Source organism: Pelodiscus sinensis, chromosome 18 (genome assembly GCF_049634645.1).
Source record: "Pelodiscus sinensis isolate JC-2024 chromosome 18, ASM4963464v1, whole genome shotgun sequence".
Taxonomy (NCBI): Eukaryota; Metazoa; Chordata; order Testudines; family Trionychidae; genus Pelodiscus; species Pelodiscus sinensis.
The window spans coordinates 27156965-27300548 of NC_134728.1; the positions used below are offsets into that span (position 1 = coordinate 27156965).

A 143584-nucleotide genomic window follows, 5' to 3' on the forward strand; every position below is an offset into this window, starting at 1 on the left:
GTGCTCCGAGAGGGGGGGACGAGTGGGCAGCAGCCAATGGAAACTGGCCACCTGCATGTGGGCAACGGTAAACAAAGCCACAACCCCTTGAGAAACCACAAATAGTCTAGTAGCAGAAATCCCATTAAAGTCTGTGGCTGCGTCTAGACTGGCCAGTTTTTCCGGAAAATCAGCCGCTTTTCGGGAAAAACTTGCCAGCTGTCTACACTGGCCACTTGAATTTCCGCAAAAGCACTGACTTCCTACGGCAAGAAATCAGTGCTTCTTGCGGAAATACTATGCTGCTCCCATTCGGGCAAAAGTCTTTTTGGCGCAAAAGGGCCAGTGTAGACAGCTCAGATTTGTTTGGCGCAAAAAAGCCCCGATCCCGAAAATGGCAATTGGGGCTTTTTTGCGCAAAAGCGCATCTAGATTGGCCACGGACACTTTTCTGCAAAAAGTGCTTTTGCGGAAAAGCGTCTGTGCCAATCTAGACGATCTTTTCCGAAAATGCTTTTAACAGAAAACTTTTCCGTTAAAAGCATTTCCAGAAAATCATGCCAGTCTAGACATAGCCTGTGAGTACAGTGTTTCATGTATGCTATTAGTAACCATGTCAATTATCAATACAATTAAGTTGTATATTTTCAGTCATGCACATGGACATTCTTATATGGTGTTCTTATATGAACATAGATAAGAAGGCCATACTGGGTCAGACCAAAGGTCCATCTAGCCCAGTATCCTGTCTGCCAACAGTGGCTAATACCAGATGCCCCAGTGAACACAACAGCTACGTCTAGACTGGCATGATTTTCTGCAAATGCTTTTAACCGAAAAGTTTTCCGTTAAAAGCATTTGCGGAAAAGAGCGTCTAGATTGGCACAGATGCTTTTCCACAAAAGCACTTTTTGCGGAAAAGTGTCCGTGCCAATCTAGACGCGCTTTTCCACAAAAAAAAGCCCCGATCGCCATTTTCGCGATCGGGGCTTTTTTTGCGCAAAACAAATCTGAGCTGTCTACACTGGCCCTTTTGCGCAAAAGGACTTTTACCCGAACGGGAGCAGCATAGTATTTCCGCAAGAAGCACTGATTTCAGACAGTAGGAAGTCAGTGTTCTTATGGAAATTCAAGCGGCCACTGTAGACAGCTGGCAAGTTTTTCCGCAAAAGCACCTGCTTTTGCGGAAAAACTTGCCAGTCTAGAGACAGCCTGGTCTTTACTATCTTGAGCATTTGAATATCCTTTGCAAATTTTGCCACCTTACTGTTTACCCCTCTCTCCAGATCATTTATAAATAGGTTGAATGGGATTGATCCCAGGTGTTGCCTGGGCATAATACAAAATGGAGTCTGAGGGGTTCTTTTTCCCTCAGAGCAGTTTTCCCGCCAAAACAGGTAAAGGAAGGCTGTGCACCCAGCACTAAACCTGTGCACTCAGCACCAAGGCTGTGCACACCGCCCAATTGCCTGCGTGCACATCCATTCTTTGCACACGGCACCCAAGTCTTATGCACCCAGCTCTAGTTCTCTGCACCCCGCTCTCTTAATGGTTTTCCTGCCATGAGGTGTTTATATACCCTTGTCAAGGAGCATTCGTGTTCTTTGGCCCCCTTCATGTCCTGTGTGTGTGTCTGTAATCATCATTGCCCTGTGTCATTGTCTACCCGGAGGAGGCCAAGGTTCCAGCCTACAGTCTGACAAGACTACCCACTGCTAGTGACTTTAACTGGAATAAGGGAAGCCTTTTCCGCTCCCACTAAGACTTTGGGACTTATAACACTGTCTCGCTTACGGATACTCGGACAGGATCCAGTGCCCACCAAGCATCAGCTCGTAGGAGGCGAGAAGCATCCATCGAGGGATCGCTCGGTTTGTTCTCCCTTAAAGCTTTTCACTAGCCGCGAGGTTGAAGGTCACAGACATCGAACATCAATCGCCGCTTTGAATGTAATGTATACCCTTGTGTGTGTGGGACTCTTCTATCTTCTTCTTTTCCAGGGTTACGGTGGGACTGTTGCTGAGTTGTATGCTGTTTGCTAATGTTTGGTCTTACATTTAAAATACATGGTTTGGCCCTAACTTCTTGTTGTTTGGTGATTTCTAAGCTGTTTCCCTGGTCATTAGATACAGGATACCAGGCCGAATCTAGCTTCTGTGGGAGGGCACCTTAGGCTTTAAGTAAATTGCATAGCCCATAGCACAGCAATTGTTTACCTCAGCTCTCCAGGTAACACAGGACAGACCCTTGGGGGTCACCACTGGTTACCTCTCTCCAGTCTGAAAACTGACCATTTATTCCTGACTATTTGTTTCCTGTCTTTTGACCACGTGTTTTGAATTTTGATGTAGTTTGGCTCTTTGGTTTGAGAAGATTGCAGGCCCCTGATTTGAAAGATGGGTACTTTTGAAGAAAGAGTTTAGTGAGATTCAATGGGAGCTCCTACAAGAAACAACAATTCCGTATTGTGAAGGGCATACCTAGTAAAACTGGCTTACAAGCCAAACTTTGCCACCTTTCTCATTTTCAAAAGATGCTAGGATCAGAGAGGAGTTTTTTTCTAGCTATGTTTTCCCTTAAACCCTTACATCTAAAATTATGGAAGTCAAAACTCTCAAAGTCTTCAGTTTTACAGTTTTTCAATAGAAATATTTATCTAAATGTTTAGTATGCCTGTGATTAAGAAATGACTTTAGTTAGAACAAAAGATCTGTGTCTAAAGGCTTTGATTTTGTTCTTTCTCTACCACTGACTGACTGTCTAGCCTTAGGCAATTCACCAACAGCCTGATTATCAAAAATGCTAAGTTCCTACAATTCTCATGAACGTCAATGGGAGCTGCTGCTTGCTACTCAGCATCTTAAAAACTCAGGTCACTGATTTCTTTATTTACCCAGTACACAAAGTAGCAATAATAAGACTTCCCATGCTCACAGGAGTGCTGTCAGGTTTAATTAATGAGAATTTACAAAACACTTGGAGAACCCATGATAAAAATTTCAAAAAGTTGTGAATACTATAGAAAACAAACATATAAACAAGAAAATTAAAAGCATGCAAACCATAGTAATGGACACTTATATACCCCTTTCATCAGACATTTTCCCAAGTGCTATACAAACAATTAATTAAGCAAAACAACCCTCCTGTGAGATGTATGATTACTAATGGTTTTATCTGACTGATGGAGAAACATACTGAGAAGTTGAGTGATTTTTCCACAGTTGCACCATAGGACTTGTTTCCTAGCATTCCTGCTTTAATCATTACCAAACTTCCTTGTGATTAGAAATAAGCTAAAAACCATGATTCCCATACAAAGGAATATTTTACCTTTCTTAAGAGGAAACAATGAAGTAAAGAAGTGAGGTCACTATTCTTAACAGTTAATATACTTGTTAAGGAAAGAAAGAATCACAGAGGGATTCAAAAAGACTGCGAGAGTTATTCTATCTAATCTATCTATCATTTCTCTGAAAGTTGTTCATTGTTCATCTCAGTTGAGGGATCCTGACATAAGAACTTTCCAGTAAATATAAATACTCCTCTTTAGCCATCTCTGTAGGTTTGATTCTGATTGCAGTGATTTATTTCCTTGGAAGGTGTGCTAATCATCTTGTTTTTGACAAATACTAAAGTAACTTGTCATCTCTTTTTACAGTAGCCATGGATGTACTGTTTATTATATTTGTATAGGCTTTGAAGTTCTCCTAATGTATGGTTTCTCTTCTAATTGCCAATATAAGGAGGGGCACTTAAACCAGATTCTTTCCAGTTTATTTTTCTCATCCTTTTTGTTTCCTTCTTCAGTGGGCTAGGGGATTGTCCCTCATATTAACTAAGCTGAGAATGACATCATAGTTGCCTTGTGACACACTGTGATGCTACCTAAAGGTAGCGGCTGAAGCAGAGTAAACAGCCAGTGTAGGCTTATCTTGACCTGAAACTATGAAGTATCCTCTGGTTCCTTTGGTGAATGATTTGACCTTTCCTCTTCTCTTTTTTTGGTTTTGTTTGCCATTTGGGTTGTTGTTGATCCTACTAATTATCTGGCTTCATATTTTACTCAGTGAAGGTAAGTTTTACTATCAGATCCTTTTGTATAAAGGGTTTAAGTATTAGCTTTCTTTTTAGAGCACTCTGCTAGCTATTTTTAGGCTAATGCAGCTTGTCTCTTAAAGAAACTAAAGGAGTCCTTCTCTGTGTAGCAGATTATATATGGAAAATCAAGCTCAGCATAAGATAGTTTGAGTTAACCATGTCTAGCTAAAAGGACTTGTTATTTCTGATAGGTTCTCTTTGTTAAATCATTTTTTTCAAAGAAAGATTAACTTAAAATTGTGGAGGAGTGTTTTAGGACTTAAATGCTCCCCCACTATTTTTTGGATGAAACCTCAAATATTATGGAGTTATCTCCTAACTATTGGGTATTTATTATTTTCCTCCTGAGTCACTTGTGATATTGTTTAGAAGTACCAGCGACTGGTGCCTTGTCAAATAGTACAGAAAGTGAAATTTTGCAAGGAAGAAGTGTTTTTCTATTTATTGATGTATTTTCCTTTTCTTCATGACACCCTCCCTCTTCCCCTACACTTCTCTACTTGTCATGTGTCCGCAGCTAATAACAGGCTTGTTGATGTCCCAGAAGGGATAAAGCATTGTTTGTTCTAACCTTGGAGTGTAATTGACTGGATTAAAGTGCAGGAATCAATTCTAGGCTCAGACACAGTGCTTCTTTGCAAGGCACCACCTTCAATGAGAATAAACATGTTCAGCTCAAATTAACGCAAATTGCTTTTCTTTCAGGTGTTTAGGGCCCAGTCCTGCAATGGGTTCTTTGGGAGTAGTGTGAGCAGACCATAGCTGCCGAAACTAGGGGTGCAGGAAGATACTTCTGCAGTGCTTGGCTTGAAGTAGTTTCCATTATACACCAGAAATACAGTTTGATTCAATAGCTGTCAGCACCAGTGATCCCTCTAATCTTTTCCATCCATGTGCAGAATAATTTTTATGTGCACCAAGGTATGTGCAAATGTGCACCACCAGTAGAAACAAAAAATGTACCTGTACGTGCTCTGCTAACCAGCTGGGTGGCATCCGAATCTCGCCTGAGTGGCCTCAAAAGTGTATCACTTAGGTAACACTGGTCAACACAACGGATATAAAATCCTGGTCAATCAGTTAACTGGTTAAACGTTAGGTTGGCTTAACATTTAACTGGTTAACCAACTAAGAGGAATCTGGGCTTAGCCTGGCTGGAGCAGTCCCCATTCCACAGGGCTCCTACTCCTACCCCCATGCTGGAGCTGGCTGCCAGCTCCCTGTTCCACACTGGGGATAGGATTCCTGCTGGCTTCCAGCTTTCCCTGAAGTAGCCTCTGCTTATGGAGCGCTCCGGCTTCCTGCAGACAGAGGCAGCTCTGGACGTGGGAGCAGTCCCTGCCTGTGGGGCGCTTGGGTTCTCTGCAGACAGAGGCTGCTCCAGACAAGAGCAGCTCTCCTCTACAGCAGATCCCCTGTGGGGCTGGAACAGCCCTCTGCCTATGGCAGGCAGGGAACTACTTCAGCCCCCACCAGTTACTGATTAACCAGAGCTGGTACTCATTACCCATTTTGGTAACTGGTTAACTGGGTAACCTTTATACCCTCACTCTAAAAATTGTTCCAGGACCCCTGGAATGGACTTTACTGGACTGCTGGCAGCAGCAGAATGAAACATACTAGGAGCATGATTGTCCCTAACTATCCTTTATTCCCTTGTGTTTGTACGGACATCCAGATTTACATTCTGACTTGGGAATCCCCCTTCCCAGATTTAACAGTTCATTGTCCTGTAGATACAGATTTGCTGAGGGCAAAACCTGGGCATTTTTGGATCTCATGGCTAGATTGCTCTGGGACAAAGACTACAAAACTGTTGTTGTCTTGGTCAAACCAGAGCAAGTGATGATCCATATTTCAGTGGTCACTGATTACCATGTAAGGACCTGCTATGTTTGTCCTGGATCTTAAGGTTATGGACAATATAACTGAACAGTGGGGGGTGATTCAAAGGTTCAAGTCTTAGGAGTGATGATATCACAAAGTTACCTGGGTGGAATGGAAAAGCGGCTGAAAAAACGGCCTACCTGTTCCTACCCATGAAGAGTAGAACAAGGCCCCAAACTCTCCATTTTATATATAGCATAATTCTGTTGCAGTCTGGGTATTAAATACCTTTGTGTGTTAGCCTTTTAATAGAAAAAATAATTGTAAGATATAGCATATTGGTGATTGGAGTCAATTATTTTCCAGGATCATGGTACCTATCTATCTTAAGTACTTATATGGCTCCCATCATCATAGTATCTGAGTGCCTTACTATTTTTAATGTGTTTAGCCTCTCAATACTATTTTGAGGCAGTGAAGTGCTATAATCCCCATTTTACAGGTAGGGAGCCAAGGCACGGAGAAACAAAGAGACTTGCCCAAAGTCACAAGGGACTAAGGGAGTCTGTGGCAGAGCAGGGAATTGAACCTGGCTTTCCTAACTTCTGATCACTGTACCATCCTTCCTTTCTACCTTAACAGTGTTTTCTTTCAAAATGTCTGGTACTGGAAGAACCATTATTAGCTCCAATGTGAAAGCACTTAAGCACATGCTGTAAACACAACTCTGTTGAAGTTAGTGGGACTAATCTATGTGCTAAATTGAAGCACATGATTCAGGATACATCTACATTATAACGTGCTATAAATAAGTATTATAATATAGATGCTGTGCTGCTCTAATGCTCATAGTGGAGATGAACTAACCTGATAGAAGAGAGCTCTCTTCAGCTCACTAACTCCCAGCTCTGCAAGAGGTGGTAGCTGCACCGGTACAAGTTATGAACATAAGAATGGCCATACTGGGTCAGACCAAAGGTCCATCCAGCCCAGTATCCTGTCTGCTGACAGTGGCCAATGCCAGGTGTCCCAGAGGGAGTGAACTGAACAGGTAATGATCAAGCGATCTCTCTCCTGCCATCCGTCTCCACCCTCTGACAAACAGAGGCTGGGGACACCATTCCTTACCCATCCTGCCTAATAGCCATTAATGGACCTGACCTCCATGAATGTATCTAGCCCTTTTTCAAACCCTGTTATAGTCCTAGCCTTCACAACCTTCTCAGGCAAGGAGTGCCACAGGTTGACTGTGCGCTATGTGAAGAAGAACTTCCTTTTGTTTGTTTTAAACCTGCTGCCCATTCATTTCATTTGGTGGCCCCTAGTTCTTATTATGAGAACAAATAAATAACTTTTCCTTATTCACTTTCTCCACACCACTCATGATTATAAATACCTCTATCATATTCCCCTTAGTCTCCTCTTTTCTAAGCTGAGAAGTGCTAGTCTCTTTAATCTCTCTTCAATGACTGAAGATCAGGCTCTCCCAGCAACATAACACTGTCTACACCAGCACTTAGATCAGTATAAAATACATCACTTAGGGCTGTGGACTATTTGCACTCTTGAGTAATGTAAGAGTGATGAAATAACCTGTAGTGCAGACAAGGTCACAGGGTTTGCAAGAGTGAAGCCTTTAAGCTCCATCCTGAAAAGTGGCTATGTGAAATGACCCCTCTTTTTGGGCATTGCCTGGTCTATTCAATCACATCAACTTAAATAGCATGGGCTAGAATGTTTTGTATAATTTTACAGCAGTTACCGTTGAAGTCAACACAACTGTGGGAGATTCAGATGGATTCTATTCCCACTGCTACCTCAAGGGAATTGCTCACTAAGGCTATGTCTACACTGGCATGATTTTCCGGAAATGCTTTTAACGGAAAAGTTTTCCGTTAAGAGCATTTTCGGAAAAGCGCGTCTAGATTGGCAGGATGCTTTTCCGCAAAAGCACTTTTGCAGAAAAGCATCCGTGGCCAGTCTAGACGCGCTTTTCCACAAAAAAGCCCCGATCTCCATTTTCGCGATCGGGGCTTTTTTGCGGAAAACAGTACTGTGCTGTTTACACTGGCCCTCTTGCGCAAATGATTTGCACAAGAGGGCTTTTGCCCGAACAGGAGCAGCACAGTATTTCCACAAGAACACTGATGATCTTACATGAGATCGTCAGTGTTCTTGCGGAAATTCAAGTGGCCAGTGTAGACAGCTGGCAAGTTTTTCCGCAAAAGCAGATGATTTTGTGGAAAAACTTGCCAGTCTAGACACAGCCTAACTGTAGTGAAAGCGGCGAGGAGTCCTGTGGCACCTTATAGACTAACAGAAGCGTTGGAGCATAAGCTTTCGTGGGCAAAGACCCACTTCATCAAATGCATGTAGCCTTTGTCCACGAAAGCTTATGCTCCAACACTTCTGTTAGTCTATAAGGTGCCACAGGACTCCTTGCCGCTTTTGCAGATTTAGACTAACATGACTACCCCCTGATACTTAAATGTAGTGAGTTACTTAAAAAAACCCAGCACCTTAGATACTAAGGAAACATGAGCTTTCGTGGCACAACCCGCTTCTCCAAATGAATGGAGTGATTGAAGGTCCAGTTTCTAAATGAATGAGGACGGGGGTGAGGGGAGAAAAAAAGTGGGAAAGTGTTGTATATTGGTTTGTAGATATAGACCTTGTTCTTATGGTAACTGAGTAGGTCACTGGGGTCAGCCCAGCTAGTCTGGGCTTGTTCTGGTGAGTTCTGTGCTATGCAATAAAATGGGACACTTGCACCTACTCCAGCTCTCTGCCTTTCCACTGATTTCTTCCTATGCTCTGAAACTCCCCACGACATAACAAGTGGCAACAAGGATGGGATACCTGTGCTGCCTCCAGCAACAAAAGAAGTAGAAGTCAATGTAAGAAAACAAACTCTTTCTGGCTGTTCTGGAAGGTGGGGGTAAGAACTGACTGCTACCCTGTGCAAACTGAAACTAAGGAGCCCAGAGACTGGAAAAGAAAAAAAAAGGGGGGGGGGAGTGCAGCAGCCATGGCTACACTTACAGGGCCACTGGGACCTTTTGAGGAGACTGTAGAGCAATGGCACGTATATACTGAGCGTTTTGAACTTTTTGTTATTGCAAATGACATTAAAGAAGAGAAGAAGGTGCCAATATTTTTAAGTGTTGTAGGGGCTAAGACCTATTCTCTGCTGCGCAGTTTGCTGCTCCCTGTTAAGCCAGAGACCAAATCTTACAGTGACATTGTGGAAATCCTGGGGTCACATTATGCTCCAAAACCACTGGTAATTACAGAAAGGTACAGGTTCCATAGCAGAGACCAAAAAGAAAGTGAAACCATTGTACAATTTGTAGCCAATTTGAAAAAGCTTGCTGAACACTGTGAATTTAAGGAGATGTTAAATGATGCCATACGTGACAGGTTAGTGTGTGGCCTGCACAGTGAAGCTATACGGAGGCGTCTGTTAACAGAAGCTCAGCTCACCTTACAGAAGGCCATTGATATTGCTGTCTCCCTGGAACTGGCCACACAGGAGGCACAATACCTTAGTGCACCCCCTGGGGTGCATAAAATGTCCCAAGAACCTACTCACAAAACAGTGGGGAGCCAGGAATGTTACCGCTGTGGTAAGACAGGTCACCATGCCGCAGAATGCTGGTGTAAGAACCTAGTGTGTCGACAGTGTGGGAAAAAAAGGACACATTGAGCGTGCCTGTGAACAAAAGAAAAAGAGGCCTGTGGCCTGGCGGAACAAAAAGGAAAATCTGCATACCATCGAGCAGATGCCTGATGATCAAAGCGACATCTTGTCTGAAGAAGTGCCCTGCTATGTTTTGTCTTTGAAAGGGGGCTCCCATGAATACTGGGTAACCCCACTGTTGGATGGCAAACCGGTACGCATGGAAGTGGACACTGGTGCAGCAGTTTCATTGGTCTCAGACTCTGTGTATAAGGAAAAGTTGAAGCATCTTCCACTTAAGGCAACAAAGATCATTCTGAAGACATATACAGGAGAAGCAGTACCCCTATTGGGCACTACTGATGTTAAGGTGGAACTAAATGGACGGACTGCAGAATTACCACTGTTTGTGGTGAAAGGCCATTACCCAGCCTTAATGGGGAGATCATGGCTTAGGAAGATCCCACTGGACTGGGCAGAAGTGCACCGGATGACTAAAGAAGAAACAGGTCTGACTGATATATTAAAGAGACATGCTGCTGTTTTTGGAGAGGATCTGGGAAGTATGAGGGGAATTACCGTGAAACTGAACATTAAACCTTGTAGCCAACTAAAATATCTGAAGGCCAGAACTGTGCCATATGCTATCAGACCAAAAGTTGAAGCAGACCTGGAGTGCCTAGTCAAAAATGGAGTCCTAATACCAGTTACCCATAGTCCATGGGCAACTCCAATAGTTCCAATATTGAAGGAAGATGGTTCTATTTGGATTTGTGGGGATTTTAAGGTCACTGTTAACCCTGTTTTATGTGCAGAGCAATACCCCCTTCCTTGCATCGATGACATCTTTGCGGGCCTGGCTGGGGGACAAAGGTTCAGCAAGATTGATCTGAGTCAAGCATATTTACAGATGCAAGTTGAGGAGGAATCCCAAGAGCTGTTGACTAGTGTAACTCATAAAGGGCTTTATCGTTACTGTCGCTTACCCTTTGGAATAACTTCTGCTCCAGCCTTGTTCCAGAGAGCTATGGACCAGATCTTGTGTGGCTTGCCAGGAGTTCAGTGCTATCTTGATGACATCTGGGTCACGGGTGGGAATGAGGAGGATCACCTTAAGAACTTAGAGGCTACCCTACAAAGACTGGAAGAGTATGGCCTACGAGTCCGTAAAGATAAGTGTGCATTCTTTCAGCCCTCTGTTGAATATTTGGGACACATCATTGATGCTACTGGTCTTCATAAGTCCCCTTCAAAAGTTAAGGCTATTATGGAAGCTCCACCCCCTCAAAATGTTAGTCAACTTCGCTCATTTCTAGGACTATTGAACTATTATGGAAGGTTTATTTCACAGCTAGCCACACTATTAAAACCACTTCACGAGCTCCTTGGCCAGAACAAGGTCTGGAAGTGGACTGACACCTGTGATGTTGCATTTAACAAGGCTAAATGTGCATTGCTAAATGCAGAGGTCCTGACGCATTTTGATCCATCCTTACCTTTACAGTTGGCTTGTGATGCCTCCCCATATGGAGTGGGAGCGGTCTTGTCACATGTTATGCCCTCAGGAGAGGAGAAACCAATTGCTTTTGCTTCACGTACCTTAAGCACAGCTGAAACTAACTATGCACAAATTGAACGTGAAGCATTGGGAATCGTTTTTGGAATTCAGAAATTTCACCAGTACCTGTTTGGACGGAAGTTTACACTTCTCACTGACCATCGACCTCTGACGGCAATTTTTGGTCCACACTCAGGTATTCCACCAATGGCTGCTAGTCGTATGCAATGATGGGCATTGTGGCTTTCAGGACACACATATGAGATCAGATATCGGAAAACCACTCTACACGGCAATGCAGATGGTCCCTCTAGGCTGCCTTTGCCAGTCAAACATCAAGATAGTGGCCAGAAGGAAATCTTTTACTTTGAGCAGGTAGAGAACAGGCCCATCACTGCTGCACAAGTTAAGAGAGCAACTCGTGTTGACCCAGTACTCTCTCAAGTAATAGAACTAGTGATGCGTGGAACATCTCTACGGAACTCTCAGGTCTCATCTGACCTTGTCCCTTACATGTCCAGGAGAACGGAGTTATCAACCCATTCGGGGTGCTTGTTGTGGGGAATGCGTGTCATTATTCCAAAAATACTGAGACAACAGATGTTAGAGCAACTGCATTCAGGTCACTGTGGAATGGTGCGCATGAAAGAAATTGCACGAAGCTATTTTTGGTGGCCTGGTTTGGACAGTGACATTGAAAAGAAGGCAAGAGCTTGTATTTCTTGCCAGGGTGTGAGGAATGCACATCAGTTGGCACCTCTGCACCCATGGGACTGGCCTGAAACCATGGCAACGTATTCATGTTGATTTTGCTGGCCCATTTGAAGGTAACATGTTTTTGGTGATGGTAGATGCTCATTCCAAATGGCCAGAAGTCTGTATAATGCCTTCCACTACTGCTGAGAGTACTATCCAAAAATTACGGGGAATCTTCTGTCATTTGGGTATTCCTGAACAACTTGTGAGTGACAACGGTCCACAGTTTGTGTGTCAGGAGTTTGGAAATTTTATGAAAGCAAACGGGATCCATCACATCACTTCAGCACCGTATCACCCGGCCACAAATAGATTGGCTGAAAGGTTTGTCCAGACAATGAAACAAGCTTTGAAATCGGTTAGAGAACATTCACTCGTACAAAAGAGTCTGGACACCTTCTTACTATCCTACAGAAACACTCCTCACGCTACAACCAAAGTGTTCCCGGCTTTTCTAATGATGGGACGTCAGCTACGCACGTGCTTTGATTTGCTGAAACCTTCAGAACCATGACAAATTGTGCAACGTCAGCAGGAAGGTCAAGTCATCAGGTGTGCATCCAGAGCAAAAGACCAAACCTTTAGTCCTGGACAGACAGTTTTGGCTCGGAACTATGTTCCTGGAGCTAAATGGGTCCCTGCCATTATTATTGCTCAAATAGGACCTGTTTCCTATACTGTCTGGACTGCGAAAGATCTCATCTGGCAGCGGCATGTAGATCAGTTATTGACAGGTTATTCCTGCCCCCGAGGCACATCTCCAGTTGAGTTGCCTGTCCTTCCCACTGCTGGTGAGCTACCATGTCAAGAATCACCTGCTCCTGACTCTCCTCCTCCATCACCACCAGCGGCGAACAATAACCTCCTCCCTGAGCAGGCTGATCCAACAGCCTCACCTGTTCACACTTCAAGTTCCCAGCCCAGTGTCAGGCCTGCACCCATAACATCTTCGGGTGTGAGAACGCCGGATGTCCGCCGTAATCCACCTAGAGAAAGGAGGCCTCCTCAACGGCTGGACCTTTAGTTGAGATTAACTCACAGATGGGGCAAAATAATTCCCAGGGTTAGCTGGGAACTTGAAGCGTTCTACCCTCATTTCATAGTTCGTTTTTGTTTTTTTAAAGGGACGTTTTTATTAAGGGGGGAGGAATATGTTGTATATTGGGTTGTAGATATAGATCTTGTTGTTATGGTAACTGAGTAGGTCACTGGGGTCAGCCCAGCTAGTCTGGGCTTGTTCTGGTGAGTTCTGTGCTATGCAATAAAATGGACACTTGCACCTACTCCAGCTCTCTGCCTTTCCACTGATTTCTTCCTATGCTCTGAAACTCCCCACGACATAACAGAAAGAAATAGTCAATTAGAGTGTCCTGAAGCTGATAGAGAAGGTACAGATTGTTCTTAAGTACCCATTGTTTGGTACTAGTGAGTTACATTTGTTTAGTCTCATAGTAATGTACAAGTAAATGAGAGCCCAGTGTTGCTTCCAAAACCTCCACTATGGGTAGTGAGAGGTAAGGAACCCAACTTGACTCTCAAACCCCAAGCTGAACTAGCAGTTAGAGGAGGAAAACAAAACTCTAACTTGTAACCAGAACACATCTGAAATAGAAATCACTGTAACACAATGCAGGTGGAATCCTACAATATAACTCTTAGAGCCATTTTCACTGTAGAACCATACTTTAAAATGTCACTGCTGTATTCTAATAGCTCTCACTTCTGTTCTCCTTTTTCCCCACTCCAACTCCGTACAGTTACTTTAACTTAAAAAAATTGTTTTCAGCCCAGTTGCCGCATGCCAAAGAAATAAAGAAGCCATCTTCTGATCAGTCTGATGACAATGCAGAGCCTAAATCTGAGAATGAGTACCGAGGGGATAAAAGCCAGAGTGAGATGCCATCTACGGAGTTCCAAAAGGAGAAGTGGATGAAGGCCACTCTGAGGCCCAAGCCGGCTTATCTGAGTTCAAAACCAAGAGTCCAAAGGAAAGGCCTCTTGACTGCAATCTTGGAGATTCTGTCCTGGGCCCAGGGGACAAGGCCATATTGCTTTGAGAAGAATGCCCTGTATAATACTGTAACGGTGAGTGGAGCAACCATACCCGTTCTTTATGTGAGCACTATTTTTGTGTGTCGCTTACCTCTCTCTTCCTCCTCACCTTTCAACTGGACTCAGATCTTGATTGTTAATCAGCCAGGCAGAAAATAGAAATTTTTTTGCATTTGTCTCATACCAAACTCTTCTCCATTTGCAATGTCTTCTCTTCTATGTAGAATAGTGATAGAGATGCAGCCGTGTTAACCTTGTCTTTTGTTTCAGCTAGACCAGACTATCTGAGGAAGTGGGTCTGGCCCACGAAAGCTCATCACCTAATAAACCATCTTGTTAGTCTTTAAAGTGTTGCATAGCCCTGTCTTTTGTTTACTCTTCTATGTGGTAGTTAAAGGTGTTCTGTAAGGACACACAAGTGCCTTTATATATTTAAAAAGAACAAAACAAAAACAAACCCTGAGTATTACAGAGCTACTGCAGTTCAAAAGGCAGACAAGCACCTCGAGTAGTTTTCATTGTTTTTAGTTTCTTAATTACAGGCAGTCCCCGGGTTACATGGATCTGACTTACATCGGATCTCTACTTACAAATGGGGTGAGGCAACCCCACACTAGCTGCGCCCTCTCCCCCCCCCCCCAGCAGACTGCCGAGACGCGCCGCAGTCCTACCGCCCGCGTCCTCCGTGGCAAGAAAAGCCGCTCCGCGTCTCCCTGGTCTGCAGGACTGAGGGAAGTGAAGTGTGGGAGAATAAAACTGAGCTCTGGATAAATGTTTGGCCAGAGTTTCCCCTACAATATGTACCAGTTCCGACTTACATAAAAATTCAACTTAAGAACAAACCTACAGTCCCTATCTTGTACGTAACCCGGGGACTTCCTGTATCTGATTCACAAACTCCCTTTGATATAACACGTCAGCATGTAACTTTTTCATGTATTTATAATATAGTTTTAAAAAGCTGTTTCAGCCCCCAAATAATGGAATGAATACATGTAAGTCTAAAAATTATAAATACAGACTTTTCCTTCAAAAATTATTTTGCTCTCCTCACTTAATTGGCATGACCTGAATTCAGGATTCTCCAGTTTTCTTAAGAATGTTAGTCTCAAACACTTGCCTCACAACACAGAATGCAATGTTGCCTGTTCTCTTAAGTATTTATGACATCATCCACTCCTGAGAGACCTTGACTCTTGACATGTTAGTAAAGTAGCAAATATCTTTCAAATGTTCTCAAAACTGTTATAATGACTAGACTGAATATAAATACTCTGTTTATCTTGCCTCTTGTGCATTGGTCCTGCATGAATATCCCATGCCTTTAATGGGGTACTTCAGGGGTCTGTCCAAGCAGGGTATGTTGGAGACTAGGGATTTAGATCAGTGCCCTGTTATATGATTTAAAGCAGTTCTTTGCTATCCAGGTGGAACATGGAGGGTGGCGGGAGAACCAGATGCTCATTGTGCCCTTACACCTCGTATAGCCCATTGGAAATGCCATTGATGTAAAAAATGTCTGCACCAGGAAAAATCTCTTTCCCCTTTTTCCCCACTAGCTATTGTGCTCCCTGCTTCTTTCTCTCACCTGGAACTTTGTCTGCCAATTGCTTGAGATCTCTAACATCCTGACGATTCAACAACTACCATCATCTCTAGTTACCTACACAGCTCATCTTTTCACCCTGCTGAGAGAAAAGATTGTGAAAATCTTGGATTCCCTGAAATTAGAGATCGGAGGGCTGTCTGCTTCAGTCATTGGGAGGAGATATGAGAAAACTGAAGCAAAGTGAGACAGCAAAGTACATCGTGGATCCAAACTGGAGAACTACACTGGTGTGCAAATAAAACAGTGGGGGATGTTTCCCCCAGCTGTAACTTTTTCATTGTCTGAGAGCTGTTAGTGTGGAGCAGAGGCTTAGCAATTCTTTAATCTTGACTATGTGTTCCTTTGGGGGTTTTTTAATCAGGATTCTGGTGGATTAGCATCTATGTACACATCACAAGTGGCTTCCATGTGGGTAATATCAATATACCAAGTACTGTCAGTTGAAGTGACACCTCTTGCCAGCACCAGCCTCTCCTTTCAAACAATTAAGGCAATTAATATTCATTGATATTCAAGTACCATAATCCATTCAACCCATTGTTTATCTTGTTTCTGACTAATAAAATCCCAACTATTGGAGATTACGACATCTGGTTCTCCGCTCCCGAGGAAAAAAACAAACATACCTTAGATTACTAATGGCTTAATTGCTGCACAATATACTGACACATTGGGCACAAGATTTCTCCTTTCCTGTCCAATGTTCCTGGCACATCTATTTTAAGCACTTACCATCTCATGTGCTGCCCGGTTGGAAATGGAGACACTGGTTTGTGCTCTATGGGACTACTTGATAGTCACATTATGATCAGAAGGGTCACTGATGGTGCATGTTGTCTTCTCCTGAGACTTTCAAAAACCAGATACTGCATTTTCTGGGACTTCTCTGGTTGCTAGATTCTAAATAAAGTGGGCTGCAAATTGCACGAGAATGAATAAATGGTTTATTTAAAAAGAGGGCTAATTAAAATTGCCCTTGTATCCACACCTGGAAGGCGAATACAGGGCTGGGATAGTTCTCCTTTTAGAATGCTTCTAGGAGAGTAAGTAAAACATATTACCTCAAGTCTGACCATGCTAAATCAGCACAGTTGCAGTGGGACAAGTGACTGGAAGGTGGTGTGTTCTCTCTCCCTAGTTCACAATGGTGTGAATGTACTAGTCACTGGCTTGGCAGGTGTCTGACACCACACTTTCAGGAAGATGGGCCAGTTTAAATATTTAAGAGAGCTGCTGGTGGAGTGGAAACATAGCTAATGCTAGATACTATTTTTAATGTGAGCTGTAGCTTCTGGGTCCAATGGGGGTTGTCTGAGCTTTCCTGAACTTTCAATGCGGGCTGTGCCAACAAAACCTCATGATACCATCTACATGTTTTGTTAGTCTATAAAGTGCTATCAGACCATTTGTTGTTTTTTAAGTTTATCCTGTACAGACTAACGTGGCTACCCCCTGAAGCTTCTTTCAATGACGGTTATAGTTCCCCCTCCTGGAAGCAGTAAGTGAAACATACTAAACTGATTAGGAACTCGAATGTACCAGTATAGATTTGAGCTCTAACAGTTCTCAGAAGTCTAAAACATTTATGTCCTTTTCTTTGGAATTTCACCCTTCTGAAGAATTCACAACCAATAATTACTCTTCTGTCTGCTGCAGTGGGAACATGAAATAGTAAGAGGTAGAAAGAATGGAATGGTATACTCCCCTTGTTCCTTCATACATAAAATGTATGTATTCTTGCATTTCTTCTGTCTCTTACTGGTTCATGTTCCACTGAAGCAGTAGAAGATTAAGTACTGGTGGTACGCTCTTCCTTATTGCAAGAATATACCTGAATCCTGTATGCCCCTAGTTATTTGAACAATAGCTTTATCTGACCAAAGAGACAGGAATAGCAGGTAGAATCATTCCCTCTCACAGCTGGCTAGCTTTGAAATAATCAGATGAATAGGAGTACTTAAAATCATGGTATGATTTGCATTATTCCCTTGAATCTCTTTACATTGGTTTTGAATCTTATTGACAATACTTTCCCATCGCTGAAGAAACATAGAATTAGAGTAGTGGATATGCTTAGGTCTTTAACATAATGATGACCATACTGCACTCACTTTCATTTACTGCATTTTGCAAAATTAGTTTATGTACACACTGCTGCAACTTTCGAGTGAGCAGAGCCCCTTTAATCCAGTACTTCACCACCAGACATCTAACTTATTCCAAGAATTACTCCTCCCACAAAACAAAATTGCAACATCAGCCAACAACTGTAAAAAATGCACAAGATGCAGAGCACTTCTCGCATACATTAGTGATCTCTGCTCAGATTGGTGCAGAAATGAAGGATGGTTGGTAAATATGGTTTCTCCTTTTAAGTTCTCACCAACAGTGCGAGTGAAAGGAGAGAGCCAATGAAGTCTTTGCACGTGGAAGGCTTTCATGCTGCAAACACTGAAAGGGGCATAAGCGGCTGGAATATTTCTGCAGGAACAATCACATAGTCAAAGCCTGACGCTGGTTGCCCCGGGCCAGCCCCCATCAGTTACACCCCTTGGTGCCTCGAGAAGTTGGCAGTCGGCCCTCTGGCGTGTGTTAAGAAAACAGAGGGACTGGTCGCTGTGAGAGCTACTTCTGCAGTGAGGCCCGTTCTCCCCTGGGTTCATTGAACTGCTCTTTTTAACCCAAAGAGCGGCAACAGCGCCAGCTGGCCGCCCAGCCCGCCCCCTGCGCCAGCTTCTCCGCTGGCCTTGCTGAAGAAGCGTTTGCCCCAGTAACCAGGCGGGACTGGTGGGAGGAGAAAGGGGAGGCGCCGCGCTCCAAGCAGCTTGTCCCTGCTCAGGCTTTTCCTCCGCTCCGAGGCACAACTCGTCCCCGGGCTTGCCCGACCCACCTGACTCCACCCCCGGGCGGCTCCTTTCAAGCGCCTCCTCCCCTGCCCAGCGCCCGCAATTAGAAACCCGCTGAGAAGCCGGCCGGACCGGGGACTCTCGCGCTGCGGGGTTCGCTTTATCCGCGACAGGGCTGCGGGCCGGGCTTCGCGCGGAGGCAGAGCAGGTAGGAGGGCGGCGGCTGGAGGGGCGATGCCTTTGTGTTCCCGGTGGCGGGTCTCCAGGGGTCTGGCTGCTCCGTGCTTTGGACCGGGGAGGGCAGCTGCGGGTCCTTGGCGGCTCTGGGACCGGGGTTGCTCTTTGCCCGGGGACCTAGCGGGGAGGTGTTTGCTTTACCCCCGGGCCAAGGTGGGTGACGCCCCCAGGAATGATTGGGGGCGTCCTGGCTTTCCAACACCCGAAGCTCCCCAGCGTGAGCCCGGGCCGCCCGTGGTTCAGCTGGTTGTGTGCAAGGCGAGCGCAGGCTGGGGCCAGGGCCGTGGGGCGACTGTTTCGCACACGTGGGGCGGGAGGGAGTTGCCGAGCGGGGTGCACAGGCTCCCCCCGTTACAAGTCAGGCAAAAGCTGCGGGCCAGGGGACGCCTTCTGCCTCCCCCTCTTGTCTCCGCACCAGCCTCGCATAGCGATCGGCCGTGTCAGTGTGTGGGGGGCCGTGCGCCGCAGCTGGAGCGTTACGTTGTTTCGTTCCTTGGGGAGTCATTGTCCTGGTGGAGAGCGAGCGAGCTGTTGCTGTTCGCGCACTGAAGCCCCCTATCGGGATAAAATACAGGACTATGCAGCACGTTAAAGACTAACAAGATGGTTTATTAGATGATGAGCTTTCGTGGGCCAGACCCACTTATCTAATAAACCATCCCGTTAGTCTTTAAAGTGCTACATAGCCCTGTATTTTGTTTCAGCTACACCAGACTAACACGGCTACATTTCTATCCCTATCGGGATGTTCTCCTTCCTCAGCCCGCAGGAAGAGCCTAGCCTGGGTATACAGGGTAAGCCATGCACCCTCACATGTTAGTAAGGATCCTGCTGCTGGATTCTTGCCGCAAGCCCCTGGCACCCACGTGGAAATCTCTTGATTCGGGGCCAGTGGCATGGATCTAATTGTAGCAACTGAGCCGAAGTGAGTACGTCCTGATTTTGGCTTGTATGGTAAGACCCTAACTCCAGTAGTTGCTAAAGTGTCCCAGTCGTGTGTTTTCAATCATTTTGGCAAAACATTTGTATAATGATTGGATACGTTATTCCTGGCTTTAAGGGCACCTCATATTGTCCTTCATAGTGGATGTTAGTATCTGCTATATTACGTTGCTATCGTCTATTTTTATGGTTGGTTGGCAAATAAGTTTGTGTTTGTTTTTCTAATAACTGAATCAAAGATGTGAGGAAATACCTGAAGGTAATGCTCTGCTGCCACCTGGCTCTACTTGGAAGAAATGAGAGGATATTTAAACTGGTTTGGATTTGAAGTTTATTTTCATGATATTTTGTGCTGCATTCAAACCAGACTCTTCTGGCTTTGAGTTCAACCAAGAACCAAAACTGTTGATATGAAGATTCAAATCTGAACTCTCTTCCCAGTGAAATGTCAGGAGTTTTTATATTCTGGCTTTGGCCTTGCTGTAGTTCCTACTGGAAATTAAGTTTTATGACTCAATCTTATCAGTTTTTTTCTTCTCCCAAATATCATACATTCTCAGTTTTTCTGTTAATGCTAATAAGTCCAGTAACTACCCCTGCCACTTGACAAGCACTTAATCTCCATTGATGCAAGTCTCCTTATTCATTCACTGCTTCCAATAGTTACCTGAATAGTTGTGAATATGACCGGTCTTGTCTTAATTTCACTCTGCTGCTGTCTGTAGGAAGACTCCAGTACTGGTGCAGAGCCTCTTCTGATTTGGAAGATTATTTCTGCATTCACAAGGAAGAAACTTTTTTTTTAAAAAAAGCTGCAAACAATTTTTGTCAGCGCTATTACTCAACAGGACCTTCTGTTTACCTTTGGCAAGTGGATTGTTTTTCAAGCCCCTTTGTATTACTATATCTAGGAATGTTATCCAAATTGTCTGCCTTTTGGGATCAGTTTGGAGTAAAGTAAATGGGGGTGTAGTGTGGTGTACAAGATAAAGTGTGTTCTTGGGGCTCAAACACAGGCCTAGGAATTAGGACCTGGATTATCTGTGTGTGACCTTGAACAAAGTGACTTAAGCTCTCTATGCTTTGATTTTCTTATCTGGAAAACTGTCACTTCATAAGCATGTTACCAGACTTAGTTTGTGTTTGTAAAGTGTATTGGGAAGAATCCATCTTTAAAGGTGTCCTTGGAGCGCGGGTCAAACATGGAAAATGATCTCCTCGGTCTCTGTATTTCTATCAAGGAATACATTAAAATGGCTTAATATATAGTGCATGTGTAGGGAGGAGAAATGTAGATGGATCGTACAGGTAATTTCTGCTTGTTCTTATAAAAGCTCATGATATTTTGTGTGTGAATATTGTGATCTGAAAATGTTATTGACTTAAACACCAGATGCTTTTATATATACAATAGATCAGGGCTGCAGGCCAGGTTCCACACGGAGGCGGCGAGTGGGGAGGGGGCTGGAGGACTGATGCCTTTGTGTTCCCAGTGTCATTAATGCCTTTGTGTTCCCATTGAATTAAGACGATGGGGTCTGATTAATTATGATTTTAAAAAATGACATAATTTTTGGCAGTTTCACTTAGTAATTTAAGGGACTTCGCTCTTAGATTTATGAATATCTGCTTAGTGAAAACCAGGTGTCTAAGTCTGACACCCAAGTCACTGGTCAGTTTGAAAATCTTGGGCAGTGTCTTTCCGTAAGGTTTTTCAGCCTTCTCCATCAAGAGCATGAATTGTTTTCTCAAGCCACACACAAAAAACCTTCTCATACTCATGTATCTAATTGGCCTTTTAAGAGGCATAACTTGCTGTTAGATGCATATTCTGTTGCCAGTTGCATCTTCCATCATTTGTACAACTGGAGAACTTCATAATTTTGCTAACTGGCTTTTTCACATGCTATAGTTCTCAAGGACTCTGCAGGGTACTTGTAACTCATTTAAAAAAAAAAACATAAAACAACATAATTTCTGTTTGAATTGTGTGGTAATTGATAGTGTGCTAAATTGCACACTTTTGCCAATGCTTGTAACTTGCTTGTGTTACTCGTCATACTGTGCTTGTCTCTGTATACTACACATCTATGCCTATTATACAGAGAAACCCCAAACTTGGCATCTGTGGAAGGTTTGAATTTATTTAGGATTGGAATGAATTCTAAGTCTTTGCTGGCTGAGACTGCCAACTTGTTGAGGTGCTTACTGCCTTCAACTCAAACTGGAAGCGAGTGCATCATTGTAATCAAACATGCATAGTTTCCTGAGGATTTTTATGCCATCCAGAGTGAACACTATTGAAGAAAGGGGCTGCTCAGCATTTTACATGCTCAGATTCGAGCTTGCTTCATGTGATGTCTGTGATAGTTTTATCACTGAGTCCAGTAGAAATAATATGTTTCTTAGCTTAGCATTATTCTGAAATGGAAGGTGGGTTTTAATCTCATGTTCACAAGTTATTTTTCAGTTATACAAGACATTATGACAAGTGATGCAAGCAAGTTACAAATGTTGCTAAAAATGTGCAATTTAGAAAAAAATTGTCAACTTCTCAGTTATCTGGTATCGGTTAGAGGTGGGCATGGGATATGGCTACACACTGTGTGACTGAGGGTCTGTTGCCTGTGTTACTTGTCATTAGTATCTGTTCCTGGTCCTAGTGGCAGGGTGTGATGTAGTGCAGTTGTTTGCATCCTTATCCTGAAGCAATTGCGGAATAGCTCCAGATGCAAATGCTCATGGTAACATCTGTTTTTAATAAAAAGCAGCCATCATTCCTAAACTATTTGGACTAGCCCATTTTCAGATGCAAGTAGAATAATTACTCAAGACTTGGGAATTATTCACTTTGCCACCAGGAGGTGGCGGGACAGCAGCAGCAGTAGTTTACATTTGAGTCAAGAAGATGTTTGGCACAGTGATGCTTTGATAGCTTGCATGAGCTATCGGGAAAAAAAACTGTATCGGGATGAAACAGCAGCCACAGACTCCTGTGGGGATAGTCCTTATTTTGGCTAACCTTAAATTATAAATCATTGTTTGGGCTTGGTTAGATGTTTACTGTAAGGTGTACCGTGACTCTTCTGGAATGGGTGGATATAACTCAGAACAACAGAATGCAAACATACAAAAAACAGAGTTATTCAGATTTACACACCTTCCCCCCCCCCATTTTGAGGTCAGACAGGCCCAGAACATAATCATAAATTCAGTGTATTATGATTCCAAATGAAACTTTGTCTCTTGCTCAGCAAAGAACATATTTAATAGAGATGATATTTTATCCATGTGTTTATAGAAGTTCAAACATGTGCTTATGTCGTTTAAGTCCAAAAATGTTTTAGTAATGATATCCTGTTACCAAAACCACCATAATTGATCCTATGTGACATTTGCTTCTTAGCTGTCTTATGCCCTATATTTGGTTTTGTAAGTTACTTGAAGAATTTGCAGTTTTATCCCCCTAAACAGATATCTTTCAGAAAACAGCAGGGATATTTTAACTGGACTCTTCTTTAAAGTGACACCTGCCTAGGATATTTTTCCACATCATGCTATATAAAATATATCTTTTTTTTCCTTTACACTTTGATAATTTGGATATAAAATCCTTAACAACTGCTTGAATTGTTCTAATTTGTCAGGAAAATAAACATGGCTGTAATTACCTTTATGTCTGTTTAGTTCTCTCTTTGTACCACCAATATAGCTTACAAAAAATAAACTTTATGTACAGTTTTTTTTCTACTTAGCAGAAGCATTACAAAGCACAGCAAAACTGCTAGCTAATTAAATCTCAGCAATATGAAGTATGGAAATGATCAGTCACGATGATTAATCTGTATATCATCATAGACTTCCTTACTGTTCATAGATTATTTTAGGAATAATCTATGCCTTTGGCTTTTGGATTGAACTGTACGTGACTAGAGGCAGATCATTGGTACACACATGACAGAGGACAGCTGCAAACTCTTGCAGGGATCCCTTGGGGAAGAGCTGGTCCATAATAAGCACATGTTGCCTGGAATAGCATTAACATCTGAACCTGTAACCAGTTGGCAAATCTAATACTTCCTCATAGTTGTTTTTTGTATATACAATATTCTTTCTTTTCTTACACTGTGTTTGACTGGCTGGGTAGATGTCTGTGAAGACAAAACAATTTAGTATAGTTTAAAATAAAGTTCATTCCCCGGAGCAGACTGAATATGGAATGATTCAACTCCCCTCCCCTCCCCATCCCAGTGTTGGGTTCTTTTCCCTCCAAGGTAATTGTTTCCATCTGAATAGCATCACTATTTACTACCCAGCTCTGAAAGCTTAGGAATCAAGCAATGAGGCAGTTAAGCCTGGCTCTCCCTCATGCCAATGGAGAACACTGACACTAAAGTAATTTTGGAAGAGGTATGCATAGCCCATCTATGAAGTATGTTCTGCACCCCTCTTTGTGGCTGGCTCAGAGAAAAATAGCTGCCCTGCTGCTGCTAGTTAATGGATTTAGTATTTCCGCTCTAATTGGAAAGACTGATTTTGATATGGGCGGTTCATCATATGTGCATCAAAAATGTGCAACAAGATGATTGTCAGCCACAGTACTCAACAATCTCTACTTGCTCCCTCTTGACAATTCATGTCAAATATCCCTCCTCCTATACAGTAGGGGAATTTTTCATGCTTTGCCCTATGCTGTGCTGAAACAATTTTTGTAGCATGATGGGTTTTTTTTTTTGCTCAGAGATGGGAACATTCTTTATCTATGTGAACTCAGCACCGAGACAAAGAGGAAATAAAACTTGGGCTATTGGTTAACAAGATGGCAGTGGTTACTTTTTCTTCCCTTCTTGCTCTCATTTCCTCAGTTCAACCTGAGCTTTCTGTCCATGTATTTTGTATGGAAAAGTCCTACAGAAACGAATGACACAGTAATTTCTATAAAATGCTGGAATGTAATGGTGGTATTTTTTTTCTATATATGGGGGGGGATATCTAGAATTATACAGCAGTCAAGGGAAGGTTTTCTTATGGCTCAGCTAAAAGACAGGAAACAAAGTGTTGGAATAAACAGTTTTCACAATGGAGAGAGGTAAACAGCAGGGCATGCTGATGAGGACTTTGTCTTTGAATTTATTCATAAATGGTCTGGAAAAAGTGACCAATAAAGTGGCGAAGTTGCAGATGTTACAAAATCATTCAAAATAGCTATATTCTAACCCAATTGTGTAAAGTTACAAAGGGCTCTCACAAAACTGGGAGAACGGGCAATAAAATGGCAGCTGAAATTCAACATTGATAATAATCCCAAATATGCATATAAAATTCCACTGTACCACCTCATGGAAATTGTAGCTTTGGTGCCTCATCTTCCATTTCTCTTTAAGCTGGGTTCCCTGGTTGGACTACATCACCCAAGATGCACCTGTCCCTTCTTTGTGAGAGGAGGTGGTGCCTGACAGCTATTAGGTAACTATGATGCCTCATGGGAGGCGTAGCCCAATCAGGGTGCCATGCCTCTAGAGGAGAAAAGGAGCATGAGGCATTGAAACTACAACTCCCATGAGACACCGCAGTGGCATATCTGAACTGAAATACAATGTCCAAAAATTGACATTTCAAATATTGGACATTTGATTTTTGACCAAAAAAATGGAAATTTTCTCTGGAAAGCAGAAACCTTTCCTGAAGCACTTTGTTTAGCTGAAAATCATATTTGCTGACAGAACAATTTCAACCAGCTACATCTAGGGCGCTCAGGCTCAGAAGAACAACTGCCAGCAGATCTAAATCTGGAGTGGGGAACCTCTGGCTCATGGACTGGATCAGATCCCCTGCTTAATTTCATTTGGCCTGTGGTAAGTCTCCATGCTGTGGGCTGGGAGCCCTGAGCCTTGATTCAGTCTTCCTGAGTGGAGCTGTGACCACTGTCTCTGCATGCTGTCCTTGTCTGTGGGTGCCGCTCCCATTGGCCAGGAACCATGTCCAGTGGGAGGTGTGGGGGTGCTGTCTGCAGGCCAGGGCAGCACGCGGAGCTACCTGCCCTATACCAGGGGCCGGAGGGACATGCGGGCAACTTCCAGGAGCTGTGAGGGGCAGTGCAGGCAGGGAGCCTGCTGTAGCCCTGCTGTACCACTGACCAAGAGCTGCCTTGGGTAAATGATCTGTACCCCAACCCCTTTCCCCAGCCCTGAGCCGCCTCCTGCTCTCAAACTCCCTCTGAGCTCACCCCAGGTCGTAACCTCATCCTGCACCCCAACCACCTCCTTGAGCACTCTCCAAATGGCTAAGCTCCAGCCTGGAGCCGCCTCCTACATCCCAAACCCCTTATCTTGAATCCCACCCCAGAGCCTGCACCCCCTAACATACTTCAACCTGCTCCAGTCTGGACCCCCCCCCCCACCTGCATCCTGAACTCCTCCTCCATGACACCAAGCTGGTGCCTAAGGGAATCTCCGAGCCATGCCCTGTCGGGATTGCATATAGACCATGACTGATTTTTTTTTTTCCTGGCTGTCAGTAAGAAAAATGGTTCCCTTAGCTGCACTGTTTCAATGAGAGACTTGTATAGTTGTGAGACTTCTTAGTTGTCTAACTGCTGCTCTCTGCTGCATAGGTGATTGTCACTGGTGCTGAGTATACAGTCTGAGACATTCGCAGATGGAAGATGCAACATAACCATCCTCACTTGGATATTACGTTTTGTGATCTGAGACTGTCTGTGGGCATAAGCGATGCTGGGGGGAAACCAGCTTTTAAGCCGGCTTCCTCCAACGCTGGCTCCTGTGATCAGAGAGAGGCAGCAAGGGGAAGGGAGGGGACAGGGACTAGTCATGGAATAAGCATTTGCTTATCAGGTAGCTGATGAGTCGTTTACATCCCTACTACAGAGTCGATGCCTATCTCTGAGCTCACACAAGTGAATCCATATGAGACAGTCCTATTTGGTATGTAGTTCTCTGGGTGTGTCTGTGGTTTCCTTTGGCTGAAATAGCATTGCAAATACTAGTTCAACTTGGCCTGATAGTGAAATCAGAATATCCTGCTGAGAGGCCTCAGTATGGGGAACAAATTCTTTCTAATACAGAAAGCTTTTATTTTTGGCATGTCTGCTTCTTTATCGAGTAAATGTAAATCCTGTAAGAATGGGGATGTGAGCTTTTTAAAATAGCAGTGTTTGTTTCAGACATGGTAGTCACAACCTACCAAAACATCCTTCTCTTGTTGATAGTGATGTAAGCAACCAGTCCCCCCCCCCCCACTCCCCTTGCTGCCTCTGTCAGAGGCAAGGGGGGGGGTGAGAGCAGGAGGCGGTGCTGGGGGGAGCCAGTGGGGAGCAGGGAAGGCAGGGGTGTAGTGAGGACCAGGTGCGAGCTAGCAATCAGCTGATTCCTGGCTCATGCACAGTCCCAGATGCTGTGCCTCTGCTTTTTAAAAATGTATTAAGAGCCTGCTGACTTCCATGCCAGGCTCTTAATACATTTAAAAGGCATTGACTAGTCAATTAGTTGATTAAACTACATTTCAGATCTCTAGTTATTGACATGCTGTGGAATACGAGGCGCTTAGTTGGACATAATCTAGATCAGGATCCTTAATAGAGTCCAAGGCCAGAAGGGAGCACTGTGATCCTCTAGTCTGACCTCCTATATAATACAGGACGGAGAAGTCCCCAGTAGCCTTTTAGAAGAGAGTTCAATCTTGATTTTTTCAAATGGTCAGTCATGGAATTTTGTACATAGTTGCAGTGGTTAAATTGTGTGGGTGCTTAACATTTTTGCCTTATTTCCAGCCTGAATTGGTCTGTTTCTAGCCTTTGGAAAGTATTGTACCTTTCTGTGCTTGACTGAACGTCCAGTGTAAGTATTGGTTCCCCATTCTGGTATCCACTGATCAAATGGCTGTGGATCAGGCTGTTACTGGGTAAGGTAACCAGGAGGCTTTTTGTCTTTGCCTATGTCCTGGATACAGTCTCATCCTGTCCGTAGGATCCTTCCAGGCCCCCGCAGGCTTCGCTCTGTCATTTCCCAGCCAGGTCTCTCTGCTTCACTGCGGCAGTGGGAAGCGGAGCACCCAACCCACTCCACTCCTCTGAGCGACGCGGCTGGAAGCGGGGCTCAGGGAAGCCCTTGTGGGCTGGGGCTGAGTCGCTCTGCTCTTTACCGCCACTACTTCTGATGCTAGATATAAAATCTTGCATCCTTGTAGAGCTCTACACGTATTCAGTGTTGAGTCATCATCCTTGAGATTGTCTAGGGAGAAACCATCAAGACAACTTGAGGCAGAAGGATCGGGGGAAGGATGCCTTTCTCCTCTCCCGGAATCTTGTGGCCAGCACGTGAGTTTTCCTAGTCCAGACCCCTGGCGTTGCATGCTGATTCCAGTCAAGAGATTAGGGTGGATTGGGTAGACGGCTGTGTTGTTTGAGTAATACTGATATCTGTATTGAATTAATGAGAGTTGGCTACCAGAGAAGCCCTAGAAACAAACAAGCCTGTCATAAGTACATTGACACGTGGCTAGGAAAAGTAACGTTTTGATTTGTCAAAGGCTTTGAAGTCTCTGAGTTGGGAATGTGATTGTCGTTAGTCAGGCGCGGTTGTCCTGCTGAGTTCCTGACAGGTCCTCTACTCCGTCAGTGATGATGAACTTTTGGCTGCGTGTGCATGTGCTCCCCTGTCAACGCGTTAACCATGTGCAATTAGTTAACACAACAGACTCTGAAAGAGCCCCCAGAGACCACAAATCAGATAAGGATCAAAAGCATCTGAGTAGGTTTATTACCAAGGGAGGTACAACAGTAGTTGACAGTGAACAGACTGGCTGCTGCGCCCCTACACCTATGTATGCCGTGACAATGGACTAACCCCCAACTAAGCCCTCTGGATTCTAGCATCCCTCCACAGTCAGCCAACGATCACTGGGATGCACTTCTATACACAGGTATAAACATCACTCCTGACATATCAGGTTGCCGCCCTCTGATAGCTAGTTACCACCCTTAGTCACATAAGGGGGTGTTCAATTACTATCTGTCATTCTGTCAATTTAGACCTGATCCTGAACCTGGGTTGGTATGTATATTACTTGTGGGGTGTGTGTTGGTACTAAGATGTTTCTTAACAAGATGTTCTGTTACAACCTCTCTGGGATGTGCTTACAGCCTGTACCCAGTACCTCTTAGGTATGAGTGTTTCTGTAATAACAGCCCTGTTCTTGCCAATTTCTGTGAGCAGGGCCTGCCTCTTGCTCGCAGCTTTGCTTTGCTTTATAGTAGCCAAGTGTAGGCCATTGCTGTCTAGTCCTCAGACCTCGTATCCGGTCGGTGATGCATGGGCTTATGTTTCAGACCTTCATCTTACTACAGTGATCTTCCATCCATGTCTATGGGGTTGTAGTGTTGCATGCAATTGCAAACTAGCTTAATTTTATTAAACAGACCCATATCTTTAAAAAAAAAAAAGAAAAGGAAAAATACTAGGTTTCAGGTTTGCTTAGATGCTAATTTGCTGCATTGTAAAACTTGAAATACAGCTATGTGCTACTAGTACATGTTAATTTTTATGAGATGGGGAGTGTAGATCATTATACATAAAGCTGTGAAGAAACTGTCCACCCCTGTTAGTTATTCGGGATCTTGATTAGAATAGGAGAAGTTTTTGTAATGCTGTAGTGAATAGGGATCTAGTGCATACCAAGTGCTGCTTGCTTGGTAACAGGTGGCCAATGTATAATGGAATTGGAAGGATATCCTTTTGGGGCAACAGATAAACAAACACGCTGATGAAGTCTGTTTTTCTCTGCCAAGGTAAAGCTCAGACAATGTTAACATTTGAAAACAGCTAGCACAAGTGGAAGGAAATCCTCGCCTGCCTTGTGGCGGAAGGTAAGCATATGAGTGCTGTGTATACATCCCTGCAGCTGATCTGAAACACAGCTGCTTGGCCAAAGTTCCAGTTTGTGCATGTGAGTGTTACAAACAAGGAAGCAATGGTAACAGCTCTGTTTCCAAAGGCAACATTTCCTTTGACTAGCAGGAGAGGTAGTTGATTTTGGGGGGCAGTGGAGGAGATAGTTGGTGCCTTAAGTTCAAGAGTATCAGGGCTCAATTCCTTGGTGTCCTCAGCTCCTTTCTGCCAAAGTAAAGGAGATGGTGGTTGGCTGATTCTAGCACAGGGAAATACCACAGCATGTATGGAATTGGTGTAAGCCAGCAGTTCCCATCTGACTTCTGGCTGCTGGGCTGCAGCAGCTCTGGGGGCTGGAACTGGGATGCATGGACCAGCACCTGCCCTCCTGCTGCAGCGGTGGGGAGAGGGGTGTTTTGCCCTGCCTCTCAGCCAGCCGGTGCCAGGCAGGAGCAGGGTCTCCTCCCAGATGCGGAAGAGCACTTCACTGTGCGGCAAGAGGACCATGCAGAGTCCTGCATAGCAGCCTTAGAGCACCTGCGACCTGGGCAGCAGGGCTCAGCTGGTGGCTGGGAGGCAGCACAGGGCTAGGTGAAAGGGGCGGGGCAGGCACTTGAGGTTTGTGGGCAGGGCTAGTAGTGGGGGGCTGACTCTGGGGGACCCTGGGGCAGGGCTAGTAGTGGGGGGTTTTGGGGGCAGGGCTAATATTGGGGGCTGGTACTGGGGGGATTCTGGGGGAGGTTGGGGGCAGTAGGGTTCTAGAAACAGGAGGCTGGCACTGGGGGGTCTGGGCCGGGGGGACTGGCACTGGGAGGCTCTGAGGGTAGGAGGCTGGTACTGAGGGGGGATTGAGTGTAGAGGACTCTAGGGTTAGTGGCTGGTGCTGGGGGATAGTGGAGGGTTGGGGGGCTCTGAGAGCCAGGGTTTTTGGCGGGCCAGTAACATTTTAATTGCATAATGAATTTGCAAATAGAATGTTACTGGTCCATCTAAAGTGTGTGAATGGGTTTCCCGGCCCTCAGCAAAAAAAAGGTTGGGAACCGCTGGTGTAAGCAGTTCTTGGCCAGTCCAAGCTCGGAGTATATTGGGAGACTGTGTGGGGTGTCCAGGCTTCTGGCTTCTTGAAGACCCCCTAGTGTAGAGCCAGCTAGATCCCGGGAACCTAACCGATCCTCAACATGGAGGAAGCTCAAGAATGGTATTAAAACGTCTGCTGAGTGTGAGCCCCTCCATTTGATATAATGGAGTTCTCATGACTTAGTCCAACATATAGTCCAGCAGAACCAAAATCATTCTGAGCTGTTACAGTAACCAATACCTCTGATTTTTGGTTTAGCGTGTGACAACTCTGGATTTTGTTCTCTAACTCCAGTGAAAGCAGAAGGTCTGTGGTAGGGATCTTTGCTGTGGTCATTTCTGTTCCTTGCGAAACTACTTCTTGCAGAACTGTAAAACAAAGTTGGAGCCAAAGTCTGACTTGATGCTAGAGGGTGCTTTGCAGAATCTCCAGCAGCTTGGTTTGAGAGAGGTTTTTCACACCTCAAATGCGAGTCAAGTTCTAGCCTGAAAGCAGATGGAAGGCATGTTGCACTTGTATTTCACTCATTTTGGGTTTGTTTTCATAACCTTCTAGTCTAAGGCAGGTTGGGAGTCAGGAACAGGAGTGATAGTGTGTCTGAAAAAACTTAAACAACAAATAGTCTAGCAGCACCTTAAAGACTAACAAAACATGTAGATGTTCATGAGCTTTCGAAGGAATGGGTGGAATGGGGCGTGTGCTAAAACACACTTCCAATGACCCTTCGTCTTTAAACTCTTTGGTGGAATGTCCCTACATTGTGAATGCAGAGAGCTAGCACGGTGTGACTTGCAGATTTTGGAAGAATCAAGATCCAAGTGCAGAAACTATAGCTAGTTCTGCTCTGGCCAGTTTTCCCATCCAAACACCTGATGAAGCTTGTGAAGCATCCTTTATTACGTGTGAGCTCTTCAGAGCAGGGGCCAGCCACATCTCCAGTGTTTGTACAGCACTTTGTGCAATGAATGTGATTGGAGCCTTTGGACACTACCACAATGTAAATATGAAATAACAATGAAGAACCTGATTCTCTCTACTCTGGTGTAACTCTGACTTCATTTGTGCCTATTAAGGATGTAAAATCCTGGTTAGTCAGTTAACTGGTAAAACGTTAGGCTAACCTAACCAGTTAACCGACTAAGCGGGATCCGGGCTGGGGATTGCTCCAGCCCAGCTAGAGCAGCTTCCAGGCCTATGCTGGGACTGGCTGCCGGCTCCCAGCTCCACGTGTTTTTCAGCCATTACATGTTTACATGCAGAGTTAGAGGGAGGCAGCTCCACGGGAGCTTTTAAGCTGGCTCCCTAGTTACTCCAGCCTTCTCCCCTCTTTCCCCATGCTGTTGCCTCTCATATGGGGAGCTGCTCTGGCCCCGACTGGTTAACCTTTTACATCCCTAATGTCAATACAGGCAGTCCCCAGGTTACGTACAAGATAGGGACTGTAGGTTTGTTCTTAAGTTGAATCTGTATCTAAGTCGGAACTGGCGTCCAGATTCAGCCGCTGCTGAAACTGATCAGTTTCAACAGTGGCTGAATCTGGACGCCAGTTCTGACTTAGATACAGATTCAACTTAAGAACCCCAGGCATCCCCAAGTCAGCTGCTGCTGAAACTGATCAGCGGCTGATTCCAGGAAGCCCGGGGCAGGGGCTTCCTGTAGTCAGCCACTGGTCATTTTCAGCAGCTGCTGACTTGGGGATACCTGGGGCAGAGCAGCTGGGGTGCTGCTGGGTTGGTCCAGTGGCGCCCAGAGCGGCGCTATGGGACCAACCGGCAGCGCCCCAGCTGCTGTACCACAGGCGTCCGGAGCAAAGCCGCGGAGCACGGGGGCAGCGGGACAGCCCAGACGCGCCGTGGCTATCCTGCTGCTCTCAGGCTCCGTGGCTTTGCTCTGCTTTGCTCCCCGTCTCCCTGGTCTGCAGACCAGGGGGACGGGGAGCAAAGCGGCGGAACACGCGGGCAGCGGGACAGCCCAGACGCGCCGTGGCTATCCTGCTGCCCTCGGGCTCCGCGGCTTTGCTCTGCTCTGCTCCCCCTGGCCTGCAGACCAAGGGGAGGGGGAGTAGAGCAGAGCAAAGCGGCGGAACACGTGGCCAGCTGACAGCCCAGACGTGTCTGCAGACCGGGGGAGCAGAGCAGAGCAAAGCCGCTGAGCACGCGTCTGGGCTGTCAGCTGGCCGCGTGTTCCGCCGCTTTGCTCTGCTCTGCTCCCCGTCCCCCTGGTTTGCAGACCAGGGGGATGGAGAGCAGAGCAAAGCCGCGGAGCACGCGGCCAGCTGACAGCCCAGACGTGTCTGGGCTGTCCGCTGCCCACGTGTTCCGCCGCTTTGCTTCCTCTCCCTGGTCTGCTGGAGACCAGGGAGAGGAAGGGCCCTGTTCGTAACTGCGGATCCGACATAAGTCGGATCCGCGTAACTCGGGGACTGCCTGTATTAATGGACTCTGGCTTGAGTGTTAAGTGTGGCATACTGGATCCACCTTATGTCAGACTATTATAAAGATGTATATGCAATAGAGAAGTGCCAGGAGATTCATTACTAGACGATTTCTAAGGAGGGGGAGCAACAAACTCAACTTTTTGTTCCCTAAACTATTTTTACATTGCACCACATAAAAATCCCCAAGAAGTTTCTTACCTTCCGTTGTAAAAAGAAGTGGACTTGGATTAAAGCTATAAAATCCCCCAGCCCCTGAACAATCCAGCACTCCCCTACCATGTGTGTCTAGATGTTCTGTAACTTGGTATGGGTGTGTGTTGGATGGGCCACCATCTGTAAAATCACTGTAAGTGATTAGTTAATGGTTGGACAAAGGTTTGTTCATGGTTACATGCTATATTCTGATCATGGGATTACAGTTTTGAAAACACTTGACAAGGCAGTCGATTGGTCACAAGAAAGCATGATGTCCAAGAGATACCGTTCTATACAGTACAACTTTCCAAAACTACTGCCCAGGCTCAAATGCCCCGCAGTAGTTTTTGAGTCAACAAATGGCAGTCACCGGTATGGGCTCTTCCTAAGTAGGATTTATATTTAGTCGGGACAGATTGTCTGAGGGTGCCAAAATCCTACCAGCAACACTGGTGCTTTCCTGCTCTGTAATTGGGGTGGAGTGACAGGTGTGTACCTGGGGGTAAAAGTATCTTTGTGTATCCCATGGAGCCCTGTGAGTAGCACATGTTCTAAGGGGTCCAAAAGGATGAGCCTTTGGGGATTCTTTGTTACACAGATTCTTTGTTCCTTTCGCTGGTCCATTTTGGGATTGTTGGAGTACTCTGGGGTAGGTGTGTCAGCGCTTGAGGTGAGAATAGGTGTCCTGGGTAAGACCAAACATTCAGGGTACAATTAGGAAGGGTGGTGAAATGGTGTGGCCATAATGCTTGTGATTTTTCTGTCTAAACTGTGGAGAAGTGGTTGCAGAGCATGCTGTCCATCAATCCCGAGGCTAACTGCATTACCCTTGGTGTTACAAGCCACAATTTTAAGACTGCTGGGGCAAATTCTGTGTTTGGCTGTATGGCGCAGTGTGGCTACTGTAAGCTAAAAATGCTCCAGTCAGTGGCTGGCTGCACTGTCGTATTTTGTGAACAGCTTGTGAATAAGTTGGCCCCCAGAACGATCTGAATGGGTAAAGGAGTCTTGTATAGGCCTGGACAAAATACCCTTCGTGGGCTGGATCCGGCCTGCCAAACTTCTGGATCCAGCCCACAGGCCCAGCGGGGAGTCTCAGGTGGATTCCCTGCCTGCCCCTGCACACTGCTGAGAGTAGCTGCTGTGGGGCTGTTTGAATAGATGTGAGCCTTCACGAGCTGCTTCTGCCCCAGACGCTACCCCATTGGTCAATTTCTGACCAACGGGAGCTGCGTGTTGTCAACAAGCAGCTTGCGAAGCACCCTTCTCCTTCCCCTTTGGCTCCTAGCTGTTCAAAAACTACATGGTCCCTGCAGCCAGTGCGGGGGCAGGGCAGGCAGGAGAGTCTGCTTTAGAAGGCTGCTAGGAGTAAAGCAGGTAAGTCTCCTGGCCAGAGCATACCTTTCAGTGGCCCTAGAGGCCGCTAAACCCGTGTGGGGTGGGGGCTCCCCCGGCATAAGCCGATGGCAACCCACCCCAGCTTAGTTTAGCCTTGTCTTCAAGGGTCAGGCTGCCCGTATCCTGGGAATGAGGCTTAGTGCCGTTGCACCCAGCCTCCGTCCCAGACCCCACACCTCTGTCATTAATATGGAAAAGTGTGGCCCTTGACCACTTTCCAAATTCTTGGAGTGCGCCCGCCCCCCCCAACAATTATTGTCCACTTGTCGTCTTGTAGAAGCTATTCTGAAGCCCCATGAATTTCTAGGACTCAGTTTTTGGAAATCAGAGATGATTCCTGCAGCAACAGTTTCTGTTCAGCACTGTGTGTGGGAAGTTCCCACTGTCAACTAGAGACATCAACAAACCCGTATTTGTGTAAGCGTGTAAAAGTGTAACGGCTGGGTTTTTAGTGGTTACACGTTTGCATGCGGGGGGCAGGTGGGAGCTGATACTTGCAGCTTAAGCAGTGGGACAGGTGGGAACTGGTGCTTGTGGGGATCTGGATTTTAAGACCGCTTCCTGCCCCCCACCCCATTGCTGCCACTTTGGGAGACATTGGGGAAAGGTGGTGGACTGTGGGAACGGACATGCACAGAGAGCTGGCATAGAAGCTGGCTTCCCATGAACACCAGCTCGCACCTGATACAGAGGCAGCAAGGTGTGTGTGTTTGTAACCGTAAGGATCAGCTGATGAGCCCGGGCTTTTAGGTTATTTGTGTAAACGGCTACATGCTAGGATCCCTACTGCCAACGTAAGTATGGCTCCTAGCAGAATTCTGCTGGGGCTGCACTACTTGTCAACTAATCCAGAATCCCAGGGGCACTTTCATGCTGCCCCTTCCACACCCAGCTTGTGCTGCACTTCCAATAAGAGACCCCACAATCACACCTTAAGTGTCTTGAATTGTACCCTAGATCTGTTTAGAATTCATTTGAGTAAATACTTTATGCAACTACATCACTCGTCAGTGGTAAAATAAATACTTGCATTATTTAACGTCGTTCATGCAGAAGAACTTGAGGTTTTACTAAATTCCTATACAAGTACATACTTAAAAAAGGCTTTTAGCAGCTAAGAGAACTTTGCTGTTAGTAATACGTGATATGGTGTACTGCCAGAAGAGAAAACAACATTGATAAAGAGGGTCAAACGAAACAGTGGTAGCATTAAACATGACCAAAGAATTGCTTCTCCAAGGCTACTCTTTGTATACTTGGCATGTCAGTTCCCTGTAGCAGAAATTAGCCATCACGTTGCGGTCCGTACAAAGGATAAGGGAAGGGAAGACTTTGTGAGGACAAGGAAACACCACTTGGCTGCTGGATGAGACATCTGTGCACGTAGATAAAAAGATTTCTAACCCTTGAGCACAACACAAAGTTCACAATAACATTCAAACACAATAAAACATCCGAATCAAGTCACGCACATGTAGGGGGAAATGTCAGTTGTGAAGGACGTGCTTTGTTGCTGAGAACTGATGAATAATAACACTTTCTGGTGCTGAGCCTTTAAAATACAGAGCTGTAGCGCAGGTGGCTCCAGAGCCGGCAGGAGCCAGGACAACTCAGTCCCAGCTTGACTGGAGCTACCCCCGCTGTGGCTCTGCAGAGTGGCACATATCGACTAATCGTATAGTTGACCTAAATTGTTTTGACTCTACGATTAGCCAGATAATCACATTTCAATATCCTTAGTAATTATTACTAACGATGTTAAAAAGACGTAAGCCGATATCTTTTCATAGTGCTCTAGACTGGTAGCTAAATTGTGAAAACCAAAGCAACAGTAATTATGCCTTCAAGTACTAACATTGGCTAGTATTCTTGGAGGGGTTTGCCTGCAGCTTAGAAGCTTGCTGTGTGAGGACAACAGATGCAGCTTAGTATGGGAGTGGAGGTAAATAGATGTTGTCTTTTTTGGGGTGAGCATTGATATCTTGGTGAAAATAGTACTGTCCAGAGATGGAAGTTCACCCAGCTCCTCTGCATTGGATTAAAAACCCCTTCCTTGCTTTTTACAATTGCAAAACTATATATCCTTTTAAATAAACGCTCTCCTTCTGCATATAAGGTACATCTATACTACAGGCTTTTGTCGACACATATTGTTGACAAAGCTTCTGTTGACAGAGCATCTAGACTACATCCAGTTCTGTCTAGCAAGCCGCTTTGTCGACATGACAGTGTAGACACAAAGGACAGCGTAGATGCAATAACACCTTCTGTCGACAGAGTTCTGTCAACAAAAGGCGTTATTCCTCATAGAATGAGGTTTACAGCTGTCGACAAAACTGCTGAGTTCTGTCGACGTTATGTCAACAGAACTCAGCAGCAGTGTAGACGCAGGTACGGTTTTGTCAACAAAACCCTGTAGTCTAGACTCACCCATGGATATGAAAGGTTAAAAGGTTAACCCATTAAGGGTGATGTTTACTGGTTCTGGTTGACTGGTGGGTGCTGGAGCAGCTCTTCACACACTGTGGGCAGGGGGCTGCTCCAGCCCCGTGAGGCCTACCAAGGACAGGGACTGTTCCAGGCCCACAGCAGTGCAGGGGTCCCACTCAAGCCCACCTGTGCTGGAGCAAATGGTTAAACATTTAATCAGTTAACCAATTAAATAGGATTTTACATCTCTACTTCTGCAGTGGAGAATAGAGGAAGGGCTCTGAGGGCATCCTATGGGGGTCATAGCGGTGGTGGGAAAGAGGCAGTTAGTCTGGTACAAGCAGACAGCTGTATCTGCTTTTCAGTAGAGACAGGACCTGGTTGACAACATTAGCAGATGAGCGTATTTCTCTCTTGGTTGGCACTCCTGTCATACTTTGCACAGCAGAGAGAGGCTGGCTGGTGTCCAAAACCACAAACCAGTGCAGCAGCATTTGCTTCAAAAAACAAACGAGGGGAAAAATAAAACAGTCTGTGTCCAAAAGTACTGAGAACTGTGGGTAACCTTGGCCATGATAATGTGTGTGTGTGTGTGTGTGTGTGTGTGTGTGAAGTGTGTTTCTGTGGGTACTGAGAGAAACAGCAGTGTTCTGCAGAAGTGAATTCAATTGCTGTTGTGTCTGCATTATTTCAAAGCAGAATGCTGGCATTCTGGCATGGGGCCCACTCTACCTTCCAATCTAACCGCTCGTTTGGGACAAATAGACAAGCTATGAGCACTTTTGAATTCAAAATGGGATTTTGACTCCCAGATAAACTTGTCTTAAAAAATGCAAAGGTGGTAAGATAGAAGAAGGTGTAACACACTTGTAGGACGCAGTATTTCCTAAAACAAAACAGCAACAAAAACCAAAATACCAAACCCCCTGACTTCAAAGTTGATGCTAGTTCTTGTGTCTGAGCAGCGCTCACAGTGGGATGTCTCAGTAGTCTTGAGAGAATTTGCTCTCCTCCCTGTGTTTAGGTTCTTTGTGTCTCTCTATAATCCCTGCCTGAATACTATTCCAAATTAAAATACCATCAGTCATTGTTGCTTGACTAGCTCATTTTGGATAATACACAATCTTACTGACCCTAGAGTAACCGATCCCAAATTCACACAAAAAAGTGAAGCTACATGTGCAGCTGTGCTTCTTTAGAGTACACTTGGCTCGTACGGAATTTTAAACCTTGGGGGATGTTTGGAAAATGTATTTAACTGATAGTTAGCTGAGTTCCTGATCACTATTCAGATGGTGCTGAGAGTCTTGTAATTATGGGGCAGGGCAGGAAATAAATAAGAGATCTGCCTTAAATTTCTGTGGTTAAATCTGAGAAACAGGACAGCAGCAGAAGAAACAGCGGTTCTGTGTGTAATATTGTCCCTTCCTATAGCTACATGTGCGGCAAGTCCTATAGCAAGTGCCTACTTTAACTTCGTGGGGAGTGGGAAATGAAATTAGTGTTTGGAATGTGCTGAGCTGGAGTCTGAGCTCAGCAGGCTGTGGGAATGAATGTGATGCAAACAAAAGTAATGCAAGTGTAAGCCACACACTTAGGGTATGTCTACACTACAGAGTTCTTTTGGAAGAGTGGATGTTTTTCCGAACAAACTTCAATTACGTCCACACTGCAATTTCGAAAGGAAATCAAAAGGAGAGGGGTTTTTCGGACATTGGTAATCCTTATTCTATGGAGGAAGAAGCCTTTTTCCGAAAGAGCTCTTTCACAAAAAGGTTTGTGTGGATGGGGAAGAGGGAGCTCTTTTGAAAGAAGAGGAAAAAGCACAGGTGCCCTGGTGGTCAGTCTATCCATAGTAATCACAGCTTAAATGCAAGATAGCGTCCACACTGAATGGATGCTATCTTTCGAAAAAGCAGATGGCTTTTTTGAATGGCTTTGGCAGTGTGGACGCTCTCTTCTGGAAAACCTTTTTCCAGAAGATCTTTCAGAAAAAGCTTTTTCTGAAAGAAGTCTGCAGTCTAGACTAGTGATCCCATGGGGATCACTGTCCCACGTAGCGGCACTTAGACCACTTGCAGCTAGAGATAAGAACAAAGTTGCTCTACAGCCTAAGCTGAGAGCCAGCTGGCCTTATAGCTCAAGCTGTAGAGGCTCCTATATTAAGTGCCAGCTTCCTAGTTCAGATCTGCTTGGTGGTGGCTTGACAGCAAGTACCAAGCCTGATGTGGTGGGGGTGATCTCTAGAGAGAAAGGATAGCTCAGTCAGTTCTTGGCAGCTCTGCGGAGGTGATGCATTTAGTGATGCAGGCTCATGCCCTATGTGAACTGGACTAAGGCCACTTCATGCAATTTGGGTAGTCAGCCTCTGTTGTAAGGGGCTGACCATAGAACAGAATGTAGAGATGAAAGGTGCTCTGATCAATAGCCAACCCGAGCCATGTGTCTATACAAAATTTGTATCCACAAAAAAGCTGCAGATAGCTGCATCCATGTCCATGGATGCAGATATCCTCAAATTTGTAAAGTTCTAAATACAAAATTTGTATCTGTATCCACAGCCACAAAAATAAGTCCAGATATCTGCATCCACATCTACAGATGTGGATAATGGATATCCGTATCCACATCTATGGATGCGGATACCTGAGGATATAAAGAGGATATCTTTGGATTTGCAGGGCTCTGCCTATAGTCTATCTTCAGAAGTGACCGGTAGCATTTCATGTCATCTGGTGGTGTGTTCAAAGGGCTAGCATTGATTTTTACCACTATTCCTAAATCTACCTGAGTACTAAAAATGTGTTTTAATTTGTTAATTTGTCTCATTCCACTCGGCCATTGGGCTTATATCTCTGTTGAAGGTACAGGTTGCAAAGATTTAACCTGATACAAGGTATTGTATGCCATTAACTTCATTACAGTTGTCTATTTTTAGGGCTGAGTGGGGTGTGTGTTGAACAACTAAGTAAACCAAGTCACAACCAGAAATCTATTTAAGAGCTGCAGTTTTTTATGGACTTAGAAAAATGCCCCAGAGGCAGAAACTTATGCAACCGGATTAGTAAATAACTTTGTTCATCTGAGTAATAGTGGCTTTTGTGTATTAGAGCTTCCTTCTATTGTTACAGTTTTTCCTTGGGCAGTGGAAACGTTTTGGGCGGTTTAAATTTCTTTATTTACAGAAGAGGCTAGACATGCATTTATGTTTAGATAAACCTATTGTAGAGCTGTTACAACTGAATGGCGAACTTTGCTCCTAGTGTGAAATTATATCGTAATTGGGGCCCAAAGTATTGGTTACAGAAATGCATTCTCTTAGATGATTTATTAAAAATGCAAGAATGATAAAACTAGTGTTCTTTTGCAAGTCAAACGGCAGCGTCCTGGTTCCCAGATTGGATGGTTGAAACAGGACAGTAACTAACTTTGAGTGCAAACTACCAAGCAGATGTATATTCGTGCTCAAGTAGATCAATTTCTGGTTGTCTGGATTGTCATGTCCCCATTCAGATAGGACAGACTCAAGGTGTAAAATGTTTTAAAATAAATGTACAGAGTTGGGTCTGAACTACTCAAATTTGGAATTTTAAATAAGCTCTATTGACCCATCATCACATGATATGGGGCCGGGAAGGGTAGGATTCAGTGGATTTTTGGTGTGGTATGAGAACAGACTTTGGAGAAACATTCCCCCCCCCCCCCCCCACCATGACCTGATAGGGTTGCCAGGTGTCTGGTATTCACCCGGACAGTCTGGTATCTTCGCCTCCTGTCCGGTTAAAAAAAAAAAATTCAGAGAATACCGGACACCTGAGATGTGTGGTATTCTCTGAATTTTTCCCCCGGCCAGGAGGCGAAAATGCCAGGCACCTGGCAACCCTACAAACACTCAGCGCTTGGCCTTCCCCTTCCTCCCCCCAGAACCCTCTTAGTCCCCAACACCCCCAGCCGCCATGCTTACCTGGTTCCCCATGGCTGCCGGCCAAAAGACCTAGGGGAAGCAATGCTTTTTTTTGTTTGGTTTTTTTGTTTTGCTCAAGAACTTTGGTCTCCCCTCCTTTCCTTCCCTCCCCCCCCCCCCAAACAGAATTTTTTCCGTGTGCGCGCGCGCGTGTGTGTGTGTGTGTGTGGTTTTTTTTTTTTTTTTTTTTTTTGCGGGTGGGGGCGTGGTGTTCAGTATTTTTGTTTCAACCATCTGGCAACCCTAGGTCCTGATAATTACAACATTGCTGTTGTAATTATGCCCCACCGTAGCCTGTACCATACACATGTACTTTCTTTATACACAGCCTTGTCCTCTTTGGATGCCCCCACCCAAGCCCTGTTGTATTCGAAAAGTTGCCTCTGATTAAGAAAGAGAATTACAGGTTGCAATTCTACTTTGGGCAGGAACAATCATGGGAAGCTTTAACTTAAGAGTATTTGACTAAGGTCTGAGTAAGTCAACATGGGTGGGTTGTAAGGGAAAAAGTTTTTCAACTGTAACTGTAGTGCTCAGGCCTGGGGACTGCAATGTTAGGTCAAATGTTCTTTTATAGCTGAAATGTTGCTGATGTTATATGATCTGTATACATCGTTTGAAACTAGGATTTTTACAGATTTTTTTTTTTTGCATTTCATTTCCCTTGTCTTTACTTTCACCGCTGGTTAATAGTAACTTAAAATTTTGTACAGGTATTTTACAGTAGGGATATTTACATATTGACTAATCAAATAGTTGAAGAATTTTACATCTGTTAGTTGATAGGACGCCTCCCTAGGGCGGTTGCTACACTTCAAAGGTGAAAGCACCACCTGGAGCCTGGATCAGCTGGGGACTCCCCCACTGACCCCAGGCTCAGTGTGGAGCTGCCGCTTTGAAACACTGCCAGGCTCCCCGTATCAGACTCCCCATGGCATTTCAAAATGGTAATGCCGCATGGAGCCCAGGGTCAATGGGAGAGTCCCCAGCTGATCCCAGGCTCCACACGGTGCTGCCACTTCGAAATGCTGCAAGGAGTCTGACGCCGGATTGGTCCCAGGCTGCATGTGGCGTTTCAACGCTACCACTTGGAAGTCCTCCCTCCTCTTCCCTGCCTCTTTCTGATAGAGGCAGCAACGGGGGGGAAAGTGACTAGTCGACCAGCCTGTCGACTATCTGATAGGCGTTTGCTTATCTGATAGTTGACTAGTCGATTGGTCTTTCAGAACCCTACTTCAGAATCTTGGTTTTACATTTCCTCTGGAAAAACAGTAGTAGTAGTGAGATAATTGGCAATAATGCTGAGACCACTTGGCCAATAATGCTGAGCCTCCGTTGCAGTTTATCTCCATTTCCCCATTCTTAAAAAATGTCTTTTCCCACATTGCATGGTTTGCATTCTATTCCTGCGGTGTGCAGGCTGCCCACTGCTTCAGCTCTGCGCGCCACTGAACTGCCACTGATAGGCTCCACTGCTTGTCTTTAGCTTCCATTTTCCCCAGGTAATAGAGCAGGGGTGGGCAATAATTTTTGATGGTTGGAGGGAGGGGGCAGGGGGACACTCCAAGATTTTGGGAAGTGATTGAAGGCCGTGCTCTTCCATGATATTAATGGAGGAGGTGCAGGGTCTGCCTGGGGCTCCCCACTGTGTCCGTGGGCCGGATCTGGTGGCTTGGTGGGCCATATTTTGCCCAGGCCTGCTCTAGAGTGTTCCCTGACCACCATTCCTTTAAAAGGAAAAACATGATTACAAGTGTACATTTTATTTGCATGAAAACAGAATCTGCACTGCTTTCCTGAGTTCTCTGTGCCTGCTGCTTCTTTCCATTTGAGTTCTGGGCCTCTGTTTGTCGCATAACACGTAGGCGTTCTAAAGCAGATTATGAATCCACAAAGGCAGGGTTATGTCCTCTGATTTACAGTCTTAGGCTGGGATCAGAGTGGGTCTTACATTTACCGTAGAGCAGGCTCTCACCAGCTCAGTATTTGGATTGACTGCTCTGACAAAAAGCCAGGTAGCTGCAGGATGTAATGTTGGGGATTCCCTGGAAGTGGTACTTTCCCCTCTGAGCCAGCACCAAACTGATGCTCCCGCATTGTATGGGGCTGTATGAAGTACAGTTTTTCCAGAGGAAATGTAAAACCAAGATTCTGAATCTTGGAAGAGATATAGAACCACAAATTTGGGAGCTTCATGGGGTCCAACAATCTCTGTAGCTGCTTTACTCCTGCTGGTTGGCTAACATTTAAAAAAAAATCTCTGCTACTTTTGCCATCCTAAGCCCCACAACGGTGCCACTGTAGCCAGAGTCCTGCATATCTGTGGATATCCAAATTGACATGTTTGTAGATTGTGGATTGGATACAGATACATATTTTGTATCCACGCAGGGCTTTATCTGTAGCATCAGCCAGAGAACATGCAGAGACTCAGATAATCTTAGCCATTCATCATACAAGCTCATCTCATTAGGGACTACAGAACCTATAATTACTACTTAATCTTAATAAGGATGAGCATGTGGAGAGATTGTACAGCTTGAGGTTTACCCCTGATCTCTGATGAGGAGCTGGGGGAAGAGCTAAAATTACTTGGGTGAATTAGTTTTCTTACCTCCCTAGTGGTAATGGGCACTCTGTAAAATAGAAAGCAGAACCTAAGCTTGGAATTGCCGGGATTTCTACCCTTTGTGCTTTTTGAACAAAAAACCTCATTCTTACGGAACTTAAGCTGACATGATAGATTTCACTGTTCACTCCTGGTGAACACTGCCTTTCACTGGGGAGCACAGCTGAAGCCTGAATGGTTAAATGATGCTTTACAATATCTGTTTCTTCTGTTCCTTCCAAGGGTTTGTCTTCACTGCATAATTAACTTGAGTGATGCCCTTAACTTGACTCCCATGCCCCTTACACATACTCATAACTGAAATGGAGTGGTGATTTCTGACTCACGTTGGCTGGCCCGAGCAGTGGTATAGGCTACCACTTGAGTTAGCATAGCCCACCAGCTTCTAACATGACTAACCAGCAGTGTGGTTGCAGGCCAACACACTCACGTGTTGCTATTAGTTCTCCTGGCTTTCCCACAGACCCAGAAAGGTGTTGCCCCACCTGAAACTATTCTTGCAGAGTTCAGCCTGTAGGAGCAAAACTCCCATGGGAAAGTAGCTACCTAGATCTTGGGGGACTTCACATGAGCTCACCCAAAGGCTACAGCCTTGTGGGGCATGTGCAGTCTGCCTGGCTGCCCTCCTGGTTCCTTGAACCTTTTATTGTTCCCTTCATTTGCACCTCCACACTTCCCTCCCCCTTAGTGAAGTCAGGGTTTATTGGTGTTGGCCAAGTTGCCTGATAGCGTGTTGTGTGGCATTGGCAAGCCACTAAGAAGCAACTCATGTTTTGAAGCTGGACCAGAAGTCACCTATATTGTTCACAACAGAATCCCAGGGCTGGGCTGTACCAATGACTCATTTAGACATTCTCAGAATTCAGAACTAAATTCTTAGTTTTTTCTTTTAGCATAGTCTCTTCCCCCCCTCCCCCCCCCGTCTAGCTGGATGAGGGAGGATGCACACAAGGGACCTGGTTCTGAACCCACTCTGGCTTTATAACAGTGTAATCCCACTGGCTTGACTGGAGAGATCCCTGATTCTCAGTGGTGAGAAATCAGTCGCAACCATGGAGTTGCACCTACAGCATAAGCTCAGCAGGCAGTGGAACTTAGTGCATTTCGGAAGGAGTTTCACATGAATCATCCCTCTCAGACGCCAACAACTTAAATGCAGAAAGGAATGAATTTAAGACACACAAAGGAATGGTAGAAGGGCACTTTGACCCAGTTGGCCCCATACAAGATGTGGGGCAACGCTGAGGTGTAGACATACACCTGTTAAGAAACCCAGTTTTGAAATATTTGTTTACAAGCTGCTTTTTCTCCCAGTAATTAAGTTATATAAGCAAGAGTAAACATGGTCGTAGTTCAGTCCGTCCTATATTCCCTAAACTCTTCCATTTTGTAAGTTACTCGGTTGAGATGTCTTGCGTAGTCACCATTTGTTTAAAAACCCAGGACTGGGAAGCTAGCTTGTACTACTGGCTATCCTGCAGACAGCTTGTATTATTGGAAAACCTGTTGGGCAAAGGCAGGGCAGGTTGAGGCTCTCTGCAAGTGCTGGCAGGAGGAGTCTAAGGTGAGACATGCCAACTCTTTTTTTTTTTTTTTTTTTTTTCCCCCAGCAGTGGTAGTTATGTGCACTTGTTTCTCTCATGGGAATTTTAAGGGAAGCTGTGGAAGGATCACCCAACAGGCTGTGAATTTGACAGCCTTTTGCAGAGTACAGTGCACTCGGCATGAGACCTCTTGTGGAACAAATCCACAGCTGTTTCACTGGCTTCAATAGAGTTGACTTCGACTGGAGATCTGGCCTGTTGAATACAAACAATTCTCACTTTGTAGGACTGTAGGTTTTGTAGCATACAGTGAACCCTCGTTTATCGCGGTAGATAGGTTCCAAACCCGACCGCGATAGGTGAAAATCCGCGAAGTAGGGACATGTATATTTAACATGTATACAGCGAGCCCTCGCTACTTCGCGGTTCGACCATCGCGGATTCACGTATATACATAATGTAATGAAAAAAGTCCGCGAAGTCGTGAATCCGCGATGGTCGAACCGCGAAGTAGCGAGGGCTCACTGTAATCTCATGTACGTACCTGGGTGCAAGTGGAGAATTAAATTGCTTTCCCTGACTTTCGTGGGTTAGTCAGTCCTAAATTTTGGTTGTTGGCCTATTGGATTTAATTTTATAGTACTCTGTATGTAATTGATCTCTTACTGTTGTGAAAGCTATAGTTAAGATGGCATCTAGACTTTTAATAAACCCTTCCATTTTTACGTGCTCGGAGGCTTTTGAAAAATTTTCATCTTACGTGTTCTATGCTGCTCACAGTCCAGAGTTGACCTGAAATAAAATAAGTTTGAGGAAAATCCTTAAACTATAAAAGGGTGGTGGTGTGGAAGAAGAGAACCCTTTTAAAAGTAAACTTGGGGATGCCCTTTGTTCACAAATAACTCAAAAGTGGTTAAACTTGATCATTGGAAATGTTTCTGGAGGCTAGTCTCAAACGTGATTAAATAAACTAAATAGCAGCTGTGATACAAAACATCATGTGAAGGAGCACAGCCTTATTGCTTATCCTATAGGAAAGCAGATCACTCACGCTAACGAATAAAATGAGCAAAAATCACTTTTGTAAACAAATGTGCCCCCTTTGTGTGTTCACTCAGCTCTGAGCAAGATGTTACTGTGACAGGTTGGATCACAGAGACCCCTCTGACCCTGTCATCGGATGTGCTGATCATACCACTGAGCCTACTGACCTGCCCTGTCGGGTGCCCCATCACCTTGTACTGCTGTGCCAGATGCGCTGGTCTACCTTTGCAAGGGAACAGAGTTGAGGTAACAGCTCCCCCAGCAGAGTAACAGATGCTGGTAACAGCTCAGCTCTGGGAGGGCTCAGCTGCGGGGAAGTGTCAGAACAGCGTAAAATCCTCCTAAATCAGGGATGTAAAATTCCATTTAATCAGTTAACTCGTTAAACTGGATAACTGCTTAAATGAGGGCAGTGTTCCCCCACCCCGCAAGCCATAGCTGGGGGGGCTGTGCGCTACATTGGCCTGGCCAGGCCTGGCCTGCTGTGGGTGGAGGCTTCTCTGGCTAGGCTGGAGCGCCTCTGCCCATGGCGTGCTAGGCCGGACCCACCACTGACAGGGCTGCTCTGGCTGGGTTGGAGCACCCTGGGCTGGGCCTGCAAGTTAACTGTAATTGGTTAACCATTTACATCCCTGCCCCAAATATGAATAAAACTCCAGATAAATCCCTCTTGATCTGCATACCTTTTTAAACAAAGAAAGCCCATAAGTTTGCTGCTTTTATCCGTAAAGGAGAGAGAGGCACAGTTGTTGCACCACCTTCGTTCAGGTTACAATTATTTACACTGGGTTTGATGATAAACAAAAATGATTTTATTCAGTATGAAAAGGATGCAAGTGAAAACAGACAGATCAAAATAAATTACTAAGCAGAAATAAAACTCAACACGCCAGCTAAGCCCAACACACCCAGAAATAAATCCTATTTCTCATACTTAGTGACCACATTTCCATATGCTGAATACAGGGCACCTGGTAAAATTGATTGCCATTGAACTCGCTTAAATCTAAGCAATCAGAACTATGCGGTTCAGACGTTCACAATAATATTAAGTTCACTGAGTACCCATTAAAAAGAAATATCGTTATCGTAACATTAATAATAGGTAACAGATGAATCGTCCAATCTTACAGTTCAGTGGTTACGGGGCTGGAGTGAGTTCCCACTCCAGGGCCAGCCCTGGCTGTGCTGCCGGCTCAGCCAGGCAGACAGTTGCCTCTCAGCAGGGCCAGGGAGGGTGGCCAGGAAGCAGGCCATGGGAGAGTAAGTCTCTAAGGGGGCCTGGAGGGTGCTGGGCTGTGAGACGTCGGGAAAGCTGTGTGCCTTGGGGGACTAGGGAGTGGGAGTTCTGGGCAATTGTGGTGGGTCTGTGGGCATGGGTGGTGTTCAGGGTGTTGAGCTTCTGACATGCCGGGGTGGGGGGAAGAGGGGGCTCTGGCCTTAGAGTGTTGGGGGATGGGGAGGGGAGGGGAGGAGAACGCTGAGTCAGGGGGCTGTGCAGCAGGGGTTGACCCTGCAGGGAAGGAGGCTTGCTGGCAGGTCTAGACTGCCCACTGTGTGTTTGACAACTGCCAGTTTGTAAATGATGCCTTGCTCCATCGTCCCCCTGCAGGCACAAAAATGTTTGGCTCTGGGCCCAGGGAAGGTTAACCTGGCCCTGACTCAGCCCACAGGCTCTGGAGGCTTCCCCCCCACAGGGAGCACTGGGCAGGCAAGATGAAGCCCTACCACTCCCAGCTTGAGCTCTGCTACTCATGGCTTGTGAGGTGGGAGGGGGCATCGATCCGGGCTTCAGTGTGCGTGCACGCGCTGGGGATCAGGCGGTGTCTTGAATTGGAGCTTCACCCTGGGGGGAGGTGGCCTGTTGGCGATTGGGGCTTCAGCCCTGCGGCAAGAAATGGGATGGGCTCAGACTATAGCTCTTTGAGTGGTCTTCTCTAGTTCATGAAGACTCTCCCCTGTCTTGACCATTCATAATATGGAGTCACTGCAAAACTAAAATAGGTTATTGATTTAAAAAAAAAAAAAAGAATTATGAAACTAATCTGAGTGTAGGAGAGAAGTCCAGTGAAGAGCAATGTGTGTCTTGGTGTAAGAAGTTAAAAGAACTTTGCATTCTACACGTTGTGTTTATCATTCCCTTGGTGACTAGAAATTTCTGTGATAGACCAGCCAGGGAAGGTGGGGGTCTTCACTGAGTATTGGATAAGGCCCTAATTGAGCAAGAGAGTTGATGTCCCGCAACACACAATGTAAATATGAGAGAGCTCCAGGTTTGGGCTTGGTTACTCTATTTTTTTTTAAGCAAAAATTTTGTATGATAAACAATTTACATTCAAATTCTCTGTCAAGTTCCAAGAATATCAAAAGGACAAATTACTCAACATAACAGAAGTGAGGGTAATTTTTATGCTTCTGTGAAGATTGCAAATGTTACCCTCTTAGCTAGTATTAATGCCCAGGTGACAATTACTGAATTCTACAAATGGGCTGGGGTAAAATTCACCCCCATGTAGGGAATCTGCATGCAGGAACAAGTGAGGCATGGGGCTAAGTTTGCCATCCCTCTGCAGGACCACGTGGGTGAAGAGCCACATGTTGCTGCTGTGGGCCACTCTTGCCTGCACTGAATAAACTAGTGTTGTTGACTGGCCACTAGATCTACTCAATGCATATATGGGGTCTAGGAATCACCCATCTAGGGCAGAGGTGGACAATAATTTTGGATGGGGGCACCACTCAAAGTATTTGGAAAGCATCTGAGAGCCTCACTCTTCCATGATATTAATGGAGGAGATACGGGGTCTGGAATGGAGATTGGGTGCAGAAAGGAGCTTGGGGTAAGGGAGGGAGTTTGGGTGAAGGAGACAGTTGTGACTTGGGGTACTGGACTGGGGTGTAGGGGGTTGGATTGTGACCTAAGGCAGGGAATTGGGGTACAGGAGGGGATTGATGTGCAGGGGTTTGGGTTGTGAGCTAGGGCAGGAGGGGACTGTGATCTGGAGCAGGTGATCAGGGTGCCAGATCTGGGAGGGAATATGGGTGCAGAAGGGGGGGCAGGGTATGTGGAGTAGAGGTCAGGAGTGGCGGGCAGAGGTTTGTGGGAGGGAGGGTCTGGGGTGCCAGAGGCAGGCTCTGGACAGGAGACTTACCAGCCAGCACCCCAGCACTTTCCTGAAGCAGCCTCCTTTGCCTGCCCCATCCCCGCACAGGTTGCAGCCATGTGCTCTGTGATTAACTACAAGCCCCAGAGGGGAGGGATCTTGGTGCTTCTTGTCAGCCTGTTATTGAAACAGACAGCTCCCATTGGCCAGTTTCTGGCCAAAAACTGGCTAATGGAATTGTGCTTGGGGGGTGAGCAGCTCTTAAAGCCTCCCTCCCCTTCCCTCTGGGCTCACAGATTTTAAAGTGAAACTGCCCATCAGCTGCATTTCTGAGTGGCGTGTAGCAGGGAGACAAACAAAGAGTTTGCCTGGGGCTCTCTGCTGCATCTGTGGGCCGGATCTGGCCCACAGGCAGATTTTGGTCAAGCCTGATCTAGGATCTATAGTTAGTAGTACACAGGTTGGCATAGTGGCTATGTTAAGTAGAAGGAACTCACAAATGAGATGGCTTTAGCATATTCTTAGTTTAAATATTGAGTCTTCCTTAGGAAAGTCAATTGGTGGCACTTCTTCTCTTGACCCAATGATAAGGGGAATCCCCTATAGAGCCATTAGTGCTAGGGACACTGGCATGATGAGTTAATGTTTGACAAGCCTCCCATGGCTTCACTGAGTAAATTTGAAATGTGATTTCATTTTTCTATAAGTTTTGCAGTGATTATGGTAACTTGTTAGTGAAAAGACAAGGAGCAGAAAACAGACATTGAAAATTAGGCAGGAAAAAGAACAATTTTTCAGAAGAAAGTTGATGAAAGAACAAAAGCTATTCACCGTGGGGAAGGAGGGAATATGATTGCCCTGTCATATTGCTTGTTTTAAGTGAATTTTGGAGGCAGGGATTTGTGTTTTGCCATATGTTTGGTTGCATGTTGTTAGTACCACTGTAATCCAGTTTACTGCTCTTTATTCTCCTAACTCATCAGGAAATAAGTTCAGAACATGATACCAATCCTTGGGCTTTATTTTGTGTACTGGCATATGCACTGTGTCTATCAAAGGTTAGAGGACACTCTTTGGAAGGCTCAACTATCCTAGTCTGTGAGGACTCTTAGTACAGTTCAGGTGGATTCATTGTTCACTGCTACTTGTGCCACGTGTGGGAGTTACTTTTCACATGCTTGAGTTTTTAGTTCTTGTTTAACCAGTCCTGATTTGGGCATGTTCCCTGCCTGATAGGCATCAGTTATGTGAAAAATGGTAGCATGGATAGTTTCTCTAGAGCTAAACCTATAACACCACAATTTCCAGATGCTAGAAGCTGGTTTCACTTTGTCCTTCAGGTATGTATTGCATTCCCAGCACTGGACAGATGATGATAGCCCTTGGGCAGGCCATATAGTTGTATATTTAAAGTCACAGGTATGTTTACTATGATTTTATTACATGAGTCTGGCTGGGTGGATGAGTGGAGGAGGAGGGAATTACCATCCAATTAGCAGAGTTTCTGCAGCATGAGTAGGTGGGGCTGTGGGTTTGCTTTCTTTGCAATCAGCTGGAGATGTAACACAAGGAATTAAAGCATAGCTCTTGCTCTGGGACTGCCAAAGGCACACTGATGGACTGCTGCTGAAAGCAACCAAGCATTGATTCCTCTTGTAACCAACACCATGGATAAACTTGGGAAGCCTGGTTCTGGGTTTGCCGGAAGTCGGATTCCCAGACCTCAAATTGTCTTGCAACCCATCCAGCCTCCTGCCCATTTGCAGGCCTGGGGCATTTGCAGGTACTCTGTGCTCACATTTTTTAGGGTTTTTTTTTTTTTTTTTTTTTTTTGCTGTTCATATTCCTTTTACAGTTTCACCTTGTTTCCACTCATTTGTACCATCTGAAGTGCGGTATAATTCTGTTATGCTGTATATCTAAGTCCTTGATGTAGCAACAGAGGAGGAAAACAAAACTGTAAAAGTTGTGGTGTGTATGTTTTGGGGGTAAGAGGGGGAGAATATACTTTAGATTCCACTTTTTAAAAAAATAGAGCAGGTTCTCAATCAGCAGTGCCTCTTTGAGAATGCTGAGGGGTTTTCTTTAGAACAATTGGGTACTGAATATTTTGAACGCTTCGTATTTTTGAAAAAACACTTAATCACCTGCCTCACTTCTTAATTCTCCAGTCTGTCAACATAATACCTGTATTGCTCAATCTGTAGGTGTTGGAGTAGAAGTAGTTCTCATGAAATTCAAACAATAGGTGAAAGGCAGAATGCCAGCTGTTAGAAACACTATTCAGGTTCAGACATCATGTAAACCACTTAAGTCGTATATAACAAATCTCTCCCTATGTACTGTAGCCTTATAGACATAGTTAGATTGCTGTACAGTGAAGTCATGTTTGTGAAATGACATGCAAAAATACAATGTTCTGTTCAATTGCTTTTAATGCATTGTTCCTGCAGTAGTAACTATGGACTGTGGATCTGATTGTCATTAAGATACTTATCATTGTACCCCAGTAATGGTACCCTTGTAACCATTCCTCCAAGCACTCTTGGAAAAGAGCTATTGATCCAGCTTTCCTTCTGTCAGTGCACCTCGCTCTATTACGTCTAGCCCTTCTGTTTAAAACTGGTAGACAAAGTCCATGTGTAAGTATTGGTAGGTTCCCTGTTGTGCATGCTTTGCATTCTCTGAGCTCTAGAACTTGCTTAGTGACATTCCATATGATGACCAAGCTGCACACAGGAACTGTTCATGCAACTTGAACAAAAGCTGAGGCTAATCTGTCCTAGGCAGTTGCTTTTAATAAGTGTTGGAGAACAGTTATCAAACAGTGGGGTCTTCTGCCTCTGGGAGAATTCAGCATTTTTTGTTGTCTCCGCATGTGCCACTAAAAATTTTCAGCAAATCCATCTATGTCATTCAGTGTAGAAAATCCACACTTCTGAGCCACCAACCTACACTCTCCATGTAGACCATGCTATAAGAATTCTTCGGTCTACCTGTTACCACCTCTTAAGGAGCTGGATTAACTACAGCAACTGGAGCATCGTGCCTGTGGCTACGATGAGTGTCTACACTGAAGAGCTACAGTGGCATAGCTGGATTAAGTGCAGACATAGCCTGGGCAATCCAAGTAAGGAAATTCTGTTTCAGCCTTTCCTGTTTTCCACTGTCCCTAAATCTCTTAAGCATGAAGCTTAGCTTGATCCCTTAGTGCATGGGTTCTCAAACTTTCTGATACCCCTCTCTAAGTTGCTCACAACCCCCTGGGGGGTCGGGACCCACAGTTTGAGAAACGCAGCCTTAGTGTATTGTTCTCTGGTCCTTTTTTTATGCTATTGGTCAGAGTTAATTCAGGTACCTTTCTTATAACCTTTTGCCAATTGTTTCCCAGCATTCCTGAGTGTTAAACTACACTTATCTAGTCTATCTGGCTTAATGCACAGTGAAATTGGCCAGCTTCTGGACTGGTTTACAACAGGAAATGACTGGCATTGGTGAGTTATTTCATGGTAATTACTGCAATAGGTGTTCAGCATTAGATTAGTTGCAAGGCAAATTAGAAACATACTAACCACATGAGATATGTATCTCAGTAATTCCAAGGAGGCTTTCCTTTAAGGACCAAACAGAAAATAGTTCTTGGTATACCCTCCTAGTACGCTTTGCCTGGGGATCTCCAAGCATGTTAACAGAGAGATTAGCTTCCCCTCTGACATATAACTGCTGTCCCCTTACACATGCGAAGGTGTGGGAGTATAGAAATTAAGTGTTTTGCCGAAGGTTGCACAGTAGGGATGGGACTAGAACCCAGCTCACTTGTGCTAACAGAGGCAGAATGGTCTACACATCTGAGCAGAAGTATTGAAGCCCTGAAATCTTGACTCTGACCTTTGTCAACTGACTGAAATTTTGTGCCCCGGTTACCTTGTGTGATGTGAAGTAGATCAGCATTACTCCCACTTGTGGGTAGGATGGAGAATAAATCATGGTTGTTTGTGTGGTTGTAGAGTGGATAAAACTGATTTTAAACAGATCATTTTGTACTTAAATGAGATTTTAAAAACTTTAAACTAAATGCAGGTTTAGTTAAAACGAAGTTTGAAATTGACAATGTATGCTAAAGACAAAAAATATAGTCTGTTAAATTCCAAAAATATCAAGCAGTACAAAACACTGAACTGGGGGAAGTGTTTGTGTGCCAGCTCTTGCCAGCAGTAAACTTTTGTTAGTACAGAGAGAAGGTTTTCTTCGTTCCAGTATATTCAACTAGTTAAATCAAGTGAGAGTTGAGAAAGCAGGAAGGCTATATCTTTGTCTTCCAGTCCATGAATTAAAAAGTGGGCATGAGTGGATGAACTCTAGCATTTCAGAAACTTTGAAGGGCTTGGTGGCTAGAAACAACTAGTTCATTTCACTGACTGCTGATAGTACTTCCTTTTTTTCCACAGATAAGTTTTAAATGCAAAATGTGTCTTGATTCTTTTTCTTACGTATGCCTAGCAGATTTACTTTGCATTGCCCAGGTCTGTAATTTGGGAATTCCAGCAAGTATTTTGTTTCTTCATCTCTAGAAACTCTTAATATTTGTTATGTTTTAACAAAAAAGGGCTATAGTCAGTTTGATTTCCAATAATAATTTCTTCTAAGTTTTCAAACCTTAAGCATTGGTTTAGCTGGGCCAAAACAGATCACTACTCCAAGTTTCTCTATTTTTTTTTAAAGCTTTATTGAGAAGCAATTATATTCCACATTCATCCTGTTTTTCTGGCTTATCTTGGTTCTGCCTCTTTCAACATTCACTCAGTTATGTCAGTTTTGAGGGCTGTACTTGCTTTTGTGATCCTGTCTCAATTCTGTTTGGTTTTGCTAGGGGAAGTGACTAGGGTTGCCAGATGGTCTCCCAAAAATACCAGAGACACGGATTTTTTTTTTTGGTTGAGCCAAAAAAAAAAAAGCAACATGGGATAAGCCCCCCCATTCTGGGGCACCCAGAGCGGCGATCGCAACCCCACCTCCCAGCTGGGACTCCCAGGCCAGGAGACGGGGCCATGATTGGCGCTGGGAGCCTGTGATTGCGCAGAAGCCTTGCGGGGGCGGGGGGAGTGGCTGGGAGTCCCAGCCACTCCCCCCACCCTGGCTGGGCTTCTGAAGCACTCAGAGTGGCGATTGTGGCCCTGCCTACCAGCTGGGACTCCCCCTACCACGCTTCTGCGCAATCACAGGCTCCTAGCGCCGACTGTGGCCCACCTTCCAGCCCCTCTCCCTGCCCACGCCAGGCTTCTGTCCGGTGCGCGGCTGGAAAAATCAGAGAATACGGGACATTACACATGTCTGGTATTCTCTGGCTTTTTTGTTTTTTACTGGACAAAGAGCGCAAATACCGGACTGTCTGGTAGAATACCGGACACCTGGCAACCCTAGACCCCTGCTCACTACGCTCGCCAACCCCCTGTATGAGGGTAGACAGCCCCGGCTGCTGGGGAGGACTGGGCCAATGTGTGGTAGCCCCAGTCCTGCTCCCTTGCACCCTCCCATTCCCTGCTGGGCGAAGGCTGGGCCGGCCCTGGCTCTGCCCCCCCCTTCCCCGCCCCTGGCCGTGGAACATAGAATCATAGAATAATAGGACTGGAAGGGACCTCGAGAGGTCATCGAGTCCAGCCCCCCGCCCTCAAGGCAGGACCAAGCTCCATCTACACCATCCCTGACAGATGTCTATCTAACCTGTTCTTAAATATCTCCAGAGAGGGAGATTCCACCACCTCCCTGGGCAATTTATTCCAATATTTGACCACCCTGACAGTTAGGAATTTTTTCCTAATGTCCAATCTAAACCTCCCTTGCTGCACTTTAAGCCCATTACTCCTTGTCCTATCCTCAGAAACCAAGAGGAACAAATTTTCTCCTTCCTCCTTGTGACACCCTTGTAGATATTTGAAAACCGCTATCATGTCAAGGCCAGGCAGTCCTGGCTTCTTCTCATCCTCCCCCCCCCCCCCCCCCCCCCGCCCCGCAACCTGTACTTCAATTTGATCCCCCCGCCTCCATTCCTGCACTCACCATTCTCCCTAGCCCCTCCCCCACCCCACATTGCCCATCTCCCTCCTTCCGTCCTTATCTCCTCCTTCCATTCCTATACTCACCCATCCTCCCGAACCCCTCCCCCTCACTGCCCCACACTGCCTATCCCTCTCCTTCCATCCCTTCCCGCACCTCCATTCCTATCCCCACAGATCCTCCCAAACCCCTTCCCTTCCCCACCCCCCGCTGCCCATCCTCCTCATCCCTACCATCCCCCATTTACCGCACCACCCATCCCCACATTCATCCCTCCCTACGCACACCCTGCCCTCCCAGCCCAGAAGCACCACCAGGCTGGGTAGCCCTGGCCACCACAGCAGGAGCCGCAGCCTGCCCCCAGCTCAGCCTTTCTGCATGGGCTTGTTGAGGCAGCTTTGCTCTGTGTTGAGCCCGGAGCGCAGAGCAGCTGCTCTGGAGAGCTGGGGAAGTGGCTGGGGTGCAAGACCTGTCCAGCTTGCAGCGGGCCGAGGAGAGCGGGCCTGAGCGCAGGCCACAGAGAGCCAAGCTACGCAGCTGGCACGTGGGCCGGGAAGACTGGGGTTGGGGCCAAGAGGCAGGCAGACTCTGCTCCAGGGGGTGTATGGAGACAGAGCTTCTTGGAGAGCACACTGACCTGGGTTAGCAGCAAATGTCGGAGCCACTCACTCAGGTGGAGATCTGCAGCCTGGCCCCCGAGCGCTGTGGCTGGGCCGCACAGAGCAAAACTGTGTGGCAGGTGTATGGGATGGGCAGGTTGGAAGCTGTTCCGGGGGTGTGCGGGGATGGAGCTACCCCTTCCCCACTATTTCATGGAGCAGTCATATGGTCTGGATTCCTGGGAATGCAGGGTGACGTGATGTCACTCTGTTGTCCCACAGGAAAAATGTTTTGTTTTTTAATATGTAGAGACAGGTGAGAAGCAATCTGATTCCAGGCACATCCTGTTTTCCTGGCACAATTAAACCCTTATGTTGCTTTAAGTTAGGGTAAGAGGAAGTTGCCTACCAAATTTGGTGATCAAACAAACTCTCTCAAATATACAGTAGATTATGCTGACGGTAATTTTGTTGAATAGTGGTGAGCAAATCTCATGTTTCCTTTGCCTCTGATTTTGGGGATTTCCCTTGTGCACCACCACATAGAGGGTGATCAATGGTAGCCTTTTTAGGATGTAGGCTAGAAAGGAGAACACTGAGGACTTTCCCAGTGTTTGGGTAATTTAGCACGAAAGTTTGGTTTGCTGTTACTGTTGCATCACTGAAGATGGCAGAGAGTTTGGAGAGGGTTAGGTGTAGAACTGAAAGCGCTGTTGGTCGCTTGGATGCAGCAGTACAAGGTGGTCTAAGGATGCACTTTTAAGCAAAGTTTGGCTACCTGGTTCACCACCTCATGTAGACATGGCTAGGTAGCATTTGCCCCCTTTTCTCCCTGCTCTGGGTAGGGAAGTAGGGTGAGAGGACAGCAGTTGGGGCATGCTCGGCATGCTCTCCTTTTTCTGGAGATGACTCAGCCAGTGCAGGGGAGAATTGCATTGGCGAATCTGTCCGTGCTAGTTGTGCTGAGCCTGTGAACCACTTAGTGTCTAAGGAAACCCTGCATCAAAGTGAAGAAGCTGTTTAAAAAGTCCAACACAATACCATATTCAGCAGCTGGCCACCATTGCATCCTCTTCGATGTGCGGTGGGATCATCAGTGGTCTGAAAACTACAATGAAAAGTGTGACATCGGGCTGAGGGCAGCTGGCGCAGAGAATGCCAATTCCAGAGCTGTTCCCACTCTAGAGGAAGGCCAAGCTGAAGCAACTGTGATGTCTCTGATCACAAACTATAATCCCATAGTGAGATGCTGGGATTTTTGTGTTGCTAGTGCCTGTGGCACTTTAAAAACTAACACATTTATTTGGACACAAGCCCCCTACTTCAGCTGTGTGACTTTGAAGGCTCCCTCTTGCATTGGGTTGATCTTCCCTGAGCTGATTGCGCTGGCATTAGGGCAACATTGATTAGGAATGTGGTGTAAATTGTTAGCTCTGCACCCAAAGCCTGGTCTTGAAACTACAGTGGAAGACAGGGAGCCCATTATCATCAATTCAGGATTCTGTGTACATAGAGTTTTACTGACTTAAGGTCTGTCATTGCTAAAATAGTTCACCAGCTGTCTTACTGCTGGGTCCTAATCTTCGCTCTCCTGTCATTTTTAAATGGAAGTTATCAATATTGATCCTATTCTGAGGATCAATAGACAAAGCATATTTTACTAGTATTGCTATTACTATCTTCATGAAACAATCTCTGGGACTGATTCAGTACCTGAAAATGACCTCAAGGAAAGTTGTATTGAGCCCTATATCTTCAGTATTCTGGTGACAGATTTAGAAATTGCACCTGCTGTTGCTGAGAGTTACAGGCAGAGTGAATAAAATACCTTTTAATGTAACCTCATCCTCCAGGAAGAATGTTAAATTATTTGTTATTTCTGTGTAAGCCTTGAAAAGCTTTAGGCCTGCTCCTCAGCTGGGAGTGTTCTGCATAGCTCCATGGACAAAAACATTTTCTCTGCAAAGATAAGACTGCCAGCTCCATAATCCATACTCAGGGTCCATGTTAGGGATATTAAAAACGGTCTAGCAGGGCAACTGTGTAACGGCTGAAATTCAGACAAATGAGGGATGGTCTGGAAAGGTGCATGATGCACCCACCTTTTCAGACCACCCTGCATTTATGTCTCTTAAAGGCCCTTGATGATGCCCAAGCGTCCTTCTTCTGACTGATGTTTCTGTAGCAAGGTGGGGTGGCGCTACAATGGGAATGTGCGCGCCATCGATTGCCCTGCTACAGTTTGGAAAGCCCATGTCGGCAAAGCCAGCCACTATGTCACCCACATTTCCCAGAGTCACAGTCCTCACAGCAAAATGCAACTGATTGACCTGCACACTTGTGTAAGTGCTGCCCTGGTGGTAGACTTCCCTGACAGATTGCTGCTGTTCATCTGTAAATTGGGAGTCACCAGCTTCCCCAACGCAATGGCAACACACTTCTCTACCAAGAGAGCAGCTCTCCAGAAAGGTTGCTTTTTGCATCTGAAAGTTCTGTAGCCCCTGATCTTCATCCCACACCCGCATGACAATGGTTTCCCTAGCCCGAAAGCAACGCTTTGCTCTGCACAGCTGCTCTGTGACAACGCAATGCAATGACATTTCACTGTTGTTCTGTCACTCACTTTGTCATCCTCATCCAAGTCGTCTTCCTCTGATACTAAGTGCATGAATAGTTTTGCTGCAATGCATGGTGTCCTAAGCACATTGAACACAGCATGGGAAGGAAGTCTGGGATCCATGATTTCTCACAGTAGATGCTGGAGTGTGCAGCAAGGACGAGCGATGTTAAAATGATCTTAATTTACTAATTGAACAGTCAGTAGAATTTGTATTGGTTAGTTGATAGAAGGCAGCCTGGCTCAGTTCTGGCTCACGTTGGGTCCAGGAGCAAACCTCGCTGCGACTCTGCAATTTAAAACACAGTAGGAGCCGTGCAACCTGCCCCCTGTCTCCTATTACCTTTTAAGTTGCAGAGCTGCAGCAGGGTTTGGTCCTGGACCCGGCGTGAGTCAGGGCTGAGCTTGGCTGCCTGCCCAGCCAGAACAGCCTCTCGCTGCAGCAAGCCTTGGCCCACCGTGGGCAGAGGCTGGTTTGTGGCAGCCTCCTCTGCGTCCATCTATCCCACCCCATGCTGCGGCCTCTAATAGAGCCAAGCTCTTAATGCATTTAAAAAGCAGAGGTGCAGCTAGAGGGACTAGGGGGAATCAGCTGATTCCTCGCTTGCTCCTGGTCTCCTGCTACATTTCTGCCTCCCCTACCCCCCACTCCGCCCGATGATGCTGCGGGGAACTGGCTTTTAAGCTGGCTCCCCCCCAGTACCGGCTCCTACTCCCCCCTTCCTTGATAGAGACAGCAAGGGGGCAGGGTGAAGCAAATGGTCGAGTACTACTTGACTACCCAATAAGCATATGCTTATTGGATAGTCAACTAGTCACTTACATTTCTAGTTTCAAGGGGCTTCTATGCACTGTTAATGATTCCCCTCTCTCTCTCCAGTGCTAGGAGAGAGCTCTCTCTCTCTGCTGGTGCAGTGACCATACTACAAAGCTTTGGTTATGGACCTGATAGTTACACCAGCCAGATGGTGGTTCAGCTTCTAGTCTCTGTAAGAGCTGAGGTTTTTTGGTTATGCTGTCAGACCTCTGAGACAGCTGCGAGTGCGAGGTGAGGACAATGCTGACAATTAACTAAACTTAGGTTTCATTGCTTTAACCTCCATTATCTAGACTTTATGCTTTTGCCTGGACACTGGTCGTTTCATTGAAGCATTGGGTAACTGGCTGCCAAATCATTATTTTGGCTGCAAGTTACCGTATGTGCACTGAAAACTGCCTTTATAGTTTTTTTTAAATAAATTTACTTTTTTCCCCCCCAAAAAAATTAAAAAACATTTTAAAATCAAATTTAAATAACTTCATTTCCTGAAGGATTCCTTACAGCTTCTGAAATGAGCTGCCTTCATTGGTTCTCGACTGGTTGTTGAATACAGGCTTGGCAAGTCAGAGCTGAAAGATTCTTGTTGGGGTGCAGGAATTAAGTGGAATTCTCAAAGTGGCCTCTTCTGGCCTTAAAATCTGTATAGGTGAATAAACCTGACTGCTCAAAGTGGTTGACTTAAACATGCTGTCATGTTGTGGATTTTAAGGAGAGCAGCCAGATCACTCCTGCACCCATGGGGATGGGGGGTGTTTGTCCCAAAGTCTGTACAAAGGGAGCCATGTGATGTATCAAACGAAAGCTTCTGTTCCACTGATTCTATGTATGCTACTTCTGTATTTGTGTGCTGTCTGTATGTGGAGTTATGAATATGGACTCTGTGCTGATGCTGGCGTGGACTGCGTGTGGTTAAGGAGCACGGTTCCAGGTACAGTGGCGCTCAAAGTACCCAATACACACCTTAGGAGTGCGTCTGGAGCCAGTCAGTATCTAATGGTCGCTGACATGGGACACAATGATAGGTCACTTGGCCATGTGACCTGCTCCAGCTTGGAAAGTACCAGGGATGGATATAAAGTGCCATGAGGAAAACTCCATCTTGTCTTCAATTCTGTCACTGATCCCAGATGCAGCCTTGCGAGGGACAGCGCGCCAGGAAGGATTGTCGACCTGTCCTGACCTAGGATGTACACCAGAGACTTTTAAGCTTGCAGTTTATAACATCTCTGCTGAGAGCCTGCATCAAGAACTTGGTGATTGGTGCATGTAATGTATTCTCCTTAATAACCTTACTCTCCACCTTTTCTTTTTTATTAATAAACCTTTATATTTTAGATTCTAAAGGATTGGCCCAGCATGATCTTGTGGGTAAGATCCAAAGTGTAAATTGACTGGGAATTGTGGCTGGTCTTTTGGGGCCAGAAGAACCCATTTGGGATAGGTGAGATTGGGTTCTATAACCCCTCACCTGTGTGTTAGGGCCAGGGCACAGGGAGAGCTGAGGTGTCTGAGGGGTTTTGCTCATGAAGTGTCCTGCTGGCCGGATTGGCAGCTGAAGCACTTGGTGTGACTGGTTTGTGGCCTATTTGGGAAAGGCCTCCAGTCAGGGGCTGTAAGGAGCCTTGATGCCCCAGACCAGGCTCCATCCGTCATACATGCTAGTCAAGAATCTTTACTTCACTAAGCTGCCTATCTCATGAAAAGGGGCTAATGTCTGGGATGGATCTATGCCATATAGAACCTCAGTGTAGAGTAGGCCAGCTTTAGCTGGCTTTGATCCTGGAGGGCCATATGAGCACTGAATGCTCCCTGTGCATTGTACTCTGGCTGCAGCCTGTCCCTACTAATGGTATTCTGTGATTGGGGGGGTGGCCTGAAGTTGGGGTGTCTTGGTTCTGTAATGGCTTACAGATCCCCCACAAGAGGAAAGGTTCGCTGGCCAGACCTGGCTACTTCTCAGCCCTTTTATGTAGCTTAGGTTGCAGAGCAAAGGGACAAGAATGCAAGGAGAATCTATTCTATTATGTACTCCTATCAGCTGATCTGTCCTATGTGTAGCTATTTCAGAACTCACCATTACACCCCTTCATTAGGATTTGTACTAATGGCTCCAGGCTGGAACTTGAAAGCAAATTCAAGTTCCCACTGCACAGGCCTCCTACGTTTCCTTGAATCTTGTGCTCCTCTGCCAGCTGATTGTTTTGCGAGTGTTTTTTTGACCTTGAGAAATAAAAAGTGAAGGTCAATGAGAGACCTGCTTCTTTTGGGACTTGAGTTGTTTCCTCTAAATCAGGGTTGGCAACCTTTTCAAACTAAAGAACCAAACTACATCAAAATCCACAAGTGGTCAACAAAGAGCCGTATAAGACTGCCCATTGGCATGATTGAAAATATACAACTTAATAGTATTGATAATTGACATGATTAATAAAAGCATGAACGAAACATTGTACTCAGACTTTATTTAATGGGACTTCTGCTGCTGCATCTTTTCACACATTTCTTTGATGTTTCTCATAACGGGTCAAACCCAGCTTAATGCAGGCATTCAGGCTGTCTTCTGTCAATCTTATGGCGGGAGGCAAGGCAGGGCAGGGTGCTGGGTGTGAGAAGTTGAGTATGTGGGGGGGTCCCTGGGGCCGGATTACCTTATCTGGGCAGAGCTACTGCACCCAGGCAGCAGTGGCTGGACGAGGGGTCGGACCAGGATCACCGCACCAGATCATGGCTTCCCCTTCTACCAGTGGGGGGGGGGGGGGGGGGGGTGTGTGTGTGTGTGTGTGTGTGTGTGTGTGTGTGTGTGAGAGAGAGAGAGATGCTGCTGCTGCCAGTCCTTCCTGTGGCCAGATGGGGGCCACACTGTGGGGCTTGCCCCAGGATTGGGGGCTGGAGACAGGAAGCTGCGGCCAGATGGGGACTGCTGCAGGAGCAGCTGCATTGCAGCCCCGGCCCTAACTCTGGCACACAGAAGGGAAAGGGCCGAAGCTGGAGCCAGGGCCACATGGTAGCTGTGTGTGGCTGCTCTTGGAGCAGGGCCATGTGGTGGGCAGCTGCCCTGTGTGCTGAGGCTGCAGCCTGGGCCTCAGTGTAGCTGTGCCTGGGGCTGCACTGTGGACCCATGTCCAGCCACATGGCAGCCCAGCTCCAGAACACAGGGCAGTGGCCCTTCACGTGGTGCCGCCGTGCTGTGTGGCAGCCGCCGGAGCTGGAACTGGGGTTGGGGCAACTAGCAGGGACAGCCACATTGTGGCCTAGCTTCAGCTCTGGCACATGGGACAGCCAATTATGGCCAAAAGAGCCATATTTGGTGCCCTCCTGAGCCATATTTGGCTTGCGATCCATAGGTTGACTCTAAATTAATATGGAAATAGTGAGTGATAGACTATCTCAAGAAACGTTTTTTATTCTACAGTGAATTCTGGCCTTTAAAACCTCGGATTTTTGTAGCATTGCACCCTGCCGACTCCTCCCCTCTGAGTTGATGCATTTTGTGATTTTAGTCTTTCATTTTAGTTTCAAGTTTACTCTTTCCTGTTTTATTGCTTGGTGCAAGGAGTCCCTTTGGGCCTGGCTCATGCCCTTGGAAATACTTGCAAGTTAAATGGTGTCTGTCTTGCATTTTTAAATATTTGGAAGACTTCACCATCTCCTGTCTCTTCCTGCCCCAGTTACATTTGGAACAGTTTTAAAGTGGGTCATGGTTTTTTTACTTAAACTTGTAGCAAAATGTTTCCTTTGAAGTGGCTCAGCACAAGGGAAGGAAACCTCTTCATGACTGCATCTGATGAGAGAGGGCGTCTGAGGAATTATTGGTATGGAAAGAGCAAATAGGGCAGAAGTCAAAGAGCTAAAACTGCACTGAGAGCAGTTCTCTGGATGGAATGATCCAGCACTGGAGCAAAATGAATGCGCAACAATACTGTTTTCTTATCGGGTTCAGTAGAACTTGGACGACAGGTTTACGATGCACTTTGCTTTGGGTTTGTCAGTATCTACAGATTTTGTTACGAAACTCTTTTTTCTGTTCCCAAATCCAGGACCAAAAAAGCACTCCAGGATCAAGGGGCCATGACAGCTTTGATAACTGATGCTGTATGAGCCACCAGTTTTAGGGATCAGTGCTGTTGGAGAGAGGAAAATCCTTTATTTCCAATAGGGCTGTGTAAACTTTTTTCTGGTCGTTGTAGGCTCTTGAGAGATGGGGCCTTTAAAATTCATGTCATTCCAGATATCTGCCGCCTGCCCTATTCCCTATGTTCTTACCATCATACTACTTGGCCTGGGGTTGACCTGAACATCTTAAGGGAGGATTCATGAGAGAACATCCCATGGCTAGCTGGCTCTTCATAACTGACTTTTCATAACTGCCTAGGCCCTCCCCAACACAGCACTCAAGCATGTGCCTAAATAATAACGGCCCCAGCATCTATGTAGAGCCTGGGGTCTGTTCTGGTTGAGTTTTGGCTGCTGAGTCTGTGAATGACAGGGAGGGCACGCGCACGTGCCAGCAATACTCTGAATCAGAGCAGCAGATTTTCCTCCTCTGACACAGGTCATTAGAAAGCTTGAGCTAGTCCGCCTCACTCTGTCTACAAGCTGACTAGGCAACCAGCGTGGCATTCTGTGCTCCTTTCCCGAACATCCGCAGAGATTCCAAAGGACACCAAGTCCTTCTTGCTGAAGTACAGACATATAAGGATAGGATGTGCTTAAACGTTGGCACAGTGTATTGCTTCTCTGCAGAAGGGAAGGAGGGGTATGTACCATGAGACGGGAAGGTTGCTAACACTGTATTAACAAAGGAGATTGGAGTGATTGCAAGAATCCTAATGACTTAACTAACTAAACAACCAACCAACGGAGGTGCTAATTGTTTTTATCAGCCTCTTGTAACTATTTGAACTGTCTTTTTTTTTCTCCTCCTCGCCCCCCCCTTTTTTTCCTTCTATCCCCTCCTCTCCCGCCTCCCCACTCCTTTCCTTATTAATTCTTGGATCTGGACTTCTAATACTCCGGTCATCTGAAGAAGCGGGTTGTGCTCATGATACCTACCATCTATGTGTGTTAGTTTTTAGACTGCCATTTCACTGTTCAAATTTTACAGATACAAGATGACATGACAGACTATTCCTGCTGATGATCTGATGACATCATACTGTCACCAACGGGCTTTCTCAGAGAAGCAAAAGCAAGTGTGGGTTGGCAAGCATACTAAGCAGAGGGCACAGCCCCCTAGTTACTCAAGATAGTTGAGTCCAAAGTTGATTGCAAGAGTTGCAAAGGGATCTTGTTAAATCGAGTGTTTAAGCAGCAAAATGGGAGATTAAATTCAATGTTGAATAAATGCAAAGTAAAGCACAGAAAAACGTAATCCCAGCTATGCTTACAAAATGATGGGGTCTAAATTATCCACTAAGATCTTGGGGTCTTTGTGGATAGTTCATGAAAACATCTGCTCAGTGCAGCAGCAGACATAAATGCTAACAATGTTAGGAACCTATTAGGAAAAGATGGATCGGAAGACAGAAAATATGCTACATTTTATGCCCACACTTTGAACGCTGCATGCAGTTTGAGTTGTCCTAACTCAAAAACCAAACCAAATCACCTAAACCCTACATAAGTTAGAATTGAAAAATGTACCGAGTGAAGCAACAAAAGTTATTAGGGGTATGGAATAGCTTTCTTATGAGGAGAGATTTCTGGTTGTTCATCCTAGAAAAGAGACTACTAAGGGGAGTTTTGATAAAATTGTGAATGGTATGGAGACAGTGAATAAGGAAGTGTTGTTTACACCTTCACAGAACACATTAACCAAGGTTTACCCAATGAAATTAATAGGCATCAGATTTAAAATAAAGATAAGTACTTTTTCACATAATGCGCTGTCAACCTGTGGATCTCTTTGCCAGCGGGTGTCAAGAACAAAATAAAAACAACTCTGACCCTCATAGATCTTACAAAGCCTTTTGACATGGTCACCAGGAAAGGGCCTTTCCAGATATCTAGAATTGATTTCCTCTCAGTCCTCCTTTTGTGGACCTCACCCAAATTCAACTACCTAGTATGTTGGTGCCAAATGGGAATGTGTTTGGATGCCAATCCTCTTTGGGTATGTTCATCCCTCTGCTGCTTTGTAAAGCATTCTCATCTGGCACCACAGGTGTTGATCTCCACACAAGATCAGATGGGAAAACTCTTCAATGTGGCATATTTAAGAGCACGATAGAACTTTTGTCAATGCGTCAGCACTTGCTACGTGCTGAGAGAGAAGCTCCATCAGCTTTGTAATAGCTTTGCATTAGCTTGTGAGAAATTCAGATTAGCCACTTGTCTAAAGAAGACAATGTTGTATGTTTTTGCATCAGAAGTTTTAATTGTTAGTACCAAGCTAGCAATTATGTACAAGTTTTGCTTTCTAGGATTACTTACGTTGGACATCTGATCTCTAGATGATGAGTTCAGCTCTTGCATTGTAAGGGCTACCGCTCACATTCAGTCAGCTGACTAAGCACTTAAACGCCAAGACATGGGTCTTTGAGATGTTCATTTTGAGCATGTTGCTGTATGGTGGTGAGCCTTGCAGCACCAGAACAGGAATATGAGAATGCTACGTGGCTCCCACACCTGCTGTCATCTTTATATTTTAAATAACATGTGGAGAACCAATGTGCCTGACACAGAAGTCCTTGAAAAAGCAAAATTCAGAACTGCCAGGTCTAATCACTGATCTCAAACACAGATGTCTTCATTGGCTTGGTTATTGGCACTGACTGCACAATGGATACATTCCAAAGAATCTCCTGTTTGGGAACATTTATGGATGCTCCAAGATCTTGGGGGTGACTTAGGTCCAGGTTTAAAGACATTTATTTGTAAGAGGGACTTAGGATGCAGCTAGCAATGGGCTGCACTTGGTAGTTTAGTTGCATCAAGAACTTGGAGGGGCTGGAGCGAGATTATTGGATGGAGAGGAGAGTGAGGAGACATGAGCAACAGGCGCCAATGACTTCTGTTTTGGATTGGACTTTTAGCTGCCCATGATGCTGCAAGCATGACGTGCAGTAAATGAAGTGCTTTGATCCTTACACCATTGTATTTGGAGATTTAGGGTTGCCATGTTTGTTCAGGTTTTTTAAGCTATGCACGTTACAACTTGATTTTCTAGCCAATTGCTTTTGTCGAGTTAATTTTAAAAAAAGCTTTTCTAAATGTTCAACTTTTTGTTGTAGTAACGGTTCATTTGGGTGAACTTGGTTATTCCACCTACTCTTTGTTCAGGTCTAGCTGGCCTTGATGATTGCTTGAAATATACAATCGCCACCTCCAATCTAAATTGCTCCTACTCACGTGGGTCACTGAATGTTCCGTCCTCAGTGCCTTCAGTGAACAACAATCTTTTATAAGTGTCCGGAATCTGAAGTTAACTTGCGTTCTGCCTCATCAGTTGCATTTTGAAAGCAACTTTAAACAGCCTTTAGAAAATGAAAAGAAAATGTAAATGGGTTTCCGTTTAGACAAGCAATTGGGCTTTTTGCATTATAGGAGTGTGAGAGGAAGAGTGGTCCAGGGGCTCGTATGCCAATCTGAGGATTTAGGGACTTGAATACAAATGTCTCCACCACAACAGACTTCTTCTCCCTCAGTTCTCCTTCGGTAAAATGGAAAGAATAGCAACTCTGAACCTCGAAGGGAGTTGAGAGTTAATATATGAAAGATGGCTGTAGTACAGGTACTACAGCCATAGTGGTCCTAGAAGTATTTTAAATAAAGCACCTGATCAAGGATCAGTGTTTCATTATGCTAAGGGCTGGACAAATGCATATGGCTCCTGCACCAAATATTTTGTGATCTAACATCACACATTGGTGGGAATGAAACCCATTCATGTCTGTGGGCCAGATTAAGTGAGGAAAAACAGCAGCACCAGTTGCATATCAGGTGTAAATAGGTCAGAAAACAGGAATGTTCTGCGTTTCTGGTATTGGGGTTGCAATCGCTGTTAGTGTAATTAGTATGCTGTATATTGTTACTTTCCTCTCACTTCTTTACTAGCTTATCTCCTGTTTAGCTAATAGCATGGCTAGCACGTTTGTAGATTCTTCTGTACTTAGAGGTGAAGAGCTGTCTCTGGATGTGGGTAAATGTCTCTCACAGGATAAGCAAGGCGATGTGTCCACATTCTCTTGTACACCTTATGTCTTTATTTTTCTGTAAGGGGAGCAAATGCAGATTCATGTCAGGTGGGGTGTGTGGAGGGGTGTGTGTGTGTATTTAAAAGTGATTACTTGTACACACATACATATTAATATCTGTGGTGTGCATATAGATAGATGTGTTCCGAACTCCAACTTGATTCCACTTGGAAGAACTTGAGCTATCATTTGTTGTTCTAAAATTACTTCCTGGTGAAGCCTATGATCATAGTAGAATGAGAAAAAGATTGTATCAGTGAGGCAAGCATTACTTTCCTTTAGAATTGTTGCAGGGGAATACCAGGCAGAACTACTCAGTCAATGGGGAAGAACATTTCTTCTTCTTCATCTCCACAGCTCCTACTGCAATATACTTGTTTCCTCTTACAGAACCCTTTTATAAACATTTCTCTCCCTTCTAGGGGATTTCCTAAAAATAGAAATGCTAATCGCTTACTAGGGATGTTAGATACTGATTAATTCAATAATTGTGTAACTGCATCACATTTTAGCTGTTACACAATCATTTGATAGTCCCAGAAGGTGGGACGGGCAGCCAGAGTGCTTGTGGCCCCACTCCCAGGAAGCTCTCTGCCACCCTTGCTACTGCCTCTGTATCAGAGGCAGCAGGGTGGCTGTGGGGGGCCTGAGCTCCCTGCGGACAGAGGCTGTGCCAGCGTCCTATGGTGGCGGGTGGAGAGGGAATATGTATAATCAATAGGATTAACCAAGAAGAAGCCCAGGCTTATCGGTTAATCATGTAGTTGACTACACGTTGACATCGTTATCTCTTATTTTCAGACCGTCAGAGTAATAAAATTTACAACTGGGAAGGGAAAACAAACTCCTGGGGGGATGGCTGGATGGCCTAATAGGGCTTTGCTATCTTGATCTTCTCTTTCCTGGAATCATAGCAATGCACTATTTGTTCTGTACATTGTAGCTGCTGCACTTCTCTCACTAACTACCAGTAGTGACACTCCCAAATGTTTAAAAAACAACAACTCCCCATGAGTTGATTCCTAAAAAGTCATGTTTGGCTTAAACACGGAGATTTCAAAAAATATGTTGAGGTAAAGACCATACTTGCCTTTAGGGCTTTTTTCCTTGCCCAGGAAGAAACCAGAAATATTTTTAAACTGAGTTTCTCACATAATCCTAGAACACTAGAACTGGAAGAGACCTCAAGAAGTCATCAAGTCCAGTACCGAGCCCTCATGACAACACCAAACACCATCTAGATTATCCTGATAGATGTCTGTCTCATCACATCTAATCGCGTGACTGCAGAAGCTTGCGCTTTAAGGAAAAACAAACTTGTGATAAAACTGCAAGAGTTGGCAACACTGAACCATTTCATCTGTAGCGCTAATGACAGCCCTCTGAAATGCAGAGTTAGCTAATGGAGATCAGTTTATATTGCTTGTGTTAAAATCAATGGTACTCATTCTTTGTTATGTCTCTGCACTATGGAAAGTTTGCATTCTGCACCTGGAATAATCTAAAATCATTCTTTCCTTGGAAAGTTTGGGAATGCCTATGGAAATCAGGCAGGCTTAAGGGCTGGGGCTGAATCCAGGTTGTGTAACTGGCTTTGACAGCTTGATACTGTGAAAAAATTTAACACTAATAATATTTTAACATTAATACTCTGTTCTTGCTCACTCTGGGTATGTCTACACTACAAAGTTAATTTGAACTAACGGACGTTAGTTCGAATTAACTTTGATAGGCGCTACACTAGCGCTCCGCTAGTTCAAACTTAATTCGAACTAGCGGAGCGCTTAGTTCAAACTAGGTAAACCTCATTCCACGAGGACTAAGCCTAGTTCGAATTTACTAGTTCGAATTAAGGGCTGTGTAGCCCCTTAATTCAAACTAGTGGGAGGCTAGCCCTCCCCAGCTTGCCCTGGTGGCCACTCTGGGCATCACCAGGGAAACTCGTCTGCCCCCCTCCTGGCCCCGGAGCCCTTAAAGGGGCACGGGCTGGCTATGGTGCCCGTTCCAGGTGCAAGCCTGCCAGCACCCAGCCAGCAGACCCTGCACCTGGCACGCCATGAGCCAGCCACCCGATGCCCCCCAGCCCTCCGCCTCTTCCCAGGACCAGGCTGGCGGCTCTCGGGAGCCTGGCCAGGACCGCAAGAGGCGGGCACTCCCCTGGTCCAGTGCAGACATCGTGGACCTCGTCCACGAACTCCGCACTAGGCACAGGAAAGTGGCCATCTAGGGCAGGAGAGCTGCCAGCCTGGCCACCCAGGAGCAGGTTGGCATGAAAATCAAGGTGGTCCACTGAGACCCCCCAACCCTGAGCTATGAGCTTAGAATGGCCATACTGGGTCAGACCAAAGGTCCATCTAGCCCAGTAGCCTGTCTGCCGACAGCAGCCAACCCTAGGTACCCAGGAGGGGATGGACCAAAGACAGTGACCAAGCCATTTGTCTCGTGCCATCCATCTCCAGCCTTCCACAAACTTTGGGCAGGGACACCATTCCTACCCCCTGGCTAATACCACTCCATGGACCCAACCTCCATGACTTTATCTCACTTCTCTTTAAACTCTGTTCTAGTTGTAGCCTTCACAGCCTCCTGCAGCAAGGAGTTCCACAGGTTGACTATTTGCTTTGTGAAGAACAACTTTCTGTTAGTTTGAAGCCTGCTACCCATTCATTTCATTTGGTGTCCTCTAGTCCTTCTATTATGGGAACTAATGAAGAACTGTTCTTTATGCACCCTCTCCACACCACTTGTGCTTTTATAGACCTCTATCATATCCTCCCTCAGTCTCCTCTTTTCTAAGCTGAAAAGTCCCAGTCGCTTTAGCCTCTCTTCATATGGGACCTGTTCCAACCCCCTGATCATTGTAGTTGCCCTCCCCTCTCCCACCTTCTCTCTTCCCCTCTCCCACCTCCTTTTCCCAGTCTCCCTGAGTTTTGTTCAATAAAGAGAGTTTCTATTTTTGAACACACATGTCCTTTATTTTGTACATCAGGAAGGGGTAAGTGGAAGGGGGTGAGGGAGGAATGGGGTACGAGCCCCCGATGGGGAGGACTGGGGTGGCTCTGTGGGCTCCTCAGGGTGGAAGCTCTCCTGCAGCCCCCCGATTGACACCCCCCCCCCCATGGATGGCAGCCTGCGGCAAGTGCAGCCGGGCTGATGGCCGAGTGCTGTGATGTGCCGAGTGTGGGCACTCAGGGCACTCCAAGCCAGGACTGCTTTGCAAGCGGGGAACCCCTGAGAACTGTCTGTCCTGGGTGGGATTCGGGTCGCTTTAAGCACAGCCCTCGGCTAGCCTGAGACAGCAGCTCCATGCTCTAAGTCCTACTCTTATGCCCTGCCAGCACTGCTTCCAGCCATCCTTAACCTCGGTTCAGGGTCCACTCAATGTGGACATGCTAGTTCGAATTAGCAAAACGCTAATTCAAACTAGTTTTTAAGTCTGGATGCGCTAATTCGAATTAGCTTAGTTCGAATTCACTAATTTGAACTAAGTTAGTTCGAATTAGCGCTGTAGTGTAGACATACCCTCTGAGAGCTGTGGCAGTGTTAATTCTTGAATCCTCACTTTCTGACACTATGCTCAAGTATCACCTATTGTCAAAATAGATGAAGTTTCTTTGCCTAAACCCTAACAACCTGCTGCTCGCCACGTGACTGAGGAGTAATTCTGGTGTCCATGTTTGGTCTCCTGAGGCTTATCTACTGAGGCCTGGCTATGTGGAGGTGGCAAAGAGTACCAGAGGGGTGTGATCTGTAAAGCTCTCAAGTCCTGTGCTCTAACTTTTCTGTGTGGACTCTCCTGACCTGCTCTGGTACCTAGTTTGTACTGAAATGGTCCCTTTTGGAACAGGACAGCAGCTTTCTTCAGGGAGGCCTACAGTTCAGCTGAACCAAGTGAGTATGAGATTTTGTTACTCCTCACTTATACTACAGGGTGTTCCATACTAGGCTGTTGGAAGGACAATCTGAGGAAACTTGTATTGTTGCTACTTCCACTCGCGTCATACTGCATGTAGCTAGACTAATTAATGAGCTTGTTTCCAGCCTTCAACCTGCTATTATCGCTAAACAAAAACAATAGGACGTCGAGCACTTATCTTTATTTGGTTGTCTCAGTCATTAATCATGAAGTGTTGACTTATTCTCGCTAAGCATGAAAGTTGAGCCCAGATATCAGGACATTAAATTTATTTCCCTCCTATCTCCCCACCAGAAATTGCCCTTGCAACATGAGCCAGATTCCTCAGAAACGTTCTATGGAGCCGCCGTTGTTGGAGTGCATGAATTCCAGAGCAGATTCTTTGGACAGCTTGTCAATGGACAGTTTTTGGCTGGAGGTGGAGAATATCAAACAGAGCACTGAAGCTGAGCAAGAGGAGTGCAACCTTGCAGATGTCAAAACGCCAGAGGGTAGGTCGCTGGAAATACAGGTGGAGAGGAAAAGGTGTCATTGGCAAGGAACAAATCTCACTGGATAAACTTTTCAGAAATTACATACTTGAATCACTTTGAACTTGGGATGTAGGCTTCGCCGTGATTTAAGTACATACATACTCTGATTATTTTACCGGGGGAAATCCCCCCCCCCCCCCCAAAAACACCTTAAAATGATCACTCTATTACAGCTTTCTTGTGCAAGTAAAGGATAGAGGCAGCTATTTTGGTGGGGGAAAGGGTGAAAGATGCTGAGGTGTGAAAAGAATTGTGCATCATGGCCTCATCTACACTGAGCATTGAAGCTGTGGTAGGCAACCTGCAGTCCACAGGCTGCATGCGGCCCAGCGGAGTTCAATATGTGGTCCGTGAGACCTTTTGTTTACCATTGCCCAAACGCAGAGTTGCCAGATTGCACTGGCTTCTGTCCATGTAGCTTATTTCCTACCAGTATTACTTTAGTAACACAGACATAAAGCAAGGGCAAGGGAAAGGAGGTGCATGCTGATTGCACACACAGACTGAGAGAGCCGTGCGTTACATAAGAACTGCCGTACTGGGTCAGACCAAAGGTCCATCTAGCCCAGTAGCCTGTCTGCCGACAGTGGCCAGCACCAGGTGCCCCAGAGAGGGTGGACCGAAGACAATGATCAAGCGATTTGTCTCCTGCCATCCTTCTCCAGCCTCTGACAAACAGAGGCCAGGGACACCATTTCTAGCCCCTGGCTAATAGCCTTTTATGGACCTAACCTCCATGAAATTATCTAGCTTCTCTTTAAACTCTGTTATAGTCCTAGCCTTCACAGCCTCCTCTGGCAAGGAGTTCCACAGGTTGACTACATGCTGTGTGAAGAAGAAATTTCTTGTATTAGTTTTAAACTTGCTACCCATTAATTTCATTTGGTGTCCTCTAGTTCTTCTATTATGGGAACTAATACATAACTTTTCTTTATCGGCCCTCTCCACACCACTCATGATTTTATAGACCTCTATCATATCCCCCCTCAGTCTCCTCTTTTCTAAACTGAAGAGTCCCAGTCGCTTTAACCTCTCCTCATATGGGACCCGTTCCAAACCCCTAATCATTTTAGTTGCCCTTTTCTGAACCCTTTCCACGGCCAAAATACCTTTTTTGAGGTGAGGAGACCACATCTGTACACAGTATTCAAGATGTGAATAGTTTTATACAAAGGCAGTACCATGTTCTGTGTCTTATTTTCTATCCCTTTCTTAATAATTCCTAGCATCCTATTTGCCTTTTTGACCACCGCTGCACACTGTGTGGAAGTTTTCAGAGAACTATCCACGATAACTCCAAGATCTTTCCTGATTTGTTGTAGCCAAATTAGCCCCCATCATGCTGTAAGTATAGTTGGGGTTATTTTTCCCGATGTGCATTACTTTACATTTATCCACATTAAATTTCATTTGCCATTTTGTTGCCCAGTCACTCGGTTTGGTGAGATCTTTTTGAAGTCCCTCACAGTCTGCTTCTGTCTTGACTATCCTAAACAGTTTGGTATCATCCACAAACTTTACCACCTCACTGCTTACCCTTTTCTCCAGATCATTTAAGAATAAGTTAAACAGGATTGGTCCCAGGACTGACCCTTGGGGGGACACCACTAGTTACCCCTCTCCATTCTGAAAATTTACTATTTATTCCTACCCTTTGTTTCCTGTCTTTTAACCATTTCTCAATCTATGAAAGGACCTTCCCTCTTATCCCATGACAATGTAATTTACACCAGAGCCTTTGGTGAGGGACCTTGTCAAAGGCTTTCTGAAAATCCAAGTATACTATATCTACTGGATCCCCCTTGTCCGCATGTTTGTTAACTCCTTCAAAGAACTCTAATAGATTAGAGAGACAGGATTTCCCTTTACAGAAACCATGCTGACTTTTGTCCAACAAATTATGTTCTTCTACATGCCTCACAATTTTATTCGTTATTATTGTTTCGACTAATTTGCCCAGTACTGAAGTTAGACTTACCAGTCTGTAATTGCCAGGGTCGCCTCTAGAGCCCTTTTTAAATATTGGTGTCATGTTGGCTACCTTCCATTCATTAGGTTACGGAACCCGATTTAAAGGATAGGTTACAAACCACAGATAATAGTTCAGCAATTTCCCATTTGAGTTCTTTTAGAACCCTTGGATGAATGCCATCCGGTCCCGGAGATTTGTTAACATTAAGTTTTTCTATTTTTTTCCAAAACCTCCTCCAATGATACTTCAATTCGGGACAGTTCCTCAGATTCATCACCCACAAACGATGGTGCAGATTTGGGAATCTCCCTAATGTCCTCAGCCGTGAAGACTGAAACAAAGAAATCATTAGTTTATCCACAATGGCTTTATCGTCCTTGATTGCTCCTTTTATAGCTCGATTGTCTAGGAGACCCACAGGTTTTTTAGCAGGCTTCCTGCTTCTAATGTACTTAAAAAACATTTCGTTATTTCTTTTTGAGTTTTTGGCTAGCTGTTCCTCAAAATCTTTTTTTGCTTTTCTTGTTACATTTTTACACTTGATTTGACAGTGTTTATGTTCCTTTCTATTTATCTCACTAGGATTGGACTTCCACTTCTTAAAAGATGCCTTTTTGTCCCTCACTGCTTCTTTTACATGGTGGTTAAGCCACGGTGACTCTTTTAGGTCTCTTGCTATGTTTTTTAATTTGGGGTATACCTTTAAGTTGGGCCTCTATTATGGTGTCTTTAAAAAGTTTCCATATAGCTTGCAGGGATTTGGCTCTAGTCCTTGTGGCTTTTAATTTCCGCTTAACTAACCACCTCATTTTTGTGTAATTCCCTTTTTTGAAATTAAATGCCAGGCTGCTGGACTGCTGAGGTGTTCTTCCCACCACAGGAATGTTAAATGTTGTTATATTATGGTCACTATTCCCAAGCGGTCCTGTAACGGTTATATCCTGGACCTGATCACTCAGGACTAAATCGAGAATTGCCTCTCCCCTTGTGGGTTCCTGCACCAGCTGCTCCAAGAAGCAGTCATTTAAGCCATTGAGAAATTTTATCTCTGCTTCTCTTCCTGAGGTGACATGTATCCAGTCAATATGGGGGTAATTAAACCCCCCCCCCCCCATTATTATAGAGTTCTTTATTTTGGTAGCCTCTCTAATCTCCCTCAGCATTTCAATGTCAGTATCGCTGTCCTGGTCAGGTGGTCGGAAATATATCCCTACTGCTAATTTCTTATTATTGGAGCATGGAATTACTATCCATAGCGATTCTATGGAACGTGTTGATTCATTTAATATTTTTATTTCATTTGATTCTACATTATCTTTCACATACAGTGCCACTCCGCCACCCACCCAGCCTGCTCTATCCTTTCTATATATTTTATATCCCGGTATGATTGTGTCCCACAGATTTTCCTCATTCCACCAGGTTTCAGTGATGCCTATTATGTCAATCTCCTCCTTTAATACGAGGTACTCTAGTTCACTCATCTTATTAGTCAGACTCCTGGCATTTGCGTAGAAGCACTTCAAAATTTGCCACTGGTTATTTGTCTGCCCTTCCCGGATGCATTGGATTCCTTTATATGCGGTTGTTTGTCAGCTCTGGCCCATGGTTTGTTCTCTCCGCTCCTCTTTCTGACTACAGCTTAGAGAGTCTCTATCAATGGATTCTCCTCTAAGAGAAGTCTCCATCTGATTTACGTGCATCTCCACACCAATCGGCTTTCCCCCATCTCTTAGTTTAAAAACTGCTCTACGGCCTTTTTAATGTTTAGTGCCAGCAGTCTGGCATCCAATCAAAGCACTGCTACAGCACACCCTGCAAATTCTAGGTACTCAAGTGCAGTTAGTAAAATTACTCTATCTCAGGAGACCATCTTGATTATGACAATCTTGTGGCCCAATCACTACGGTAAGTTGCCCATTGCTGATGTAAATCATTATGGAAGCTTTATTTGCCTAAGATCAGGAACTGTAGGTGCAAATTGCCAAATTTCCAAACAGTCTCCTCAGTTGCAGTGGTATCACCTGGCCTGTTCAGATGAGTCCTTGGGTTTCCAAATTGGATTTAGATGTGCATGGATATCTGATCTTCTTTTGTGAAATGCTGTACACCCGCATGTTTCTGGATATGCTAGGGTTGCATTTGTTCAAATATGCACAAATTGAGAAAAGGTGTCGTCTTACAAGGAGGCGACTTTTTATTTCCTTTATTTCTTGTGAATTGGTGCCTTTTGAAAAAGGGCAAGGGAGGGGGGAAATGGCTGTAGTGAACAGCCAGGATAACTAACCCATAGATTACATGTAGTTTGCTTTATTAGGCAGTCTAAAAGTGAACATATGAATGGGGGTATTTCTATTGGCTTGTCAGTAGAATTGGTACCAAGCATAATGCTCTTGAAAAAATTTTTATATAAATGATCTGGAAATATAAAATCAATGCTGATAAAGCTTGTGGATGATCCAAAGATTTGGAGAAGTGGTAAATAGTGGTGACAGGACATTCATCCTAAGCAATATGAATGGCCCCAACTTACCAAGTGATCAAACAGAATGGTCTGCAATTGATTGCCTTTAAAACTAGGAACATACAGTCCATACTGTATCCTGAAAAGCAGAGACTCTGAAAAGGATCTAGGGGTCACAGTGGCAAAAAGAGCTAATTAAATTATTGGTCGTGAATAGGACCAAGGAGGTGATTTAAATTCTACATGTGGCAAGTGGTGAGACTGATACTGATTTGGTGTATACATTTTTGTAAAAGATTCAGAAAAAAATTGGGAGGATAAAGGAAAAAAAGCCACAGAAATGATCTAAGGCTGAAGAAAATGCCATTGAAGTGAGGCACGTAAGCTCAATCGGTTTAGCTAACCAAAAAGTTCATTGAGAGGACTCAACTATGATGTATAAATGGCTATGCAAAGAGAAAATGCTGGGTACCAGAGTATTCCGTAGTGGGAAAAGGACATAACAAGAACCAATGAATGGAAACTGAAACCGGACAGATTCGAACTAGAATTAAGGCACACATTTTTAACCGTGCTAGTGATTAACCATTGGAATAAATTACCATGGGACGTGATGGATTTTCCATCTTTCGATGTCTTCAAGGCAGGCGACCTTTAGTCTTAAGCAAATTATATGGCTCAATGCAGAGGTAACTGGGTGAAGTTCTGTCGCCTTGTTATTCAGGAAGTCAGCTTCGATCTAACAGTCCCTTCTGGGTTAGAAATCTATACATTTCCCACTAAGCTCTTTCATTCTTTTTTGAATGATTTCTCCTTGCAGTCAGTGCAGCCCACAAGGTGGCTCTGTAGCATGAGCTCTTAAGCTTTGTGGAGCCCAGGAGAGTGCAGAATGGCTTTTGCAGATCTGGAGGTGCAGAGTTTGGATTCTAGGCTGCAGTTTGAAGTACTGCTGAGGCAATAGACCGTGTCTTAGGGCAGTGGTCCCCAACCTTTAGAGGCTCCCGGGCGCGTGGGGGGCGGGGCCACTCACGCGCCGGGCGCCCGGGGGGTGAGGCCGCGCATCTGGGGACACGCCAGGGCATAGGGATGCCCTTGTACCGTGCGCCGGCATGTGCCCCAGGGCCGGGGCTGGAGCCGCCCGAGTGCCTTGTCCCGTGGGCCCGGGGCTGGGGCCGGCACCGGTGCTGCTCGAGCGCCATGCGCCCGAGCGCCCGCATATGCACCGGTGCATGTTGCGCGTCTGGGGCCGGCGCCTCCCATGCGCTGCGTGCTGGGGGCGGGGTCGGCCCAGGTTGTAGGTGGGCGTGCCCAAATGCCCCGGCGGGCACTTTGGCGCCCACGGGCACCGCGTTGGGGACCACTGTCTTAGGGCATGTTGTTGGAGCTTAGCAAACACTTAATAATGAAAACTCTAACAGAAAGCAACTTGGAGGGCTATGCACAGATGAGGCACTCCCCAAAATGCTGGCACAAGTGATAAATATCTTGGCTATTTCCTGAGAGGAAGGGGTTTATGTCCTTGCCAGAGGATATTGTGAAGGCCAGGGCTCTAACAGGGTGCAGAGAAGAACTAGATGAATTCATGGAGAAAACGTCCCTCAATGACTGATTAACCAGGATGGACAGGAATGGTGCGCCTAGCCTCTGTCTGGAAATGGGTGACAGGAGATGGATCACCTGGATTCCCTTTTCTGTTCCCTCCCTCTGGGGCACCTGGCATTGGCCACTGTCAGAAAACAAGATGCCAGGCTAGATTGACTTTTGGTCTGACCCAGAGTGGTAATTCTTAGGTTACAGAATTCCCTTTTGTTTTTATCTTCTGTTCACTCAGCATTGTCTGACCTGCACACCAAATGAGCTAGGGAGGAAAGCATCCTGTTCTCAGACTTGATTTGTTTGCCGGGGGAGAGTGTTAAGTTTTTGCAGACATCCGTATATTGGCATATCCTGACTTCTGAGAGCATCCCCTATAACATGCTTTGACTATAGTACTATTTTTAAAAAATAGATACAGTTTAAATTTAAATACATAACTTTATTCTACCTGCATGTAGAAATATTGCAGAGGTGTTTGAGCCAACTTAAAATGTAATGGCAAATAAACAGTGGTGGTGTAAGAATAACATTACAGCACCAAGATAACAGGGCGTAAGAGATTAAATAAAGATAAAATTGAATCCAATCGCAGTCTGAACATATTCTGGGGTAAAATTATTTAAAGGAGCAAAAAGAGCATAAAAGTCTAAATGGGACTATTGGGTGTAGTGCTTTCTAACAGATTGTTCTTCTTTGAGTGATTGCTCGTGCCCATTCTGTGTAGGGGTGAATATGTTGTCAGAAGTTTTCTCATAGCAGTATCTGTTGGGGAGCCCTCTGGAGTGGCATTGGTATTTCGGCTAATATATAACCCCTGTGTGCTGGCCCTCCACCCCCTCCGTTCCTTCCATGGCTCCTGAAGGTATTTGGAACATGCCTTTGCTCTTGCTCTGCAAGCACCACTTAGTCGTTCTTCTTGTTATGGTAGCTAGTTTAAAAGTTTAAAATTCATTGTTCTTATCTAGGTTTTTAGTAGCTGTTAAGTGTTGTACTTAGTATTAAGCACCCAGGCGTGGGGCTCGCTTCTGGTCAGGGTGCATCGGGTAGGGCAAGCCCGACTCCTAAGGCTTCAAGCCTTGTGAGAAGTGCCAGAAGCCAATGCCCTGTGGGGACCCTGTGGCAGTCTACTGTGAACAGCCTTTCTCCATCCTCTTTGGCATCTACCTTCAGAAAGTTGAAAGCTGCTATCAAATCCCTCCTCATTCATCTCTTCTGTAGATCTAACAAACACAAATCCTTCAGTCTCTCCTCCTAGGTCATGCGCTCCAGCCCCCTAATCATTTTGGTCGCCCTCTGCTGGACCCTCTCCAAGGTGTCCATGTCTTTTCTATATTGGGGGGGGGGGGCCAGAACTGGACACAATACTCCAGATGTGGCCTCCCCAGATCTGCTGGCAATGCTCCTTCTAATGCAACCTAATATGCCATTAGCCGCTTTGGCTACAAGGTCACACTGTTGACTTGTATCTAGCTTCTCATCCACTGTAACCCCCACGTCCTTTTCTGCAGAACTGCTACTTAACCATTCAGTCCCCAGCCTGTAACAATGGTTGGGATTCTTCTGTCCCAAGTGCAGGACACTAAACTTGTCGTTGTTGAACCTCATCAGATTTCTTTTGGCCCAGTCCTCCAATTTGTCTAGATCACTCTGGACCCTATCCCTGCTCTCCAATTTATCTACCTCTCCCTCTAGCTTAGTGTCATCTGCAAACTTGCTGAGGGTGCAATCCATCCCCTCATCCAGTCATTAATAAAAATGTTGAACAAAATCGGTCCTAGAACAGATACTTGGGCATGCTGCTAGAAACTGATCACCTGCAGGGCTTCCACGTGGTCTTTGGTTCACGCTTTTGTTGATCACTGTGTACTGGGCCATAAGGCATGAGAAGATGCAGTCCTGAGTAGGGCTGTCCTCTGCTTGGTTAAAGGTTAAAATCCGACCCTGCTTCCTAGGGTTTCTGCTTTGGAGTCACTTACATGGAATGGACATGAGCAGTCACTCGAAGAAAAAATGGTTCATCACTGTTGCTCTTTGAGATGTGTTGCTCGTGTCCATTCCAAATCCCGCCCACCTCCCCTTCTTCAGCATAGTCTAGTAAGAAGGAACCAACAGGGTAGAAGGCCAGCAGGGGTATATATTAGCTGATATACCAGCGCCATGCCAGGGGGCTCCCCTACTGGCCCAACGGGTACTGTTAAGGGAGAAAACGTCCAACCACGCATGCACGCAATGCGCGCCTATGTGGAATGGACATAAGCAACACGTCTCAAAAAGCCAGAGTTACAAAAGTAAATAACTTTGTTTTTTCTCAGGAGTGGTCAGTGGAGTGAACTGGTGCCGAATGAACTCAAATCACTGAGCAGTGTTCTATCTTAGGCCAGGACAGAATTATGCCCAGAAATTCCTCGGAGGCCAGATTGTGGTTGGCAGCAGTGCCAAGGAATGGGAGAGCACAATTTTCCTCCCTTACACCTGGGGCTGGACTGAGACATGGGCGAGCCAGGCAGCTGCCCGGGGCGCCAATCGATGGGGGGGGGGGGTTTCTTGATGGCAGCTGTAAGGGCACGCGGAGTCCCTTACAGCTGGCGCCACGCGCCCGGCTCCCGCAGCGCTGGCCCTACGGTGCCGGCCAGCAGCGCCCTTGCTTCCATGCCCGCGGGGCCCTGCATGGCCCAGCATGTGTGCCAGCAGCGCTGGCTGGGCCGGGCTGGGTAGCGCATGCACTGTGTGCCCCAGGGGTGGGCCTCAGGCTGTGCGCCAGCAGCCGTGGCCGCCCCGCGCGGGAAGGGGCGGATATAGGGCGGGGCGAGCAGGGCGGCCGCCCCGGACCACGCGCTTCAAGAAGCACTGTGCATGCACCATGTCAAAGGGGGGGCTCTGCGAAATTGTGCTGCTCTGGGCCCCACAAAATCCTCATCTGCCCTTGTGCGCATGCGCTGCGCTCCCTGGGGAGGTGGGCCCGTGCCCCATGGGTGGGCTTGCACATGCACCGTGCGCCCGGGGGTGGCGCCGTGTGCCTGGCCCAGGGTGCCAAAAGGGCTCAGGCTGGCCCTGCTTACACTCAAAGCCTGCACAGGTTTCAGCCATAATTTCTCGCACCGCCGGAGTGTAAAGATTGGCCCTCAGTAGGGGAAGAGGATAAACGGTGCCTCCCTGCTGTTCAGTGGAGTTGTCCAGCTGCAGAGAGGAGTTTAGGCTGAAGCTTTTGCAATGTTGTGTGTCCCCCTCCTCCCCTCCCTCTTCCACCCCCCCCCACCTTAGTTGACAAGGGGGAGGGGCAGGATTGTACTTTGATCAGGCATAGTCTCTCCTGATGCCCATTGAGTTGCTGTGACTTGGTTCCGTCCCCAACCCAGGGGTGTGGCTCAAAGCCCTGTAGGTTTAATAAATGGTAGTTCAAGAGAAGCGATCCTTGAGGGATCCAAATGAAGTGAGCTGTTGGGGTTCTTGGCAAGTCTGTCTTTCTAGCCCTGCTTTGTCCCGACCGTGTCTGTTAGTTTGCAATGCTACCTCGCTTTCTCACAGACATTGCTTTTCTCCTCATCCCATGCCTTGCAGAGGGAGAAGCCGAAGCGGAGTGGCTACAGGATGCCGGTCTCTCAGACCTAATTGGGGACCACACCTCTGACCATGATAATATAGTGCTGCTCTCCACCTTGACTAAGACCCAGGCTGCGGCCGTGCAGCGAAGGCTGGATACTTACTCCCGGTCACGGCGGAAAAAGAACAAACCACCAGTGCGTGACGTCAGAGACGTTTTTGGGGTGGTCAACTCTGAGGTATATTGATTTACTGACTTTCAGAATATTTCCATGTGTTGTAGCAACTGCTGTGGCTTTCTGGCTCTAGAGGAACTAGCAGCATTTCACCTTTGAGTGTAAGCGGAACTTGCAGAGTTTATGCTTCAGGTTTGCAGTAAAACAGTGCTATAGAAACTAAGAAGCTTCACTAGTCAATATATAGGGCTAGTGAAAGGTAGCAGAATGGTTGCTCTGTAAGCCTGAAGACAAGTCTGTAGCCACAGACCACAAACGGCATGAGCAGCAGCAACACAAGTTTTCCCACAAATTTTTAGGTGCTGTTTAAGCATCCATAGCTTTCCTGCAGACTGCTAACGAGTATCTTGGTTAAAGATCCCTACCACAAAGGACATTGTGACCCTGGATACTTGTTGGCAATGTGCTGGAATAAAAGCCGCTTTCCACAGCCTGCAGCATCAGTGACTTCTTGTTGTCAAGTGTGTTGGCCAGATCTTAACGCATGACATGTTCTGTGTAAGACTCATGACAACATTAGTATTTTATTTGTATTCTGCAATCACTTACAGATTTCAGCTGGGATCATGACCCTGCTGCTTAAAAGTACATAACCTCTGAGCTCTCTGGAGACTGAGTTGACCTCATGGTCACAAAGGGTAGGGCAAAGGTAGCAGAATTCACAATTTGCTGTAGAATTGGAGGCCAGTGCCTAGTCAGGAGGGAGGAAATGGATCATAATATAGGCTCCATTTAATATGTTCCTGAACTTAGTCCCATTAATGTAGAACATTTGGATTAACTGCTCCGCTTCCAATTTAATTTGCCTTCAGCGACTTGGTAGTCCAGTTGGTTTAAAAAAGCTTTAGTAAGGACAGCACGTTCCTTAAAGCCACCTTATTTTGAGCCCAGGAAAGTGGACTTGCTAGTGAGTTCACCCAGGGAGCTTACCAATAGAAGTTGCCCGTTTCCTTCCTTTCCACCTGATGCCTTTTAAAAACCTGCAATACTCATTTATACACAATGAGCCCATTCCGGTGTTCATAGGTTGAGATAATTCTACCTAAGCATGTTAATATCGTGTAACTGACTAATCAAATAGTCAGTGCATTTTTGCATTGACTATTCAATTAGTCGATAGGGTGCCTCTGTCTTTGAAGTGTAACAGCAGCCCTAGGGCTGTTGCTACACTTCAAAGGCGAAAGCCCCGAAGCCCAGGGTCAGCTGTGGATTCCCCTGCAGCGCTGCCGCTTTGAAACGCCTCGGCGGTGTATCAAAGCAGTAGTGCCATGCTGAGCCTGGGATCAGCTAGGAAGTCGCCAGCTGATCCCAGGCTTGAGCAGCACTGCCACTTTGAGATGCCACGAGGAGCCTGATGCCGGGCTCCCCGCAGCATTCAAAGCAACAGTGCCACATGAAGCAGCTGACCCCAGGCTCTGTGTGGCGCTGCGGCTTGAAGTATCCCCCTTTTCTCCCCTCCCTTGCTGCCTCTATCTGATCGAGGCAGCAACGGAGGGGGAGGGGGGCGAAGTGACCAAGTGGACTATCCTGTCGATTATCCCATAAGCATTTGCTTATGGGATAGTCAACTAGTCCTTCACATCTGCTTACTCACATGGAGGATGGAGATATTGTGAATGATGCCATGTAAATGCAGCTTGTTCTTGTTTGTGCAAAAGTAGGTGACAGCACAGAGCCATTTTGCCTATGCAGCTAGGATGATTAGGTAACAAGTCTGAAAAATTGGGGCACTTCTTAATTTTTTTTGGGAGGTGAAAGGGTAACATTTCATATCTAAGACAAAGCCCCCTAATATCAGGATGTCTGGTTACCGTATGTGGAACTACAGTAACTATTTGTGCCCAGAGGTCCAATTTAATGGCCTCTCTGAAAATTTGATGCTGAATGTTTTAGTTTTGATTTATCAGCACAAATGCCATGTGATCCCATTAACTCTTCTGAAATAACTCCATTTTCCTTTGCTCCTGAAGCATTTGCCAAGCTTATAAATATCAGTCTCCTGTGCACATTTGATACATGGCTAATATTTGCCTTTGATAATCCATGCAATTGAGCTCTAGCGTCATGCTTTAAAATACCCGGTATATTGTGTGCACATTCAAAGATTCTCTCTGCTTATTGAAATGGCTTTTAACTTGATGAGATGGAACATTCTGTTTTCTTATTTACGTTTGTAAGTAAGATGCCTCAATACCATTCTATAGGCTCTGGTTAGAGCTATTGAAATTATTCATGTTTTTTTGGTCCCCGTATTGTTGGACTTCAAAGCCTTGCTCTCATGTGTTTTAAGATGCCCAATCATTAGCAGAATGTACTGGATAGGTTGTGCAAAACTGAAAACAGCAAATAAGCATGTTTTAAAGATAGCTGTGTGAAAACTTGTTCCTCCTTTATTGACTTGCCAAGGCCACAATTCCATAGCCCTGTGTATTTTCCTCTTATTGCAAGAGAAGTTGAAATCATATGCACTTAAAATACAAAGGCAAATTAATTTTTTTCCTTTCTGAGTTCTGTAATGCTCTTCTCCATTTTGGAGGAAATACCAGATCCCCAATTCAGGTTATTCATCAGCAATCAATGCATTTATTTGCGATGTTTAATTCTTCCTAGTTTAATACTCTGGAATCTTAAAGCGGGTTGTAAAATGTGTTGATCGGAACCCATTTACAGGCTCTGATCCAAGTCCCATTGATTTCAATAGGCTTTGGAACAGGCCAGTTAAATGCTGAACATCTTGATTGTTGGGCCAACTTCTGCCCTCCAATACAAGTGTGGGTTTCCCACCAACAATTATAGGAGCCCCATATAAACAGAAATACGCTAGTATGTCTTTTCTTCCTAGTACTTCCACAAACGTGTGCTCTCACAGTACCTTTTTGTGTGGCTGAGGCACACCAAGGTAATTTGATTTTTACCACAGGTGTAAAGAAGCGCACTGCATCCTGAGTCTTGAACTCAGGTCTCTTGAGGCTTAGCCCACTGCCTTAAGCACAGGACTATCTCACTCCGGGGGGAGGAGAATCATGCTAAGAAGCAAAGAGTAACAAATGAAAGCCTGGCTCCTGGTCCTATGATGAGATCTTAGCCCATATCCCTGCTTCTCTTTGGATGTACGTTTCCTCCTTTTTCTGTACTGTTCTTAGTGTGAAATCTGGGTGCCACATTGGATTCAAGGAAAGTATTCTGCTCAGTGAGTATGTTCATGCTGTAGTGATCCATTGACTGCAAAAATCAAGGAAGTCCATCTGTTGACTTCAAGTTCAGGGCTTATAAAGGGGCCACTCACATCCAATAGATGAAAATCAGCAGCAATTTGCTTCATGATGACCTTTTCTTCTGAGTTCTTTGTTTTGGCGGGGGACATTTCTCTGTTTTTGGCAGTCCACCTTGACCACCTGTGTACAACTCTGAAGCAGTATTTTTAGTCATCAATACGACTTGCATTTCTAGCAGGTTTTTTTCCATGCACATGCGTGCAGTTGCATTGCTGTTCATTGAATAGACGCACTGGTCTGAAAAGAACCTGCTGCCTCTAACGTTTGCTCCATGCTTGATGACTGGGCTAAGGATGTTAAGGATGGGGTATTTCACTAATTGAATAGTCAATGTGTTTTTGCATCGACTATTCTATTAGTTGAGAGGGCGGCGCTGCTCCTTTGAAATGCCACCACAGCGTTTCAAAGGGGCACCACCTCACAGCTGATCCCGGGCTTAGCGCCACACAGAGCGTGAGCTCAGCTGGGGACTCCAGCTGATCCAGGGCTCCCTGCAGCGCTGCCGCTTTGAAATACCCCCCCCCCCCCCGCGTCTATCTGATAGAGGCAGCAAAGCGGCGGGGGAGTGACTAGTCGACTAGCCCTTAACATCCCTACACTGGGCCACTTACACACAAGGTTAATCAATCACATTTATTGCTCGAGATATAGTAGCCCATTGTCTGTACGTCTGTAATGTACACGGCCACCCCCCCCCGGCCGTGTACGTCAGCGCCCCGCCCCCCTTCTCCTCTCTGCATGGCTGCTCGGCCAAGCACTGTGCTGCTCAGCTGGGCCCCGCTGGGGGAGCAAGCGACGGCAAGCTGGGGGAGCGCGGACCCCAAACGGCTGCTTGCCACTGCTTGCTCCCCCACAAGGGCCCAGCTGAGTGCTCTCAGGTGAGTGTGCCAAGGGGGACGGGGCTGGCCGGAAGGGGGGTGGGAAGAAGAGCTGGGGGGGGGGGGAGGAAGGATGGGGGGTCCCAGAGGAAGGGGGGCGGGAAGCAGTGCTGGGGGGAGGGGAGTATCCTGGGGCCATGGGGCTGGCCAGCAGGAAGAGGGGGCGGGAAGCAGAGCTGGGGGGAGAATCGGGGGCGTTGGGGCTGGATGGGAAGGGGGGGGGGACAGAGGAAGAGGGGCGGGAAGCAGACTGATGGCGGCGGGGGAAGGGGGGAGGGCGTGCAGCCACTGGCCACAGCCGGAGTCCTTCTGGCCGCACTCCCGGCAGGCGCTCCCTTTAGGAAGAGGGGGCGGGAAGCAGAGCTGGGGGGAGAATCGGGGGCGTTGGGGCTGGATGGGAAGGGGGGGGACAGAGGAAGAGAGGTGGGAAGCAGACTGATGGCGGGGGGGGGGGGGGAGGGCGTGCAGCCACTGGCCACAGCTGGAGTCCTTCTGGCCACACCCCCGGCAGGCGTTCCCTTTACTTGCCAGCAGAATTCTGGTGGGGGCGGGGCTGGGAGCCACTCCCCCCACCTGGCTTCTGCTCGCAACCAGAGGCTCTCAGCTGGGCACCGTGAGCCTCTGGTCCAGTGCAAAAGCCGGGTGGGCGGAGCAGTGGGGGGGGGCTGGGAGTCCTGGCCCCCGCCCCACCTGGCTCTTGCGCCTGACCACAGGGCTCCCAAAGCCAATCGCACTCCGCCTCCCAGTCGCTCCCCCGCCCCTGCCAGGCTTCCCTCCGGGGCCCAGCCGGAAAGTCACACAATACCGGACATTGCACATGTCTGGTATTTTCTGAATTTTTCTACTGGCCAGACGGTGCAAATACCGGACTGTCCGGTAGAAAACCGGACACCTGGCAACCCTAGCCCCGGTGGGAGCTCCACTTGCTTCCCCGCCGCGGCCCAGCTGAGTGGTGCTGGCACTGCGCCGCTCAGCTGAGCCCTGGTGGGATGGGAAGGGGGGTGGGTCGGTGACATACACGGCCAGGATGCGGGGCCGGGTATGTCACTGCCCCCCCGGCTCCTCCCACTGTGGCGCTGAGTAGTGCGCCCCTCAGCCGGGCCACCCTGGGCGAGGGGAAGGGGGGGCAGTGATGTAGACAGCCCCGCCCCCGGGCCGTTTATGTCACCGCCCCACCCCTCTTCCCCTGCGGAGGCCCGGCTGAGCACGCAACACTCAGCAGAGCCGCCACAGAGGGAGGGGAAGGGGGTAAGGCGGTGATTTACACGGCCAGGGGGCGGGGCTCTCTGTCACCGACTCCCCCCCCACCTCTCCCACTGTGGAACTCAGCTGAGTGCTGTGCCCCTTGGAGCCAGCAGCGCAAGGGGCCGTTTGGGCTCCCCCGTGGTGGGAGAGGAAGGGAGGGCGGTGACGTACATGGCCCCGCCCCCGGCTGTGTACGTTACTGCCCCGCCCCCCTCTATTGTGGCAGCGGGGCTGAGCAGGCAGCACTCAGCCAAGTGCCATAGCGGGAGAGAAGGGGAAGGGGGTGGGGAGAGATGGAGGGGAGAGAGAGGCAGGAGGAAGAGGAGAAGAGAAAGGGAGAGTGAGAGGCAGGAGGGGGAGAAGAGAAAGAAAGAGACTGAGAGAGAGGCAGGAGGCGGAGGAGAGCGGGGGGGGGGGGGGGGGAGAGTGCTCAGTAGGAGGGGAGAGAGTGCTCAGGAGAGAAGACCTGAAAATCCCGTCTTATGATGGGCTAATTGGCTAGTTGTTCAAAGAAAAGAAGTAAAATCTTTCTTTACACCTGGATAATTTTAATGAGTTGCAATGGCTCATCATCAGTTCCTTGTTCTTTATTGCTGGGTTAACTGTATACTAAGATCGTTGCAATTGGTGCTAGTCAGAAAGCTTTCATTAAAGGTTTGAGGCAAAACACTTTGTATGAAAATATTCTTTCTCTTTCACAGCCAGCTCTGTTGACAGTGGGATTTTATCAGCATGTTGTTAGGAGGCATTTGGCATCATGTTGATCGTTTAGAGACACGTCACTTCACTTCAGCACACCTCTCTGATGTATGGCAAAGAGCTACATTACTGTAGAGCTGACAAAAGGGGAACCTCGTCTGCTTAGTGTATTTTCATCCATGTGGCTAAGTGGCATATAATTAAAGAAAGTGGCTTCTCCTCAAAGGCCAGTATTCCAGGGGTGGATGTCACAGGAGCTGTTTGAAAACTGACTCCTGATGGGTGCATTTTGACAACTGGTTAGAGCACTTAAACTGAATAGATATATCCACTGGCTCCTGAAGCTGTGAGTGTGAATTGGTGATTTAACAGTGGTGGGAGTGTGCAGGTTATGGAGTGTGGGGGAAGGGAGAGGAGTGTTAATTGCAGATCTCTGCTGCTGAAGAAAGTTCCGCTCTTGGTACTGTAAAACTAAGACATACACTGAGGTTTGCAAAATGTTATTTTATTGCCGTTCTTTGAGTGACTGTCACATCAACGGCAGGCCTTGCAGATTTGCATATAACTAAATAGCATCATGGTTTCACTTTAGTGCTAGAGAGTAAGATGATTTTTGTAGGGCTGTGAACAGGTAATGCTTACTGGCTCCAGGTAACTAGTCAGGGCTTGAGCAGCTCCCCACCTGCTGCAGGCAGGGGGTTGCTCTAGCCCTGCTGGGCACATGCTGTGGACTGGGACTAGGAGGCAGGGACTAGGAGGCGGTCCAGCCCCCATGTGGATCTGAGAACCTGGGGCAGCCCAAGCCTCCACACAGGGCTGGGGGCAGTTTCAGCCCAGCTGCAGCAGTCTCCAGCCTGGATCCCACTTAGTTGATTAACCGGTTAAACATCAGGTCAACCTAATGTTTAACCGGTTAACTGATTAACCAGGATTTCACACCCCTAGTTCCTTTTTGCCAAAACCAGCATGTCCCATGTTGGTCTCTGATCTGCATGTAGCATATTGTACTAAGCAGGTTCCTTCCTTTTTTTAGGAGACAGTAGCAGAGGTGGAAGAGTCTGGCATGGATAGGTCTCCCCGTAATAAGGAGACTTCAAACTACGCCCAGAAACGTAAGGCGGTTTTACTGTATTCTATATCTACAGTGTACCATTGAGGTTAAGAAATGGAACATATTTTGTGATTGAAGCATTTATGAACAACTAGATTTCACCATACAAAGATACAAGAAAGTGTCCTTCTGTCCTCTTCCTTAGCAGCTGTGAAAAGCTAATAGCAGTATCGGCACCCCTTCCATCAGTCTCGTCTCTTTATAAGGGATTAAATTGATACGATGTAATTCACTCTGCTATTGAATGTTTCCCTTTTTATGTTTACAAAGGGAAAGACTTAGAACTGTTCGCATTTTGGGTTTTTGTAATCTGTCCTTGGTTTAAAACAGTCAGGAATGGCAGCACTTGTTTACACTTAGACTCCAAAGTCCGTTAACTCAGTCTGAATAGATGTGTGCACCAGGTTACGTGCAATTACATAAACGTGTTGGCCTTTGTTTATTATCTCCAACCACAGGAGAAATTCCTAGTTAGGGCTAAAATCCAGGAGGGTTATGCTTCTAATTTAAGTTCTTAAACAGCTTTGCTTCCCGTATTAAAGGTTTTGAGAAGAGTATTACCTTTATGTAACACAAGTCCGATGTGTTATGGTATCGAGGTCCAATGAAATCTGGTTACAGTGGAGTGTTGGCCTAGATTTTTAACCCAAACGTTATCTGTCATGGGCTTGCCATCCTCGTGCTCAAATAAGGTTTGTGGTGTTAGGCTTGTTAGAGGAGAGAGTTTATGGAGTAAGATCACGTAGTTCTGGGCTTGGGTCATTACGGATTGTGCAATTTTAGAGCTGAACATAGGTATCAGGCCAAAATCATCCAAAATCAAATTGAAGAATTTGTCCATTTAGACCAGGAGTCTCTAACTCCCGACCTGCAGGCCATCCCCTGCTATCTGCCAACGCGCTCTGCTTCCCCTATGGTTTCTTATGCTGGGTGGGGAGGTGTGACCACTGCCACTGTGCCAAGCCCTCCCACAGTAATCCCCAAAGCCATGTCCTTGAGGGGCCAGGTGAGGGCAAAAAGGGGCAGGCTTGGGGTTGGTAATGGACAGGCCCTCCCAGCCCACCAGGAGTCCCAGGCTGGATTGTGCGATGTCCCAAGGGCTGGGAGTTTGAGACTCCTCATTTAGACATTCATTGATTTCAAGGTCATCTTAGACATTTGGCATGTTGCTGACCTGGTAGATTGTAGCTATAATGCTGTGACTAAGCCTTGGACATGATAGCTGGCAAACCTTGCCAAGCTCAAGTACTCCCAGGTCTTTCTTTTTTGTGGTACTCCACAAATCTTGAACATGAATACGTGTTCCTAGATGAGTTTGTCCATATGTCCCCTTGGCTTTCCGAACTTCTTCAAATTAAGAGATTCTTTTATCCATAGCAGATTCAAGGGGACTCGAGGATTTTTCTTGCATGCTTGGAAGCCCTGGAAAAGAGGAGATATTCTGTACTGACATTGCCTACTCGGAGCAAGCAGCCATTTTGCACAAAGGATCATTTCTACGGGAGTCTAGGAAGATAAAGGAAGAGAGCGCCCTAACTGTAAGGGCTGTATGGCACTTCCCCCTTGAACCTTATCAGAGAGAACCCTTGGGAACATAGTTCGTTTTATGTTTTCAGGGTGTTGAGCGGGTTAGACTTCTGGGTAAGCATAGTAGAATGGTGCACATGTGAATGGGGACTTTGGGCATTCGTAATGCATTGATAAGTAAAGGGAACTGAGTTGTGATAAAAGTCAGCAGAGGAGGTATCGCTGCACTGAATCTTAGCCGACTGAACTCCTACAGTTCTGCATTGCTGGTGTCTGGTCTGCTTGCACTTCCTCTTTCCATTGTACATTAGCGGAAGGATAATAACCAGAGCCAAGGTGCTATGCTGAGGAATTTTGACTTACATACGAGGAGGCTCTGTGAAACCTGTAGGAAGCTGTTGGACCCCTTTCCGAGGGCTACAGTGGATTGGGAAGGGCTTGTGTACTGAATTTGCCTGACAAAATTAGGATCCCAAATAAGACAACAATCCAGGAAAAGCAATGGCAAAACAAATAAACTCTCTAGTGCATAGCAAATTCTCTTATTTAATTCTCATGTGCATTCGCCTCTGGAACTGTAAGCTGGCTTGGGTCCAATCCAGATTTGGTGGCAGACAAGGTGATTGCAATAGTTGAGACAAGAGGAAGTGAGTGTGTGGATAAGAACTTCCTGGGAGGTGGAGCAGAAGTAGTGGTATGCCTGGGTAGTAATTTGTGGCTGGTAAGAGACATACAGCTGTAAGAGCAGTGGAAAGAAGTGATAGGGGGACACACAAGAAAATGAACAGAATTATCTGTCTCAAACCTTACTTCCTGCTATTCTTTCTCCCTAGCAGTTTAAGATCCCCAAGGGCAGGCTGGGAGTGACCCGGATAGGAGACTTGTCTCCTCAGGACATGAAGAAGATCCCCACGTTGGCCCTGATTGAGCTGACGGCTCTCTGCGACGTCCTGGGCTTGGAGTTAAAGAGGAACAAGGCACCCAAGCAGAAGGCAAAAGGTCGGTGTAGCCTCAGTTCCTGTTGCCCAGCTTGAACAATGAGGTCTTGGTAGCACTAGACTTCCTTGCAGACGCTATCTAATCAACTTGCATCCAGAGGAAAGATGATTGAGATCTTGTACGTACTTAATTGTCCCCTGAGACCAGAACCTGAGTTTGTGATTCTCACTGCTGCCCTCCGGGTGACCCCTATTCCAGGAGTGGGGAATTTTTTGAGGATCATGAGCCACTGGTCCACAGAAAAATCAGTTGGGGGCGGCACACAAGTAAGAGGCCCTCCCTCCCCCGCCAAAACCCCCACATCACTGGCATGGCTCCTGATTGAGAGAGAGAGGCAGTCCCCACATCCCCCTCACATGCCAGAGCCTAGTGGGGCCCAGGCTAGTAGATTTTGTGTGCCCCAGTCCAGCAGTAGGTGCAGGCTCTCCAGTGCAGGGGCAAGGAGCCTTGAGCTTCAGGGGCTGGATCCAGGCAAGCTGGGGGCTACATCTGGCCCTTGGGCCTGAGGTTCCCCACCCCTGTCCTGTTCCTTTGCTCTGTCTACTGTTCCTCTTTCTTCCAGCGACTTGGGTATTGATAAAGTGTAGTTCTCATTTTCAAGGGAAGAAATACTCCTTTGAACAGTAACAGTAGTAAAGAATTACAGGTGCATTGTCCTTAATGCAGAGAATCGACTCTTTGGGGTTCCACTCGGCACTTTGTTGGAAAATGACCAAAAACTCATCCCCAACACCAAGGTCCCGCTGATTCTCCAAGCAGTAAGTTACCTTCAGAATTCACTCGCACGTGAGAGCTCTGCTTTTGGTCTTGAGCCTTAAGCTGAAAAGGCTGCCATCAGATCTATATTGAGAGCTTTCTGTCTCCCTTGTAGTTGCTGTCATGTTTGGAAAAGAAAGGGCTTGACACTGAAGGCATCCTGAGAGTTTCTGGGTCCCAGATCAGGATTAAGGTACAATCATTTCGCTAATACCAGTCTAAAGTGTAGGCGTACTTGTCAAGAGATCATGTTGCATGAGCCTTGCATATGGTATTACCTTATTTAAAGTGATCCCTAGCCACCTTGCCCCCACAAATGATGAATATTCACTGATGCAGAGCCTGCTAGTAGGTCTGTGTTGTGAAGCACTCACCAGTGTGTGCGTTGTTGAGGGTTGCCCTGTTTAAGATCCCCCTCAGATTCCCTTTCTGCGTGAGTGAAAGTGTTGACGTGTTTCCTCTCTACAGAACCTGGAGCAAAGGCTGGAAAGTGACTTCTACACCGGTCTGTTTCGCTGGGATGAGGTCCGTCAAAACGATGTGTCTGGTTTACTGAAGAGATTCATTCGAGAGCTGCCCGCCCCTCTGTTGACAGCCGAGTATCTGCCAGCTTTTGCGGCTGTGCAAAGTGAGTCCCTTTCCGGAGAACCTGGCCTTAGCAGCCTTGGTTTGTCTTCTAAGTTCTGTTCTCCTACGTGGTACGTGCCAGCTGAGCTTTTCTGTTCTAGGCAGATAGCAACTGGATTCAGCCAATCAGACACTGCACCTCGGGTACAGAAAACACTAGAATCTTTCTTGTTTCCAGTGGTGCCCTGCTGACAAGTGCCATGCAGAAAACACATATTGGAATAGCATTATGTAGTACTGTCTGGGACCAGCTTGTGTACAAACACATGGTAAAAGCTGTCCTCTAAGTAGAGCAGATCTGCTGGGCAGGCCATGTTGCAAGGATGCCAGATCATCGCATCCCTAAACAGCTCTTCTATGGTGAGCTGTTTCAAGGGAAGCGATCGCACGGGGGACAAAAGAAGCGATACAAAGATACGCTTAAAGCCTCTCTCAAGTCCCTGGATATTGACACGACCTCCTGGGAGACCCTGGCACAAGACCGATCAACATGGCACACGCTGATCTACCAAGGCTGTCAAACATCTGAAGCCAGAAGGACAACCATAGCACAAGAGAAGCGAGCACTCCGTAAAGCCAGAGTTGCAAAAGCTGCAACAGTGGTGCCCACACATGTCTGCCCGACATGTGGTAGAACATTCCGTGCCCGTATCGGCCTTATCAGCCATTTGCGGACACACCATGAACAGTCCATAACCCGTTAGATGTCAAGATCCTCTTCGAATATGATGGACGAACAACAACAACAACAAAAGTAGAGCAGATCAGTAAAAGATGGGAGGGAAAATACAGAGCAGAAGTGAGTGGCCCTAGGACAAACAGTAGGTCAGTGGCAGAACCAGGAATAGAGAACAGCCTTCTAGTCTCCATTGCCCCCTCCCCTCCATTGGACCATGTTGCCTCCTCCATAGCCTGGTCTAATGCATAGTTTGCACATCTCTGACCTGGTCCCCCACTCCCTTCTCCCTCTGAGTCTCAGCTAGAACATGGCTCCGGTTCCCTTTTCAATCCATTTAATGTGGTGAATTTTTCAGGTCTTGAGCGGCTGCAGTGGAACAGTCTTAAATTAACTTTTATTAATGCTCACTCAATCCCTAGTTTTCTGCACTTCTATCCTTGCTGCTGCAGGAGGAAATAGGGAGTAACAGTTAATGCATGTTCTAGGAATCCAGGCTCTTGAGTGCTGCTAGTGGCTTTGCCACAGAGTTGCTGTGTTGATTAAAACAAATCACAGCCTCACTGTTTCTGTTTATCCGTCTCTGCAATGGTTAGAATCTGTCTCCTTTCAGGGGTGCTAAGAGATCCATTAATTCTGTCAAAACACTCACACTTCTCAGTGCCTATCCCAGAATCAAAACAATTTCCTTAGGTCCTTTGGAAAATGTTACCCTCAGACCTTGGAGCCTAATTGCCATTTTCCAAAAGTGACTCAAGCTCTGAAGTTTCATTGAGTCAGTAGGACTCAGGCTTCTATGAGCTTGTCTACATGGCATCCCAATCTGGACTTCAAGGGTGTGAATTGTAGAGTTCTTTAACTGCTCTGTAGAGAGAGAGCCCTGCATGGCTACAACATTTATTATCCACATTTTCAAGAGGGAGCCACGACTATCCACGCATAGAAAGCGGATACCTGCAGATTTACAGGGTTCTAGATGCAAAATTTGTATCCTCATCTGCATCTACAAAAATGAGCCACAGACATCCACGTTCATATCTGTGGCTATACAGTGGCTGTCAGTAGATTTGCTGGGCTCTATGTATATAGACCCTGCTAAAGCAAACTAAATACAAGGCAGTTACATTACTCTGTGGTTCATGCTCTTGTCCAGACTGCAGCACCTTGTAGACAATCCCTAAATCACAGGTGTTTTGGTAAGTTTTCCCCTGGCGTTTTCCCCAGATTGATGATACGTGTTTTGCAATAGGGCACCAACCTGTTCAGAACTCTGATTTCATGTCATTGTTCCATGTTTAATTAGACTCCCAATTATTTTGCGTGTGTGCTGTTGCTGTTTGATGGGACATAGTGCATTTTCCCTACTGTAGATATCCTAGACCTGAGGCAGAGATTGCAAGCACTCAACCTGCTTATTCTGATTCTGCCAGAGCCCAACAGAAACACCCTAAAGGTAATAACCACCTTCTGCTGTATCGGTTGTATGAGAGAATGTGAATCTTTTCAGAGAACATTTGTTTTGATATCAGAGAGAGAGAGAGAGAGAAAGAGAGCAGTATAAGCAATGTGGGCTGTATTCTTCGATCTCTCTTCAACCCTATCATCTTACCTAGGTGTGGATGCCTGGGGCCAAACAAATTTCCATGTGAGTTCCGTGGGATCGCCTCGTTTATGCATGTAAATTTAGGAGTAGCATAAATTGTGGCTCGTCAGGGTGCATCACTTATCTCCATGTTTGAAATTCTGGCTCTTCCTATTAGAATATCCATTGACCAAAGTCTCCTTAGCTCCTGGATTGATGCCAAGATGCTGCTGATCTTGGTGATTCTTGTGTAATGTCTGTTTAAAACTTGGAAATAGATGCTGCAAAAGAACTTTCTACCCCCACGCTGTTCAGACTGCATAGCCGTGGAAGCGATATCAGAGCAGCTAATTTTGAACTAGAGAATGTTTCTCCGTCAGTTTTGTGGTAATGCAGGACGTTTGGTTTTTACTTGTGGTGGTTAGCAGTTTGGGGATCCAAGTGTCAGGAGTACTGCACAAGCCATATCCTCAAGTCCCTCCTGAGCTGCTCTGTAGTGCCATCTCCAGGGGGTGAATCTACACTGCAGAGCTTAACTCGAAAGAAGCCATGGAAATTGAGCTATGTCAATTGCATAGCTTATTTCAAAATAGCTTATTTCAAAGTTGGGAGCATCTACACAGCACTTATTTCAAACTAGAGCATTCTTCCTCCAACTTCCCTTCCTCTTCGCACAATGAGGGTTACAGGAGTTGCCATAGGAAGTCTTTCAGTTTGACAGTATTTTGACATTATTTCATTATGTAGCTTTTCCTTGAGGGATCTTTGGAATCTGAAATCCAGAGTGAATTTCAAGGGATGCAACCTGCCACTGATCAGGGCAGACTTCACCTGCCTTGTGTGCAAACCACCTTGACTTTCCTGACTTTTGTGAACAAGATGTACCTTGCTGTGTTGTGGCTTGTGGAGCAGCTAACTGATGACTTCTTAGTGCTAGGATCTGACCAACAAGCCACCTGCACTTGTGGCCTAACTTAGGGTTTGAAAAGCTATTGACATTAACCCATCTAACCACCTTGTGCTTGCCCAGTCAGGTTTGCTAAATCAGATGATTATTAGATGTCTTCACCACCAACCTCTCTTTCTCTTTCAGGCTCTGCTGGAATTTCTTAGTAAAGTTGTTGCTAGGGAGAAAAAGAACAAAATGAATCTCTGGAATGTTTCCACAGTCATTGCTCCAAATCTCTTCATGCATAAAGGACTGGCAAATAAGATCCCAGAAGGGAAGGAGAAGCAGCTGGCAGAAGGGGCTGCAGACGTTGTGCGGATGATGATCCATTACCAAGACTTGCTCTGGACTGTAAGTCACGTGGCTGTTTGTGGGATGATAGCAAGCTGAGTGTGACTCAGTGAGATAATCCTGGAGATCTTAAAAGAAACAGAACTCTGCAGACAAGTTGTTTGGCTAAACTCTGTTGCTATCTTTGCTGCTCTGAGGGCACATAGGCGAGTGTTGTGTTATGTCTATTGAATGTTGCTGGGTTTTAGGGAGTCTTTCCTATTTACAGTAGAAGTCTTTGAAAGTCTCACTGATTTCTCTGCAGGACACCTGGCTTATGGGTGTGATAGACATAAAGAGTCCCTTAAAGAGCACTGCATGTTGCTGGAGTGATTTTTCTGCAGATGTCCCAAGTGGCTTTCTTCTTCTGCAGGGTTGAAAATGGGTGGGAATTTGCCACCCTCCATTCACCATTGAGCCCGTTAGCCTTTTAACGTAGGGAAAACATACACATGCGCCAGTATAACTGCCAATGTATATTGCAGCCATGCTTCCTGAGTAGCTATAGAAATGAACTGTCTAGTCCTTGAATGTATTCATCCACATGCCCTTCTCCATTTATTCTATTTTTACAGTTTGTTTTTATTTCCCTTAGATCTCCTCTTTCCTGGTAGCTCAAGTGAGAAAACTGAATGAGAGCAGCAGCCGGAGGTACCTGTTCTACGACAAACGGATCAAAAACTTGCTACGGAAGATTCACACAGACAAGGACAAGGTGGAGAAGAACCAGGCAGAAGTAAGCAAGCTGAATCCTCTCAGAAGAGGGTTGAATAAGGATTTCCTGCTAAACATCCTCTCATGAATGAGAAGTGTTTGCCAGTGGGGTACTTTTTTCTTTTTAAAGAGAATTAAAGAGAAACAACCTTAGAAACATTAGAACAAACACCTCATTCATCTCACTGGCTTGCTGCAAAATGCCTAATACGCTTAATGCCAGGTCTACACTATGGGAGACAGTCATCCTAAGATACGCAACTCCAGTTGTGAGAATAGCATAGCTGGAGTCAATGTACCTTACGTCAAATTTTTGCGATGACATCTCTATGGGAGGTCAGAGGAGAAACTCTCTCATCGACTTCCCATACTCCTCCTCACCCCGTGGAGTATTATGGTCGATGGAGGTGCCATCAGTGGTCGACTTAGCAGGTCTTTACTAGACCTGCTAAAATCAGACTCTGGGGTAAGTTTAAACCTGGCCTTACTAAATTTCTCAGTTCTGTGGTCTAAATGCTATGTGCTCTCAGGATTGTATGTGAGGACGGAAATCTGAAATGGTGGTGGTTGGTGCAGCTGAGAAGACAAGATTCAAGTATAAACTTGATACAACTGAGGGTTTGGCCCTGTAACACACACAGTCTGTGTCTCGATTACATCACTCTTTCAACAGAGGGATGTAAATTAGGCACTTCGAAATTGCAAATGAAGCCGGGATTTGAATTTCCCGTGCTTCATTTGCATAATTACATTCTGGCGCGCTTTAAAAAAACCTCAGTTTACAGGCGCTTTCATAAAAGCCTTCCCTTTTTGAAAGAACCACGTCTGGACTGCAGTTTTTCTTTCAAAATAGCTCTTTCTCGTAAGAGCGCCATAACTTGATTATGGAAATGAAGCACGGGAAATTCAAATCCGGCTTCATTTGCAATTTCGAAGTGCCTAATTTACATCCCTCTCTCGAAAGAGGGAAGTAATCTATACACAGCCACACTGGCTTATCTTACTGATGCATAGTGACTCTTATTGCAAGTGCCAGCTAGAAACCTAGAGACAAGGGCAGCAGCCTTCGGATACCTGTCCATCTCTCCTGCTATGCTTTTGTGCTCCCAAAACACTTGTTCTTATGACTAGGATTCCATCATACAGGATTAATGAGTAAAGATGCTGGATATTAGAAAATAATAGATCCATGACTAGAGATCATAAGCTGTGAGATCATACAAAGTATAGTCATTCACTGCGTTTGTTTCCACATAATTTTCTTTCCCATGGATACTGACAAATCCTACCCAAATTGTGTTTAAAGCAAGTTGCCAAACAGGAGCCTCTCTTTCCCTTTAATAAATAAATAAATGTGCCAAAAGTAGACCCATGATGTACCTGCAAATTTTGACTTTTACTATTAAACAATTAGAGATCCCACATCAATTAAACAAAATGGAGGTCACTCTCAAATCCCACACATGCACCTTATCACTGTGGAAAAGCGACACCTCTTTAGAGTTAGCAACAATCTGCTGTGATGCAACAAAAATATAATTTTAGTAGGAAGAACTGTGTGTGTTGGGACAGCCACTATAAAACTTTTAAAAAGCTATGCAGAGAATGGAAGTTCAGTTTTAAGGATTTTGAGGCTTTTGAAATTTTGGCTTTCTGAATGGAACCAAAACAGTTTTGAAATTCTTTAAAAAAAAAAAAAAAAATTGGGTTGTGCAGAACGTTTTATTTTGACCAAATAAAAACGTTTTGATTGGAAAATGTTACAGTGGGAAATTTCAATGCTCCCAGAACTTTTCAGTTTTTCTTCCAGGCAAAATGTATCCAATTTGATGTAAGCTTTTTCATTTCAATGGAACTGACTGTTCTCACAGGAAAAAAACTACATCAGCGTTTCTACACCAGTTTAAATGCCTATACCACTCATAACCACAAGAGGACAGCCACACTTGTTCTATTCCAAATTATATCCAAGGGCAGCAATTTCCTCCTTGGCTACAGTATTAAAACAGAAGTTGATTTCTTTAATCGTCACTGTTTTTTAGATACTTCTGTATTTTTACATCTCGACTTGGTGAAATCCAATCAGTGAGTTATTGAATTTGTACTTGTACGTGATTTCCTGCCTCTCTTTAGAAAACTGACACTTCTCTTGTTCTAAAATTCCAGTGTCTTTCTTTTTAAAAACATTTCTCTCCCCCATCTTCTCCCTTCTCCTTCTGTCTTTTTTAGCCTTCCAAGACCGTGAAAGTCCAGACATCTCTGTTGCTGAAGGATTCACTGGAGGTTCATTTGAACAATGGAACTAAAGCTGCTGATGTCCTGAGGCAGTTTCAGAAACACCTCAGCCAGAATGGCTGGAGTATTGTCAACACAGTCAACCTCCTCAAATGGTAAAAGGCTCCTTCACAGTTACAAGCAGACAGTCATCCACTTCCCATGTTTCTCATGCAGGAGGGGGAAGTGCTGGCCAGGGGAGAGGGATTATAAAGTGACTAGCATTCAGAGACTTACACTGGTTTGCTATTCGTATCTTTTGAAGTGTGTTTTGGGAGGAGGAAAGAGGAAACCCTAATCTCTCTTTCAGTTGTGACTATCATCATGTGAGCTTTTGGAGATGTGGAGCAGCTATTGGTCTGCTGCCCCTGGATGCTAGAGAGCAGGTGAACTATAACAATATGCGCATGATCGTTTTAGAGAAGAGTGGGTACCCTTCCCAGGCGGGGAAAAAACTTTATTGGTTTCTGTTGTGAAGACTGCAGTAAACCAGGAGAAGTGGTGTCAGTTTTACTTAGCCAAAATATCACTTTTTGTGAAAACCCAGACAATTGCTTGTATGTGGCAGCATTTTCAGGAGGCATACATTGCTGCATCTGTTGCATCGCATCCCTAAGCTGGGTATGTTCAGGCTTAAGGGGGCAAGGGAAAAGGCGCAAAGCTGTCACATTAGATTGGAAAGAATTAGCACTAATATCCCAATAATCAGCTACAATCTCTGCCAAAGGCTGCTGCAGCGTTCCTTACACAGACCAAGCTGTTGATCCAAGGTGATGGCTGCTGATAGAGATTGATTTTGTGCCTTTGATTTTTTCTCTCTGAGAAGCTAGTCCTTTGCCAGCCCTTTGTGGTCTCATAGCAGCAAGGAATGTCTGCCTTGCTTCGGTCTTAGGTGATCTTTTCAAGAGTTGCTTTCCTAGAACATGAGGGCTTTCTACTGCACTATACCCTGTAGCTTCTCTTACCCTGCTAGTCTTGGAAATATGAACTTCTGGATTTGCATGAGGTTATTCCAGCCTGTCTTGGACAAAACCCAGTTACAATGCTGTGTTTCTTCTTTGTCTCCTGCAGTAACGGTGCTGTCGATTCGATGAACCTGCTCCTGTATGAAGTAGGCGGCAATATAAGTACGTGAGATTGGAGTCTGAATAACTACAAATCTGTTCTTGGTGCTGAGGCATTAGTGGGGAGTTAAAGTCTGGCTGGGGGAGAGGGTTCTGATAAAGATGGAGCAAAACTGTATTCACTGGGTGAAATTCACCCAAGTACACAGGGCCCATACAAGACTCTCTGTTGCCTAAGCGATTTGAGGAGTCCTGCCAGTGACTACCCCGCTCAATAGAGGGGGCCAATAAACAATGGGCCCAATAAACAATGTCAAAACCTAAGCGTTCCAAAGAACTCAGCGCCGACCGTTGTAGTCAGCTCCCCTTGAGAACAATGGGACCTTGTGGGTGCTGATCTCTATAAAATTGGCCTAGTTGGTGCAGGTGCCTGCAGTAGAGATGTCTTCTAAAATGTGGCCCAAAAATGGTTCGGCCTTATTAAGAAACTCCTGTCTGAAATGCAATGGAACAAGGTACTTGTGTACTACTTTTCACAGCGATGCAATGACCTGCAGAACTTGCTAGTGGCTTTAACAGCAAGCTAGGAAGACATCTAGAGCAATGGCATCCCATCCTGTGCCATCTTCTAGTTTACATACAGGTTTTCTAACCAAACTAAACTTTATTCTAATGAGTAACTCCATTGTACACCGTGCTCTGTTTAAAGACTGAGTCTGCAGCACTGGTGAACTGAATCTCTACCATAATACAACAATGATGCTGTACATCTATAACGTTAGAGGAGAAGGCTAATACTGCTGGAAAGTTTGCTCACTAATGTTTGGGTTGTCTTTCCCTGATAGCAGCTAGTTCAACTGGTTCAAGGCTCTAGTTGGTCACCGCTTGTATTGTGGAAGCTGATATGGTTTGTTATGGTATTAGGAGAGTGGATCTTTAAAGATTCCTAGTGAGTACAGAGGGTATGGAGGTAAGGTAGCATGGACTAACCGTGAAGATGGAGTTTCAGTAATACCTGTTTTAAATGGACACGTGTTTGTGATTGTCTGGAGAATATCTACCTGCGTAGATGCCTGACTGTCTGTTTGATAGAAGCAGTTTAATCTCTTCTATGAGATCCAAAGGCTGTGAGTGATCTGTATGAAGGTGTTCACCAGGTCAAAAGTTCTTTGCCATTCATACTGTTATGGGCCTTTATAGTGATAAAAGGCCAAAGCAAGGAATGAGGGTGGGAGATGGGTTCACTGTAGGAACTGAAACTAGTAACAAGAATGTAACTTCAAGGATTCATATGTCATGAAGGCACACGATCAACTTCTACTGGCGCTTCACACACACACACACACACACACACACACACACACACACACACACGCGTGCGCAAGACTGAGCAAAACACTGAGCTTCATTTTTCATTAGCTGCCAGGCCTTTATTCAAAATACATAGAGCTGTTGGCAGGACAAAGTATTGTCACATGTAAGTATTGTAGAGGCAGGTACCTCCCCCTATATGTATTTCTTTAAACTCATGATACTAAGCTGAATGAGAAATACTCACATGCTTAATGTTCGATGAAGGCTCATTATCTTACTGAGTCAGAGATGTACTTCTGTAGTTAATAGAATTGTTGCATTACTCTTTATGCTTCTATTCTAGTCTACCAGTTCTGTACACAGACTGGGGGGTAACAGGGAAGAGGGCTGACAGAATTGGCCCGTGGGCAAGGTGGAGGGGGGACCTGGCTCGGCACTCCTGGAAAGGGTGGGGCCACGGGAGGAAAGGCGAGGGCTGGGGGCTCTTCAGCACTGCCCAGTGTGCCACCCAGCACTCCGGTATTGATATAAAGGGTCTGGCGCTCCAATAGCTGTTGCGATACTGGCAGCCAGGTGCCCCTGACCCTTTTGAGTCACTGGACTCCAGGGCAGTTGCCCCCTTTGCTGCCCCCTCGTCCCTCCCATGTCGGCAGGCCTGTGTACAGCAGAACTGCATAAGGAAAATAAAAGATCATCTGATCTCTGGCTGATTAAAAAAGAATGTGTGTTGATTTCTGAATCATTGCTCTGGAATGTGATAAACCTGAGGAAAGTGAAATTGACTAGAAACACACGTGAGAATTACCAATCTGACTTTTAATTGACCAAATGGAAATGAAAAAAAAAGTGAAATAAACAGCATAGATTGTGAAAACCAAATGAAATAAAACCAAATAATACAAGTTCTGCCACCTTCATAAACTAAGGTCATGGTAGTAAGAGTGGTGAAGAAACCTTATTTTTAAAAAAGTTTAAAGGGAAGATGAAGCTGTAACCCACTTCTGTGTTTATACTTCTCCACAACAACTGCCTGCACACTCCAGCCATGTCTAAACTCAGGGTTGTATGGCTGTAAATACAGCACTGTATGTAGTAGTACAATCCTGTAGCGGGAGTGCAGTAGTTTTGATATCGCTTATCCCTAGATGGAAAAGGGAATAACTGTATTGGTGTGAGTCACTTTTATACTGCTATAACTGTTCGCACTAGGGATGTTGGATAGCAGGCAATAGAATAGTCAACTAACGGCATGAATTCTTAGCAGTTAGTCAGCTATTCTGTAGTGCCTGGCCCCAGTCCCAGGAAGCCCTTGCCATCCCGCACTTCTGCCTTTCTAACTGAGGCAGCAGTATGGGGTACCAGGTGGGAGCCAGTCTGCAAGGGGAGATAGTTTAAAACCCCCCCTACCCTCGTGGATTGTCTGCCTACCGCCCCGGGCTGCTGCCTCTAATAGAGGCAGCAGCACGGGGTGGCAGCAGCCCCTGTCCATGGGAGGTCCAAGCTCCTCGCAGACAGAGGCTGCTGAGGGGATGGAGGAGGCCTTTGCCTGCGGCAAGCCAGGGCCTGCCCCCACACCCCACTGCAGCATGGTGGGAGGTAGGGAAGAGGCAGCACTGGGGAGCCCATGCGAGGAGAACCAGCTTTTAAGCCAGCTCCCCCCAGCACCAGCTCCTGCTTCCCCAACACCCCTTGCCAGAGGCAGCAAGGGAGAGAATGCGAGTAGTCGACTAGATCAGGGGTTCCCAAACTTTTTGACACGGGGACCAGTAAATCCAGTCATGAGCTTTTGGAGGACTGGTAACATTCATTTGCATATTTGCATATACAATAAGCAAATGATGAATATTCAAATAAGTTGTTTCTGGTCCTCCCAAAGCCCCCAGTGCCAGCGTTAGCAAAGCTTTTGATACAGTCACCCACAATATTCTTGCCAGCAAGTTAAGGGAATATGGATTGGATAAATGGACTGTAAGATGGATAGAAAGCTGGCTAGATCAGGGTTTCCCAAACTTTTTACTTTACTTGGAACCCATTTTTTTTTTCAGTACTGTCTTTTGCAGCCCTAAAATATAAATGCATATGAAAAAAAAAAAAGAATGAAAAAAATTTCAGTGTTTCACCTGGCTGCATCCTCCACCCAGCCTTGGCCAGGGACTGGGAGACCCGGCACCCCAGGAGCACTTCAGGAGGTGGGAGCAGGTGCAGATTCGGGATAGGGTATCAGGCTAAGAGGGAGGGTGGAAGGAAGGGTAGTGCTGCCAGGTGTCTGGTTTTGTACTGGACAGTCCGGTATTTGAAGGTTTTGTCTGGGAAAGAAATTGAGAAATTACCAGACATATAAAATGCCTGGTATTTTCTAATTAGGTACGTTTTATTATAATTAAGTGTATCAGTCCTTAGCTGCCTGGCTGGTAGATGTGCTCCCGCTGTCTGAGTGTGTCTACCTGCCGGGCAGTTGGCAACTACTCCAGGGAGGGTATGTGGGGGGGGAGGGGCAAAATGGAATCCCTGGCCAGATTCACTCGTTTGCCAGGGTCTGCATGTGCCTAGGTCAGTCCCGCTCCCCCCACTTCTCTTCCCGATCTCCCCAGTCCAGTCCTGCTTCTAGTGGCCGGTTCCCCCCGCCACCCACCAATCTTCCCCCAATGACCCCAGCCCCGCTGCCCCCGTCCAGCCCTGCTTCCGGCAGCTGATTCTCCCATCCTCCTCCTCCTGATTCCCTGCCCCCAGCCAGCTCCCCCTCCCCCCGTGCAGCCCTGGTTCCGCCGCCTGCCCTCTTCTATATCCGCCACCAGACAGCCCCGCTAAACCCAACCCTGCTTCTGCCGCCCGCCCACCCACCCATCTCTGCGGGACAGCGCCGCTGCCCCCCACCCTGCATCCGCCGCGCACGTGCCCGGATCTCCACGGGACAGCCCCACTCCTCCAGTCCTGCTTTCGTCACCCGCATCTCCACGGGACAGCCCTGCCGCTCCCAGCCCTGCTTTCGCTGCCCGCCTGGATCTCTGCGGGACAGACCCGCCACTCCCAGCCCTGCTTTCGCTGCCCGCCTGGATCTCTGCAGGACAGACCCGCCACTCCCAGCCCTGCTTTCGCTGCCCGCCTGGATCTCTGCGGGACAGACCCGCCACTCCCAGCCCTGCTTTTGCCGCCCGCCCAGATCTCCATGGAGAGCCGCGCCGCTCCTAGCCCTGCTTTTGCTGCCCGCCCGCCTGCCCGGATCTCCACTGAGACAGCCCCACTGCTCCCAGCACTGCTTCCTGGCGGCTGGTTCTTCTCCCCTCCTACCAGCCCTCCCTGCTCTGCTTCTCTCCTGGCAGCCATGCCGAGGCCCGGTATTTTTTTCCTGGGCCGGGGCCCATAGTTTGGGAAACACTGGACTAGATGAACCGATAAGCCTAGGTTTATCAGTTAATTGTCTAGTTGACTACTTGTTGACATCCCTAGTTCACACTAGGACTTTTTACCAGTATCATTTCAGTAAAAGGAATCCCACCCATAACCAAATTGTTATGCCAATAGGACTTTCTAGTGCAGACTAAGCCTCAGATCATATTCCAGCAGTGCACAAACAAGCAACAGAACTCCATATGTGCAAACCCCATCACGGAGGGAGAATTGTACCTCTCATACCTGAAGTGCATGGGTAAAGTTGGATGTTCACAGATGAAAACCCTGGCTTCTCATCACGGACCATGTTTCAAGCCCATTTCTAAAAACAACAGTAGCTATTTTTAGGACTTATGGACTTAGTTTGCTCTAAACCACTATACATATATATATTTAAAGTACTTTTCATGTGCATAGCACTATTCAAATTTATAGGTGCAAAATGCTTTTTTAAAATGTTTATTTTATCCAACAGGTGAACATTGCCTGGATCCAGATACATATCTCTTAGACTTGTACCACATCAACCCCCATGCTGAATGGATTATAAGACAAAATCCGTCCTTTCCACGGATGCTCTAGGGAAAGCATGAATTAAAATAAACTTTTGTTTCAAGTTTGTGGGCGGGAGCAGAAAGCTAAAACTTTTTTTTTTTTTAATGAACATGGCATATGGGCATGGAAGAAAGCTGCTACTTTGGATGGAAATAAGTGGTGGTGATTGGTTTTGGTTTTTACTACTACTTGGTTAAAGAAGGCAGGAAAAAAGAGCATGTGAGAGTTGGTAACCAGCGGGAGTCAACATTAGATTACAGAATCCTGAAGGTGTGAATACTCTTCATAAAGCACCTGCAGACAAAGCTGCAGAGGAAGTGGGGGAAGACCACTCCTGGAGGAAGAACCTGGTAGAATTTCTTAATCCTTTTGGGTTTGGATTGTTCTTTATTTTGGCCACACCCTCATTTTGGAGGGGAGAGATGGTCAAATCAACTAGCACTAACAGTCTAGTCTCTTTGTGTTGCATTTGTTAAATTTTATGGACTTTTCAGCAAGTGTCACATGTATAATTTTCTCCCCCAGCCCCAAAATCTGTGTTCTCTGAAAAGTGTGAGGATGCTTCTGGTTTTTTTTTTCGTGCAGGGATGTAATGTATGCCTGGAGAGTTTGACCTCCCTCAAGTAACATCTACAGTTAAAACTGTGCACAAAATAACTTCCTGGAAAACCTGAGACTTGGTATCAACCCTTCTTCATATGGACCAGCTGGTAGAGGAATCATGCCAAGGAGGGGCTGCTTCCTGTCCATGCACAGGTCCTGTTGATAAGAAATGCTCCCAAGATGAAAAGTGCTTCCACACTGAAAGTACCAGCATCTTGTTTTGCTTTAGATCATCTCTGCCATATAAAGGTGGCAGCGAAGAGATTCTGGAACTGTATTTGAGGATTTGCATGTTGTATTTCAAAGCACTTCTGCCCTGATCCAGGAGGCCAAACGAGGCTTGGTTTTGGTGTGGCAGATCATATGTTAAGACCTGCAAAAATCAGCATTAATGTGAGGTATAGTCTGACCTGGCCACAGCTTCACACAGCTTCTTGCCATTCTTACCAGAGCAAAGTAACTTAAGTGATGTGCAGTGATCATCTTTCACTGCCAACTTCCTCAGGTTACTGTGGGCCTCTTTAAACTGGCTGCAGTCTTCCATGACATGGGGGTGTGCTTGCTGTGGATTTGGGGAAAGCCCAGAATAGTTACAGGCTATCTGGCAGCATGAACATCAGTGTCCTGGCTTCCTTAAAATTGGAATTGGAATGCAGTTCTGGAACAAACCTCAGAAGCGTTACTGTCCTTTATAGCGGTGCTGAAATACCTTCAGAATGAGGGAGCCAACTATACACAATAGTAGAGGGGGAATGTGCAGCAAATCTGTCCATCAAACTGTACCCCTAGCATGTGATAAATGTATTTTAAACATTCATGTGGCACAGAGAGGACTGTCCTTCAAGTATACTTCAGAAAGTCTTCCTTTGCCTCCAGGGTGGATAAGGATGGGCAATCTCAGTATTATTTCTTTCCCTAATTGAATTGTTTCCATAGCTGTCTTATCTGAGCCTCTTTACTGTTTTCTCAGGAGGATGATTAGCTGTTGCTTTTCCCTGTCTTGGAATCATAACGTTTCTTAAGAGCACTTCAGATGCAGATTTCTTTTCCTTTTTTCATCCCAGTTAAATTCTTTTGGGATGATTAAAATGCTTGAGAAACAGCTAAGCCATATTCTGCTTAATTCTTCTTAGTCCTGCTGTTCATGTATTTGTGCTGCTGACTTTTTAAAATGTTTGTGTATTTGAGTGTCTATTGCTTGTTTCAATTTTTTTTAGATTAAAGTTCTGATGGATCGATACACAGATTTGAGGGATCATCACTTTCTTCCACCTTCCTAATCCTTTTAAAAAAACCCAACTAAATAACAATCTGAAATGTTAAGTGAATATTTTCAAAAGGGACTAACGAGTATGGTGTCTCAATGTTGAGAGCTGTAAGGGGGACACTTACTTAGGGCCCAGTTTTCAGAGGATGGATGCCTCCCAACTCCTGAAAACCAGGCTCTTAGTAGTTTGGGTCCTCAAAGCACAAGGACCACAAATTACTGGTCACTTCCAAAAATCTTGGCTCAAATGATTTGTTATAAGCATAAGCAAAACAACAAAACCCCAGGGAATTAACAATGTGAATGCAGTACTCCAAAATCATGGCTGCTGCATGGTGGCACGTTTTTAGATACCAAGGGCCCATCTCATGAAGGGAGTGGGAGTTAGATGAGCCCATCCTACTGAGGAGCTCATACTGTAAGATTTACTCCTGACAGTTGTAAATTGCAAAGCTTTCCTTTTTCACCTCCACCCATAGGCTACGTACTAGCCTAGGTGGCTTTATATATGTATATTTTTCCAATGTAAAACTTATCTAGTGACATTTCACAAGTTATTACAATAAATCTGCAATCAGGATCTGGAGCAGGGCATTCCTACTAAGTGCAAACAAACGACTCCCTTCTCTCCAAGCTGACTTTGCATTTCCTTCTTAAACCTAAATCCAGTTGTTCAGAGAGATGGCACGATATGAATGCTTCAGAATTGTGGGAGATGCTGATCAATTGGCTCCTGGGGGTGATGCTTTACAGTTATCAGTAGGAGAGAGATTCTACATCTTAGGCTATTTTTTCCAAAGTTTTCGAATCTCTATACAAATTCACATCTAATTTGCGCACTCAGTTAACTGTTACTCATCCAGTTGCAGGTACAGTGGTCTGGCTTGTGCATGCAAATTAAAGGTGTGTCGTGCACATTTAAAAAAAAAATCTGACCTGTGTGCATTGAGACCATCAATGCCCTTTATACTTGGGCAGTGGCCAATGCTGTGGTGAAGGAGATGGTGCATGCTTTTAAAAAATATAGTTCAGGTACAAAGATGAACAGTAGCAGGAACATAGTCCAAATTGCACTATAGGACTCTGGGGTTTTTTGGTATGAGGAGTATTTTATAGTGCTATCATAACTGTGTGTTCTGATCAGCTAAAAGAGCTGGGGAGTGAGGACAAAGGAAAATGCTCCTCCATTTCTATAAAACAGCTCATTTCTTGGTGAGTTTGAGCAAACCAAACAATGTGAAATCAGTGCTGTGAAAACAAGGTTTGAGGGAATATCTCTTGAGGCAGATAGGGTAGGAATATAAAACTGTATTCAAATTGTATGTCAGACTCCTCATTTCTGTTGGTAGAATTAATGTTCTTTTGTATTTTCAGTTTCCTAATTTTGTGTAAAAGATCACATCTGGTGAGATTAGAACAATGTCACCACAATATAAAAGTTTTGTTTTGAACATTAGATTTTAATAATTTTTTACAATATTTTTAATGCTGTATTTAAAATCTACATAATAAAGCAACAAAAGAATCATAATGTTGAGTAAATGGTTTGTCCCATGTTCTAATGACAGGTTATGAAATCTACACTCCAGATAAGATAGCAACTATGATCTTGGCTAAACAAAAATACATGCATGCTACTATGTGAGTATCTGCAGTAGACAAGCCTATATTCTGATCAGTTACACACTGGATTTATGAACTGCATTTGAAGACACTGGCCCAAATTCAGTCTTGGTGGCATACAGTGAGTAAAACTTTGTGCACTATTATTATTTGCAGGATTTGGCCACAAAGAGACAGATATTTGTTGCATTGAAGGTAATGGCAATATTCTTTTAAGTGGGACCAAGATTTGGCCAACCAGAAGGATTCTAGAGTCAAAGTATCAATGATAAATTTTTACAGGTCTTGAAGTGAAATTATCAACATTACAAAAAAAACATAGTGATCATAAATCCTAATACTCACATGGCAAAAAGGCCAATTCAGTCAATTACAGAATGACCTTTTTAAAATAACTTTTGACTTTAGTTCCAGACATTGTTAAGCGATGCGTACATCTTGCCAACTGCTGTGTCTTCCTTGCGGTATGAGACCTGATTCAAACTCTCTCTAAACCAGGGGTCAGCAACCTTTTCAAATCAAAGAGCCAAACTACATACAAATTCAGAACAAGTGGTCAACAGAGCCATGTAAGAATGCTCATATGCATGACTGAAAATATAGGTGATAATATTGATAATTGTCATTAATAGCATAAGTGAAACATTGTAATCAGACTTTATTTAATGGTATTTCTGCATCTTTTCACAAGTTTCTTTGAAGTTTACATCATAACTGGTCAATTCCAACTTCATGCATACATTCAAGCTTCTGTCAATCTTATGGCAGCGGGTTGGGGATGTGGGAGGATGAGGGCTCAGGGCAGGAAGTTCAGGTGTGTGATGGACTCGGGGTTGCAGTGTGCAGATGTGCAGGAGCGCTATGATGCTGCAGCCAGATGGGGGGCTAAACCCCAATTGAGGGCTTGTTGGCCAGGCTTAATTTTTAAATGAAGTAAAATATTATGTCCAACACAAAAGGCTTCAACACTGCCTTGATGTATGGGAACTTTTTTTGGGTGGGGGGCCAATGACCTACAGAAAAATCAGTCGGGGACCACACAAATGAGAAGCGCAAAAAAAAAAAAAAAACCCCAACCAAAAACCCAACCACTCCAAAAATCCCCAACCTAGCCCTCACTCAAAACCTTAGGCCAGATTTTGTGCCCCCCCAACGCTCTGGAGTGAGGGGTTAAGTAGGCAGGACAGGGCTGATAGGGAAGAGAGTGCAGGATCTGGGCGGGAGGAGGTAGAGTGTAGGAGGGGGTGAGGTCTGGCCATGGGGCAGGAGCGAGCTGGGGGCAGGGTGCCTGGCAAGCGGCAGGAGGCCAAGGGGTGCCTGGGCAGAGGCTGGGGAGAATTCTGGCAGGGGCCAGGAGGGGAGCTTGGCCAGGGGCAAATTCTGACCAGGGGGTGGGGGTTCTTGGTGGGGGGAAGGGTGGGGGTATCTGGCTAGGGGATTGGGGTCGGAGGATTTTGGCCAGGATGCAGAGGGCAGGGGGTGTCTGGCCAGGGGCTGGGGAGATGGAGCGTGGCAGTGCTCTTCACTTTTTGTCAATCCTGTAGATAAGTAGTCAATTTCGATGATTTCTTCTCTGTTTCTCCCACACCTTATCCAAGTTAGTTTTCCTAAAACAGTTGTCTCCAAGTCGTTCCTCCCTTGTTGTTACTGTTCACCCTGTGAACAATGTCAGGGTCACTGGGCTTTAAATGGTGCTCAGCATGCAATGACACCGGCAGACCTTGAAAATGTGCCGAATGTCTCGTCGAGTCCCATGTCCAGCAGACTGCCAGCACTACACCAAGGTTAAGGTGCAAACGTGCAGAGACTGGGACCTAAAAATGCTCATGATTGAAAAGGTGCAACATCCATCCTTTGACCCAGACATGGAATGCCCTGACAAACTGACCTGAAAAAGGAGGAAAATACCCAAAGAAACATGCCTCGCTGTTGCCTCACAAGGCTCAGTTGCCCACATGGTGCACGATTGATCCTCACCAAGGGCAGGGCACCATGCCTCAGTACTTATGATGTCCTGGGTGTTTCTGGCACCAATTGAGCCATCTCCAAGCACGGGCTGCATAGAGCCTGCACCGAGGCTATGGGCCTTACTGAGCCTGCCTTTCATGTACCTCCGGGCCCACCACAGCACCAAGGAACCAGAGCGTGGAGAAGTCAGCACTGTGACCTATTAACACAGTACTGCAAGAGCTAGCTGTGCTGGCCATCAGTACCATAGCGCCATCCAATGATCACCTCTGCACCGCAGCTCACATCAGTACCGACCACGGCACCATCCACCCAAGCACCAAGCTCCTTCCACCAAAGAGAGCTCCTAGTTTCATTTACATTTAATTCCCAGTTCCTCGGTATCTAAACATCACCAGCTTCGGTGGCATGGAAACATGTTTCTTACCTAGCAATGAGGACAACAACAGGGAAGTAACATTTTCACCCCAATTGTCTCCTGGTATTGAGATATCTGTGCCTTCAACCCATCCCAGCTTCAGGCACCCCATTGGCAGAGGCATTCTTCCCTGAGTCCATACCCATGGATGCTACCACCCATGCTTTTATGCCTCCCAGTGGCAATATTGGAACCCATGGACATACAACTATAGAGAGAAGGCAGTTCAGCCTGTCCCCTCCCCTACCGCAACCTCCATCACCACAGAGGATGCAGCAGGAGACCGTGAATCCATAGTCTTGAGAGTCTGGCCCAGGTACGTCGCTGGACACAAACTCATCCCCCTTGCCTGACAAGGAAGCCAGGCCACCACCTCCCACCACAGCTGACTTCTTCACATCCTTTCAGGATCTCTTAAAGAGGATGGCAGCTGACCTAACTCACCACAGAGGAGATGCAGGAGACACAGCATGAGTTTACCAACATCCTCCAGGTCAGTGTTTCTCAACTTTTTTTTATTTTTTATAAAGTACCCCTTTAAAACAAATTGTAAGTAGCCCCAGTACCTACAGTTTTCAGACACAATTTTCTTTCTACCATTGCAACACATTTGTTTAAACAACTTAATCGTAGCCGGGCAGGAGATGACATTTTTGGGTGTAAAAAGTACAAAAATAAGGCACTGTAAAACTTAACACAGTCAGTTTTCTTCAAATGTCAGTTGTTGACCTACCCCCCCACCCCAGACTTCTCTCAAGTACCCCAAGGCTACTCATACCACTGGTTGAGAAACACTGCTCTAGGCCACTCCATCAGCCAAGATTGCGTTACCTATAAATCCTGCCATTGTGGATCCTGCCAAGACTGTCTGGCAGACCCCTACCATATCCCCCACACCTGTAAGAGGGCAGATAGGAAATACTACATTCCTAAAAACGTGTCTGAATTCTTCACCCACACACCACCCCTCAATTCTCTGGTGGTTGGAAGCGGCCCATCAGAGGAATGAGCAGCACCCGCTGTCTAGACCTGTTTGTCACCTCAGAAAACAAAAAATGCCTAGCCTTTTGTTCATTCCAGCATCACTGTCAGGGTCCCGTTGGAGACTGGTTTGCTCTCCACTGGGAGGAGGCACCTTTCCTATATGCATTCCCCCCAGTTCACAAGGACCCGGGGAAAGGCCTTGTCCCTCTGGGCTATCTAATCCTGTTGGCATCAGTGTAGCTGCACCAACATTGGTTCTCCACCCTACTCAAGTCATCAGTGGAAACCCTGATGGCCCTTCCCCCTGTAACTAGACCTTCTGACGCAGCATCAGGGATGCCCCAGGCACCCGGAAATGTGCTCCCTCCATCTGACAGCATGGAAGCTGTATGGTTCGATTCGTTGGCACTTCAGTGTTTGGCCCAGGTACAAGAGGCCCTATTGGGCAGTAGAAAGCCCTCTACCAGAACAACATATCTGGCCAAATGGAATTGGTTTTCCAGCTGGTGTGAGGAGTGAGATGTGTCCCCCAGAGCTGGCGTCTATCTCGGTAGTGTTGGAGCACCTATTGCACCTGCAATCACAGGGGCTGGTGCCTTCCTCGGTCAAGGTTCACTTGGCAGCTTTATCTGCCTTTCACCTAGGTTGCTCTCAGCATTCCCTGTTTGGCCACCCTATGGTGACACGGTTCAGAAAGGGGTTGTACAGGTTGTACCAGTATTGTTGTCCACCTGTACCTGTATGGAACATGAACCTGGTACTCAATACACTTTTGGATCCACATTTTGAACTGATGGTTCAGTGTTCTTTGCTACATCTATCAATGAAGGTAGCTATCACGTCAGCGAGCCAAGTGTCTGAGCTGAGGGCCCTGTCCTCAGAACCACTGTACACAGTCTTCCACGAGGACAAAGAGCAGCTTAGACTACACCCAGCTTTCCTACCAAAAGTGGTCTCCCAAGTCCACCTGTCACGAGTCCTTCCTTCTGGTTTTTTATCCTAAGCCTCACACTAGTGACAGACAGAGGGTATTGCTTATAGTACATCTAAGGAGGGCTTTATCCTTCTACGTAAAATGCACTAGATCGTTTAGGAAATCTACACAGCTGTTCGTGGCAGTCGCAAAGCATATGAGGGGAGACTTGGTATCTGCACAGGGCATCTCTGCCTGGATAGTGCAGTGCATATGCACCTGCTACGACCTAGCTGGGGTCCCTTCCCCGCCAGTCACAGGTTACTTGACCGGGGCCCAGGCTTCATCTGCAACCTCTGTGACACAGGCCCCCTTGCAGGAGATCTGCAGGGCAGCCACTTAATCTTCAATTCATGCATTCATGGCCCATGACACAATTGAGAAATCCGCCAGGGAGGACACAGCAGTTGGTAGAGCAGTACTGCAGTCTGTGATTCCAAACTCTGACACCACCTCCATGGGGTAGCATTTTGGGAGTCACCTGAATTGGAATCGACATGAACAGTCACTCAAAGAAGAAAAGACAGTTACCTGTTCTGGTAATTGGTGTTTCAAGCTGTGTTGTTCACGTCCATTCCAATACCCACCCTCCTTTCTCTCTGTCAGAGTAACTGGCAAGAAGGAACTGAAGGAGGGAAGGGTCGGCAGTGGTATATGTGTGTTGATATAGTGGCACCACTCTAGGGGTCTCCACAGCCAATCGTATGGTAGCTATTAGGGGGGAAAGTTTCCGATGTTCATGCATGTGGCGCGTGTACACGTGAATTAGAATGGTGGATGTGAACAACACATCTTGAAGAATGCCAGTTACAAAAATGGGGGATAGCTCAATGGCTTGAGTATTGGCCTACTAAACCCAGGGTTGTGAATTCAATTCTTGAGGAGGGATCTGGAGCAAATCTGTCAGGGATGGTACTTGGTTCTGCCATGAGGGTAGGGGACTGGACTCAATGACCTCTCAAGATCCCTTCCAGCTCTGAGATCTCTCTCTCTCTCTCTCTCTATGCAGCCTTCACAGCTTTCATGTGACCAAAAGGAACTGCTCTGTCTCCAATGTTTTCAGACAACAAAAAGCATAGCCAGAGACTTTTATTTTTTTGATGAACAACCTGACCTAGCCAAGAAAAGGGTGACTTCCACAGGCCTAGAAAAGCTATGTATGTTCATTCATCTACATCTCCACTTCCAGCTAAAGTGGAACCAAAACCTCTCTTTCCTTCTCCTCCTACTATCCATTGGCCTATGTCTATGGTTCCACAAAGTTCAGAAGGGTCTGTTTATTGGTCAACAACCAGCTATTAACTGAGACTAGGTCTGCACTACAGTCCTTTGTTGAAAAAAGCTATGCAAATTGCACTTGGCAATTGCATAGTTTTTTCTGATTGCTTATCCGCCATTTAGCCCAGTCTAGACGGGGCCAAATGGCAGAAAAGCCTCCTCTTTCAGTGGAGCCTTTATTCCTCATGGAGCGAGGTATACAGAGCTTCCTGAAAGAGCGCGTTTGTGCTTCCGCAAAAAAAAGTGGAAGCACAAACGTGGATGCGGCAGAGTTTTTCCGGGATACCTCCAGTATTCCAGAAACCCCCCATAGCCTAAGAGTCTGGGAAGCTAAATTAATTATCTGTGGAATGACATTTTGATTGGTTGCTGTCTTATTTTTGCATTTGCTTACTGTCTGGGTAGTGAAAGGTGGCACAAGCCCAAAGCTGTGTTTATACAAATGCAGCTATGGAGGTGGGCACAGGATTCTCACCTTAGATGCAGGATTCCCCGAGTGATTCTGAAATGAATGGGAGAAAAAACAGCCCAAGTGTTTTGAGACTGCTTTTCTCCTTTTCAATATTTCAGAGGGATTATCTGCAGAAAACACCAGTTTATCAAACTCAGTCCATCCATTCATCTTCCACGTTATCAATGTGCTAATCTCTCTCCTTCCCAAGGGCATTTTTTTGATTGATCATTACATGGCCATATTGTCTGCTCTGAATAAAAGCCCGGTATTTATTTTGTATACTGTTCACAGTGAGATGTGAGGTGATAATTAGAAATAGCATGTGAGAGCTTTGCAAAATGTCGGTTAAACATATTTATGTGAATGAAGTGGAATTGGCATAAATGCCACCTGTTTAAAAAACAACACTCGCCTCAGGACAGAATCAGTGTAGAAATACAATGAAGTGTTGAACAAGAATAAACTCAGTGCCTGAATGGAACTTTAGCATGGTGAGATGAATGCCATAGAAAAACAACCAGATAACAGAACAGTTCTGCTAAACATATGCATTTTCTAAAGAAACATGAATGATTCATAGCAAGTCACTTATCTATCACATTTAGATGCGCTCCCCCCCTTTTCTACTTGCCTGTGAGGAATCTGACTTCCTCCCCATACATTTATTCACTAAAGTCCTAATTTCTTGGAAGTCCTGCCATTAATTCATGATTTTCAGCAGAACTGTAAGCTTTGTTAAAAATCTGATTTGGGATTTTTGTGTTAAGTGGTGGTGAGGGTAAGGAAGTGGTTAAAATTTGAGATTTCTAGAACGAACACCTGCAATTATGAATTGAAAGGCCTTCCTGCAAATATTTTCAAGCAGTCTTTGATGTGTAAGGGAGGGGATGCTGTGTAAATGGAAGGAACCCTCCAAACTAACTTGGGAACACTGTTAAAGTTGAGGTGATGATCTGCAGTGACCTTATTCATGAATCATGAATTCCAGTGTTTGTCTACATTTTCCCACTGGGTTTTAATACCTTGGGCAGCCATTGGTCAGACTGAGGTAACATGACAACGTCATAAAGGTTTACCCTGGGGCTGGGTCTAGACTGGCAAGTTTATCCGCAAAATCATCTGCTTTTGCGGAAAAACTTGCCAGCTGTCTACACTGGCTGCTTGAATTTCTGGAAAAGCACTGACGATCTCATGTAAGATTGTCAGTGCTTTTCTGGAAGTACTATGCTGTTCCCGTTTGGGCAAAAGTCTTTTTCCGAAAGACTTTTGCGCAAAAGGGCCAGTGTAGACAGCATAGTACTGTGTTCCGCCAAAAAGCCCTGATCACGAAAATGGCGATAGGGGATTTTTTTTGCGGAAAACCGCGTCTAGATTGGCCATGGATGCTTTTCCGCAAAAAGTGCTTTTGCGGAAAAGCATCCTGCCTATCTAGACGTACTTTTCCAAAAATGCTTTTAATGGAAAACTTTTCCGTTAAAAGCATTTTTGGAAAATCATACCAGTGTAGACGTAGCCTAGGATTGTAGGACTTTCCCAGTTGGGCAAGGCTGATGCATTATGGCTTATCTATTAAACCCTAGGCCTTTGGGGACCACACTGAAAATAATGCAGAGTTACAGTGGCTGCACCAGCTAGGTGGTGATAGCAGCTCTTGCAGAGTTGGCAACTTTGGTTTCCATGGTTTCCCCAGAGACCGCAGGTTTTCAGGCTTTCCATAGCCTATCGAGAAATACTGTCCCTCTTCGGGAACGTCCCTCTGACGGGCTGTCCTTCCTCAGGAGATGGTGGAGAGGGAAAAGAGAACCAGTCAGCTTCTCCCCCACCTCTGTCAATGAGCGCCTGTGTCCTTCTGCACGTGAAATGGGCTCCATCACTCTCAAAGGACCAGGCGCACAGTTGAAGCTCTTGGCCTTTTCTTTCCTCTGTAGCTGGCTCTCCAGCATCTCCTTGCAGGCTCCCTTCACAGGCCTGTCCTTAGCCTAGAATCAAAGGGTGAATAAACCTCTCTGGCTTGGGCAGGGGGTGGAGGTAAGATTCCCAGTTGCCCCCGACAGCACTAAGAAGGGACTGAAAGAACAAAGAAGCTGGGGATGGAGAAGAAAAAGCCTCATGCTGAGGAAAGCAAGTGGAATGAGCACATCTGGTGCCACTACCCTAATGTTTGGAACGCTGAAGAAGGGGGAGGCAGATTAATTCACAGGAGATGGGAATGTGCATATGGCAGATGATATAGGGAGAGTGTTCTCTGTGCATGGGGTGGGGGTGGGGGGCTATTAATTAACTTAGCAGCCCCCCGGCAGAGTTCTGCCAACTGCCTTCCCAGCGGATTACCACAAGCACCCCTGCTCACAGGACAGGCTCCAGCAGTTGCCCTTTGTCTCTAGCTTGCTAACTTCTCAGTGCTGCAGTGTGGGTGCAGGGTGGCTGCTATGCTGCACCTACTTCTGGACTCCACTGTGCTTCAGGGCAGGCATTCACCAGCAGCCAGCCACTCACTGCAGGCGGCTTGCAGGATGAGAGGCACAGAGGCCTCTAGTGGCCAGAAGGGGAAGTGGCAAGGTTACAGCTCCTGAGCTGCACGTGTTTTCTTCCAAGGTGGTGAGAGGCCCCTATCAGAACCACATTGCAACAACACCGAGCACTTGGTATGATGGTGCCTTTCAGCTCCTCTCCACTGCTACTCTCCCAGTTGCTGCTAATCACTAAGGCAGTGGTCACCAACCAGTGGAGTGGGATCTACTGGTAGATCCTGGAGGCTCTGACAGGGGATCCTGACTGGTTTGGCTGGGAAGCTCTCAAGTGCTGGCACTTCAGTTTCCTCTCCCCCACTGCCATGCTGCTCCTGGCCTCTGCCTTGTAACTGCTCTCGGGAGTCTCCTGCTCACTGTGCAGGGTAGGGGAGGAAGAGGAAGGAGGCAACAATGTCCGGGTGTCACCCTCCTCCCATGCGGGTAGCCCATCTCCATGGGGAGAACACGACTCAGCGAGGCTCAGGGTGAAGCAGCTGGTTGGCAGCAGAGCCTAGGGCTGAGCGTGCTCAGCGTACTTCAAGGGGCAATGTCCCTGAGTCACTCCTGAGCCCTAACTTTCTCCCAGAGCCTGCACCCCAAACCCTGCCCTAGCCTGGTGAAAGGGAGGGCGGATGGAAGGTTTGAGCAGGGCAGGGCCTTGGAGAAGGGGTGAGGCAGGGATGGGGCCTTGGAGAAGAAGAGACACAAGGGTATTTGGCTTTGAGGTAGATCCAGGATGCACTTAAATTCAAAGTGATCTTGTGCTTAATAAAGGTTGGAGACCACTGCACTAGCCTTTCCTTGACAAGGGGGTTGTCCTGAATACAGCTAGTACATTATAATGGTGCAACTGCTAGTGTAGATGGACAAAGCCACTATCTGCTTTGGCAGCCTTTACCTCTTACCTGAAACCCTAGAGCCAGTTTCACCAGTGCCAGTTGTCGTAGTGTAACTGGTACAGTCCCTCAGATCCTTGTAATCAAGACAAATCCCCAGCCTACTTAACTTTATGCAAATTCAAAATCTACTACCCTTTTTCCCATACAAAAAGATATTGACTGGGGTGCAGACAGAGGGGAAGAGAGGCCCAAATATCCAGGCCGGATAATAGGGGATGTTCACAAATTGACCACTTTAACGATTAAGAAAAGCTTGGGGCAGTGAGATGAAGAACTCCATACATAATCTGTATCTCCCACTGCCTCACATCACAGCGTTTCCTGTCCATCAGTGTGCATTTGGCCTGTGCTGATGACTTTGTAGCAAGCAGGTCTCTGGATACAATAAGAGGCATCCAAAAAAGGACTAATTGGGTATTACTTGTAACAAACCAACAGAGCAGGCTGATGAGCTAGATTCCAGTTTTCAAGTAAGACAATTAAGGATATTGCATTGTTTTTTTTTCAAAAGGAGAAATAGACATGGGGGTTCTCTAATAGCCCTGCTGACTCCGCATCATGTCCTTAGCACGTATTGTTGTGTGTTGCATTTATTATGAGCCACTTGTTATTATCCCTAATTATTTAGCTGGGGGGAGGTCTCTTACTAAACGGCAAGTTTGTGACATGATGAACACTCAGCTGCCTGCATTTAAGGTAAAATTACTGTAATTAGCAAATCGATCAAGCTTAGCTGCACGTTGGCTGCCTGGGACAGAACAAACGGACTGAAAGAGTGTTATTTAGTTGGAAAGTGGGGGAGAGGTTTCAGGAGTGGCATTCGCTGCATGGATGGAAAGCTTTTCACTTCTTGGTCTGAATGGCAAAGCTGCATAATTGTCTTTTGTTAAATTTGTTTGCAGCCATAGAACCTTGTATTTTTTTAACCCCAGCAACCCCACTCCAGCTCACCAGAGAGAGCAAGGCCTGGTTAGTAGCAGAATGGGACACCTTCAGTAACAACTCAAGGGGCCGCGGATTCAGTAGGTTATCGGCTTCCCTCTGAATCAGGATATCTGCAAAACTCATGTTCACTTCAATGACTGGAGCATAAGATCCTGTTTTACATGATGGTACTTACTTAGGCTCTCTTCCTTTTTCCTCACTTGCACTTTCCCCTAATAGAAGAGGATACAAACTTGGCTCCCTTTTGTTTAATTGCTCTATAACACAACAAACCCCATTTTGATACACAAACAAAGATTACCCTGGAAAGGGGGAGCCAGGCGCTTATGGAGCCTACTAGGGATACTGATTTTTATGTGTGGAAACATTCAGACACTGGCAGTAGGCAACAATAGAAAGCTGAAAGGTAGATAGAGCTGTGCACTTTCTTTGCTGACAGCTGGAAGTACAGAATTTACCCAGATTGCTTTGTGACTTCAGGTGAAAGATCCCTGGATATAGGCACATTGCATCCTAACATTCATTCAAAAGAAATGAGAAATTCATGAAATGGACCAAGTAAGATCCCCCTCCTTCTTGTGGTATCTCCCGTCCTCCCAGAAAATGGACTGTCTGGTGAATGGCAAGGCAGCTGGGAAAAGCAAGATAGCTCTGGAGAGAGGTGTAGCAGAAGAGGGGTTTAATCAACTGGCCTTTCTAAGGAAGAGAGATTTTGCCAGTGCATTTCCCTGCTAACAGGATCCGTAGTAACTATAGGAAATTACAGTAAAAAATATAAAATGGCAGAGCTGCTGGGGGTGGAGACAGACAAAGTGTGGGGAAAACAATGCATGCTGTCCTGCATTTGTCTATTTGCTGGATCTATTTCTCCAACTGCAGGATAATCCAGAGAAATTGCATCCATCAGAATCAAACTTTTTAACAGCAGTTTTTTAAAGACTTGATTTTTGTCTAGGCACCCTTCCCCACATTAGTCCATAATTAGCAAAAGAGCATTTGAACTACACAGCCCAGAGGCCAAGGATCACTCTTTCTCCTCCTCCTGGTTAGGCTATTACAAGAACCTATTTCTGCTCTTTGTCTCTATTCCAGTATGAATATAAACTCTAGCCTCTGTGAAATAGGTTTATTATGTTCTATGATTCAACAGAATCCACTTGGTCTTTGGTGCAGATGGCTCATCATTTCAAACATCATGCTTGTTTGCCGTTTTATCCCCTTTTCTTTCTCTCTCTCCTTCAGTGTCGCTGTCCTCCATTTTGAAAACTACCTCCATGTCAGACATTTTGCCACTCTTCTCTGCTGCTGCTGTTTGTCACTTTCTGTTGGGCTTTTCCTGTCCAGCCTTGAGAGGCATCCATGGTTAGAGGGGATGTTGAATCACTGCTGTGACTGTCACATACATGCAGGGGGGACCTGTGTTGAACCGTCAAAGGCAGCGCCAACAGCATTTGAAAGCTTCATTAGCCAGGCTTTGTTCTGATTCAGTGCAGTCAGGCTCACAGATAATGCCTTGAGTGTTATCAGCCATGTGCAGGCCTTGGTTGCATAGCAACCCAGATTGGTCTACATCACCAATTTTCTAGGAGGAAAAAAAACGCATCATTTTCCTCAATTTAGCTGCAATGCAAATAAGAATTTATTCCTGGCTACAGATCCTCTTAGTTTTTACATTTTTGTGTAAAAATAAAAAAAAATAAAAAAAGTTATTACCAAGGAGTCTTGGTTCCCTGCAAGGGTCCAAGAACTAATGCATATGAATTTATTTTGAAGTTGAAGGGGTCAGGCTCTCTGGAATCCTTGTTTACTCTTTTAGCTGCTATTTTTCATCTCTTCATTTCAATTTTTGCAGAAGGTTTGGTATGTGACGGGCTGGGATCTGCATCATTCCTCTCAGAGCAGATGCAAGATCAGAGAGGGAATTCCTCTCTTGTACCAGGTTATGTCAGTGAGAGGAACAATGCAAGGTTGACATCATTTGTCTAGTTCAGATTGTAAAGCTGAAGGTGGAGCATCTGCTGGTTGATTTGTTGTATGTTAATTATTTTGTACCAGGTGGGGTGGGCAGTTCTAGAGACTACATAAGGACATCAGAATGGCCATACTGGGTCCATCTATCTCAGTATCCTGTCTGCTGACAGTGGCCAATGCCAGATGCCCCAGAGGGAGGAATCACAACAGGTCTCTTCTCTTAAGAACTATCTGTCTGTGAACTGGTTTTGAGGGTATCTAGCACAATGAAGCCTTCATCTTTGAATGGCATCTTTGTTACAAAGAATTTGATCTGATAAAAAAATAAAAGAAAGAAGAAAACCTATATGCATGTAAAATTTAGAATTTTTCATTCTGAAGTGTTCAAAACAGACGTATTTCTCAGTTTAAACCCTCTCTCTCCACACTTTTTTTTTTCAAGAATATTGAAGACTTATTGAGAAAAACATGGCCAAATTGCTATTGAAACAATTCATTTACCATTTTAATAATCACAATTTCTTACAAAAGCACGTTTTCTGTGAAAATCTCATTCTTAAATCAAGGCTGTTTTTTAAAAGAAAATCTTTTCACTGGAAACATTTCCAATAAATCATTACAGTAGTGCAGAAAGGTCAGCTTGGCATAAGACTCCCCCACCCTTTTTCCCCAGCAATGTGTCTCAAGTGTGATATCAGAGGCAGGAGGAGAAGTGATTGCTCTTCATAACCTGTTTGCCCTTTGTTGCATTTTCTGAAATGGCTAATATGTGGCTTTTGTCACATGGATATGTCTAGTAGGAACTAGACTAAGATCCACCAACTCACTTCTTACAGGTCACTGTTTATTATTTCACAAGCCCAGAAGGTGGGGACTGAGTATAAGGAGGCTGCCAAAGATTGTTTGGGGTGTGTGTGTGAGTTTGAAGTAGTTTCATTAGGTATAATGCAGCATCCACTTCAGAGTAGTAGCCATCACATGCTGGCTTCACAAGTACCCAGACTCCAGTCACTTGGACATCCCCCTTTATAGGCCTTGCTGATGTGTCAGAGCAGGCATGGAACACAGGGTTTCTCCCCCTGCAAAGGCCTGGGAGCAGTTGTGTGTTCAGAGCTCATCTGGGATATCCTTCTAAATCTGCTTGGATTCACTATCATCATGCCATAGCACTGCTTATAGGATATACCAACCAGCTGTCATTCAGTCCCTTGTGCACTGACTGGGGCCTCTTTTTAGAAACAAGCTTCTTAAATGGTAAGTTTCTTAGGGCAGGGCTCCTCTCTGGATTGTGAGGGGTACAGATCACAGCTAGAGGATCTCTGCATCTTGGGGTCTTCAAAGTATTCAATATCTGAGATATAGGTGAGAGGATTATTCTAGGAGGGGTGGGTGAGATTTTGTGGCCTGCACTGTGCAGGGGGTCAGACTAGATGATCATAATGGTCCCTTCTGACCTTGGAGTCTATGAGTCTGAGACTTTGGCCATTATCTCTGGCCATTAACATCTAGCAGCGCCTGATTAGGGATTTCCAAGTGCTTTTTGGGTGCAAATACTTAAGAAATGAAGTTAGGAGTGTTGACTCCGTGACTGGGAAATCCACTCAGCCCTGTGTCCAGTTCTTCTTTTGATGTAGGTCATCAGCGGTTGTCAAGTGAGAACAGCTGTCTGTACTGGGTCCATCTCAGCTGATAAAATTGAAGGGCTGATGGCCACTATGTATTGACAATGCCAATAAGGTTGGAAAAGGGTCACGTAAAGTTTGAGGCTAATAAAGAAAAAAATAGAAGGCAATTCTTTCCGATATTGGCTGATGCATCAAGTAGTAAGAGAACACTATTGTGCATCCTCACCTTTCTCTCTAGCTAGTATTTCGAGCTAGTGTTCCAATACTGAATGATAATAAAAGTTCTCTTCTCATTAGTGATGCAGTTTGCAGATGGATTCAGATTAACTGGGTCCTTCACAGTATTAAACACTTTAAAAGAAACCCATAAGTGCTTAGGATGTTTATGGAAAGCAATTTCCTCAGGACCGAGCCATTTAATAACTCTAGAATTGGCGGCATTCAGGCTCATTTATTTTAAGCTACATTTCCAAATGTGATGGGTCCATAATAAACAAGCCAGCGTGGCACATTTTGTATAGCAATGAACTAGTTTCAAAGGAAAAAGCCTGTTATTCTGTCCACAATGCAATTTGGCAACCATGCTTGTCAATATAGAGAATAATGGGGCTTTCAGGGTGAAATAATGGTCTGTCTTGATTAGCTGCTATGCTTGATTAACTACTGTAATAAATATTGATACATTCAGTAATGCAATAGAAAGTGAAGTTTTGGGGAGCTGGGTAGCAGAGGGAAGCACGAAATTGGAAGAAGTTCTGCCCCTTGATTCTATGCTTCCTGTAATAGCAAAACTATGCTCCAAGTATTCATCTAGATTTTCTTGTAGCAGAGTCCTTTGCAGAGCCAGGCATGTAACCCCAGGCAGGTCTCTGCACCTGAGACCAATTCAAGCAGTAGAAAAACACAGCACAGTTAAGTTTTAAAATGCTTATTAAAAATCAGATCAATATCCCAAAGGAAGCACAAAGGGCTCTGATACTGTTTGTGAAAAAGCCTTTACAAGCCCTGTAGGACATTCAATAGATGACGAAGGTCTTTTGGGAATCTTTAACACCTTGCACTTCCACCTCCAGCTACCCACACACAGACATGACTGTTTTGAGCCTCTGACCACTTCTGTAGTGTTGGTCTGTTTTGTAAGCGCCATTGTAGTGCACATAATAAGCTGAGTACACAGGCAGGAGAGCAAAGCTGATGAGTCTTACCCAAGGTGCCATGCCAATGACAGGAAATCTCATACTGAAATTGAACTCTCCAGGGCAGAGACTGTTTCTGTCTTGTTTGTTCCAGGAACGTTAGCAATCGGTTAATTGAATAGTTGACTAGCCACTAGGGCCGGCTTTAGGAAGGGCGGGGCCCAATTCAAACAATTTCAATGGTTGAACAAATTTGGCTGAGCAAAAAATTCCCCCCCCCCACACACTCACAGTGCTAAACTCACACGGCCTATGCACTTCTCCGGGGCCAGCAAATTTGTATGCCCCATTAGCTACACCCCCTGACCCATGTTAACCACGCCCTGACCCTCATTAGCCACACCCCCGCTCCCATTAGCCACGCCTCTAGAGGCAACACGCTCGGGGCAAGATGGACACATGACCAGAAGTAAAAGGTGTCATGTCACCCCTCTCGAAGGACTTTTCCCACCATCCTCCTACCAATAGGGATTAGTTTGGCCCCCATCAAAGCTCCCTCATGCAACTATCCTGCAGTTGCATTAACACAACGTGTGTGACATTAACTCGGGGGCAGAGAGACTGGGGGAAGTGTTCCCTCTAAGGCTCTGTCTACACTCGTGGCTTCTTACGCAAGTACAGCTATTCTTGAGCAAGAACCCACAGAGCAGCCACACTGCCGGCCTGCTCTTGCGCAAGGAAATTTACAGTATGGCGTGGTAAGAGAGGGTGTCTTGCGCAAGAGCTAGGCTCTTTTCTAACAGATGTAAGCTCTCTTGCACAAGAGGGCAGTGTGGATGCTCGGGAGGGATTTCTTGTGTAAGAAACCCCTATGGCTAAAATGGCCATCAGAGCTTTCTTGTGCAAGAGAGCGTCTACACTGCCATGGATGCTCTTGTGCAAAAGCACAGCTTGCACGTGGCAGTGTGGGCATGTTCTTGCGCAAGACTTCTTGCATGAGAACCCTTGCGCAAGAAGCCGCCAGTGTAGACATAGCCTAAGAGTTTCCTACCATGAGCAGAATGGATTTTTGTTGTGCACCTCTACTGAGTTCATGTGGCTTGTGTGGATGTGCCACCAGAGGCATAGCGAGGGTGCTATGCGCCCGGGGCCAAAGGAAAAATTTGCACATCCCCCTCCCCTCGCCATGTGGCATGGCCCCAAACCTGGTGCAGAGCTGAGGGGAACTTGTACTGCATCTTCCCCCACCCCCTACAGCTTGGGGCTGGGCTCTCACATGTACTAACCCACCAGTGGAGATGGAGGAGTGTCAGGCTTGGAGCACGGTTGGGCTTGGAGCAGAGAGGCAGGGAGGAGGCTCCAGCTGCTGTGGGCTGAAGGGATAACGGGGGGAGCAGAATGGGATTAAATTGGAGCTTCCCTAGCATGGTGCCTGGGGCAACTGACCCCTCCGGCCCCCTCCCTAAGCCACTGTCCCCCCTCCTGCAGATCTATCATCTTGTTCATGTGCAAGATCTGTGAGAGCCATCCCATGACTCTGCAGTTAGTGTCTGCTGGCTTCTGGGTGGCGTCTCAATGCTACCACATTCACCTCCAAAGAGGGGGCTTCCCAAAGCAGGCCCTTGCTGCTGATCCCCAAGGCATCCACAGCTCCAGTCTCCTTTCAATGGGTCCACTTCCCAGGGCTCCTTGATCTTGGATCTGGCTTCCCTCCCCTCTCCAACCTTTGCAACTGCTCAGATGTGCTCACCTGCCGCCTTCTCCATTCCCACCTCATTCACCCCACAGGGACAGTCTCTGCCTCACTTGTCCTAGGGACTATTCTACCGAGACGTAATACAAAGTTTCCATGTAAAAGGACTCAATACAAAGCTAAAAACTTCAATGGGAGAATGATTAATACAGAGACGTGTCTACTTCTGCTGCAGGGAGACACCTCTGCCTGCCTCCAGCCCTCTCCCCCCAGAGTCTACAGCCCCATTGCAAAGCAGGGGAGGGGAAGAAAAGAGGCTGAGGCCCATCCAATGGGACTGAAGCAGTCATGAACAAGCCTGCCTGGGAGCCATTCTCCTGTCCATTGCTGGTGGAGTGTTGCTTCAGGCACGCTGAAATGCAGTCAGTCACCTCTAGGGTGGGCTGGACAGCTGTATAACACCTGCACAAGCTTTCAGGCAGGGGCCAGTGCTGGATGCCTTCCTGCAGAGCCCCCATCAAAACTACCGTGTCCTCCTGGCTTAGGAAAAGAATAAACAGGAGGATTGGAAATTAACCTGCCCAGTCTCACGTCCCCTAGGCTGGGAATGAGCCATCTACATTAGGCCCCAGCTGAAGTATCATGTTCAGTTCTGGGCGCCACATTTCAGGAAATGTGGAGAAACTGGAGAAAGTCCAGAGAAGATCAACACAAATGATGAAAGGTCTAGAGAACATGGGATATGAGGCAAGGCTGAAGGAATTGGGCTTGTTTACCTTGGAAAAGAGAAGACTGAAAAGGGACATGAGAGCAGCTTTCAAGTATCTAAAAGAGTATCATAAGGAGGAGGAAGAAAAATTGTTCTGCTTTGCCTCTGAGGTTAGGATGAGAAGCAATGGGCTTAAATTGCAGCAAGGGAGGTTTAGGCTGGACATTAGGAAAAACTTCCTGCCTGTCAGGGTGGTTAAACACTGGAATAAATTGCCTAGGGAGATTGTGGAACCTCCATCACTGGAGATATTTAAGACCAGGTTAGACAGACACCTGTCGGGGATGAGCTAGGGAAACTCAACTTTGGAAGCCCCAAGGGCCACACTGATACTTACAGAACATGCTGAGGGCCTCATCTTAAGTGTGGTTGCATATGCAAGCAAATATATACAAATAGCTTCTCTCACACTGACAGGCATGAATACAAAGATTAAGGCAAGACTACACAATACACAGGCCCCATTTAAGTCAGTTCTGCTGATATTAATAAAATGCAATATTTACCCGATTTCTACCCATGTGACAGCACTTTTAATGAGCAATGACAGTCCAAGAATTTAACTACTAAAACATATCAACAGAAGATCATTACACTGACTACTTTTTTGTTTTGGTTCCCACTCACCGGCCACGTTTTGATCCCCACATAAACCCAAACTGCACCGTGGGGAGCAAACAAACTGGCCGTGGGCAGCATACCAAGTTATTAATAAATATTTTTAAACCTTTATCTTTTCTCTCTGCTGTCATGTCTCCTCTCCTTGCTCCATCATCTCCCCTAGTATCTGCTGCCCCCCAACTTCTCACCATCTTCTGCTGTCCTGACTCTTGCCCTTCTCACTGCCCTCAGCCCTCCTGCAACCTGCCCCCCTCCACCAGCCCCCCTCCACCTTCACTCCCCCCTGTGCCCACTCCTCCAGTAGCCCTAATCTGATCAAGTGAGCTATGCCTTCTCATCCCCTCTTCCAACACCTCCCTCTGCACACCTGCCTTGCCTCTCTCCTCTGGTGCTGGTCCCTCCACTGCAGGTGTCTGCCCTTCTGCTTTACCCCAGAATCCCCTGGCACCTGCACCTTCCCTTAGCCCTGCACCTTCCTGGTGCCTCCCCCTTCCCTCACTGCTCCTACCCCCTTTGCCCTCTTTTTCGCGGATACCAACCCCCTCACCACCCTCTGCCCTGTTCCCCTCCTGCCCCTCTCTGCCCTCACACATGACTTGCTCCATCACCACCTTTCTCATGCCCACCCCTTCTTTCACCCCCCTCTAGCCCCTAATGCCCTTCCCCTCTCCTCACCTCTCCCAGCATCACCCTGTCCCCCCTCCCACTGACAACCCCCCTCTTGCCCTTTCCCTCATTGTCTGCACTTGGCCCCCTGCCATTTGTCTCTTGGTGCCTTTCCCTTTCTTCCCCCTCCCCCTCTGCACAAGCCCCTTCCCCTCCCCCCCGGAAAAATCCCTCTCCCTCCCTCACCACACAGGCCCCCTCCCCTTCCCCTCGACTGCCGCACAAGTCCCTCCCCCTCCCTCTCTCCCACTGCACAAGCCCCTTCCCTACCTTCTGTCTTCCACGTTGCGGGGCAGTTCCACCCCCCCCACCAGCTCTGCTTCCTGCCCCCTTCCTCCGGGCCACCCTTTCCTGCAGGCCAGCACCGGGAGGCCGCCCGCCAGCTCTGCTTCCCACCCCCTTCCTCTGGGCCCCCCCATCCTCTCCTCCAGCCCCATAGCCCCCGATCCCCCGCCAGCTCTGCTTCCTGCCCCCTCTTCCTGCTGGCCAGCCCCGCGGCCCCCAGACACCTCCCACCCCCACCAGCTCTGCTTCCCACTCCCCTCCTGGCCAGTCCTTCCCACCTCCGGGACAAGAGTGTCTTTTTTTTTTAGCGGGGTCTATCTGGCAACTCAGGCCCCGGAGTCTGAACCTGGAGGCAGCCACGTGATGCAACGTGCCTCTGAGGAGTTTTAAAATCCCGGTCCATGATGTCATGTCACGCCAGGGCCCTGCCCACCTGCAATGCTGTGCATGGCAGCAGCAGGCAGCGAGGGGGAGCCGGGCATGGCAGGGACAGTCCGGGGCCAAGGGAGATGCTCTGGGGGTGGGGTGGGAGAACGTGCGGGGGCTGGTAGGGGGGGCTGGGGTGTGCTCCACGCAGAGCCGGGGGAGAGACCCAGCTCCACGTATTGGTGGAGCAGGGCCCTGGCTCTGAATTTTAACTCGCTGGCACTTCCGGGTTCAGGGGAGCGGGGCCCCCTTAGGCGCGGGGCCTGATTTGACCGAATCAGTTGAATTGGCCTAAGGCCGACCCTGCTAACCACATGAATTCTTAGCTAGTGCAATCCGGCCCCATTCCCAGGCAGCCCCCTGCACCCTGTGCTGCTGCCTCTCTATCAGAGGGGATCCAGTTTAAAAACCAGCTCCCCTGGTGAACCAGTTGCCTGCCACCCCATGCTGCTCTCTCTGATAGAGAGGCAACAGCACAGGGTGGCAGCCGCCTGTGTGCACAGGGGGACTGAGCTCTCCACGGACAGAGGCTGCTGTGGGGGGTGGGGGAGGCTGCTGTGAAGCAGCCTCTGTTTGTGGCAGTGCAGGTGCAGGCTGCAGACACAGGCTGCTCCAGTAGAAGCTGCTGTCTGTGGGGGCTGGGACGGGGATCCCCCGTGGACAGGGGCTGCTGCCGGGGACCAGCCTCGCATAGAATCATAGAACTGGAAGAGACCTCAGGAGGTCATCAAGTGCCGCCCCCTGCCCAAGGCAGGACCAATCCCAGCAGCAGCTCCACAGTGAGCTCACCCCCACCCCCATGGGTACAGGTTGTTGTCCAGGCTTGCCACAGACAGAGGCTGTTTTGCAGCAGCCTCCCATGCTCTTTAGCACCCCTCTCCACTGCCTCTGATAGAGGTAGCAGCATGGAGCTGGGGAGTTGGAGGGGGGGAGGGGCAGGTGGCACTGCTGAGTGGGTGCTGGGGGGAATGGGTTTTTAAACTGGCTTCCCCAGCTCCGGCTCCTGCTTCCCCCCTTGCTGCTTCTGATACAGAGGCATCAAGGGACGGAATGCAAGTGTAAGCGGGGGGGAATGGTCTCGCTCTTGTGGGGAACTTTCCTGGCTTCTATACACCCCGGTGAAATGAACCAGCGAAAGGATCTGAGTCCCCGCTCCCACTTCCTTTACCTCACGGCTCCCTGATCCTGAGGGCTCCCCCTCCACTCTCCTGAGTAGCAGAGCCCTTGAAACCCCAACAAGGCTGGGCCCAGGTTTCCTGGGGCTTAATCCCTGACCTTGTAGTCACTAGGGGCAGGAGTTAGGGTGTCCCCACTCCGAGGTGCTCTCTTTACACTGCAGGCCTTCTTGGCCCAGTGATCACTTCATAAGGTTCAAAGCAAATACAATTTATTAAACATCAACTGATTAAAGAGAATAGAATAAGAAACAATGAGAATGGTTAAATGAGAACACACAGCCCTGCTCTGTAGCACAGGGACATCAACACAGCAGTCTGCAGAGTGTAAGGACAGTTCACAGTCTCTTCCTTAGAAGCCCTGGATGTGCTGCAAGGGGCTGCAGGCTGGACACGCTTGCACTGGCAGTGACCACACAGCCTCAGTCTCTAAGTGGCCAGACCCCTCTCCTAGTCCAGAGCCTTTCCCCACACTTTGCAGGTCCCAGTAGCTCACCACATCCAGCTGCAGGCTGTGCTGCTTGGCCAGTTCCAGCTCCTTGTGTTGCTTCTCTGTTCCTTTTGGCTTTCTGAGCACTGCCAGTCTGCTGCTCAACACAGGGTCTGCACTGCTTGGCCTGTCTGTGTCTGGTTCTGTCGCTGCAGGACTTCTTCTTGTACTCCTCTTTCAGCTCTCTGTCTTTGCAGGACCTCTTCTGCACACAGCTTGTTTGTTCAGAGACAGAGCCAGAACAATCCCCACTTACAACCTGTCAGTCAGGCTGAGCTGGAGTGTTGACTGCTTTCCATTGTCCCTGGGGTCTGTCAGTCTCATGAACCCTTCCCCTTCTGAAGCTGGTAAACCAAAAAACTCCCACAGAGTTTTAGAAAGGGGTAACAGTCCCCTTACATTCCCCCTTGCTAGAATTCTACCACAGCTACAAAATTCACACCATATAAAAAACATTAACAATTAACAAAAACATTTCACATATTTAACATCTTATTTCTACTGGACATGCGGACACTTATTAAGCCATTACATAGGACCAATAACATAATCATCTCTAAGTTTAACAGGCAATACACCCTTATTAGTTCTCTGGGACCTTCTTACAACAGGTGATTCATTACCCATATTTTCTATTTCCCTGTCTTCAGGTAATACTGGGTCAGCCTGAGGGATCTGGTCATCCTCGTTGTGGTCAGGGGTTGCTACCCTCTGCTCCCTTTGGTATTCAGTTTGTGGGACTAAAACCATTCCCCAACTCCTTTCAGTCTCTTCAGGCCGTCCTGATCTACACCTCCTAGGATTCCTGACTGAACTAAAGGTGCAATGTTTTAGCTGATCTCTATGAACTGTTCTCTCATGCCCTCCCCGTTCAGGTCGAATGGTGTAAACTGGCAGGTCAGGATTGTTGTGAGCAACTACAATGTGAGGACTCGACTCCCATTTGTCCTGTATTTTATTACGCCCCCGGTGTCTATGATTACGAACTAGTACACGATCACCGGGCCTGATGAGAGCCCCCCTGGACTTGCGATCATAAGTCCTCTTCCTGCTTAGGGCTGCCTGTTTAGACGTACTGAGAGCAACTTCACAGGCTCTCTTCAGCCTGTCATGGTGACTTTTGACCCAATCATCCAGATTGGTCACATCATCTTCCTCAGGGCCCTCTCTGTCTAGAATATCCAATGGCAACCTGGGATCTCTAGCAAACATGAGGTAAAAAGGAGAATAACCTGTCGATGAATGGATGTGACTATTATAGGCCATCACCAGCTCAGGGAGATGCTCCTGCCAGGCTCGTTTCTTTTCAGGCGGGAGTGTTCTGAGCATGTCATGCATTGTCCGGTTAAACCTCTCGCACTGAGCATTTCCTTGTGGGTGATAGGGTGTTGTTCGGCTTTTGGCTATGCCATACAGTTTACACAATGCTGATATCACTCCTGACTCGAAATTCCTCCCCTGGTCTGAGTGTAACCGTGCTGGACAACCATAATACATAAACCAGTGTTTTAGGAGGGCTTCAGCCATTGTCTGCGCTGTCTGGTTTCTAGTTGGAACTGCAACAGTGAATCGGGTAAACATATCTGTGAGAACCAGTACGTTCTCAAACCCCTAGGAAGATTTCTCTAGCCGAGTGTAGTCCATTGCTAAGACCTCCATTGGGGCAGTCACGTTAGTGCAGGTCAAAGGGGCCCGAGTGGGTGGAAACACATCCTTGGCTAGGGCACACCACTTGCACTGACGGATCCATGCTGTTACATCACTAGCCATTGTAGGCCAGTAATAGTTCTTCCTCATCGCCTCAAGAGTGCTTCTGTCTCCAAAATGCCCTCCATGGTCATGCCTGGCTTCATAAACTTGTCGGCGAAGTGACACTGGCACCACTAACTGCCACACTTCTTCGCCATCACGAGGATGACAGATTACACGGAACAGCACTCCACGGTGCAACCTAAGTCACTCCCACTGTCTGGTCAGCTTCTTAGACTGAGGGTATTTGGCCCCAAAGCTCCGGTCTGGCCTCATCCGGTTCATGACTGCCTCTAAGACTGGCCCAAGGTCCCCTTCTTTTTGCAGGGTGCGAATTTCTTCCCATGAATACCCTGAGATTATTGCATCCTCACCTTCTACCAGGTTTTGGGATACCTCTTTTACCATCACTTCACCCTCTTGCTTCGGAACCTCTAGCCACAAACAGGCCCGCACAACGTCTGCAGGAATGACCAGAAAGTCCTTTTCAAGGTCTTCACCCTCTTCTAATTCCTCTTCCAAAGGCAATCTAGACAGGGTGTCAGCACTGATATTCTGTCTTCCAGGTTTATACTGTACTTCAAAAGTGAACTCAGCAAGTTGGGCCACCCACCGGTGTTCAATCGCACCTAAGTTAGCAGTGGACAGGTATCGGAGAGGATTGTGGTCTGAGATTACAGTGAATTTAGAGTACATTAGATAATCCTTAAATTTTTCAGTAATAGCCCACTTCAAGGCCAGCAATTCTAGCTTAAAAGCACTGTAGTTTTTGTCATTTCTTTCTGACCTCCTCAGCCCTCGGCTTGCATATGCGATCACACGCTCAACCCCCTCCTGTTTCTGGCTGAGCACTGCACCCAGGCCATGTAGGCTTCCATCTGTTGTCACCATAAATGGCAGGCTAAAGTCAGGATATGCAAGCACAGGTGGTGTCATCAGCCGGTGTCTTAGTTCATCAAAAGCTGCCTGACAGGCATCATCCCATACAAAGCATTGATCCCTTTTCTTCCTTTCAGTTGGTTGGCCCACCAATCCATATAGTGGCGCAGCAATGTGTGCAAACTTTGGAACAAATCGTCTATAATAGCTCATGAAACCCAGAGCTTGTCGCACTTGTTTGGCATTCTTCGGGACTGGCCAGTTTTCCAGAGCCCTGGTCTTCTCCTCGTCTACCTGGATTCCATCCTTCGAAATCACATGGCCCAAAAATTTGACTCTCTCACGTAAGAGGCAACACTTGCTTGGCTTCAACTTCAACCCATGTTCCTTCAGTCGTGTGAAGACTACATCCAGTTTTTCTATATGACTCTCGAAATCTTTGGAAAACACAATAACATCATCCAGGTATATTAGCAAAGTGTCTAGGATGTAATCTCCCAACACCCCTTCCATTAGTCTCTGGAACGTAGCAGGTGCATTGCACAAGCCGAATGGCATACGCGTCCATTCAAACAGCCCAAACGGAGTTGTCACTGCTGTCTTTTCCTGGTCCTGTTCTTCCATTGCAACCTGGAAATAGCCAGAAGTCAAATCAAGAGTTGAAAACACTCTGGCACTTCCTAATGCATCCAGGGACTCTTCCACCCGGGGTAGCGGGTAAGCATCCTTGTGTGTTACTTCATTCAATTTCCTGTAATCACAGCAGAATCGCACCCCACCATCCTTTTTTATTACAATCACTGCAGGCAATGCCCAGGGGCTGTGGCTTTCTTTAAGGACACCTTGAGCCACTAGGTCCAGGATGTGCCTTTTTACCTCCTGGAACACTTGTGGTGAAATCCGCCGGTGTCTCTGTTTTATTGGAACAGCATCTCCAGTGGGTATTCGGTGTGTCACTGTGGTGGTGTAACCAAAGTCTCGGTCATCCCTGGAAAAGACCTCTTGATGTTTCTCCAGTAGTGCCCGTAAATGGCCAGCCTGCATAGGGGTTAGCTGTTGGAGATCCACTTGGACTGGAATGAGTAACTCTCCATCAGGTGCCTCTTGAGGTGTAGTAACCTGTGCTCCCTTCTCCAACCTTGTCACTCGCAGCTCATCTCCCTTTTCTTCCAGGACTACTCCTCCTGGGGGTACTACTTCTTCGGGTCTGTCTACCTCTGCCACTCTAGTGCGGGGGTACAACTTTATGGCCTTCCTACTTGAGTTCAGCAGCCTGACTGGCACTTTTCCCTTGCTGGCATTGGCAAGTACGTTCGCAACCAGTAGTCCCTGAGGTAGACTGGCCCCTCGTGTTGGCTCAACAAGCACCCGGTATCCATTGAATCTGCTTAGTACCTGGCAGCGTCCATCAACAATCTTCTCACTCCAGGGAGGTATAACTACCTTCTGTCTCCCTGCCACCTTTACGTAGCCAATCTGTCCTGTGGGACCAGGAAAACATCCTTGTCTCTCCACTTGGGCCAGTACCCGCTTCAATGCAGCCTTCATCCTAGGCTCCCCATGCCGGTTCATTTCTTGGGTTCCTTCCCCCACTAATAGTAATTCTTTCAGCTCTATTATTATATTCATCCCGAGAATTCCTGGTACTCTGTTCCCCATCAAAGTCTTTTCCGAAGCTGGATCCTTTAGGATAAAGATGCATTTTCCCGGGATTATCCGACCCATATACCCTACATCAGTTTCAAGGCACCCCACAACAGGGATAGCTAATCCATTAGCTGCTGTTAGCTGTACAAACCGGGTATTATGCATGGTCAGATCTCTCTCTTTTAAGTAGTTTTGGAAATATGATTCAGAAATAGTGGTGACTTCTGAGCCAGTGTCTATCAAACAGCGGGTCCTCACCCCTGCTATGGTTATTTCCACTGTCAAGCAGTCCCCAAAAGCTCGACCGCAGAAGTCATCAAATGCATTAGCATCATCAGGGTCCTTTTCCTTACTGCTGGCATGCTGCCCTTTTCCGAGGGACAGCCGTAGGAACCCTTCTGTCCCCGCTTGGCCTTCCCCGATGTGCTACTCGATCTTGGTGTCTCTGGGATTTCAGACACTCGGGATTCCAGTCCCCTCTTCAGTGGACAATCTCGGCTAGTATGCCCTGGCCTTTCACAAGTATAACAAATGTACCTTCCCAGCTCATCCTTTAGTGGGGGCCTTCGGGACCCTGGGGTCCTGGGGTATTTTGGCCAAGTAGTGGAGGAGGTGGATTTTTCTTTCACCACCTCAGTCATTACTTTCAGCATCTCCCCCTGCTGGACTGCCAGTTTTTGGATAGCTTCACTTAAACTTTCCAATGTTAACTGTGTTTGGGGCAGGGCCTTTTCCCCAGTAGTTGCACTGACTAGGCCCCCACTCCGTGTTCGGGAGTTAGGCTTGCCGGTCTCTTCCAAAGAAGCCTCCTCTTCTTCTGACCACATAATGGCAGCCTGCATGAGTTCAGGGAACTTCTTTCCAGGCTCTTCCTTCAGCCTTCTCTTCATTTCACGGCGGAGGGAGTCATCCCGGAGCCCAAACACCATCTGTTCTTTCAGCGCCATATCTGCGTCTGAAACTCGTTGAGGGTCTCGCCGCTCCACTTTGCTCATTCTCTCCTGGAGTTCATAGGCATATGCCCGGATAGTTTCACCAGGCTCCTGCTTTCGCTCAAAGAACTCCTTTAGCCGAGTTCCAATAGGTACCTTGTCTCCATACACTTCTAGGAGGAGTTCAAATACCTTTTTCACATCTTTCTTGTCTGCCATTGCCATAAACTTTACTGTGGCCTTGGCCTGGCCCTTGAGGTGCTCCTCTATGAAATCCACATGATCTTCTTCAGGTATTCTTAGCACATGCAGAGCTGCCTTCACAGACTTCACCCACTCCTCTACCGTAATGTCTCCTGGCCTAGTTGGGAAGCCACCAAACTCTGCAACCTTCCGCTCCCGTGGGACATAAATAGTAGGGGGTTTCTTAGCTTCTGCTGCCTGTTGGTCTATAACTGCCCTGGCCAGTGATAAGGCTTCTCTATGCTCAGCTCTAGCTTGCTGTAATGCCTCACTTTGGTCTGATAATCTGCGCTGAAGTTCAGCAACTTGGATCTGTAGTTCTTCAATTCCAGCCATGGTTGTGCTCTCGACCAGGCCTGGCTGGTGCTACCAGAACTCAACAAATAAACCAATTGGGTGGACCCTTTGAATAGGATCCTGTTCGTGACGCCAATTATGTAAGCGGGGGAATGGTCCCGCTCTTGTGGGGAACTTTCCTGGCTTCTATACACCCCGGTGAAATGAACCAGCGAAAGGATCTGAGTCCCCGCTCCCACTTCCTTTACCTCACGGCTCCCTGATCCTGAGGGCTCCCCCTCCACTCTCCTGAGTAGCAGAGCCCTTGAAACCCCAACAAGGCTGGGCCCAGGTTTCCTGGGGCTTAATCCCTGACCTTGTAGTCACTAGGGGCAGGAGTTAGGGTGTCCCCACTCCGAGGTGCTCTCTTTACACTGCAGGCCTTCTTGGCCCAGTGATCACTTCATAAGGTTCAAAGCAAATACAATTTATTAAACATCAACTGATTAAAGAGAATAGAATAAGAAACAATGAGAATGGTTAAATGAGAACACACAGCCCTGCTCTGTAGCACAGGGACATCAACACAGCAGTCTGCAGAGTGTAAGGACAGTTCACAGTCTCTTCCTTAGAAGCCCTGGATGTGCTGCAAGGGGCTGCAGGCTGGACACGCTTGCACTGGCAGTGACCACACAGCCTCAGTCTCTAAGTGGCCAGACCCCTCTCCCAGTCCAGAGCCTTTCCCCACACTTTGCAGGTCCCAGTAGCTCACCACATCCAGCTGCAGGCTGTGCTGCTTGGCCAGTTCCAGCTCCTTGTGTTGCTTCTCTGTTCCTTTTGGCTTTCTGAGCACTGCCAGTCTGCTGCTCAACACAGGGTCTGCACTGCTTGGCCTGTCTGTGTCTGGTTCTGTCGCTGCAGGACTTCTTCTTGTACTCCTCTTTCAGCTCTCTGTCTTTGCAGGACCTCTTCTGCACACAGCTTGTTTGTTCAGAGACAGAGCCAGAACAATCCCCACTTACAACCTGTCAGTCAGGCTGAGCTGGAGTGTTGGCTGCTTTCCATTGTCTCTGGGGTCTGTCAGTCTCATGAACCCTTCCCCTTCTGAAGCTGGTAAACCAAAAAACTCCCACAGAGTTTTAGTAAGGGGTAACAGTCCCCTTACACAAGTAGTCGACTAGATTAACCAATTTGGTTAATTGACTAGTTGACTACTCGTTCACATGCTAGTTTTTACTATGTCTAGCACAGTGGTGTTGCGGCAAGTATTTTTTACCATATTTGAATAAGTCAATAACAGAACGTGGAATAATGGGAGTGGGTGATGGACTTTTTAGGATTTATGGAGCCTGACACTATTAAACTGGTGCCCCATGCCCAATGGCAGCTGAGGAGGGCAGTTTTTTAGAAATGTGATTTTCATAATCTTCAGCAACACACTAATGAAATTTTTTTAAGCAAATGTTAAACTGAAGTCCTGCATATGTACCCCTTGTTTACAGTGGCATGTTTTATCACCAAAACATATTGTGTCCAGTTCTGGGCCCCCCACTATAGAAAGGATGTGGATGCATTGGAGAGGGTCCAGTGGAGGGCGACCAAAATGATTAGGGGGCTGGAGTGCATGACCTATGAGGAGAGGCTGAGGGAATTGGGTCTGTTTAGTCTGCAGAAACGAAGAGTGAGGGGGGATTTGATAGCAGCCTTCAACTTCCTGAAGGGAGGTTCCAAAGAGGATGGAGAGAGGCTGTTCTCAGTAGTGATGGATGGCAGAACAGGGAGCAATGGTCTTAAGTTACAGTGGGGGAGGTCTAGGTTGGATTAGGAAAAAACTATTTCTCTAGGAGGGTGGTGAAGTATTGGAATGAGTTCCCTAGGGAGGTGGTGGAATCTCCATCCCTAGAGGTTTTTAAGTCTTGGCTTGACAAAGCCCTGGTTGGGTTGATTTAGTTGGAATTGGTTCTGCTTTGGGTAGGGGGCTGGATTTGATGACCGCATGAGATCTCTTCCAGCTCTATGATTCTATGAACAAAACAATGAGAGTGTTTTCATTGCAATGTGACTTTTATTGGGAAAAACACCCAGTCTTGGTGACACAAAACTTCCAGCTCTGCAGGAGACTTTTTTTCTTTTCCCCTCCCTTTGTCAGCAAAGAGCCAGTGTGGACTCTGCTGTTTGTTTTGTTGAGAGAATTGGCTTTTGCCAGTATCCCACAATTCCTGCCCTGATAGCAGTGCTCAGTGTTTTGTGATCTCTGCTCCCCTGCAGGAATGTGCCCCCCCCTTCCAAAATTCCAGGAAGTATCTGACAGCTGAGTGAGCTGCTCCATTTGGGGAACAAACAAAGAACAAATCATTGGAATGCTCCTGTTCTACCCTGCTAGGAACACAGCAGGAGGCAGACTGCCTCTGCAGGAGGTGGGCTGGAGAGGCGGCTATGCTGCTTAGTATGCTTCCTTAGTATGGAAGGCTCACAGAGCTACAAAGGAATCCCAGGAAGTGCAGGGATCAGCTCTGCCTTCTCACAACACTGCACCCGTGGGATGCTTACCCACAGTGCTTTGCTCTGTCTGTCTACAGGGAGCTAGCAATGTGGCCATGAAATGACAACAATGGGAGGCAGAAAAACTGGTTTGACCGGCTTTCACTTTTGGCAACTCTTGCATGTGGACAGCACTTTTATCTCCAAACCTTCCCAGCATAGACATAGCCTAAGCCAGTAAATTCAGAAACTAACTATATATAGGGCTGGCAAATGCCTGTTAAATGGCTTCATTGTCACCTGAATGGCTCTCTTGCACACCTGGTGTTCTGATAATAGCTCTGGCAGACTTTTTCACCTTTAAGTTAACCAGATTCTCTGTAGCTCTGCTTCCTGCGGAGAGTAAGGATAAAAGAGGTGGGTAGGGAGACATTAAGACCCAGTGGTGCCCTAAATTTTCAGGTGCTCTGCATAGTTACATATTCTGCCTATGGGTAAGGGCAACCCTGTCTTCATCTCACATCACTCCTGAAGGGGTGAAGGTAGCTGAGAAGTGGCTAATTAGCCTTCAAGGCTGCACTTGGGAGGAGAATTAGCACGTCACGGACAAGCACTTATTGAAGTTGGAGTCTATCTGGACAAAAGCTTGTCTGAAGCCAGGCAGTGGAGAGCAGAAGGGGCTGCGGTGTTGTGCTTGGCAGTCACTCTATGGGTCTACTGAGGAGAGGAGGAGGAAACCCAAATGGGGACTGGAAGCCCTGGGATCCTGACCCTGAGGGATCAGAGTGGTTCAGAGGCTGCCTGGGGAAACTACAGCACGGGTTGAGGTGGTACAGACTTTGGCTAATGATTAATTTATAGGTCCCTGGGCTGAATCCCAGTGTAGTTGCTGGGCTTGGGTTCCCCGACCAGCCTTGGGGATGTGGGGAACTCCGGGCAGGAGGCCGGGGGCGTGGGAAGGTGAGAGAGTGAGGGGTGGGGTGTAAGAAGGGGCTCAGGGCGAGGGGTGCTGGAATCAGGGCAGGATGTGAGGAGGGGATCAGGGCACAGGTGGCTGCTGGCTTCTCCCTAGGGGTGGCCGAGGGCAGTGGGGACTGTACACCCTGCCCATCGGCTTCTCAATGGGTCCAATGGGGGCATTGTCTCTCTCCCCCCTCTCCCGGGGTGGAGGACTCTCTCTCTCTCCTCCTGGGGACTTCCCAGGAGAGGGGAAGCCGATGGAGGTTGTCTCCTGGGTAGGGGGGGCCCTACTTACCATTTCTGGTGGCAGGCAAGGTGGTGAAGCCCCAGCCCTGCTGGCCACTCTCTTGGTGGTACAGCTGCCCCCAGAAGACACTCTCCCCTGTGGGCCTGCTGCCCTCAATGGCCACTCTCCTATTGCATCCCATAGAACAGCAGCCCTCCCCACCCCTTGCATGTTATGGAAAACTTGGGAGGTGTTGCTGGTTAGATCCCAGACTGCTCTAGATGTACTCGAGTTCCTCATATCTTATTTAAAAACAGGCACTATTCTAGGAGACAGTACAGTGGCAAATGTATTTTATATTTTAAAAGGCTCTTGAGGTAATCTGGGGGGATTTAAAGATACTATATTTTGCATCTGTATCTAACAGAGTGGTTGAAATAATAAAAACAAAATAACGAACACCTAACAGGTCTTATCGTCATGGGATTAACGCTCATTTTGGTGACGAAATGGGCATCTCTTAGAAATCTTTGTACCAATAAAGGGGTGGATAAAGGAGAACCAAGCTGATATAACTTATTTAGATTTCCAGAAAGCATTTTCATAACGCCGCCGACAAGAGGTGATTGACGAAGTTAAGTCATTGTAAGGTATGAGATGAATTATTGTGATGCATGAAAACTGGCTAGGAAACAAAGTGAAGAGTATAAGTAAAATATTAGTTTTCTTCATGGCAAAAGACTAATAGTGCATACCTCAAGATTTTATATAAGGTTTAGGTTTAATATACTTATTTATGTGTGGGAACAATATTTGCAGGTCACACAGAATGATTTACGTTAGTTAGGAACAGAGAAGACTGTAAGGAATTTCAGAGATCTATATAAAGTAGAAAATGAGGAACACAATGACAGATGAAGTTCAGCAGTGATAAATGCAAATGAATGTATGTTGGGGGGGGGGGAATATAAACTAAACTACACATTCTACAGTTTTCTAAATTAACTGTATCAGCCTAAGACATGGAGTGGGATATCTCTGCTGACAGCTACAGTAAAAAAAAGGTAATATTAAGGTATGGAAAGGTAGATAGAGAATATCATAATAATACTTTCACATAAATGTATGGCGTGGTTTCATCGGGAGTACTATGTGAAGTGTCAAGAAGGATATTATAGAACGAAAGAGGTCAAGAGAAGGGCAACAAGAATGATCAAGGGCTTGGGAAATCTCATATAAAAAGAGAATGAAAATATCAAGATTTACCTTACAACAGAAACTTGATAGAAGGATAAGGTAATGAATGGTCTGGATAAGGTAAATTTGGACTTTCTGTTCTTCCTCATAACAATAACAAGAGGTCATTTAAGGAAATTAAAAAGTGAGATGTTCAAAACCAAGACATTCAAGTTGCATGGGCTGTAATTAAACTGCGGAACTCACTGCCACAGGAAGTTAGTGTGGCCAAGATTTTAAGAGCTAAAAAGTGGATATTTATATAGATATCAAGAATATGTAGAGTTGTTATAATTCATTATGGAAGGAATATTAATGTTCATTCTTCAGGAACGAAAACAACCTCTAATGGTCAAAAAGGGATGGGGGGACATTATTTTTTAAATAACTAGAGCAGGGTCCTTGCACCCTCCTCTGAAGCATCTGCTGTTGACTGCTGTCAGCAATTGCTATACTCTTGTGGTCTCTAAGGCCTTATCTACACTAAAAAGATTGCCGCTGCTGTGATCTATCTTCTCGAGTTCGATTTAGTGAATCTAGTTAAGACTTGCAAAATCAAACTCCGAGGGCGCCCCCTGCTTTTGCGAGGAGTAAGGGAAACTGACAGGAATGCTGTGGGGAGGCTGCCAAGCTCTGCTTGAGGTAAGCCAACTCAGCTACATATTCTACATAGCTGGAGTTACATACCTTAAGCCATCTGCTGAATTTAGTGTAGACCCGGCCTTAGGAGGGATGGGCAGCTGAAAATAATCAGTGTGTAATATGCTCCAGCTATGGTTTCCCCTTCCCCCTTCCGGCACGTGCCCTATGTCAGGGGTTGTGTAGAGCTGGCACAGATCTATTCTGTCAGCCCTATACCTGCCTCCTTATTATAAATCTGCTGTCTTGAGGCCCCATTACATAGGCCTAGCCTTAGGGGTGGGTGATCAGGGTGGTTGCTTTTAGTGCTAACTTCCAAGGGCATCAAATCATCATCTGGGGGTGGGAAAGGGGAGCTATATCACTTGGCTGCTAGGGGTGTGTGCGCGTGCACGCACAAGAGTGAGCAAAAGAGAAGCACAAAAAGCATTAGCAGCCCTGAGCAGCAAAACAACTACTGCCAGCCCTGCATTCACTTAGCGAGAGCAAGGAAAAGAGCCTCAGGTCAATGGAGAGTGAAAGTCAATGTATCTACCCAGGATGTGGAGGGAAGAGCAATGAAATGTTGCTTTGTCCCTTCTTCTAGGGAACTCAAGCCTTGTGCTTAACCCCTCTGCTCTTCTCATTGATATTTCTGTGGCAAAAGGACAGGATTTCTCTCTGCCTGCATAAGCTGCCATTTGGCTTAAAATATGTGTTGCAAGTTTTTGCACTTGCACATGCATGGAATCTGTTCTCTGTTCTGCATTGTGCAATTTCTAAGGCGGCTTCCTGTCAACTCACAGGGGCGTGGCCAAACAGGATTATGGATTCACTTCAGGACAGAGTCGATTAGGGATAGTTGCTTTTATTAATCTCACTACGTCACTACTATTACAGGCTTAATACTGCCAGATGGTTACACAGCTACTGCAAAGTAACAAGTCAATAAGCACAGGCAGAGCAATGCATATGAGAGCAACAGGCACTTAGAAATACTTACACCCCGTCAGTCTGCACCTGTTCCTATCACCTCACACCAGGCTGCAGTGGGCGTGGCTCCAGCTAGGGGAGTCCAGGGCACCCTCAGAGGTCTAGGTCCCTGGTGAGACTCAATGGGCATGGCAGTAGTTATACAACTAGTTATACTACGGTTGTTTACCGAGTGTCCGCGAGCTGGCCCCATGCCACTCTCAGCATTCCCATGGGGCTGAGAACAGAGGTTAAACTCATTTGCCCGTTAGTAGTTTCCCAGCTCAAGGCATGGGTTAAAGCTGATAAAGCCCAGCCGCTGTTTGTGTTTGCCTGTGTACAGCTAGGATGGAAACTTCCATCCCAGGATTGCTAAGCTGCAGGACCCACATATGACTTTTTATGAGACACTTCCCACTAGAATCTTTTTATTCCCCAGACTGAGGGTTATGCCAGCAGTCAGCGCTGCACTGAAATCAGTGAGATTTCAGCTAGGTGGATTTCTATGTGGTTGGGGTGGGGGTGGGGGTGGAAGAGAAACACTTCACAGGCCACTTATGAAAGTGGTGGGTGCAGTGGGTGGTACCTAGCAATGGAGTGGATAAGGAAGTAGTTCCCATTCTGTGCATGTCATCAATATATATCACCCCATGCATACTTTTCATCTCCAACCAATGCTCCACCTGTGACATCTGGTGAAACCACTGAATCACAAGGCTCTACACTGAAAATTGCTAGCATCGTTCAGAGATGTAACATTTTCCA

General features: G+C 46.3%; 2 protein-coding genes across 9 annotated transcripts; both read left to right on the top strand.

The window, feature by feature from the left end:
• Nucleotides 1-3881: 3881 nt before the first annotated feature.
• ADIG (adipogenin) lies at nt 3882-15838 on the top strand. Of its 3 annotated transcripts, none has more exons than XM_075901344.1 (3): nt 3882-4054; nt 13687-14015; nt 15512-15838. In XM_075901344.1, exons 1-3 carry the CDS (start codon nt 3928-3930, stop codon nt 15743-15745), a joined length of 690 nt encoding a protein of 229 aa, XP_075757459.1. In that variant the 5' UTR covers nt 3882-3927; the 3' UTR covers nt 15746-15838. The 3 variants fall into 3 exon arrangements, with proteins under 3 accessions (XP_075757459.1, XP_006117094.2, XP_075757460.1); XM_006117032.4 differs by having other exon boundaries at nt 13687-13985; XM_075901345.1 differs by lacking the exon at nt 15512-15838 and adding an exon at nt 14223-14319 and having other exon boundaries at nt 13687-13985.
• Nucleotides 15839-17751: 1913 nt separating this feature from the next.
• On the top strand, nt 17752-109216 carry ARHGAP40 (Rho GTPase activating protein 40). 6 transcript variants are annotated; one of them, XM_075901341.1, is made up of 15 exons: nt 17752-18615; nt 71810-72006; nt 81639-81859; nt 88987-89065; nt 90442-90602; nt 91425-91590; nt 92257-92348; nt 92462-92539; nt 92815-92974; nt 95020-95102; nt 96325-96531; nt 97106-97246; nt 99454-99614; nt 100570-100625; nt 105742-109216. In XM_075901341.1, exons 2-15 carry the CDS (start codon nt 71826-71828, stop codon nt 105846-105848), a joined length of 1893 nt encoding a protein of 630 aa, XP_075757456.1. In that variant the 5' UTR covers nt 17752-18615; nt 71810-71825; the 3' UTR covers nt 105849-109216. The 6 variants fall into 6 exon arrangements, with proteins under 6 accessions (XP_075757456.1, XP_075757457.1, XP_025037424.2 ...); XM_075901342.1 differs by lacking the exon at nt 17752-18615 and adding an exon at nt 26985-29469; XM_025181639.2 differs by lacking the exon at nt 17752-18615 and adding an exon at nt 49336-51097 and having other exon boundaries at nt 90445-90602.
• Nucleotides 109217-143584: the final 34368 nt, after the last annotated feature.

Coding starts and splice junctions, on each gene's coding strand:
- ADIG (XM_075901344.1), top strand. CDS start 3,928: ATGAAGTATCCTCTGGTTCCTTTGGTGAATGATTTGACCTTTCCTCTT. Junction 4,055..13,686: donor TCATATTTTACTCAGTGAAG/GTAAGTTTTACT, acceptor AATTGTTTTCAG/CCCAGTTGCCGCATGCCAAA. Junction 14,016..15,511: donor CAACCATACCCGTTCTTTAT/GTGAGCACTATT, acceptor TTTCCCCACTAG/CTATTGTGCTCCCTGCTTCT.
- ARHGAP40 (XM_014570428.3), top strand. CDS start 50,982: ATGGATAAACTTGGGAAGCCTGGTTCTGGGTTTGCCGGAAGTCGGATT. Junction 95,103..96,324: donor CCAACAGAAACACCCTAAAG/GTAATAACCACC, acceptor TTTCTCTTTCAG/GCTCTGCTGGAATTTCTTAG. Junction 99,615..100,569: donor ACAGTCAACCTCCTCAAATG/GTAAAAGGCTCC, acceptor TGTCTCCTGCAG/TAACGGTGCTGTCGATTCGA.